The sequence below is a fragment of the Bactrocera oleae genome, chromosome 6 (genome assembly GCF_042242935.1).
Source record: "Bactrocera oleae isolate idBacOlea1 chromosome 6, idBacOlea1, whole genome shotgun sequence".
Lineage (NCBI taxonomy): Eukaryota > Metazoa > Arthropoda > Insecta > Diptera > Tephritidae > Bactrocera > Bactrocera oleae.
Genome location: NC_091540.1, coordinates 23,927,750 through 24,071,928, shown reverse-complemented (window position 1 = coordinate 24,071,928; position 144,179 = coordinate 23,927,750). Strand labels below are relative to the sequence as shown.

Genomic DNA, 144,179 nt, shown 5'->3' with positions numbered 1-144,179 from the left:
AAAATGTAGAAAGAATGGCAGTGCGCGTCAACTCAGCTTGTTTATGGTCCCTCACCACTCTATAATTGTCAACCCATTGGTGCAGCGCTCGCACTGCATTGTAAAGACTACATGCCATGCCATACGTGAGAGTAACTGCCTTTCTTTGGAATCGGTAAAGGATATAGTTCAACGAATTCTGAATGGTTGGACTAACATTAAAAATTACACGAATCTTGTTTGGTACGGCATAATGCGGAATGTAAAATATACGATGGCAATCACTGTATGTACCTAAAGCTTCCATGTGACCTAGGTCGATATACTTGTACTTCTTCATGAAAGCAAAATATTTTTACGTAATAGTGTATCAGAGGCCAGCCGACGCTCCAAACGATAGAATTGGAAGGCATTGCCATAAAATTCCCTAGGGGTGGTGCGTTAACTTGCATTAGTAAGCGCTCCATTTAACGCCCTTCTAATGTTCATTAGTGAGTCATTGAGAATATGCGCTAACATTCATCATCAATAATCTCGTCGGCATCAGACCCCTCGACGAACTTCCAAAAGTTGCTTATAATCTCGTCCAAGCGAAACTTTACCAAAATTTGAGCGCTATCTGAGCGATGGTCTGAATTATTTATTGAAGATGTTAATGCGGACCCAAAAATAACCCAACCCAAACTCGAAAGTAGTGCATTGATAGTCTCTTACTTCAAAATGAGCAGACCAGCCAAGTGTTTATACTGATTTCTAAAAAATTGTGCTGTTGGTTTGAGTGTTATTGCCACGACGCCCTTGGAGTGTGTACAGGATAATGCACCAATACCATCGACTTCTACGTCATAGCTACTTCTGTGGATAATCAAAGCATAAGAAAGCGTTCTGTAATAAAACTTACTTGTGACTCGGGAGCACATAAAATCCACCTCCTATTTCGCAAGACTGTGAAGCGCTACGTGGTTAATGAGCATGCGCTAGTATTGGGATCTCGCCGAATTCAAAAGTTGCTCTGTCTTGGATACATCTAATTTACTTACGAAAATCAGCAATTGAAACTCTCCAAATTATCCATGTTCTTATTCCTCCCAAGAGGTCCAAAAAATATGGTTAATAAAACGCAAGACTAAACTTAAAAACACGTCTGTTTATTGCGGCGATCCAAATAGGAGAATATTCTTTCAGGAATAGAACAATATTTAAAGCAAATAACTGAAGTAAGGAATGATAGGTAATAGAGAAACACTTTGCACAGCGTGCATCGTGTGCTATGACAAAAAAACAAAAATTTAAAATAAATCTTGAAAAGTCACGAAAGCTGGTATGTTCTTTTATTTTCATTTTCACTCTCGAATTCGCTTTCTAAATTCTTAATCCAACTTGTATGTTTGGCCAAATTAGTTAAAATTGTCGTACGTGTTTCAGAACATGCTCCGCCATCGGATACTATACCAAACTGAACGTTGTCATTAAATATTCCAGGACTACCTCTATCATCAGTACAAATATCAGAAATTTTCGTGCGATCACCAGAACAAAATACGTAATCAGTGTCATCATCTTCACTCAGATATTGGACACACTTCTTTTCAGAATATATTTTAGTTTTTGTGAAACGCAAATTCTTAGTCATCAGTACATTAGTCTTATTGCTCGATAGTCCCCACCCAAAAACATATATGGATGAGGGCTGTGTCCAATTTGCATCAGGTAATCTGACTTGTCCTACAAGTTGATAAGTATTATTGAATGGTCGCAATAAATGTAGAAGTGCTACGTTATAAGAGTGGCTGTTTTGCACATATTTTGGATGATGAACGATCTCTTTGATTCTTCTTAGTTTTCCGCTATTTTTGAAGGCTGTAGTTCCTGCACGGACCAAAAGATCCGCTGGTTTTACATCTTTGATGCAACTGGCCGCCGTAATCACTATATCATTAGTTAATAAGGAGCCACCACAAATTAACTGACGGTTTCTTATAATAGAAACCACCCAGGGTGCTCCGCCAATTGGCACTTTTTGTCCGCCAATAATTAAATTTGCTCTGCTTCGGTCGCTATTTGGTTTAGCCAGAGAACGTAAATGAATAGAGAAGGAGCAAATGTTAGCAGTACTAAAATGTTAATTACGATGGAGGAACATCGAAAACGCGCCAGTTGGAAAATAAAATTTCACCACAACTATCAGGGTACGAAACGAACTACACCACTCTATAAGCAAAATGTATACACATACATATGCACAGATGTTCTTTGATATGCGCATAAACAAAAATTGAAATAATAAAAACGAAAGTAATTGACCTCCGACAAGAAAATATAAATAATCAGGGAAATAATATTAAAATAGAATTCAAATATCATTTCATAAAAAAGGGTTATAAAAATAAAAAATAGTATAATATATAAAAATATGATAGGATTTGAACTTAGGCAAAACATTTCATTGCAATAAGGAAGTGTGCTATACAAGCAGCACCACAGACCATATTAGAACATATTTGTCTAATCTGTGAACTCAAACAGCTATTGTTGTTTACTTGCTTCAATGTTTATATGTCTATATGTGAATATTCTTGAAATTGCCTTCCTTCATTCGCATGTCCATATATATTTGCATATATGTACACATATGTACATATGTATGTACCTCAATATGTCTTTCGCAAAAAATCAAACATTCGCGCAAGTGACAAAAAAACGTAGACGCACCATCATCGGCCAATAATATTCAAGCGAACTCGCGGCATATTTTCTAAGTATTTCATATTACAACGACAACAAATTCATTCATAAGGAACGTGCGCTGCTTCAAAGCAAAGTGCGTTCGTTCATAACTCTGCGCCGCGCTATTTTTTCTGTGCGCCTGGTAAACCACATTTGGTTTTCATATAGAATTCCTACCGCAAATGCGCGAAAATAAAAATGAATGAAATTGAATTTGAATGTCTTCAGTAAAATTGAAGAATCAGCAAAATTTCAATTTTACAATTTGTATCACTGAAAATCCTACCATCCCCCTCGCGTTTGTATGTTGCCCACAAGCTGCTTCCTCACAACATTTGCTAAAAATCAGAAATTGAAGAATTTGTCTGATGTTCACTTCAAAAAGGAGAATTGGCAACATGACCTCTTAGCGAATTTAAATAATATTTATATTTTTGCATATTATGCACTATTTATGGCATTAAATTACAAAATTTATATTAAATTGCCATTCATATGAAATCATTAACTACTTCTATATATTCTAAGCACAGTCCATATAGTACTTTTATATGTTTATTTATTATCATTATTTCATAGTTTGTCGATTTAGCCCATTTATCCAAATACGACGCTATGAAAATGCAGCCCAATCGGTAATCGCAATATTTCAAAAGAGCATAAGTCAATTTTCAACAGGAAAGCCCTGCAAAAAGGACAAACGAGACAACATAGCCGATCGACATTGTCGTAAAATTGTCGATTGAAACAAATTTTGTCAACTCCGCCACGATGCGCAAAATTCGGCGTCAATATGTATGCGAGCTCATATGTATATATGTATGTTTGTCGTCATTTGGTTACTTTCAACAACACAATGTCTGCGCGAACTCGCCGTTATTTCGTTGGCTTGCCACTATACACAGAGGCGTTCTAACTGAGGACTCTTAGTATATTATTATGTTGCTTAATTTGTATTGAAAAATACTGATGCATTTATGAATTATTTTCGTACTATAATATATATTATATATATATATAAATACACATAAACGCATACCTATAATCGTTTTTAAACTAAATTCGATAAATAAAATATATATCTGAAATAATTATGTGGCAGTGCGCACCAATCCCTCCTTGCCTGCGATCGTTCTACTCGCAAAAAGCAAAAAGTGTGGACAAAAGTCATTGTTTGTGCGGGGCAAGAAGAAGCAAGCATCAGCGTACGTGTACTCATGAATGTATGTGTGATTATCACATTTGTGTAAATACGCATAAATAAAGGAATATGCAATAAACCCAAACATATGAACATATTTTCCTGAAATATTTTAATTATCTCAGGAAGTTAAATATGCTATTAAAGTAATTGAATTATGATATGCTTAGATTCCAATTAATAAAATAAAAATTAAATAAAATTTCAGTTTCATGAGTTTTAGGATTCGAACGTATAGGTTCGTATTCGGATTGTGCTTAACCCCTTCCCGCTTACGACCTCAGCCACCACAAAAGTGGAAATGTGGCCGCTTAGCCACCGTTTTATTGTTATCCTTTGTTTAATAAGCAATTGCTCACATAACGCACATACATAAGTTGGAAAAATAGCCTACTAAATGTTTATTTTATTATGAATTCTGGGGTTTTTACCGGTAATACAGATTTTTAATTCAGAAGGCTTTTCATAATTATAAATTTGTCATATCATAGAAATTGAAAACATAAATCTAAATAGGTATGCGCAACGATTTTTCATATAGGAATATTCGTTGTGTCTATTTATAGCATTTCGCACATTGTGTGGTGTATTTTTCTTTTTCGAAGTTATATTTTTCGATGTTCCTTCATGTGGAATTACAAATTAGTACTCAAAAAGTTTTCATTTAACATTTGCTCCTTCTCTACTCATCAACATTCTCTGACAAAACTAACTCACTTTCACCTGAAATTTGTCTATTAAAGTGATTTTAAATTAAAACTTTTCCACTTCATCGTCTTTTGCTTTGAATTAGTTCCAGTTCACCTATATTTGCATATTCTTGTAGCAAAGCATATGTATCTTATACTTCATAAATATTGAGATTTAATTAGTGTCAGTTTGTGTGTTGTTTGTGAATTGCAAATAAGATTTGTTTTAAACATTTATTTTTATTAATAGTATAAACTTCTCGTTGACAGTTTAAAAACAACAATAATTTCAAGACAATTTTTAGTAAGCATAAATCGACTTCGCGATTTATATCAATAATTAATTAATTAGAAATTCTGTTGCTAAATTTATGCTATATTAAAGTAAGTGTATTTTGCCTTAAGTCGTGCCATTATTTGAAATTTCCAAGGGCATTAGGACTGCACTGTAACGCTGATGCCGCAAGAAAATTCCAAAAAAACCTCGGAAAAACTTTTAAAATCATCTGATCTAAATGTGTATACGCGGAATTTGCTGTAACTATGTTGGGACTTAGAAGGCCAGTAGAATGATTGTTTAAATATAGTCTAAACTATAAATATTTAACTGCTGATCTAAAAAATCCCAACCATAATGAAAGCATAAATCCAAATTATAGCAGCCAATCTCAATAACAATCGAAATGTATAGTAACTGATTTTCAAAGGTCCTTTATTGCTCCAAGCACACACTTTTACAGCAAGGCGGCAGATTATTCCGTAGCGATCTTTTTTGGACATACGGCACTATAACAGAGTCGGATTAGTACTGACAATGTTCTGCCAAACGCTCGATATATTAATTCGCGCACATTAAGTTGCAGTTTAATAGCAGATTTATTTTATTTACAAAATATACGATTATCACCTGTCTATGCCTCTCATACAACAGGCGTGCATTGCTGTGAAATCTTTTGTGAATATAAGCATGTGTTTACATATGTACATATATCAACGTTAAGCGCCGACACACCCTCAAGGGAAAAAGTTCTCTGGAGATCATTGCAGCTGATAATATCAGAACTGCAATTTATTTGAGATAAAAAAATATTTTATGCGGATGAGAAAGAAAATGTATAACTTGATGGTGACCATTCTAGACCTTTATACTTTTATATTAATATCCAATAAATTGTTTTAATTAGCTCATTATCATAACGGTTGTAGGTTTATATAATAAAGACTTCCTAAAAACTATTGTAGTATATATGTATGTATGTATTCGACAATTAAAGTCAAAGTTATTGAGTCGTTTTTGAATTTAATAAACTTATTTTATAATTTAATAAACTTATGGTCAATAATTTTTGCATTTCCTACAAACTTGTTGGAAAACGGTTAAATTTAATATGTAACATATATAGCGTTACATCTACAAATACAAAGGAAGTCACAAAAATGTTAGAAACGTATTTACAGGGTTACATATTAACGTATATATGTATATATGTATATAATATCATATATTACTTTTGAAAGCGACCGAGATTCGGGGACATCTGAATATGTGGTTTTTCTGGCTTATTCGCATTGCAACCGCATATTGAGTTGCAGCTGCTCTTTAAAATGTGTTCGTCTGATATTCAATATTGCTCTCATACATATAGTATGAGATATATACATATAGTATATGTACCAGATATAAGTATGAGTAAATCCATCAGACATTCACACATATTGTCGCCCAGTTTCTTCGAAGGGAGAAAATACCCGCTTCAGTTATTTTCTTTAATCTAATCCTATATCTAATGTGATAATCTAAATTTTGTACAAATTTTTATTTTGCAGTTGATGAAATGGAACCATGGAAATGGCCCTCAAAGTAATTTGTTATTTTCTAATTTAGACAAATGCTCATTGTAAGCAAAATGTTTGTTTAAATTTAAAAAGAAAAACGTAATCAGTTTTATATTTATTATTATTTTATATTCGAAACTCCTCTTGATAAAGGCATTACCAAAGAGCCAAGAGAATAGAGAAGCCGAAAATTTAAAATCAAATCTTTTTGAGTACTAATTTGTAGTTTTCATATAGGGAGCAAGGAAAAGAAAAATTTCGAAAAGGAAAATGCAAATAAACTAGTAGATCAAGGCGTTGCTGTGACTATGGTATACCCTAAATAATATTATAATAAACTATTCAAAACAGTGAAAATATGATGATATATAACGTTCTTGACTTTCCTATTACGAAAGGTTTTAACTCACATGCACTTTCACCTGTTCGGACCTCCTATCTGGCCACAGCGCAGTTTAGCTAGAGGTAAATACGCCAGTTCTCGCAATGAACAAATCCACAAGTGTACTTGGTAAAGGGCAAACATTTTTAAATACTATACATGGCTAGAGAACAATGTGAACCCCAAGATCACCATTTGCTGTGAGGCAGATATTGACCATGCGGAAGTCTTGACCAGAAGCATACAAAATGCTGTCTATTGCTAGATCCACACAGATCCCCCACAAGTGGAGAGACGTATTTGGTTGTTGCGAAATCAGGAGAAAACAATCTTTGGAATGCGTCTAGACAAAAGAAAAAACCCAAATTTCAAATGTCTATCATTTATCAACAGCAGAGATCTCTGGTGCCGAGCCATTAGCTACCAATCGCTGAAATAGATGCTGTAGAAGTATAGGAGGAGATCAAAGCAATGACAAACGAAAAATCAGCATAATCATCGAGTTCTTTGATGGTATGCTCAGACTCGGCTATTTTCGTTCTCGATGGAAATGTTTTGATTCATATCGACGGATGAGACAACTGGTAATTACTTCGAAAATATTTAAAGAATATTTTTCCGTAGACTTTCGCCTCTGCTGGAGGTGAAACAACTTATCCCGGATCACCAGTTTGGCTTCAGAAAGCTTCATGGCACAATTGAGCAATGCCGCCGATAGGAAATACTGTTCTGCAGTGCAGAGCTGATGTACCTCAAAGCAGCATTCTTGCCCCTGTAGTCTACATTCTGACCATTCCAATTACACAACTGTCCTCCTAGTGATTAATTCTGACACTGCACCGCTGAAGTCGAGTAGGAATTCACTGTAAAAGAAACTATGGAATAATTTAGTAGTCGTTATTCTCTATTGGAGAAGCATAATAATGTAATTGCGATCCAACTTCTGGATAATAGTCAACTATGTAGGAGACTAAGAAGATATCATCCATTGGATCTCCCCTTTCGATTCAATTGATCTCACCTTCATTTTTGTAGAATATTATATATTATTATGTACATACAGTGTATCACAAAAATAAGTATGCACTATGTACTTATGTGCGTAAAAAAAGTCATATCAATTGCAAAGTAAAAATAAAACTTTTCGTGTTTCTACAATAACAATTACACATAACATCGCCTTCTTGAGTATGATAGATCGATGTCATTCACATTTCCCGTTATTAAGGACCGTTGGATTTTCTCAGTAAAAACCAAAATTCTTGTCACATAAGCAGAGAATGTTAATAAATAGAGAAAGCGCAAATGTTAAGAAGTACTAAATTGAGCTTTTCACAAGAGGGGACATCGAAAAATACAACTTCGACTCTTTTGAAACACGAATAAGGCTATAAAAAGACACAAAGAATGTTCTTAAATGAATTATGCGCATCTTGATTTACATTTGCATATTACAAAAAAATCATAATATTTGTAATTTTAAATAAACCTTCAAATTATATAAGAGGATTATTGGTTAAAGTCGCAGAATTTACAACAAAATAAGTAATTATGGATAAATTCATCAACACATTTTTGTGCGTTGCATGAACAATATCTAATAAGCAAAAGATAGCAATAAAATAGTGGCTAAGCGGCCGCGATTTCGCTTTACGGTGGCTCAGGTCGTAAGCGTGAAGGAGTTAAGCCATTCCCAATACAAACGCTTAAGTTCGAATCCTGTAAATCATAAATCTTAATTTTTATTTTATTTTATTATTTGAGATTTTAGCTAATTTCAATTCAATTACTTTAATAGCATATTTTACTTCCTGAGATAATTCAAAATATTCAGGAAATATGTTCATATGTTTAGGTTTATTGCATATTCCATTATTTATGCGTATTTACACAAATGTGACAATCACACATACATTCATAAGTACACGTACGCTGAGGCTTGCTTCTTCTAGCCCGGCACAAACAATGACTTTTGTCAACAGTTTTTGCTTTTTCCGAGAAGCAAGTTGAACAATGGCATGCAAGGAGGAGTCTGAGGTGGACTGCCACAAAATTATATCAACTATATATTTATTAATCGAATTTTTTTTAAAAACATTTAAATAAATATGTATTTATGTGTATGTATATTTTTACGTAAATATTATAATATTGCGTAACTAAGCCCTAAGATATCAGTATTTCTGAATACAAATTAATCAATATAATAATAAAAAATAAATCCTCCGTTGAAACGCCTCTGACTATGATGGCACGCCATGGAAGTAATGTGCGAGTTCTCGCGGAGACGGGGCGGAGCAAAAAATGGAGTTCTGACAAAAGGTTGAAAAAACCCAAATGACAACTTTGCCGACAAACACATATATGTACATACGAGCTCGCATACATATCGCCGCCGAATTTTGCGCAATGTCAGTCGGTTATGTTGTCGCGTTTGTCGTTTTTGCAGTGTTTAGCTATTGAAAATTGACTTATGCTCTTTTAAAATATTGCGATTACCGATTGGGCTGCATTTTCATAGCGTCGTATTTGGATAAAATGGGCTAAATCGACAAACTATGAAATAATGATAATAAGTAAACATATAAAAGTACTATATGTAGTGTGCTTAGAATATATAAAAGTAGTTAAAGATTTCATATGAATGGCAATATTATATAAATTTTATATAATGTCAAATATAATGCATAACATGAAATAAATTAAAATAATATTTCAAATCGCTAAGAGGTCATGCTGCGAATTCTCTTTTTTGAAGGGAACATCAGACAAATTCTTCAATTTCAGATTTTCAGCAAATGTTGTGAGGAAGCCAATAAAGTCTGGGTTCACCCGACACATTTTTTTAAGTGAAGTAAAAACACAATGTTAATAGGTAATTCAGTTCAAATTTTCTGCATGTATTTCTTCTTTATATTCTTAAGTTCAAAATGCAAAAACAACAAGTAAGGAAGGGCTAAGTTCGGATGCAACCGAACATTTTACACTCTCGCATAGTCAAATGGTATACTCGTTTGAGATTTCTTTATATATTTGAATAATTAGAGCAATCGTTCCTGTGATTTGTTGTATACGCTTATAATTTATTTTATATAGAATGAATTACAACTGTATTGAGGAGTATGAAAATAAATTGTTTTTTGACAATGAATAACATTTTTTATTTATTTTATCGATATTATTATACATGTTTAGCTTTAAAATAATAAATATTAACAACTTTAAAAATTATATTAATATATTAATTTGTATATAATATTTACAATATTAAACATAAATTTTTATATAGATATATACATATATCCAAATTATATTTCTTTTCTCCTTATACTATTTAATTTCTATCATATATCTATAAAATAATGTCTTATATAATAACAAATTATTCATATAATATAAATTTTCTTAATTAGATTATTTACATATTTTGCTTAAAATTGTCTTAAAAACTACTGTCAAAATTGCTATACCATTTCTTAATATATATTTAAAAAAAAAAAGTCTGAAAACTTTAGTTGTAAATAGAGACACAAATACCGTCATGATAGCTGTGTACTGTCTCAAAAGTAATTGCATTAACATGGGAAGGATCCATGTTTGAAAATGCCCAATCAATTTGAGTACCGGCAGGTGTAGTTGAATATTCTACACCAAGCAGGGAACTAAAGTTTTTATCTTGGAGCAGATTTCCTATTGAATTCCCTGTAGACATTAAAAAATGTTAAAATATCCAACAATTAGCACATTTTGATTGCATAACTCAGAAGTAAGGACTTCCTGAAGTTCTACAATTAAATGTCTGACAGAGAAAGCTGAATTTCTGTATAGAACCAGAATATTATTTAATACTGAAACATTTAAACAAAATCGCTTCCAAAACTTTGCAGCCTGAATAAATTTTCTTTACAGTCTTTGGTTATATAGAGCTAGCAATACTATGCTTTGCATATATATTATAAAGCCCTGTTTATTTCTGTTGCTTGTTTCCGTGCTATCTATCCTCACTCGTTAATTGGAGTAAATCCTGGTATATCAAAATTTTCGCACGGATAACTCCAAGTTTCTACAAAACATAAAATATCTGAATATACCATCAAACAGTCGGTTTTTATATCATTAATGTGAGCATGAAGACTCTGAGTATTATGGAATAAAATTTGATGTCCTGATGTTCGGGAATTCATAAAACTGAAACTTGTTGTCAGAGCTTTATTTGTGTTCAATTCCCTCAGTTCCTTAAATACAGGAATAGTTATTCCCTCAGCCGGAACAACTGGAAACTGATTTCTTTCAATTGAAATTTGTTCATTTCTTTTACATTGAAAATATTTTAAAACGTTTTCAATTGGTGTCCAAGAACTTTCTAGAGGATGAGGCTTTTTTGATCGTGCTATCAAACAAAAAAAAGGTTCCAAAAATTTAATCCACAGAATTGTTGGAATGGGAAATTGGAAATCAATATGCAAGTTAACACGAGCACCTCTACAACCATAAAGTACGCGCGTGGCCTGAGTCAGCAAAGAAGCTTTCTAACGCTGACCGGAAAATTATCAAACGTCAGCGTCTGCAGCTCGTCCGCTGGGAACGTAACAGCAACCTAACACCTTTAAGCAGTCACGTACGCCAACGGTGACCGACTCTTCATTAATGATAAGTTTAGTTTTAAGTTTTTAGTCTCTAATTAGAGCTGGACGGGTGCAGCTAAAGCTCACCAACATATATTAATTTATATTAGTAAAGTGAATTGAATAAAAGATATTATTTAATTTATATTAATAAAGTGAGTTTAATAAAATAATACCCACGAACTCATTACTTGTACTTCCAATATTTCGCACGCTCAAATGATCATGCAGCAGGCTGTTGGTTTGATCAAACAAATAAATAATACCCACGAACTCATTACTGGCGCCCAACGTGGGGCAAATAAAAACAAAAGGACAACGCAAAAAAACGGGAAGCGGAGAGGACTTATATTTGTTTTAAAGGAGGCAGAACCACCCGAATTCAACAAATAATCAAAACCTATTGGATCAACATTTAGTTATAACAGGAAATATGGGATATTTTGAAGTATTGTAAGTAAAGTGCTCATAAATTATTGGAGAAAACAAAAATTTGGTAAAAACTTTTGATGTAAAAAAGTACAAAATGTTAATAGAAATTAATTAAAGTAATTTTAATTGCGAAATGAATTATGAAATTGGATTGTGAAACAAGCTTAGATTAAAATTTTCATAAAAGAAATGATAAAAAGGTAGAATTGAAATTTAATTGTGAAATTAAAACAGAAATTTGAAAAAACACTCTTTGTGTGTAAAAATATATTAATTGAAAAATATTAATTAAATTAAAATTAAAATTAATTTTAAATTGTGAAACTGCATTGTGAATCAGGCTTAGACTAAAATTTTGATGAAAAAAAGTGATAAAAAGGAGACGAATTGATAGAGAAAATAAACCGTATACAAATTTCAAGAAATAGAAAAGCAATGGACTCTAACCAATTGACAGCTTTAGCGCAGGCTGCCATGACGGGCGCACTGCAGCAACAAAGGGAAGATTTCGAAAGAAAAATTAGCCGACTGACGGACCAAATAGGCAAATTATCGACACAGGCATAACACCTACAACATACGAACCGGTAAAAATAATAGCAAATGTTAGGTGTGAAGAGCCTCTAGACCTAGTGAAATCCTTGCCAGAATTTGGCGGACAAATTAGCAGTTATGTATCATGGCGTCAAGCTGCACATACTGCATATGAAGTATTCCGGAATTATCAGGGTAGCTCTAGGCACTATCAGGCCGTGGGGATAATAAGGAATAAATTAAAGGGACCCGCGGATGCGCTTTTGGCATCCTTTAATACGGTTTAAGAACGGAACTTAACTTGTGTTTATTTAAAATAACATAATTCCGTGGTAGTCGACAACACCGTCGCTATCGCATAATCGGAAATATTATTTAAATAGTTAGTGGGTAGTCGACAACACCGTCGCTACCAATCACAACGCACATAAATATTCAAACTACTTATAGTAAAAGTAGCGATAATAAATAAATAACTATTATTTAAATAGTTCGTGGTAGTCGACAACAGCGTCGCTACCGAATAAAGGAACAGTCTAAATATAATAAAAATACAACTTGTGTTTATTTAAAATAACATAATTCCGTGGTAATCGGAAATATTATTTAAATAGTTAGTGGGTAGTCGACAACACCGTCGCTACCAATCACAACGCACATAAATATTCAAACTACTTATAGTAAAAGTAGTGATAATAAATAAATAACTATTATTTAAATAGTTCGTGGTAGTCGACAACACCGTCGCTACCGAATAAAGGAACAGTCTAAATATAATAAAAATACAACTTGTGCTTATTTAAAATAACATAATTCCGTGGTAGTCGATAACACCGTCGCTATCACATAATCGGAAATATTATTTAAATAGTTAGTGGGTAGTCGACAACACCGTCGCTACCGAATAAAGGAACAATAAAAGTTTAAAGATAATAAAAATATAACTGGCATTCAGTTATCGATTGCTAAGTTGACGGACTACTCGAACTCTGATTACATACCGATCCAGGACTGTGACTATTTGGCAGGACTACGATTATATAAAACACACCACTAATCTAAAAACGTACATGGATATAGCAGACGAAACAAAGAGGCTTACTTCACATTTCCCTTCATCTCATATGAGAGTACTTTTAGACTCAGACATTGAGCACATAAGAATACTTCTAACAACATTAGATACCCACCATAGACAAGCTAGGAGCATAAACCTGTTAGGCACTGCACTAAAGGTGATTGCAGGAACACCAGACTTTGATCATTTTGAAAATCTTAAATTCCAACAACAGGATCTTATTAATTCAGAAAATAAACAAATAGAAATAAACACAGTAGTCCAGGAAAGAATAAATAAATTAACTGAAACTGTTAACCAGATTATTAAAATTACGAATAATAAACAGATCGATACTAGCTATTTATATGAGACACTCCTTTCAAGAAATAGGATTATAATTTCAGAAATTGAAAACTTAATTTCAGCTATCACTCTTGCAAAGATAGGAATAATAGATCCATTAATATTAAACTCTAATGATGTAAAAAGAATTATTAATATGAGCTTTACAAATACCACTATAACTGATTTAATGGAAGTGTCATTAGTTAAGGTCTTACTAGATAATGATTATTTGCATTTTGTAATTAAATACCCAAAGCCTATATTAGTATGTAAAAGAGTCATCCTGTTACCTGTACAACATAATGGAACGGTCATAAATATTACAAATGACAACAACGTCGCTGAGTGTGGTAACCAAGTTCTTGCAATTACAGACTGCAAGAAAACACTGACATCAACATTCTGTAAGAAGCTGCCAAATCCGACATGCGCCCAGCAGCTTCATTCCGGTGCCACCGCTCACTGCAGCATCCACCCTAGTCACCTCGAAGCAATTACAGTGGTAGACGAAGGGATCATAGTTATTAATGACAACACCGCTGTTATCAGAACTATAAATGGCTCAGAAAAAATTGTTAGTGAAACTTACCTGGTCACATTCGAAGATAAGGTCCAGTTCAACGGATCTAACTTTGAAAACCATAATGGCGTAATAAAGGGATTACCAGGTTCGGCGAGTACAACATTTCTTAATATCACAGGACAACAAGAGGTGTTAAGCCTGCCATACCTTCAAAGGCTGAGTGTAGAAAACTTGCGTTATATTAGAGTAATTGAAAAAAGAGCGGTGATAGGGCCAGCACTATCAACTATAACTACCATCATCATTTCAATTGGCTGCTACTTTCTCTTTAAGCTTTATCAGAAGAGAATTAGGAAGCGCCAGCATCATGACCTCCAAGCTGTAATTGATAGTTTCCGGAGGCCCGAGGACGGCCCTCACTTAGAAGGGGAGGAGTTAACACGAGCACCTCTACAACCATAAAGTTCGCGCGTGGCCTGAGTCAGCAAAGAAGCTTGCTCACGCTGACCGGAAAATTATCAAACGTCAGCGTCTGCAGCTCGTCCGCTGGGAACGTAACTGCAACCTAACACCTTTAAGCAGTCACGTACGCCAACGGTGACCGACTCTTCATTAATGATAAGTTTAGTTTTAAGTTTTTAGTCTCTAATTAGAGCTGGACGGGTGCAGCTAAAGCTCACCAACATATATTAATTTATATTAGAAAAGTGAATTGAATAAAAGATATTATTTAATTTATATTAATAAAGTGAGTTTAATAAAATAATACCCACGAACTCATTACTTGTACTTCCAATATTTCGCACGCTCAAATGATCATGCAGCAGGCTGTTGGTTTGATCAAACAAATAAATAATACCCACGAACTCATTACTTGCATAAGTTGTCCAGCTGCCCCATTAACCAAGCCATCACACGTATTTATATTCACTGTAATCATATATTTGGCGGATACTTTTAGTGTCAATTCATAGGGCAGTCCCTGCGTTTCAGAAGTTTTGAAAAGTTTAACTCTTTTCAAAATATTCTCATTTTCACTTTTACCAATTCCTTTAACTAAGTCTTTTGCAGTTGAAAGGATAGCTTCAGTTGAGATTCAACTGAGCTTAAGGGCATTGAAATTATTTATATCTTCATTGGACCAAAAAAAATGTATGGCATCATCGAATGATCTTTTAAGGAACTTGGATTGGATCCAGGTGTAGAATTGTAACGATGGTTAAGAGCTTGATATATTGCAGATATCAAACGGCTCTTTTCTACACCTGCACCGCCGCCAATGAACTCATAAAATGGGCGATTTGTTTTTAGCTGGTGCGTCAAATGTGTCAAATAGGTTCTTTACTAAGTATTTAGACTTTGAACAAAGGAAAATAATTCCTCAACTGGAATTAAAGAGGGTAGTTTAATAAGTCCAATATTGCAACAAGATTCAGTGCCGTTATCTGTTGAATCTTCACTATGCAAGTCCTGCAAATTTATAGTTGGGTTTATTTCTGGAAGTGCCAATACTCTAAACTCATATTCCACGATAGGTAGTTCATTTTGAGCACCTTCCTCTAAGTCTATTTCATTATAAAGACTTTCTAGAACATTTAAAGTTCTCTTTGCTCAAAAACAGCATATTTTCTTTGATTTTCCTCATTTAGAATACGATGTGCTATGCAAGTCTGCTCATTATCGTTTTCCATGAGATCTTTCTGTTCAATCTGCCATGAATAGTAAAGCATTACCTTTTCGCGGAAATACTCAACTCTGGCCAAATCTGGGTTAAACCTTCTAGTCCGAATTATACAAGGTTTGGTACGTTTTTTAACAACACCGTTAAGGTCTTTAAGAGGCATAACAATCCCGCTTCCTAGTTTCCTTGGCCTTGTGCTCTGCTACTAGATTTCCAATATTTATACTTAGATGCATAATCAGCTAAACAAAGAGTTTTTAACTGATCGGATCTTTGAACATAACCATCTAAAATACCGGCTACGAAAATATCAGTCGAGCCTTAAGGAAGGTTCTGAAGTAACGCTATAGGTTTTATCATTCGAACACGTTCCTCAGGTCGAGAGATATTTAACAATATTTCTGCATTACTTGCTTCCGAAAGATGCAGCCCAATGCAGCAATACACTGCTTCGTGTGCAGATATTTCTGTGCCTGATATGAATTTGTGACCTATATGTTTAAGTTTTTGCTTAAGAGTATAATTTCCTTATATAGCTTCATTTAAGAACGTAGAACTGTCCCTGTTAGACTCGTATCCATATTTGTTTTATGGAGTTCCAAAATAAGAGGATAATAAGCGTTTATAAAACGATCCTGTAATTTTCTTTTTAGAAAAATTTGGGGTTTTGTTAAACTTGATCTAAGGGCTAACAAATGATGACTATTTTGACACATATTAATTCCTGTCTGACGGGAAATGTTCAAAATCTCTTAAATTAGAAATGTCTTCTGTAGTCATATTTGAATTTAAAAGGTTTGCTTGTTTCTGTAAGAGGTAACAGTATTTGCGTTGAAGGCATTGGTGGATATGGTATACCAAAACGACAAAACTGTTGTCCTCTTATTTCCCTAGTACAAGACCGACTGTGGGTATGCTTTCGATAACCCAAATAATTTTCGAAATAACCGAACCATCTGTAGAAATATAATTGTCAAGAAAACTAATGACATCAGGAAATGTCTGAGAATCTTGAAGGTTGATCCTGGGAGCATTATTAAGCCAATACATGCTCCTCTCTGCTGAAACTGCACTCTCCAGTAGAAATTTGTGACAAAATGCTCTCCAAAAATGCCGGCATTATCTTTAAAAAGCTTAAGAATTTTTCGATAGCGGTAGTCAAAATATCTTGCACAAGTAGCCGCGTCTGACCGAATTAAGCGATATCTATCTTGGGTTGTTAAACTGTTGGCTTCCTCTTCCTTCTTCTGCAGCCGATAAAGTGATGAAAGAAGGTTGGAAGCCCAAATTGGCGAATCATAGCGTTTGCCTTTTTTTCTCAGCTTCACAGTGCGCAGGAGAGGATCTAACTCCTTTCAAAACCTTGTAACCATCATCGTGTTGAATCAAGTTTTGAACAAAGTTTTCGTTTAATAGATTTTGGGCCGTAACTCGGTTGCGGCCTGAAAACTTTCTAAGGCAAATGGATGTACTATTCTTAATTTGTAGCAGTTCTAATTTTTTGTAATCATAGAACAACTTTGGAATGGTACACGCTCTTCTGTCAAAACGGCGAATTTCAGAACGTATTATTTTGCTATATGTTTCAGAGCATGTACGTTTCTGCCCAGTGTATATTGTTTCAAATGACAACTCTTCTGAATAATTGTCTTGAATTATGTCAATTGGTCTTTGTCCTTCACCTGGCGCTATGACTAAACGGTTATAGTCCAAGTTTTCTACAGGAATATTGTCCAAAAGAGTTTCTTGACCGCCTGTGTTTAGCTCGGAAGGTAAAAGACCCATGGGAATATTATTATCTGAGGGATTATAATGAGAAGTTTGTGCTGCACGAAAAGATTGAACTAGTCGATTGAATCCTCTGCAGATGCAACAAACAGAACTTTTTCTTGGTCATTAAATTCTAAAATCCAGTTCTCATTAATATGTATATTGTGCTCACGATACAGAGGAGTATTCACTAAGAATTGCAAAGCTTCCATAATCTTTGCGGGGCGTATGGTATCGATCATGTAATCATAATTGTACTCCAAACGCCTTCTTAAGTGAATTTGTATCACATGAGCCTCATCAAAGGACCTTGGTAGAGATGTCACAATATTGTTAACAGAAATTGGTATATTAACAACAGCACCTTTGAGAGAACTCTGACCTTGATATCCTAACGGACGGATTGTCATAAAAGGCAATCTAGGCATTATGAGACGTTCTTCAATTGGAGTTAAATCTTTCAAACAAACCGGTTGTTTATTTGCATAACAAATTTATCGGGAAGTACACACCTTTCTTATTCTATTCAAATTTTAAAATAAAAGTTTCCGTTGAACTTAGTATATAATTATCATTTTGACCATTTCGGTTAAACCACAAGTTTATTTAAAATTATAATAATAATGTTTATGTAAAGTAATAATATGATGTAGACGAGGGGAGTGTATAGAATCCAATTCCGCGAAACGATTTTCGGATGATGGCGATCAGAATCAGGAGGTATCGGTTTTCAATAGTTGTCAATGAACAGTTGCGCGTAAGATCGCTACCTTGTTGAATCAGGTGTGTATGCGAATGTTGATGTGGCGCTCAGGCCCGTAGACGATAAGCGAAATGATATATAGCGAATGTGTTGAATTGAAGATCCAATCCGTCTTTTATTGTTGATTGTGTGGGGTGTCATCGTGTGTGGTGACATCGTGTGCAGTGTGGTCGTGTATGTTGTGAGTGCGAGTTGTGATCCAAGATGTGGTGTGTTGTTTTAGGGTGTGTCATTATTTATCCTAATGAAGCGGTGTAGTTGGAGGGGGAGTTTATAGTCATTTAAACATCCTGGGCCCCCTAGGCGAATATTTTGCCTAGTAGTACAGATATGCTGTAAATGTCCCAGGTATCGCGGCGTACTGCAGTTGGAGTAGCTGAGGGTGCGGTATGCATGATAAGGCAGTAGTTGAATATCCATATTTATCTGTAGTTATAACATAAGAGGCGAATTTGGTTTTATATCAAATTTTGTATTTTTATGTTGGTATTAGTGCTCAGATAAGATAAGCAGCTTTATTTTGCATAAGGGGGTCATATTGATATACCCTTAATATGAATCTTCTGGCTTGAGGACTTATTATTATGTGATACTTGTAGATACATTATATTTATTTGCGGTTATTTATTATTTCTGTATTATCGGCTTATAGGATAGCGACCTTACGCCTGGCTCAGATATGGCCAGAAAGGTTTCAAACCTTTGAAGAGGGATCTTGCGAGAGTACAGTGATTAGCCGTGAATGGATAACGGCTTTTTTCGAACCATCCACCACCCATATGAGGAGCGCTTACATCGATGCGATAACTGCGACCTTTGCTTTCTGTAAGTCTATGTGCGTCACTGTATCACATTGGGAGTATGGTGATCCCTTACCCTTATTTTATAATTGTTTCATAATTGTGAAAATTTCGGCAACTATAAGCCACTATAGTAAGATAGGTGTCGATTTTTCGACTTTCTAGGACAACTATGCTGCGAACGATATTATGTATGGACGTGGGCGATTGTGGTCAAGAATCGGTAGATTCGAATATCGTTTAGATTGTTTGAGAATTGTGACCATGATTTTCGCTTGTATCATAATTGGTGAAAGCCATCCTGCGGGGTCAAAAATGTTATTGCGGATAATGCGGATATTGATTCAGACGGATATGAGAGCTGATCAGATATCGCATTCCATTGGATCCCCTGTATTTTTATGTTGTTCTGCCCTTTTCAAATTTAAGGAAATTAGTGTACAACAAATTTTCTTTTGGAATATTTAGTAATATATCTCGATGATTTGGTTGAATTATATATATTTGTGTTTTTAACACTGGGATTGTCAGAAGACGCTCTAACTAGGTCTTTGGTGCCAATTTGTGGAGTGTTGGAAAGTTGTGACTTTAGTGGTAGTCGTACGACGTACCGGCCATTATTTGATCGAGTAATTGTGGCTTTGTGGAAGTCTTCACAATACTGATCTTTTGGGGTGGTAATTGATATGAGGAGCATTTTTCTAATTCCCCTTTTTCGTCAACTTGAGTTGTTGATGTGGAAACTGGTTCAGTAACTAGTCCACTTAGAATCCAACCAAATATAGTATTTTGGGCTAGAAGGGTGGTTGAGATCTTTTCAACACCTACAAGTATTATTTGCGGTATAAGGTCGCTGCCTATTAGCATTTTGTGCTTTAGACGCTATGAAGGATCGTTGTGATCCTTGGTCTATTAAGGCCCTAAGCTTAAACAGTTCTCCTCGATGTTCGATGGAGACGACTGCTGTGGGTAGTAGTACTCTGCTTTGTATTTCGTTGTGTAGCGTTTGAGTGTTTTGTGCCTTTGAGCAACATGGTGTCATTTGGCAACTTTCGGTATTGTTGTTTTCGGGATTTGTAGTTGAAACTAAACCCGTTGTTCTTTTTATACTAATATATGCGCTCTTTTGCGGTGAGCTGGGAAATGTGTTGTAGTGAGGCATTGTGTGATGTCTTTTTCGACAGTAGATGCAATTGAATTTGCTTTTACAATTTTAATGAGTATGCGTATGCGACAAGCAATTTGTACATAATCTTTTTGATCTTATAAAATTGTTTTTTTCGTAAATTTTAAATTTTTTAAATTTCTCGCAAGATTGTAGTTTATGCCCTCTCGTGCATAGTTCCCATGACGTATGATTGTTCTGTTCGGATGTGAACGATTGCGTTTTGTAAAAGCTTTTGTTTATATTGTTGTTGTTTGTAGCTTGGGGTCTATTGAAGCTTATATTAAGGTCGTTTTGATTGTTTTGGGTTTTAATAATTTTTGTGTCTACCCTTTCAGCGATTTCATACTGGATAGGTAGAAATTCTTTCATTTGCTGCCACGTTGGGCATTTTTTCCGAGATTAGAGCGATTGCTCCCACAAAAGTAACGATTTTTCTGGAAATGCTGCGGTGCATATATTTACCAGAATAGGGTCCCCGCTGTCTATGGGAATATTTTGTGTCGCTAAAACCGACAAACAATTAGAAACAGTGGATTGTAGTCTAATAAATTCATCACTTGTTTCTTTCTGAATTTTAGGCAAGTTCATTAGTATCGTTACTTGCTTATCGACCAATATTCTTTCATTCTCGGAACTTGCTTTTAGAGCTTCCCAAGCCAGATTGAAATTATCGTCATTTAGTGCGAACTGTTTGACTATGACGCCTGCTTGACCTGTTTTTTTTTTTTGTGCATTTGTTAATTTTGGGTGGTTTATGTAAACGGCTGTAAACATGTCCCGGAAGGAATGCCATTGTTCATAACCACCATGAAAGATTTCTGTAACACATGTGGGCACCTTGAGAAGGATGCCTGAATTTGACTCTGGATATTGAATTTGTGGCAGCTCTACTCTCGGATGTGGAACAAGTGCAATTGATTTAATTGATCAGAAATCATAGCTTTTGTTTCTTCGTACTGGTCCAAGCAGTTCTCGTATATTGCGTAAGCCGATGATTTAAAATTGTATGGTAGATCTGAATTGTCATAATCTACTATGGCGTCATGAGCCGTTTGGAGATGAGTCCAAAAATTGTCAATATTTTGTTTTTTTATTTCCAATAACGATTCAGAGATGTCTTGAATCGGTGATGATAAAAATCGAGTGCAGTATCGTGTTAATCTGTCACTCTCAGAATTGAATTTGGTGGCACAAATATCTTTGCATTTTATTTGCTTTGTGGCAACCTGTCTTGTAATTTGATTTTTGTCGTCATTAACCATTTTTTATATTATTTATTACTATATTTGACACTTATTAAAATTGATTAAAATTTTCTCAGTGTAAACTGATTTAAACGCAGCGATAAATTATAATTAATACCGAATACTCTTTTACGTATATAAGAGTTTATTTCGGATTAGATATATATTTACTTACGAAATAAATTTTTTAATCTGCATTTTATTTTAAATATTTTATTGTGAGTCTAATTTTAATTTTCTTAATATAATTATTAAGAATCGCACTTTTAATTTAACTATACTTTTTATGTCCTTATGTTGATGTATTTAGGTACACCCTAATACACGGACTTGTATGTATATATTTATGTGCTCGTGAAATTGAGAGCTCGTTGAAGAGATCAATACACTTAATACATAAGTATGCACGGTAATTTATTTGTTAATTGGACCGTCCATTTATTTTTGAATGAATATGTAATTTTTTTTTAATAATTTGGTAAAACTGTTTTCGGGTGTTCTGGTAAATTAAACCCGCAATTATGGCAGTTTGGTAACCATTTTTTAAGATGTTAAAACGGATTTTCTGTTACCAGTTTTGTATTAAGTAAAACTGTATTTATGCATACATATTTACATATAATAAAAAAAAAAGTGAAATTAATACTCTCACTCTGTTTTCTTTAAGGGTTTTTGGGGATAATGTGTCTGTATATATGTATGTGCGTGTGGTAAAATTTCTGTGCTCCTCTCAGCAATGTTTCCAGCTGATATTCCTTGTAATGTTGTTTATGTGTACATAGGTATATTGTTTTTGTGTTTTTAAATCCGCGCCCGTTTCTTTAGTTTTGTCCTTTGGTTTCGCGGCCGATTGTGTTGTTTTTTGCTTGTTTAAAATGCTTTGCAATGCTGTATGTTTATGTGAATATGTTTGTTTACTTATGTCTATTTATATGTTCAGATTTGTTTGCTATTTTTGTATTTTAACAATTTTAACTTATTGCCTCTGTATCTGTATTATTATTATTCTTTTTTGGGTTATTTTGGTATTATTGCATATGTGTTTTCTGTATGCATGTATATAGATATGTATATATATATGTATATTGTCACTGCACTTCTTTGTTTTATCACCACACTTTTGACTTTTTTCACTGCATTTTTATACTCTCGCAACCTGTTGCTACAGAGTATAATAGTTTTGTTCACCTAACGGTTGTTTGTATCACCTAAAACTAATCGAGTTAGATATAGGGTTATATATATATAAATGATCAGGATGAAGAGACGAGTTGAAATCCGGGTGACTGTCTGTCCGTCCGTCCGTCCGTCCGTGCAAGCTCTAACTTGAGTAAAAATTGAGATATCTTTATGAAACTTGGTGGACATGTTTCTTGGTACCGTGAGACGGTTGGTATTGCAGATGGGCGTATTCTGACTACTGCCACGCCCATAAAACGCCATTAATCAAAAACAAATAAATTGCCATAACTAAGCTCCGCAATAAGATACAAGACTGTTATTTGGTACACAGGATCACATTAAGAAGGGGCATCTGCAGTTAAATTGATTTTATTTAAGTGGGCGTGGTCCCGCCTCTAATAGGTTTAATGTGCATATCTCCTAAACCGCTAATGCTATAATAACAAAATTCACTGGAAGCAAATTTTTTTAGCACTTCTATTGACGGTGTGAAAATAGTTGAAATTGGGTGACAAGCCCGCCCACTCCCTATATAACGGTACTGTTAAAAACTACTAAAAGCGCGATAAAATCAAGCACTAAACACGCCAGAGACATTAAATTTTATCTCTGAGATGGTATGAGATGACTTTATAGGAACCGCGTTCAAAATTAGACAGTGGACGTGGCACAGCCCACTTTTAGGTGAAAACCCATATCTTGAGATCTGTCTAACTGATTTCAGCCAAATTCGGTGCATGACGTTCTTTTCATGTTTCTATGTCATAGTGCGAAAATGGGCGAAATCGGACTACAACCACGCCTACTTCCCATATAACACCATTTTAAATTCCATCTGATTCTTTCACTTTCCACTATGCAAATCAGGCAACAATGACTGTGTCGGGATAAAACTTTGCGTGTATAATGGGATGAAAGTATGCCACCTTGTGGCCAAAAATTGTCTAAATCGAACCAAAACTGTTTAAGCCCCTAAGTACTAAATATGTGGACCCCAGTGCCTATAGTTGACCTTCTACCGAAAATATCAGTCAATCCACAAAGAAATCTCAAACGAGTATACTATTTGACTTTGCGAGAGTATAAAATGTTCGGTTACATCCGAACTTAGCCCTTCCTTACTTGTTTTAAATTTAATTTAGTCTTCGTTTTACTGTCACTGTTTTAATTATTTTGTTTTTTTTGTCTTGGACATAAATTATAGTGCCTTTCGTTTAGGCTAGAAGGACCATGTTTAAATCAGACACTTGCACAAAACATCGTAAATGAAAATGTCCGAGTAATGAGTATTAACAAACTAATTTAATTTATGATTGTTCGAGAGTTTTCAAACTTTAAATTATTTATTAATGCAAGGTGCGTTCCAAAGTACATAGAACAAATGGTTTTATCGGCAAAATCAATTAATTTTATTCAAAATAGTCTCCTTCTGCTTTAATAGAGCTTTTTGCACGGTCCAAAAGCATGTCGAACGAGTGTTTTAGCTCGTTGCCCGGTATGGCCGACAGTATGCCGGTGCAAGCCTTTTGAATGGCCTCCATGTCTGCATAACGCTTTCCTTTCATCGGCAAATGCATTTTTCCGAAAAGGTAGAAGTCGCACGGTGCCATATCCGGTGAATACGGGAAGTGGTTGATTGTCAAAATGTGATTTTTGGTCAAATAATCGGCCACAAGCGTCGATCGATGAGACGGCGCATTATCGTGCAACAAACGCCAACTTCCATCTTCGCGATATTCGGACCGAACACGTCGAATACGCATTAACGTTTTGGCTGGGTGGAACAAATCCTTTGTGGACAATACCTTTGGAATCATAAAAACAAATCAGCATTGTCTTCACTTTTGACTTCTCCAGGCGCGATTTTTTGGGTTTCGGCTCATCGTCATTTATGTCCTCACGACCACTTTGAAAACGTTGAAGCCATTCGCGCACTCTGCTACGGGATAGGCAATCATCGCCATAAACTTGTTTAATCAATTGAAACTTTTCGGTAAAAGTTTTACCAATTTTAAATCAAAATTTAAAGTTGGCTCTTTGTTCGAAGCTCATTTTCGCACCGATAACAAAAACATACTGTCACTTAAAACCCAATAACTTCACTTCCAATAGATGAAATGTCATGAAATTCTTCCTGGAAGTCGATAAAGAATAACAAATTCTAACGCACTAGTTTACTTTGTTACTTTTCTACTGTTTACTTTGGAACGCACCTTGTATATTAATATATTAAATTGACGCTACAAATTTTCGGACCGAAAACTGGAGGCGGTGAGGATCCAAGAATTATATTCGCGAAATGGGTGTGGGTTTGCGAAAGAGAAAGATCATGTGCAGTGTGGTCGTGTATGTTGTGAGTGCGAGTTGTGATCCAAGGTGTGTGTATTTACCCTGATGAAGCGGTGTAGTTGGAGGGGGAGTTTATAATTATTTAAACACCGGTATTTCAGGAAAGTCTAGACCGTTAGCTAGACATATTCTTGGAACGTTCTTTTTAACAATCGCATTTTTGCAAGTAGCACAAAAATTGTAATTTCCATCTTCCGAAGGAGATTTTTGCATTAAATAGAAGGCGGATGCAGCATTCGGGTGACCTTGTGCAATAGTTTCGAAATTTAATTTGCGAACTTGGTGTGAAAAAAATAATCCGCCGCAGCAAATACATATTTCAGTAGGGCCCTTATTTATATTTTGGGAATAAATGTTTTTGAAATCTGTTAAATTGCCACTATAATCATTTTCTATAACATTATTTTCTCTTTTTAATCGGATTCGTTGGGACTGTCTTTCGTTTTCAATTTGCCTATTAACCGGGTTATCTCTACAAAGGCGAACTTGACTTTGTCTAAGACGTCTCTGATTCAAAATTTCTTCCTTCATACCCCTCCTACCAAGCTGTCGACGTTGTGTTTCTCTATCACGCTCCTCTCTCCTAATTTCAGGATTTCTTCTTGCATGTTCTCTTTGCCCTTGATCACGAATGCGCTCTAAATTCCTATACTCGGGATTTCTTGCGCGAAATTCTCTATGATCCCTAGTGTTCCTACTTTGCTCATCATAACGTACCTCGGGATTTTCTCGACGAGACCTACGACCTCAAGTATCTCTTATTTGCTCTTCAGAGCGAATTTGTGGATCTTGCCGCCTTGTTCTATGTTGAACAGTATTTACAACTTGGTCAACTGATCGAACCTCGGGGTTTCGCGCCGAGATCTATGACCTCGAGTATTTCTTATTTGCTCTTCAAAGCGTGTTGCCCTATGTTGAACAGTATTTAAATTTTGTTCAAAAGACTGTACCTCGAGATTTTCCCGCCTGGTTCTATGTTGATTTGTATTGATAATTTGTTCGGAAAGACGTACATCGGAATCTAATCTACGATTAGCGTGACTTACAGTATCTTGTGACTGCTCACTATCTCTATATAAAGAGTTTGCACGAAGAACTCTCATAAGTCTTCTATACCGAAGACGACTTAGTAATACAGATTTTCTACTTAATCTAGGCATAACTAATAAATAATAAATGACTTTATATATAAAATACTTCGTCTCCTTTATATATAAAATACGTCCCTCCGGGTCTGAAATGTTGGATCCTAGGTGCTGCTCTCTTTCACTGTAATTGAATCCTTGCTTTGGACTCCTTTACAGCACTTTGCTGGTCAAGAAATCTAGTCTAACTGAAACTATAAACACAGTGTACTGATATTTATGAGGGTGTCAAATATCTCCCTTCCGCTTTTTTGTCTTTTGAATTTCGCGGCTATGTACAAAGCGCTATAGAGCTCGTAGCCGTCTAGATGGAAACAGATCATCGAACAAAACGACGCATATTTTAACTAAATCCGATCACTGTAACACTTTTTATAAAGCATTGAATGAAGAGCAAAAAAGCGGAAGGGAGATATTTGACAACCTTATATTATACTCTCGCAACATGTTGCTACAGAGTATAGTAGTTTTATTATGGTATATTTTTGTACATACAGCTTACGTACTTTTGTATGCCTATATATTACATAAATATTCAATAACATAATAATACAGATTATTTAGTTATATTTATATTTTAGAAATTAGTAGTTTATTTCATTGTATTGAAATTAAGTGCTCGGAAAACTTCTCCGTAAATTGCTTTTGTCTAACGCTTTTTAAAACAGGGATCTATGGTACCTATTTGAAAGGTCTGCTCTTGAAGGCTAAATTAACAATAATTACGTATAATTAAGATTTTCTTTTTTCTGTCTTAATATCTAAACCTTTCATAAGCTGCCAACGGCGCTAGGTAAAAATGTAATTTTCTTGAGTTTACAGTTCACCTCATGACCTTCATATTAAAATGTGTCGCAAAACTGAAATAATAGACAGTAGCATGTAAACCGATGGGGTCGCAGTTTATCTATAACCACATAAAAAGGGTCTTTAGCCCTTTTGATACTACATTACTAATATAAATCTCAGCGATTTTTTCTAGAAAGATATTTTTGCTTTATACAAAGTCCAGCACTCTTAAGAAACTTTTTACATTGTTGTCTGGTATATTTTGTTATAAGTTCAACATGATGGCTGAGAAAATATACTTATCCACTGATATCACCAAATATTAGAATAAATATTTGTATATAGAAATCTATATCTATCTCGATTAGTTTTATGTGATGCAAACAACCGTAGGTGAACAAAACTATACACTGTTGCAACATGTTGCGAAAGTATAAAAATGGTGCGAAAGAATTCAACATTTATTATTCGATTATTATTTGGTATCTTATTAACTTATGTTATTGATCATAGATTTACTATTTAAAATAGATACTATTTTTTCTCCGAAATGTTAACTTTAACAAAAAGAAGATATTTAACTCAAACATGGTATGTATGATATAAACTCAACCAAAGGGGTTAGATTTAATATGTGGGGTATATGAGGTTGCTGTTGTACGTAAGGAGCGGAAATCAGTATACTAGGGTTATAAGGTTTAAACAAAGGTCTAGACCAATTTCATTCATATGCAGTGATAAACCACATTATTTTTAAGAAAAACTGTCCATTTAATTTCATTAAATTATTAAATTAACGTAATAAATTATACCATAAGATTATACCATAAGTAGTACATGTATGCTGGGGAAATTCGTGGATCGATTTCGCACATTTTCGCCATTAAACTGTTGTATACCTCATATTTTACGTTTATATAAAGACAAACGGAAGTTTGAATTTTTTACATAAAGTATGTTGGAGCTAGGGTCAATATATACCCGATAATGTGTACTAGGACGGGACCAAGAATTTTATACTCTTGTAATCCGTAAGGATCAAAGGCCACCTTCAGGTGTGGCAAAGTTGAGAAAGAATTAAGCATCCATTATTAAATGGAATCGTGATTAAATTACAATCAAATTTGGTATCTTCTTGACTGATATTAAAGGCCATACACTTAGTCTCAGTTTTATTGCTATATTTTAATTTGCGTCAGCGAAAATTATATTCAAAAAACAATTAAGGAAGGGCTAAGTTCGGATGTAACCGAACATTTTATACTCTCGCAAAGTCAAATGGTATACTCGTTTGAGATTTCTTTGTGGATTGACTGATATTTTCGGTAGAAGGTCAACTATAGGCACTGGGGTCCACATATTTAATATTTAGGAGCTTGAACAGTTTTGGTTCGATTTAGACAATTTTTGGTCACAAGGTGGCATACTTTAAACGTATTATTCACGGAAAGTTTTACGCCGATATAATCATTGTTGCTTGATATGCATAGTGGAAAGTGAAAGAATCAGATGGAATTGAAAATGGTGTTATTTTTTTTTTGAAAGCGGTTCCTATAAAGTCATCTCATACCATCTCAGAGATAAAATTTAATGTCTCTGGCGTGTTTAGTGCTTGATCTATCGCGCTTTTAGTAGTTTTTAACAGTACCGTTAAATGGGGAGTGGGCGGAGTTACCACCCGATTTCAACTATTTTCACACCGTCAATAGAAGTGCTAAAAACATTTGCTTCCAGTGAATTTTGTTGTTATAGCATTAGCGGTTTAGGGGATATGCACATTAAACCTATTAGAGGCGGGACCACGCCCACTTTTGAAAAAAAATTTTAACTGCAGATACCCCTCCCTAATGCGATCCTGTGTGCCAAATACCAGCCTTGTATCTTATTGTGGAGTTTAGTTATGACAATTTATTTGTTTTCTTAATGGCGTTTTGTGGGCGTGGCAGTGGTCCGATTACGCCCATCTGCAATACCAACCGTCTTACGGAATCAAGCTCTGAGACTGAGGGAATCCTCCCTACTAGTCGCCAGCAACAAGGGGCATTCTATGATACTTAGAAAGTTCCCGTTTCTTCCCATAACTACGGATTTTCGCAATCCTATGGAGCTGAATCTAAATCCGGTCCTCAATATTGCCTTCCCCTCCAGAGAGGAGTGGGAAAAGGACGTAGTGGACAAGGAAGCAGGGATAAGCTTCTATACGGATGGTTCCAAACTTGATAACCGAGTAGGCGGCGGTGTCTTCTCGGCCAAACTAGATACCAAAATCGCCTTCCGGTTACCAGACCACTGCAGTGTTTTCCAAGCAGAGGTCACTGCAATTAAAGAAAGCCTTCTTGTACTAACAAAAAGTGTAATCACAACAAGAAGTGTATTTATATATACAGACAGCCAGGTGGCTTTGAAATCTCTGATCTCTCATAGGATTTCGTCGAAGACAGTGAAAGACTGCCATGATCTTCTAGCAGATCGGTCATCCTATTTCACGGTAAATCTGCAATGGGTCCCAGGACACAGTGACATCCCTGGAAACTGCGTAGCAGATGAACTAGCCAGAACAGGCACCACCCTACAACTAGATCCTGGTAAGGAGGACATAAATATGCCTCTGGCTACTTGTAGATACCTAATCGACAAACATGTCATTAACATAGCCGAGTGTCAGTGGAATCAATCCCTGACCTGCTCAACTAGCAGGCAAATGTGGCAAGAATGGAATATGAGCCGCACATGCCGACTGCTAAAATTCAAGAAGAATGATATAAGAACTATCGTAGGAGTACTAACAGGCCACTGTCTAATAGGCAGACATGCAAGTAGACTTGGCACGCCATATAACGACTATTGTAGAAGCTGTCAGGAAGTAGAAAAGGAGGAGACCATTAAACATCTTCTATGCGATTGCGCAGCACTATATAGGATAGGAAAAGAATCTCAACTATCGGTCGTGGGTTTCTTGATGACGTCTCGGAGGTTGCACAGATAAAACTTTTCTGATGAAGTTCATCAAAAGTACGGGGTGGTTCAGAGAGGAGTCAATAGAGTGAGGGGATCACAGTCCCAGTGGTATCACAATGGGCCTCCCAAAGGCCTAAGTGTGTCGAGTGACGTCCACTTTACCTACCTAGAAACCTGTGTACCAAGTTTCATAAAGATATCTCAATTTTTACTCAAGTTACAGCTTGCACAGACGGACGGACGGACGGACAGATAGTTATCCGGATTTCAACTCGTCTCTACATCCTGATCATTTATATATCCATATATAACCCTATATCTAACTCAATTAGTTTTAGGTGATACAAACAACCGTTAGGTGAACAAAACTATTATACTCTGTAGCAACATGTTGCGAGAGTATAAAAATATATATTCCTATTTTCATTTTTGTGATAACGGGATTTTACTGTAAGAACAAGTAAACATAGACACCATTAAGTCTGCGTTCAGTTAGCTTGAATTGGAAATACCGTTACTTCTCATGAGTTTGTTCGTTCTTTTTGTGTAGATTCTATTGTGCTTTAATATAATTAGTCGTTTAAAGAGCTCGTGACGCGTTTTTATAATATTTAAAAAAATGGAAACCAAAGGAAAAGAAATTAGTCTGTCGGAAAGAAAAATTATCATTAAGTTGTGGAAAGACGGCGAAAGTTTCAAAAAAATTTGGCAAACTATTGGAAGAACGTATTCTTCTATTGAGTATCTATGGGATCTGTTGGAAAAAATAATTCTTCAGCATACAATAAAAAGAAAAGAGGTTTTGCGAAATGTTATGAAAGAAGAATGGTCACAGATTACAGATAAGTTGGTAAGATCAATGCCAAATCGATTGAGCGAGGTTTTAAAATAACGCGGCTATCCAACAAAATATTGAATTTAATTTTTCTTTATCATTTTTAATACTTTTGTAACTAATTTTAAAGCTGAACGCAGACTTAATGGTGCCTATGTTTACTTCTTCTTACACTAAAATCCCGTCATCACAAAAATGAAAATAGGAATATACATTTTTGTTTTTGCATTTTGAACTTAAATATATAAAGAAAAAATACATGTAGAAAATTTGAACTAAATTACTTATTTACATTGTGTTTTTACTTCACTTAAAAAATAGTGTCGGGTGAACGCAGACCACGGATATAACACACTTGTGGCAACCCTTTTTCCAATCCTCGAAGCACTTCTGAAATGCGTTTTTCGGTATGGCGATCAGCTCTTTCTTCGATTCTGACTTGATCTCATCAGTTGTGGCAAAACGCTTTCTTTTCATTGGTTTCTTTCGTTTTTTGGACTCGGAAAAAGTCGTTGGCAGCCAAATCTGGTGAATACGGTGGTTGAGGCATGATGACGGTTTTGTTTTTGGCCAAAACATCACGAATAAGCGACATTGCTTTTGCTCAAAATTTAGCAATTTCGGAACAAACTTCGCTGCCACACGGTTCATGTCCAAAATATTCGAGAAAATTTAATGGCCTGAGACGATTGATATCCCCTGTACCTTCCCTAATAGTGATTCGACGATTTTCAAGAACCATTTTATTCACTGTTTCGTTGATTTCTTCACTAGTTGACGTGGTCGCATCTCCAGGATTCTCATCGCCATCAACATCTTCTCGGCCTTCTGTAAAGCGCTTGAACCACTTATAAACACTTTTTTGAGACAAAGTGGACTCACCGAATGCCACAGTCAACATTTCAAGTGCCTTTATTCCAATTTTAACCCAAAATTTAATAGATATTCTTTGATCCATTTCTTTCAAAAGTCAAAAATCAAAGAGCACACAAAACGTGACTAAAATTTTCTGTTGTCAAAAACAAACTACTAATCGAAATTGGCTCCTACTGCACATGATAAACATATGAGTCCGATTATAACCAAAACTAAATATCGAAAATCGAATGTACACAGCCCGCGAAAAATCAAAATTCATCCTTTGAACCCACCTCGTAGCGTCCGAGCAACTGAAGTAAACTTTTTTTCTTTTTTATACTCTTACAACATGTTGCTACAGAGAATAATAGTTTTGTTCACTTAACGGCTGTTTGTATCACCTAAAACTAATCGAGATATATATAGGGTCATGTATATATAAATGATCAGGATGACGAGACGAGTTGAAATCCGGGTGACTGTCTGTCCGTCCCTCCGTCTGTCTGTTCAAGAGATAACTTAAGTAAAATTTGAGATCACTTAATGAAACTTGGTACACATATGCAAACCTGTAATTTTGTACAGGAGATCTCAGTAGCCAGGGACACCTGTAGGCTAAAATTTGTTTAAAAGTTGACGTGGATCGGCCACCTAACTGGTTTATTGTACATACTTATATCCAAACCACTCAAGTTATATCAACCTAACTTGCTGAGAAGAAATGATTTTACCACCTCTTCAAACTCTTTAGTGTGTAAGTTTATCAAAACATTTCTATTAGGTACTGCAAAAATGAAAATCGGATGAAAACCACGGCTTATTCCCATATAACAAACTTTTATATTACGGCTAATTCTTTCACTTTACAGTGTACAAATCAAACATCAATAAAGTTATCAGAATAAAACCTTGCACAAATAGTGCCCCCAATGTGTTTCATCTTACGTTCAAAAATTGTCGAAATCCCCTTTAACTTGTTTCAAAAATGCTAAAATATATAAAATTCTTAATGAAATTTAGAAAGAATATTTTTCTAATAACAGTGTATCCTTGCGATAATGTCCTTAGTTTGATAGAAAGTTTTGCCAAAACCTGAGGGTGTTTCTCCCCATTTGTTCCTTGCAAATTGCAAGAGCATGAAATGTTCGGTAACACCTGAACCCTTCCTTACTTGTTATTAATGAATTATTTTACTTGTAACATAATTGAGTTATAAACTATCCTACCTTTTAAGTTGGATCAATCTGGACACAGTGTACTAACTTTTACTAAAATCGGTTTAGGTAACCCGCAATTTTTATATGCATATACCATATAAAAAGTTAGGTTTTTGTTTACAATTATATATTTCAAAAAATTGATCATGTATACTCACCTAGAATGTATTAAATTAAAAAAGAGGAATATGGGTAAAAATTAGAATTTATAACTAAATACTTAAATATTTCATAGACAAAAATTTCAACCTTTAAGGCATAAACACAATACGGGCGACGGCGAATATTCGTCGTACTCGGCGATGCCGTCGGACGGATTTTCGCAGAGTGTTGCCGCCGTGTAAAACACAATACGGACGATTTTCGCCGCAACTGTCAGTGCTTGTCAACTGTTAGTGCTTGTGAGTCTAAAAAAATATGAATCCGCGTATTTTTCGATTAATCCAAATTTTAAAAATGTTAAATATAATGGTAAACATGTGTTAGATATACATAGATTTTAAATCGCGTTCAAGAAGGAGATGGTGGATACGACCCGTGAATTTAACAAGAAAGGAATTAGGGTTTCTTGATACTTGTTTTAAACCGCTGAAATCTATGGATAAAGAGCACTTTTTCCAAGCAACAAGGATGAGTGTTCACATATTTAATGGTCTTCTTTGTTTATTAAAAGACAAGCTCCATCGGTGTTCGAGAAGAGAACCGATAAATGAAGAAACACGTTTGGGAATTACATTGATGTAATTAATATTTATAATTTATATTAGAATTGTAAATAACAGGAAGTTATATTTAGGTATTTATCTCAAGGATGCTGTCTTAAATTTCTGGCATGGTCTCACAAAATTGAACTTTCAACGGTGAGGAAAATTATTTACGAAACTTGCGCTGCAATGTGGAATGAATTACACACAGTTTAGGTTGCTCAACCAAACCAATCCGAACGGAGAAACATTTCTGAAAGGTGGGCTTTACATTTTTGATAAATAATAAAAATTGATTCTGAAAATGATTTTTTTTTATTTGTAGATTTAATATAAAAACCGGAATGCCGCACTGTCTAGGTGCAATTGATGGGAAACATATTAACATAGTTTGCCCGAGACGTAGTGGTTCACTTTTTTATAATTACAAAAAAACATTCATCATTGTTCTAATGGCAGCTTGTGACTCCGACTATATATTTACTTTTGTTCATGTTGGGGCAGTAGGAAGTCAAAACGATGGCGGAATTTTCACCAAAAGTGCTTTTGGGAAAATGATAGTAAGAGGAAACATCGTATTGCCTCCTCTCGATCACCTTCCGGGTAATTAAATAATCTGAATTTTGGAAATAACTTAATTTTTTATGATTACAAATACTTTCCTTATTTAGGTACAAATAAAGAATTCCAGTATTTCTTTGTGGGGGACAATGCTTTTCCACTTAAGGAAAACTTTATGCGTCCATATCCTGGCCGCAACTTGTCGCCTCTGAAGCAACAGTACAACAAAAAGCTATCTTCCGCCAGAGTTTACATCGAAAATGCGTTTGGTCTATTAGCGAATAGGTGGAGAATATTACATAGCAATATACATGCAACACCAAAAAATATTGACAAAATAGTGTTAGCAACAGTTGTGCTACATAATTTTCTCATGCTAGACAGGAGCTCGGAATATTTTACTGAAGAGTTGGTGGACCATTCGGAAAATGGTGCTTTCGTTTCTGAAATTTGGAGGCAAACAACTTCGCAAAGTCCAACTTTTCGAATTTCGCAAGCCAACCGTTCAACGGCGGAGGCGTTTGCATCGAGAGACGGACGGCGGAATATTTATTTAATAATTAAGCCAGTATTTTTTGAAACTTTATTAATTTTTTATTAAATTTCTTTTTCATTCAGTAAAATTCATATGAAATAACAAAAAGCGTTCTTATTTCAAAATAACAATTGCACTACAATGTAACAAAAAACAAGTCATAAGAAATATGTAAATATAATGTGTAAAAATTCAAATTAAATACTAAGCAGACTAACGCATTGCACTAAAAAATTAAAAAACTATACGTAAAGAAATTATTTCAGTCAAACATATGTAATTTCTAGTTTCCTAATTCACTAATTTCGCCTCAATTTGTCGTATGCGTTGAGGGGTTAGGTTAGCCTCACTTATGTTCCTCGCCAAGCTTTTAAATAACAGTGACGTTGCATCCTCGTGTTCTGTGGGAACGGCTACAAACTCTTTCACTGTATCCACGCACTCCTTCATCATGTCAGTGAACACATCATTAACGTCATCCCTTGCTGCCTTCCTTTTTTTGTTTTGGCGCATTTGGAGGAGTATAATAACCTTCTGGAGGAGGACTTGTACTTGTACTTGTTGAAGTAGAACACTCTATTTCTTAAATAATTTCGTCAAAAGGCACGTTGCCGATGGTTTTATTGAGTGGAAAAGATTGAATTATAAGAATACAAATATGAAAATTGTAATATTTACTCTCGAGAATCACTGTAGCCGTCCAAAAAACTTAATGTTTTCATATATTTCCATGTTTTGCATGGAATCGGAGCACCACTGCCGGAAGCTAGTAGCTGCGCACGTTTACGTTTTTTGTACGTGTTACGCAGTCCTTTCCATCGTTTCCTACAATTGTCTTCTGCAAATATTTATAATACTTTAGAATAAAGTTTATAATAAAACAGGCTTTTCTTTGACTCACCCGGCAAATTTATTATTTTACTACTTCTTCCCAAATTTGGGTTTTTTTAAACAGATTTTTGTAATCCGGTGATGATAAATTGTATAGGCACTCATATTTACGTATTTCCTCTATTAATTGTTTGTTTAAATCCATTTTATTTGCTTATAGCCACCTATTGCGTACTTTGTGGTTCAAAATATCACAATGTTTTGATTTTGAAACTGAAATGACGAAACCAAACAGAAACAATCATAATATTGCCAGCACAGACATTTTCTTGAATTTGTTTTGAAAATTCTAAAGATTTTACTGTAAATAAACTTTCTTTGATATGGCAATGCCGTTTTTGCCGCCGCGGTCGGCGATAAAATAAAAATTAGCTCTATCTCAAAAATCGTCACAATCGTGTGTTCAAATCACCGACGGCATCGCCGAGTACGACGAATATTCGCCGTCGACCGTATTGTGTTTATGCTATTATGTGTGTTGCGCGAACAATAAGGAGTTAAACTTAATGCGAGTTATGGAGTTAACTTAAGTTTTATTTTTCAGTTTATTCATTAGTTAAAATTTGGCAAATCTCAGTTTAAATACTTATTTCAATAGTTTTGTTTCTATATGAGTTGCAAACTAACCAAAAATCAGTGCATATAAACACATTTATGCTAAACAGTACATTCATAAATACAGGTACGCTGATGCTTACTTCTCCTTGTTCCAGACAAACAACCCTGCAAGCCATCTAACGGTTAAATTATTTACTCAGCTACGCTACCTGAGATTTCTATGAGTTTCTTAAGTTCATCCCTTTCATACACAAAGGCCTTATGAGTTACACAATAATAATTTTTGGTAATTTAAATTAAAATACCCAACATTTATTAAGGTTAAATATTATTATACATGTATTCGTTAAACATATGGAAAACTATTTAAAAATATTTTTGTGATTTTTTTATATATTAAAACAACTGATTTTTTAAACTTTCAATACTTAGTAAGTGAAAAAATGTATTAACTCTCAATTAGTAAATGTTTTTTATCATATTCAATTGAAAATTAATCATACGAAGTATGGTATCACAAAAGATTTCATTAAATACATTTCAATTTTCGTTTTATTACATTTTCATTGTTTTCCATTTTTTGTTATTTTCAACAGCAGCAAATCTCTCTGTTAACATATTTTTCTGTAAGATTTCAATCTGGCCGTCCCTCTTTTTCCAATTGCTAAACGTCAGACCTCCTGAACTTTGAAAGTTGCCTGAGTTCAGAGGGTTTTGACGTTTAGCAATTGCGCTCTCATTTCCAATGAGAGATGAGTTGGCCAGATAAAGAGATCTCTAGTGTTAATTGTCAAAATCAAAACAAAGCACGATGAGTGGATTTCACTACAGCTAGCCCGGAAGGAGGAATTTTTACAGTGTGAACAGAGCTGAGCATTCAATGAAAAATATGCTCAGAAATATTCATTGCTATTAGACCTTTTACTTGCATTTGTATACGTTTATATGCAATCACTTGTATTGGTATGAAATTCCTTATGTGAATATCTATGATAGCATGCATGATTTATTACATTTCAATTATACCACACTGTCTCATTTTTGCTGATTTTTCTGTTATTCTCTTTCCCTGTTTATTAAGATTAGAAAATTTCGAACAGCTGATGTCAAAAAAGGCGGGATGCCAGAAATAATACATAAACAAATAACCGACAGAATTTAGTGTGAAACAGAATTTCAGTGAACAAGAAATTCAAGTGAAGTCGGTACGTATTGTTATGATGATAAAAGTGAATTATAATAAATTATTTGCGTACAATAAATAATAATAGTGATATTTGTGATATATTATAATTAAGTGTTTTGTATTTTGTAGAAAAACGCCGAAAATACGAAAATGCATAGTATTATATACTTGTATTAGTACTACGACTTATTTTTCATATGTATATACAATACATATGTATATAGTATATGGGTGATATAGGCCAACTGGGGAACCGAGCACCCAAAAATAATATCGGTAAGGCGTTAACTGCACACCCCAATGGTAGTGTGGAATATGCAAAATATCGAAAACACATTTTCAAATTACCTAATCGCTTTTTTATGAGGTCTTGACAGCTCTCTCTCGATTCAAAGAGTCTCGCATCATTTTATCCTTGTCATTACGTTTTCTTGTGTAGGTTATAGCACACGTATTTTTTTCTTTCATTCTTATTACAAAAAAATTGCATATTACAGAATATTGATAAAAATTTTAACCAACAGCGCATGAAAAAGACTCTATATTTTTTGCTGAGGCTATGTGAAGAATTGCGAAATTGGAAAGGCACGCTGAAAATCACAAACGGCGTAGTCGTAGGTCCGTTAATCTAGACTCCACTTCAAGCAGCCATTTTACTGCGCATCAATAAAATCGAATATCGCAGCGTACAGATTATGACCGTATGTCTAGAGGCCGTCCGTGTTCATCCTGTAGCCTATACTACAATACTATACTACCCATTATTCACAATCGAGAAGTTGTGAACGTTCTAATAGAATACAAAAATCTACAACAAAATGTTGAGCAAAATGACAATGAGCGTTTCGCGCGACGAACTACACGTAAAAAAATCGAAAAAGAACCCCGGAGAGTGTGACCTGCGAAGCACGACACGGTCGTCAAGCAACTCACCTGACAGAAGAGAAAGTTGTATAAACGAACAATGTGCCGAACCAGCTATAAACTCGGACTTAGGGCCGGAGTCGTCAGAGTGTGAGGATATTTTTACAGACTCCATCTTTGCGTTTTTTGGAACTGTCACTCAGTCAAGCGCTGAAAATTTTTGATCCGATCGCAGAAAATGGGTTGGCTCTGGCTCGATCAGGGATGTCAGACGAAAACAGAGAAGAACTTTTAAAGAAATATCAAACACCAGATAATTGTCTTAGACTGGAAGGCCCAGCGTTAAATCCGGAGTTAAAATTTACGCTGGCCAAGCATGCTCAAATGGGCAGTTTCAAATTAGCACTTCAAAATCAGCTTGAGTGCTTTGGGTCAAGCATTTTCAAAAGCTTTGAAACAAGACGTGAAAAATAAAACAAATAAGACCATTTATGCAGTTCTTGGGGACGCTGGAAGAATTCTAGCAGACTTATGTTCAGTACAAATTATCTACGACCAGGCACTCATTTAGATTACCTGGTCTAACGTTGTTATCTAAAAAATCAAGTTGGGCCGTTGGCTCAGTGCAGCCCAGTGAAAACAGCCCTAACGTTACCACGACAATTGTAACTGCAAAGTTGGGTCAGGCTATACGCAGAAACTATATTTTAGCTTCAAAACCTACCTCAGACAATGAGGTATTGCAGGCTATATCTAGATATGAAATTCCATTTTGCTCTCAAGTGTATCAAGATCAAGTACCGAAACGTCCTGAATTTAATGATAAGGCGATCTCTGAATGTAAAGCAGAAATTAAGCATCTTGTTAGGAAAAGTGCAATTATTACTTATAACCCGAATGAGCATTAATTGAAAAACAAAACGGAGGAAAACAATTTATTTTTATTTAAAGAGATTAAATGAATTTATTGTTGCACATCATTTTAAACTTGAGGATTGGAAAACGATAACACAAATACTGTCGAGAGACGTTGTTTCTTTGGCCTAAATTGATCTTGAGGACGTATATTTTCTGATACCAATTCATAAACATTTCCGGAAAATTTTCAGATTTATCCTCGTAGGGCAATTGAACGATTTCATTTGCTTGTCTTTTGGGTTATTGGTGGCTCCTTATATATTTACTAGAATAATGCAAATAAATAGTCGTCAAAAAGTTACGATCGAAAGGTTGGCAGTCGGTCGTGTACCTGGATGACATGCTACTGGTTGGAAATTCAGCTTTACATTGCAAAAACAACATCGTGGAAACGGCAACTCTTCTTCATAAATTAAGTTTCAAAATAAACTGACATAAGTCTCAGTTGGAACCGTCTCCGATCTGCAAGTTTTTGGGTTTATTGTCGATACGAAAATTTTTTTTATGTATCTTTCACCTGAGAAACGCGAAAAAATCACAATAGCAGCTAAATGTCTGCAATTAAAATTTCCGATATGGAATGCTCTACACAAAACAGTTGGAAAGACAAAAATTTCTAAATGTTTATATTGACGCTTGCCTACATGAAGATCTTGACTGGTGGATCAATAACATTGGTAAATGTTGAAGGTAAATTTGTCTCAGAATTTTCTCCGATGCTTCGCTTTCTGGCTGGGCGATTTCATGTTGAGGGAAATTCTTCCACGGTTGGTTTAACGATATGGAGAAGCAAAACCATATTAACTTCCTTGAGTTAAAAGCGGCTTTCTACGGACTGAAATGTTTTGCAGCTGAAATTATGGCTTTGAAATTTTGCTCAGGATAGAGAATTCCACCGCAATCAGCTACATAAACAAAATGGGCATTATGCAATACCCGAGATTGTCGGCACTTAGTAAAGAAATTTGGCAATGGTGCCAAGACAGGAAGTTTTGGATTCAAGCGACATACATTAAATCATACCATAACATTGAAGCTGATAGAGAATCGCGCATTCAGTCGGAAGAAACGGAATGGGAACTTGCGGGTTATGCTTTCAAAGAAATTGTTGTCAGGTTGAGCCAACCAAATAACACAAAATTTCCCTTTTTTTCTTGGCTTCCGGACCTAGAGGCTATAAAAATAAATGCCTTTACAGCAGATTGATCCAATCTCGAGGTCTATGGTTTCCTCTGTTTGCTCTTATTTTACAAGTAATCAGGAAAATAATTAATGACATAGCAGAAGACATTTTTGTGGTACCAACCTCGCTAACCTTAGTTGCAGGCAAATTATCAGGGAAGCGTTTATCAAGAAACAGGCACCTAAAGAATCTTTGCATTACATACTAGCGTCACTGTCTGAAAACACCTTAAGGGGCTACATGTAAACGCCTGAATTTAGGCCAATTTTTGGAGGCTTATTTGAAATGGAAAAAATAAATGAATGATAATGAAACTCAGCATGTTTATTAAGTACAAATTAAAGCATGAAAATTCGATTTTTAAAAACTTCTTTCCAAAATGGCCGCCGTGGCAATCGATCGCTTGAGGTTCTCGCGGCAAAAAGCATCAATTGGTGGGACGTTAAGCTTCAGTATCAAAAAAAAGGTTGGAGCTTATTCATGAAACATGTATTTTCTAGTTATACCAAAACAAAAAAAAAAAGTTTACAGGCATATTTTTAAGATGTTAAAATAACTATTTATGAAAAAAAATCGATTTTGTTTTATTTTACATGTATCGCCCCCCTTAAAGCAATATAGTAAGCCTATTACTTCCTGGTGTGAGTTTTGTTGGAAAAAGGCACTTTCACCCTTTGAACCTGCGATGTTAGCAGTGTTGGAGTTTTTATCTTTATTGGCGAGCGGTGTGAACAAATATGGCACGTTTAATACCTACAGGTCGACAATCTCATTATTGTCAACGTGGGATATCGGGAAAGATCCTACAATAAAAAGGTTTAACAAAGGCGTGTCAGTATTAAAACCGCAACGTCTCAAATATAATCATATATGGGACCCAAGTATTGTTTTTGATTTCCTGACAAGTATGGCATCCAACAACGCATTACAACTTGATCATCTTTCTAAGAAGCATTAAACCCACTAACCTTGAATTTATGTATCAATAAACGGGGAGCCTACATAATTTGTGTTACCCCTCTTAGATTTGTCGTGAATTGTAAAATTAATGAAGTTACGAAGGAAAAGATGGCTTCGGACGAGACAGTTAGTATAATTACGATCGAACTTCACTCAGGTAAGTTCGTTTGATCGTACAATTAAAATATACTATTTGTAGTCAACGTGCAAATAAGACCTACTTTTTAAGTATTTCTTATGTTTGATTATATAATATACTTCCGTATGCTATGTATATATTATATTTGTATTGTACTTAACTTACTATCATAACATACTAAAAAACTTAATATATTACAATAGTAATTTATATAAATTCTACCTTTCATCATTTAAAATTTATATACGCATGTACTTATCACGTACATATGTATGTTTGTACACCTTCACGTAATCAAACCCCAACCCTACAAGAAACTGCTGATTGGTTCAATAAACTTACATTTATTATGTCTATACTGACGGTCAATTTACCCGGCAATTAACCATCACTGTTATTGTTAAAAAGATACCCTTATTATTTATATTGCTTACTGATGAAATAGCTACATTCTTTAGTACTATCACCACTCACCGTCAAATGAATAGTAAAATGGCTGTCAATGTTTACGATTTTTCTAAAAGCAAATTTTGTATACGTCGAAAAGGGACAGTCCACATATCCATAAGAGTTTCGAGAAGTTGTGAAATACCTGTGTAGCTGTTATTCCGTGCGTTAAGCCAAAAACCCGAAATATCCATGATCTGGAGAAACACGTACAGCATTTGAGAAGAGCAAGCATGGAATCAAGTAAAAATTTCTTTTTATAATCTATTCTTTTATTACATTTTTGTTGCAATCTATTTTCATATTTATGTATATTATTATAACTCATTTTAATTAAGCTTTGAATTTATTAAAGAAATAAAAATTGTATTATTAATGCGCAAAAGAATTTTTCACTTATGATAGCTTTTCAGTCATTACTTACAATTTTCAGCTATGATGGTATAGATATATAGTGAATCAATTCCGAATACCCATGTGTTAAAGAGAGATCCAAACTCAAACACATACGTTTGTTTACATCAGTTTTTGCACAAGGCTATTAAGAAAATGATAGAAACTTTGTTTTGCGCGCTGACAAAATTTTTTCAGCTATGACTGTCATATTACCCATCAGATGACCGTCACTGTTCTTGTAAGGTACAGAACAAATGTAAACAAATAGATTTATGAACTGTCAATGAAAACTCATCGAAAACACACAATGTCGGTCAAAACGACTTTGGTTCCACACTCCACAAATTGTATTTTCAAGAGGATTTCAATTCGGTGCGAACATAGTATTAAATCGACAAATGCTTTGTTGCCACTTTTGACACTTTTTTCTGTGTTTTGTGGACTTGCAGGGTTGTGAGGGAACATAAAAAAGTTGTTCAATTTATGATTTCTAGCTTTTGCCATCGTCGCGAAAAGACGCTTGTAGGCAAACGCATGCTCGGGGAGATGTGTAAGGCGTTTGCTTTTATGAATGAAACGCCTTAGCTTATTGCATGTCTGCCAGCGTTCATTAATGAAAATGTTGTTGTTGTGTGATTTACTACAAATTTAGGATTTATCAATTTGGCTACCATATTGGTTTTTGCTCCTCATGCTATTTGAGACAATTGTTGTTTTTGTATAACAACGTTTGTATTTTTTCTATTGGCTCATATACTTACATTTGTACTCATATATATGTATGTACAATATATATGTAGATTTGCGAATGCATTACTTATTTTGCAATGTCATACGCATATTTGTACATACATACTTACATGTAGAGCAGTGCGCGCACCTGTATTTATTGATAAGTGATAATATATTATGATATTATATGATATAACATATTGATGTACATACATATGTACATACATAAATTATTAATTCTGTAACAATTCAAATTAGAAAATTATGAAAATAGTAAAATATAATTTTTTGCATACTCTTTCACATTTTATCAATGTAGCAATTGTGCAAAAAAAATCATATTTTATCAATTTTTCATCATACAAATCGTTTATATGGCAAAAAATAATCATGCATATGTGAAGTGGCATTTGTATTTTTTGTTCAAAGTATTTAATTTTTCTCTTTATGTTGGTAGATACGTATTTTGTGAGAGAATGTTGTTATAAATTCTCATTTCAGAAAATGGTGAACTCCTTGATCTCAATTTTTCAGCTCTGTTAGCCGTCCAATCGAGCATCATACAAAATTCAACTTGCACCTTCTCGTTCTTCTAAGTTCTCTGGTCGTAGTGCATAAGTCAACTTTCAACAGCAAACCACTGTAAAAAGGACAAACGAGAAAACATAGCCGACCGACATTGTCATAAAATTGTCGATAGAAACAAATTTTGTCAACTCCGCCACGGTTCGAACAATTTGGTGTCAATATGTATGCGAGCTCATATGTATGTACGTATGTATATATGTATGTTTGTCGACAAATTCGTCATTTGGTTTTTTTTCAACAATACAATGTCCGCGCGAACTCGCCGTTATTTCGTTGTCTTGGCACCATGCACAGAGGCGTGTCAAGTGAGGACTCAAAATATGTATATTAATATGTTGCTTAATTTGTATTGAAAAATACTGATGTATTTATGACTTATTTTCGTAATATAATAATAATATACGTAAAAATATAAATACACATATCGTTTTTAAAATAAATTCGATTAATAAAAACTATCTTTATTTAGGAATATTCGTTGTGTCTATTTATAGCATTTCGCACATGGCGTGGTGTATTTTTATTTTTCGAAGTTATATTTTTCGATGTTCCCTCATCTGGAATTACAAATTAGTACCAGAGAATGTTAATGAATAGAGAAGGAGCAAATGTTAAATGAAATCTTTTTGAGTACTAATTTGTAATTCCAGATGAGGGAACATCGAAAAATAAAAATACATCACGCAATGTGCGAAATGCCATAAATAGACACAACAAATATTCCTAAATCAAAAATCGTTGCGCATTCCTATTTAGATTTATGTTTTCAATTTTTATGATGTGACAAAATTTATAATAATGAAAAGCCTTCTGAATTAAATAGCTGTATTACCGGTAAAAACCCCAGAGTTTATAATAAAATAAACATTTAATAGGCTAGTTTTCCAACTAATGTATGTGCGTTGCGTGAGCAATTGCTTATTGAGCAAAGGATAACAATAAAACGATGGCTAAGAGGCCGCGTTTCCACTTTTGAGGTGGCTGAGGTCGTTAGCGGGTAGGGGTTAAGCACAATCCGAATACGAGCCTATACGTTCGAATCCTAAAACCGAAATTTTATTTAATGTTTTTATTTTATTAATTGGAGTCTAAGCATATCATAATTCAATTTCTTTAATAGCATATTTTACTCCCTGATATAATTAAAATATATCAGGAAAATATGTTCATATGTTTAGGTTTATTGAATTTTTTTTATTATGCGTATTTACACAAATGTGATAATCACACATACATTCTTAAATACACGTACCTGATGCTTGCTTCTTCTTGCCCCGCTTTTTGCGAGTTGAACGATCGCAGGCAAGGAGGGATTGGGACGCACTGCCACATAATTATTTCAGATATATATTTTATTTATCGAATTTACTTTAAAAACGAATATAGGTATGAATTTATTTGTATTTATATTGTTACGTATCTATTAATTATATTACGTCAATAAGTCATAATGCATTAGGATTTTTCAATACAAATTAAGCAGCATATTAATATATTAGAGCCCTCACTTGACACGCCTCTCTGCATGGTGGCAAGCCAACGAAATAACGGCGAGTTCGCGCGGACATAGTGTTGTTGAAAAAAACCAAATGACGACTTTGTCCACAAACATACATATGTATATACATACATACATACATACATATATGAGCTCGCATACATATTGGCACAATATCGATCGGCTATGTTGTCTCGTTAGTCCTTTTTGCAGGGCTTTGCTGTTGCAAATTGACTTATGCTCTTTTGAAATGCTACGATTAACGATTGGTCTGCATTTTCATAGCGTCGTTTTTAGATAAAATGGGCTAAATCGACAAACTATGAAATAATGATAATAAGTAAACATATAAAAGTACTATATGGAGTGTGCTTAGAGTATATAGAAGTAGTTATTGATTTCATATACATGTCAATTTTATATAAATTTTTTAATTTAATGCCATATATAGTGCATAATATGAAAAAAATTAAAATAATATTTCAAATCGCTAAGAGGTCATGTTGCCAATTCTCCTTTCTGAAAGGAACATCAGACAAATTCTTCAATTTATGATTTTTAGCATCGTTGCGAGTAGGCAGCTTGTGGGCAAAATACAAATGCGAGGGGAATGGTAGGATCTTCTTCAATTTTACGGAAGACATTCAAATTCAATTTCATTCATTTTTATTCTTGCGCATTTGCGGTAGGAATTCTATATGAAAACCAAATGTGGTTTACCAGGCGCACAGGAAAAATAGCGCGGCGCAGAGTAATGAACGACGCACTTTGCTTTGAAGCAGACGCACGTTCCTTATGAATGAATTTGTTGTCGTTGTAATATGAAATACTTAGAAAATAAGCCGCGAGTTTGCTTGAATATTATTGGCCGATGATGGCGTCTACGTTTTTCTGTCACTTGCGCGAATGTTTGATTTTTTGCGAAAGACATATTGAGGTACATACATATGTACATATGTGTACATATATGCAAATATATTTGGACATGCGAATGAAGGAAGGCAATTTCAAGAATATTCACATATGGACATATGAACATTTGAAGCAAGTAAACAATAATAGCTGTTTGAGTTCACAGATTAGACAAAATTGCTTGAATATCGTCTGTGGTGCTGCTTGTATAGCACACTTCTCTATTGCAATGTGAAATATTTTGCCTATGTTCAAATCCTATCAGATATTTTTATATACTCTTTTTTTTATTTATTAACCCTTTTTTATTAAATGATATTTTAATTCTATTTTCATATTATTTCCCTCATTACTTATATTTTCTTTTCATAAGTCAATTATTTTCCTTTTTATTATTTTAAGTTTTGTTTATGCGCATATCAAAGATCATCTGTGCATATGTGTGTATATACATTTTGCTTATAGAGTGGTGTAGTTCATTTCGTACCCTGATAGTTGTGGTGACATTTTATTTTCGAACTTGCGCGTTTTCGATGTTCCCTCCTCGTAATTAACATTTTAGTACAGCTAACATTTGCTCTTCAATTCAAATATCATTTAATAAAAAAGAGTTATAAAAATAAAAAATAGTATAATATATAAAAATATGATAGGATTTGAACTTAGGCAAAACATTTCATTGCAATAAGGAAGTGTGCTATACAAGCAGCATCACAAATGATACTAGAACATATTTGTCTAATCTGTGAACTCAAACAGCTATTGTTGTTTACTTGCTTCAATGTTTATATGTCTATATGTGAATATTCTTGAAATTGCCTTCCAAAAATTCGCATGTTCAAATATATTTGCATATATGTACACATATGTACATATGTATGTCCATCAATATGTCTTTCGCAAAAAATCTAACAGTCGCGCAAGTGACAAAAAAAACGTAGACGCACCATCATCGGCCAATAATATTCAAGCGAACTCGCGGCTTATTTTCTAAATATTTCATATTACAACGAGAACAAATTCATTCATAAGGAACGTGCGTCTGCTTCAAAGCAAAGTGCGCTCGTTCATAACTCTGCGCCGCGCTATTTTTTCTGTGCGCCTGGTAAGCCACATTTGGTTTTCATATAGAATTCCTACGCATATGCGAAATAAAAGAATGAAATTGAGTAAAACGAGAAAAATTCAATTTTACAATTTGACAGCCACCACTGAAAATCCTACCATCCCCCTCGCATTTGTATGTCCACAAGCTGCTTCCTCACAACATTTGCTAAAAATCAGAAATTGAAGAATTTGTCTGGTGTTCCCTTCAGAAAGGAGAATTGGCAACATGACCTTTTAGCGATTTGAATTATTATTTTAATTTTTTTTTATATTATGCACTATTTATGGCATTAAATTATAAAATTTATATCAAATTGACATTCATATGAAATCATTAACTACTTCTATATATTCTAAGCACAGTCCATATAGTACTTTTATATGTTTACTTATTATCATTGTTTCATAGTTTTTCGATTTAGCCCATTTTATCTAAATACGACGCTATGAAAATGCAGCCCAATTGGTAATCGCAATATTTCAAAAGAGCATAAGTCAACTTTCAATAGCAAACCACTGCAAAAAGGACAAACGAGACAACATAGCCGATCGACACTGTCGCAAAATTGTCGATTGATACAAATTTTGCCAACTCGATGCGCAAAATTCGGTGTCAATATGTATGCGAGCTCGTATGCATGTATGTGAATATGTATGATTGTCGACAAAGTCGTCTTTTCGTTTTTTTCAACATAATGTCCGCGCGAACTCGCCGTTATTTTCTTGGCTTGCCACCATGCACAGAGGCGTGTCAAGTGAGGATTCATAATATATTAATATGTTGCCTAATTTGTATTGAAAAGTACTAATGCATTAATGATTTATTTTCTTAATATAATGAATATATATGTAAAAATATAAATACCAATAAATTTAAACCTATAATCGTTTTTCGTTTAAATTCGATAAATAAAATATATATCTGATATAATTATGTGGCAGTGCGCCCCAATCCCTCCTTGCCTGCGATCGTTCAACTCGCAAAAAGCAAAAAGCGTAGACAAAAGTCATTGCTTGTGCGGGGCAAGAAGAAGCAAGCATCAGCGTACGTGTATTTAAGAATGTATGTGTGATTATCACATTTGTGTAAATACGCATAATAAGGAAATATTCAATAAACCTAAACATATGAACATATTATATTTTTCTGATATATTTGAATTATCTCAGGAAGTAAAATATGCTATTAAAGAAATTGAATTATGATATGCTTAGACTCCAATTAATAAAATAAAAAAATTAAATAAAATTCGTTTTAGGATTCGAACGTATAGGCTCGTATTCGAATTGTGCTTAACCCCTTCCCGCTTACGACCTAAGCCACCACAAAAGTGGAAACGTGGCCGCTTAGCCACCGTTTTATTATTATCATTTGTTTAATAAGTATATTGCTTACGCAACGCACATACATAAGTTAGAAAACTAGCTTATTAAATGTTTATTTTATTATGAATTCTGGGGTTTTTACCGGTAATACAGATTTTTAATTCAAAAGGTTTTTCATAATTATAAATTTGTCATATCATTGAAATTGAAAACATAAATCTAAATAGGTATGCGCAACGATTTTTCATATAGGAATATTCGTTGTGTCTATTTATAGCATTTCGCATATTGTGTGGTGTATTTTTCTTTTTCGAAGTTATACTTTTCGATGTTCCCTCTTGTGGAATTACAAATTAGTACTCAAAAAGTTTTCATTTAACATTTGCTCCTTCTCTACTCTTCAACATTCTCTGATTTCATTTAACATTTGCGGCTTCTCAATTCGTTAACATTCTCTGTTTGTGCCTTCTCTATTTATTAACAATCTCTGCTTTCTCTAATTAATTTTTGTGGAATATGTACAGCGCCATCTTTTCGTGAAGTTAGACTGGTTTCCACAAAACTCTTATTTAAAGCGCCATCTTTGGACAAATGTTGAGTGTGAAACAAGAGCAGAGAATGTAAATGAGTCATTTACCAGAGCAAAGTGTGAAATGCAGAGAATGTTGATTGGTTAATGTTGGAAACAGGAATTCGTCAGCATACAATAACAAGTAAAGGGACTTTACGAAGTGTCGTGAAGGCAGATTGGTTCCGGGTTTCAGCTGAGGAAACAGACAAGTGGGTAAGATCAATGCCAAATCGAATGTGCGAGGTTTTAAAACACCGCGGCTATCCAATAAAATATTGAAATTAATTTTTATTTATAATTTTTAATACTTTCTGGTGCCTATGTTTACTTGTTCTTATACTAAAATATCGGTATCGCAAAAATGAAAATAGGAATATAGCGAGCGGTGTGAACAAATATGGCACGCTTAATACCTACAGGTCGACAATCTCATTATTGTCAACGTGGGATATCGGGAAAGATCCTACAATAAAAAGGTTTAGCAAAGGGGTGTCAGTATTAAAACCGCAACGTCTCAAATATGATCATATATGGGACCCAAGAATTGTTTTTGATTTCCTGACAAGTATGGCATCCAACAACGCATTACAACTTGATCATCTTTCTAAGAAGCATTAAACCCACTAACCTTGAATTTATGTATCAATAAACGGGGATCCTACATAATATGTGTTACCCCTCTTAGATTTGTCGTGAATTGTAAAATTAATGAAGTTACGAAGGAAAAGATGGCTTCGGACGAGACAGTTAGTATAATTACGATCGAACTTCACTCAGGTAAGTTCGTTTGATCGTACAATTAAAATATACTATTTGTAGTCAACGTGCAAATAAGACCTACTTTTTAAGTATTTCTTATGTTTGATTATATAATATACTTTCGTATGCTATGTATATATTATATTTGTATTGTACATAACTTACTATCATAATATACTAAAAAACTTAATATATTACAATAGTAATTTATATAAATTCTACCTTTCATCATTTAAAATTTATATACGCATGTACTTATCACGTACATATGTATGTTTGTACACCTTCACGTAATCAAACCCCAACCCTACAAGAAACTGCTGATTGGTTCAATAAACTTACATTTATTATGTCTGTACTGACGGTCAATTTACCCGGCAATTAACCATCACTGTTATTGTTAAAAAGATACCCTTATTATTTATATTGCTTACTGATGAAATAGCTACATTCTTTAGTACTATCACCACTCACCGTCAAATGAATAGTAAAATGGCTGTCAATGTTTACGATTTTTCTAAAAGCAAATTTTGTATACGTCGAAAAGGGACAGTCCACATATCCATAAGAGTTTCGAGAAGTTGTGAAATACCTGTGTAGCTGTTATTCCGTGCGTTAAGCCAAAAACCCGAAATATCCATGATCTGGAGAAACACGTACAGCACAGCATTTGAGAAGAGCAAGCATGGAATCAAGTAAAAATTTCTTTTCATAATCTATTCTTTTATTACATTTTTGTTGCAATCCATTTTCATATTTATGTATATTATTATAACTAATTTTAATTAAGCTTTGAATTTATTAAAGAAATAAAAATTGTATTATTAATGCGCAAAAGAATTTTTCACTTATGATAGCTTTTCAGTCATTACGGACAATTTTCAGCTATGACGGTATAGATATATAGTGAATCAATTCCGAATACCCATGTGTTAAAGAGAGATCCAAACTCAAATACATACGTTTGTTTACATCAGTTTTTGCACAAGGCTATTAAGAAAATGATAGAAACTTTGTTTTGCGCGCTGACAAAATTTTTTCAGCTATGACTTTCATATTACCCATCAGATGACCGTCACTGTTCTTGTAGGGTACAGAACAAATGTAAACAAATAGATGTATGAACTGTCAATGAAAACTCATCGAAAACACACAATGTCGGTCAGAACGACTTTTGTTCCACACTCCACAAATTGTATTTTCAAGAGGATTTCAATTCGGTGCGAACATAGTATTAAATCGACAAATGCTTTGTTGCCACTTTTGACACTTTTTTCTGTGTTTTGTGGACTTGCAGGGTTGTGAGGGAACATAAAAAAGTTGTTCAATTTATGATTTCTAGCTTTTGCCATCGTCGCGAAAAGACGTTTGTGGGCAAACGCATGTTCGGGGAGATGTGTAAGGCGTTTGCTTTTATGAATGAAACGCCTTAGCTTATTGCATGTCTGCCAGCGTTCATTAATGAAAATGTTGTTGTTGTGTGATTTACTACAAATTTAGGATTTATCAATTTGGCTGCCATATTGGTTTTTGCTGCTCATGCTATTTGAGACAATTGTTGTTTTTGTATAACAACGTTTGTATTTTTTCTATTGGCTCATATACTTACATTTGTACTCATATATATGTATGTACAATATATATGTAGATTTGCGAATGCATTACTTATTTTGCAATGTCATACGCATATTTGTACATACATACTTACATGTAGAGCAGTGCGCGCACCTGTATTTATTGATAAGTGATAATATATTATGATATTATATGATATAACATATTGATGTACATACATATGTACATACATAAATTATTAATTCTGTAACAATTCAAATTAGAAAATTATGAAAATAGTAAAATATAATTTTTTGCATACTCTTTCACATTTTATCAATGTAGCAATTGTGCAAAAAAAATCATATTTTATCAATTTTTCATCATACAAATTGTTTATATGGCAAAAAATAATCATGCATATGTGAAGTGGCATTTGTATTTTTTGTTCAAAGTATTTAATTTTTCTCTTTATGTTGGTAGATACGTATTTTGTGAGAGAATGTTGTTATAAATTCTCATTTCAGAAAATGGTGAACTCCTTGATCTCAATTTTTCAGCTCTGTTAGCCGTCCAATCGAACATCATACAAAATTCAACTTGCACCTTCTCGTTCTTCTAAGTTCTCTGGTCGTAGTGCATAAGTCAACTTTCAACAGCAAACCACTGTAAAAAGGACAAACGAGACAACATAGCCGACCGACATTGTCATAAAATTGTCGATAGAAACAAATTTTGTCAACTCCGCCACGGTTCGAACAATTTGGTGTCAATATGTATGCGAGCTCATATGTATGTACGTATGTATATATGTATGTTTGTCGACAAATTCGTCATTTGGTTTTTTTTCAACAATACAATGTCCGCGCGAACTCGCCGTTTCGTTGTCTTGGCACCATGCACAGAGGCGTGTCAAGTGAGGACTCAAAATATGTATATTAATATGTTGCTTAATTTGTATTGAAAAATACTGATGTATTTATGACTTATTTTAGTAATATAATAATAATATACGTAAAAATATAAATACACATATCGTTTTTAAAATAAATTCGATTAATAAAAACTATCTGAAATAATTATGTGTCAGTGCGCCCCTGACCCCCTTCTTGCTTGCGATCGTTCAACTTGCTTCTCGCAAAAAGCAAAATTGTGGACAAAAGTCATTGTTTGTGCGGGGCAAGAAGAAGCAAGCATCAGGTACGTGTATTTAAGAATGTATGTGTGATTATCACATTTGTGTAAATACGCATAATAAAAAAAAATTCAATAAACCTAAACATATGAACATATTTTCCTGATATTTTTAATTATATCAGGGAGTAAAATATGCTATTAAAGAAATTGAATTATGATATGCTTAGACTCCAATTAATAAAATAAAAAAATTAAATAAAATTTCGGTTTTAGGATTCGAACGTATAGGCTCGTATTCGAATTGTGCTTAACCCCTTCCCGCTTACGACCTAAGCCACCTCAAAAGTGGAAACGCGGCCTCTTAGCCATCGTTTTATTGTTATCCTTTGCTCAATAAGCAATTGCTCACGCAACGCACATACATTAGTTGGAAAACTAGCCTATTAAATGTATATTTTATTATGAATTCTGGGGTTTTTACCGATTATACAGATTTTTAATTCAAAAGGCTTTTCATAATTATAAATTTTGTCATATAATTGAAATTGAAAACATAAATCTAAATAGGTATGCGCAACGATTTTTCATTTAGGAATATTCGTTGTGTCTATTTATAGCATTTCGCACATGGCGTGGTGTATTTTTATTTTTCGAAGTTATATTTTTCGATGTTCCCTCATCTGGAATTACAAATTAGTACCAGAGAATGTTAACGAATAGAGAAGGAGAAAATGTTAAATGAAATCTTTTATTTTATTGAATTTTTTTTTATTATGCGTATTTACACAAATGTGATAATCACACATACATTCTTAAATACACGTACCTGATGCTTGCTTCTTCTTGCCCCGCACAAGCACTGACTTTTGTCTACGCTTTTTGCTTTTTGCGAGTTGAACGATCGCAGGCAAGGAGGGATTGGGACGCACTGCCACATAATTATTTCAGATATATATTTTATTTATCGAATTTACTTTAAAAACGAATATAGGTATGAATTTATTTGTATTTATATTGTTACGTATCTATTAATTATATTACGTCAATAAGTCATAATGCATTAGTATTTTTCAATACAAATTAAGCAGCATATTAATATATTAGAGCCCTCACTTGACACGCTTCTCTGCATGGTGGCAAGCCAACGAAATAACGGCGAGTTCTCGCGGACATTGTGTTGTTGAAAAAAACCAAATGACGACTTTGTCCACAAACATACATATGTATATACATACATACATACATACATATATGAGCTCGCATATATATTGGCACCAAATTGTGTGAATTGTCGCGGAGTTGACAAAATTTGTTTCAATCGACAATTTTGCAACAATGTCGATCGGCTATGTTGTCTCGTTAGTCCTTTTTGCAGGGCTTTGCTGTTGCAAATTGACTTATGCTCTTTTGAAATGCTACGATTAACGATTGGTCTGAATTTTCAGAGCGTCGTTTTTAGATAAAATGGGCTAAATCGACAAACTATGAAATAATGATAATAAGTAAACATATAAAAGTACTATATGGAGTGTGCTTAGAGTATATAGAAGTAGTTATTGATTTCATATACATGTCAATTTATATAAATTTTTTAATTTAATGCCATATATAGTGCATAATATGAAAAAAATTAAAATAATATTTCAAATCGCTAAGAGGTCATGTTGCCAATTCTCCTTTCTGAAAGGAACATCAGACAAATTCTTCAATTTATGATTTTTAGCATCGTTGCGAGTAGGCAGCTTGTGGGCAAAATACAAATGCGAGGGGAATGGTAGGATCTTCTTCAATTTTACGGAAGACATTCAAATTCAATTTCATTCATTTTTATTCTCGCGCATTTGCGGTAGGAATTCTATATGAAAACCAAATGTGGTTTACCAGGCGCACAGGAAAAATAGCGCGGCGCAGAGTAATGAACGACGCACTTTGCTTTGAAGCAGACGCACGTTCCTTATGAATGAATTTGTTGTCGTTGTAATATGAAATACTTAGAAAATAAGCCGCGAGTTTGCTTGAATATTATTGGCCGATGATGGCGTCTACGTTTTTTTGTCACTTGCGCGAATGTTTGATTTTTTGCGAAAGACATATTGAGGTACATACATATGTACATATGTGTACATATATGCAAATATATTTGGACATGCGAATGAAGGAAGGCAATTTCAAGAATATTCACATCTGGACATATGAACATTTGAAGCAAGTAAACAACAATAGCTGTTTGAGTTCACAGATTAGACAAAATTACTTGAATATCGTCTGTGGTGCTGCTTGTATAGCACACTTCTCTATTGCAATGTGAAATATTTTGCCTATGTTCAAATCCTATCAGATATTTTTATATACTCTTTTTTTTATTTTTTAACCCTTTTTTATTAAATGATATTTTAATTCTATTTTCATATTATTTCCCTCATTACTTATATTTTCTTTTCATAAGTCAATTATTTTCCTTTTTATTATTTTAAGTTTTGTTTATGCGCATATCAAAGATCATCTGTGCATATGTGTGTATATACATTTTGCTTATAGAGTGGTGTAGTTCATTTCGTACCCTGATAGTTGTGGTGACATTTTATTTTCGAACTTGCGCGTTTTCGATGTTCCCTCCTCGTAATTAACATTTTAGTACAGCTAACATTTGCTCCTTTTCTATTGATTTACATTCTCTGTTAGTACTCAAAAAGATTTCATTTAACATTTGCGGCTTCTCAATTCGTTAACATTCTCTGTTTGTGCCTTCTCTATTTATTAACAATCTCTGCTTTCTCTAATTAATTTTTGTGGAATATGTACAGCGCCATCTTTTCGTGAAGTTGGACTGGTTTCCGCAAAACTCTTATTTAAAGCGCCATCTTTGGACAAATGTTGAGTGTGAAACAAGAGCAGAGAATGTAAATGAGTCATTTACCAGAGCAAAGTGTGAAATGCAGAGAATGTTGATTGGTTAATGTTGGAAACAGGAATTCGTCAGCATACAATAACAAGTAAAGGGACTTTACGAAGTGTCGTGAAGGCAGATTGGTTCCGGGTTTCAGCTGAGGAAACAGACAAGTGGGTAAGATCAATGCCAAATCGTATGTGCGAGGTTTTAAAACACCGCGGCTATCCAATAAAATATTGAATTTAATTTTTCTTTATAATTTTTAATACTTTGTGGTGCCTATGTTTACTTGTTCTTATACTAAAATATCGGTATCTCAAAAATTAAAATAGGAATATACATTTTTGTTGGTGCACTTTGATTTCAAGAATATAAAAAAGACTTTTACTTCACTTAAAAAAATATGTAGGGTGAACGCAGACTTTATTGGCTATGTGTATATTGGTTAATATGTAGGATATCTTAGAAAAAGTAATTGAACGCATGATATTGGATAAACTAAAGTTTACTGCCGAAAATACGTGAAATTATATTATATTACATTATACTACATAAAATGATTTTCGATATCCTTGCAAGCCTTATGCCGAATGCTTTATATAGTGATTTCGGACTTCCTACCTGTCTTTAAACTGTTAAGTTCAATTAAGTAAACAAGCTCTTTTAAAAATTATGAAGGTATTTCTTTGGCTTTCATTCTGGCAAGTTGCAAGAGTATGAAATATTCGGTTACACCTGAACATAGACCATTCTTACTTGTGGTGTTTTGTTTATAAGCTAGTAATAACTAAAAAATGTTTGGTACTAAAATTAAATAAATGTGTAATTTAAATGGAGTCACGTTTTGACACATTTATTCTGAATTGACATTCCATTTATCTTAATAGATGTCGATGAAAGGTTCGTAAAATAAGTTTTGTCAATCGTGAATATTTATTTTTATTTTGATTAACGAAATTTATTTTATAACAATGCTAATTTTTCGACCCACCTGTTAATTGGTTTAATGAGTTCTGTCGGCGCGGTTATTTTCCTTTTACTTCTTCTGTTAAGGAACTAGGACAAACACTTTCTCATTCTTATTTGCCTTAAATTTTTTCAACAAAGATGGCGATACTATAAAATATAATAAATTTGAATAATGTTCTAAAGATGTAAAGGTTTAGCATTCATTATATTGTGTTTATGAAAGAGTTATTAAACCATCGGCATGGCAGAAGGAGGCATTTTTTTCTTGTTTGCTTTATTCTTCATCCCATTCTTCGTGAGAGATTTCCGACCAGATAATTTCCCTTTGTTTATGTTATTTACTGGTGGTTTGGGCTTTGACATTTTTGGTTCAATGCGCACAAATAGATCATAATTGAAATCCATGCAGGCCTTTCCTGGGAATTATTCAATAATTAATCGTATTAATCAATTATTTATTCAAAAATGATATTTGCATACCACAACACATTTCTTGTCCGCATTCGGCACATGTTGCCAACTTAGTTTCTACAATGCCAGATTTATTTTTATTCTTTTTTATGCAATTATTAAGAATGAACTCCCTACGATCACGCATTTCAGTCTTCAATTGCAACTTGGCCATCTCCGTCATTCGACTAAAGTACTCTTCTTCTTGCTTAGACTTCGGGCGTAATGTAGTAAGCATCTTCCAATCGATTGGTACTGAGCATAAGTCCATTATAGTTACATCCTTCATTTCGGACGGTATAGGATCTGCGTATGTATAAATCGGTTCCCGCTCGCCATTATGCTTTAATAGTTTTCTGACCTCTTTCTTTGAAATCTTAAACGAGAAATCTTTCTCTTTAATCTTTATTTCATCTGCACGTACTTTGATTGGACGCATTTTATAATCGGGCACTTTTTCCATTAGCCGTTTAAATTCTTCTTTGGTCTGAGCGATGTTCTTACTTAGATCAAGTACAGGAACAACCGTTTTCTTCTTTGCTAATATATCTTCTAATTTACTCATTGTACAAAGTTTCAGATTTCTAAACAACTTATTTTCTCTGTCAATTTTTTAATTTTTCGGAGGTATTGATAAAATAATAACTGAGCATATTTGTAACCGTAGCGACACTTGTTATTAAACAAGCATGTCTTCACATTAGTAAGATAAATTCAATGATGCCACAAGTAAATAAAGGTCTAAGCATGAAAAGTTCATCAAAATTCAAAAATTGTAAGTTTGGCGTGGTACCGTAAAATTTCATATTTTACAATACGTTTGGAAGCTGGGAATAATTAGCTTAGCTTATATAAAAAAATTTATGAAATTTGCCCCCTCTCTCGTAGAAGGCTGCGTCCCTATTGGCAAAAAACTCGGAGAGCCAATTTTCACAGGCCTCGCTCGAGGCCAACTTCTCACCATTAAGCGCGTTCGCCATGGACAGGAAAAGATGGTAATCACTTGGTGCCAGATCCGTACTGTAAGGTGGGTGCATTAGGACCTCCCATCCGAGCTCCCGGAGCTTCTGGCGCGTCCCCAAAGACGTGTGTGGCCTGGCGTTGTCTTGATGGAACACAATTTGGCCTCTGTTGATCAAAGATGGCCTCTTCTGGATGAGTGCTGCCTTCAAGTGGTCCAGTTGTTGGCAGTAGGGGGCCGAATCACTTTTGACATGATGCGACACATAACACTAGTTCTTTGGACAATAACGCTATCTCTTAGATAAAAACCAACTTTTTACTTGACCTCATATTATATTAATTTGTATATACTATTCACAATATTGAACATAAATTTTTATAGAGATTGTTATACATATATCCAAATTATATTTCTTTTCTCCTTATACTATTTAATTTCTATCATACATTTATACAACACAATAAAACATTTATATAATAACAAATTATACATATAACTTCAATTTTCTTAATTAGAATATTTACATATTTTTCTTAAAATTGACTTAAAAACTACTGTCAAAATTGCTATACCATACTAATTCGATTATATTTGAAAAATGAAGAACGATTGTACTAAGTCTGAAAACTTTAGTTCAAAATAGAGACAGAAATACCGTCATGATAGCTGTGTACTGTCTTAAAAGTAATTGCATTAAAATTGGAAGGATCCATGTTTGAAAATGCCCAATCAATTTGTGTACCGGCAGGTGTAGTTAAATATTCTTCACTAAGTTTCTTTCTTGGATCAGATTTTCTATTGTAGTCCCTGTAGACATTAAACAAATGTTAAAATATCCAACAATTAGCACATTTTGATTGCATAATTCAAAAGTAAGGATTTCCTGAAGTTCTACAATTAAATGTCTGACAGAGAAAGCTAAATTTCTGTATAGAACCAGAATATTAATATGCTTTTTTCCGTGCTATCTATCCTCACTCGTTAACTGGAGTAAATCCTGGTATATCCGCTAGGATAACTCCAAGTTTCTACAAAACAAGATAGCATCAAACAGTCGCTTTTTATATCATTAATATGAGCGTGAAGACTTTAAACATTATGGATTAAAATTTAATGTCCTGATGTTCGGAAAATCATAAAATTGAAACTTGTTGTTAGAGCTTTATTAGTCTTAAATTCCCTCAGTTTCCTAAATACAGGATCCGATTTAGAAAATTTGTTAGGAGGAATAATGAATTCCTATGATGAATAGGCCATCCGCAGTAGAAGCTCGACTACAAGTGACTTATATTGAAGCTCTATGTTTAGCTCACTGTCATCATATATTTGCGGAGGTTTTTAGTGTCAATTCATAGGGCAGTCCCTGCGTTTCAGAAGTTTTGAAAAGTTTAACTCTTTTCAAAATATTCTCATTTTCACTTATACCAATTCCTTTAACTAAGTCTTTTGCAGTTGAAAGGATAGCTTCAGTTGAGATTCAACTGAGCTTAAGGGCATTGAAATTATTTATATCTTCATTGGACCAAAATAAATTTATGGCATCATCGGATGATCTTTTAAGGAACTTGGATTGGATCCAGGTGTAGAATTGTAACGATGGTTAAGAGCTTGATATATTGCAGATATCAAACGGCTCTTTTCTACACCTGCACCGCCGCCAATGAACTCATAACATAAACTAAGGAAAATAATTCCTCAACTGGAATTAAGGAGGGTAGTTTTATAAGTCTAATATTGCAACAAGATTCAGTGCCGTTATCTGTTGAATCTTCACCATGCAAGTCCTGCAAATTTATAGTTGGGTTTATTTCTGGAAGTGCCAACACTCTAAACTCATTTTCCACGATAGGTAGTTCATTTTGAGCACCTTCCTCTAAGTCTATTTCATTATAAAGACTTTCTAGAACATTTAAAGTTCTCTTTGCTCAAAAACAGCATATTTTCTTCGATTTTCCTCAATTAGAATACGATGTGTTATGCAAGTTTGCTCATTATCGCTTTCAATGGGATCTTTCTGTTCAATCCGCCATGAATAGTAAAGCATTACCTTTTCGCGGAAATATTCAACTCTGGCCAAATCTGGGTTAAACCTTCTAGACCGAATTATACAAGGTTTGGTACGTTTTTTAACAAAACCGCTACCGTCTTTAAGAGGCATGACAATCCCGCTTTCTGGTTTCCTTGGCCTTGTGCTCTTCTACTAGGTTTCCAATATTTATACTTAGATGCATAATCAGCTAAACAAAGAGTTGTTAACTGATCGGATCTTTGAACATAAGAATCTAAAATACCAGCTACGAAAATATCAGTCGAGCCTTAAGGAAGGTTCTGAAGTTCCGCTCTAGGTTTTACCATTCGAACACGTTCCTCAGGTCGAGAGATATTTAACAATATTTCTGCATTACTTGCTTCCGAAAGATGGAGCCCAATGCAGCAATACACTGCTTCGTGTGCAGATATTTCTGTGCCTGATATAAATTTGTGACCTATATGTTTAAGTTCTTGCTTAAGAGTATAATATAGCTTCATTTAAGAACGTAGAACTTTCCCTGTTAGACTTCTAATTATAATTAGTTACATATGAACAGCAAGCATTTGCATCTAGTATATATTGGATATCCATATTTGCTCTAAGGAGTTCCAAATTCAGAGGTTTATAAGCGTTTATATTGTAATTATATTATAAGCGTATTCCCACGTATCGTTTACCTCAGAGCTAAGTCCAGGCGGTCAAGAAACCTTTTGGGACAATATTCCTGTAGAAAACTTGGACTATAACCGTTTAGTTATAGCGCCAGGTGAAGGACAATTGATCTAGTTCAAGATAATAATTCAGAAGAGTTGTCGTTTGGAAAAATATATGTTGAGCAGAAACGTAAATGCTCTGAAACATATAGCAAGATAATATGTTCTGAAAGTCGCCGTTTTGACAGAAGAGCGTGTACCACTCCTTAGTTGTTCTATGATTACAAAAAATTAGAACTGCTACAAATCAAGAACAGTACATCCATTTGCCTTAGAAAGGTTTTAGGTCGCAACCGAGTTTCGGCCCAAATTTTATTAAACGAAACTTTGTTCAAAACTTGATTCAACACGATGATGGTTACAAGGTTTTGAAAGGGGTTAGATCCTCTCCTGCGCACTGGGAAGCTGAGAAGAAAAAGGCAATGGCTATGATTCGTCAATTTGGGCTTCCAATCTTCTCTATCACTTTATCGGCTGAAGAATCTCAGTGGGTTGAGCTGTTGGTCATCCTCTCTAAAAACTGTTGATTCTAAAGATATTTCGAAAGAGGAAGCCAACAGTTTAACAACCCAAGATAGATATCGCTTCATTCGGTCAGACGCGGCTACTTGTGCTAGATATTTTGACTACCGCTATCGACAAATTCTTAAGCTTTTTAAAGATAATGCCGGCATTTTTGGAGAGCATTTTGTCACAAATTTCTACTGGAGAGTCTAGTTTTAACAGAGAGGTTCCTCGCATGTACATGGCATGTATTGCTTGATGTCATTAGTTTTATTGACAATTATATTTCTACAGATGGTTCGGTCAGCCACTTAGAAAGTTATTTGGGTTATCAAAGACCCAAACCATAGCCATTCTTGTACTAGGGAAATAAGAGTACAACAGTTTTGCCGTTTTGGTGTACCATATCCACCGATGCCTTCAACGCAAATACTGTTACCTATTAGAGAAACACGTCAAAATTCAGAAAGACACAAGGAAAACATTTCCAAAATTCAATACGTTTTAAATTCAAATATGACTACAGAAGACATTTCTAATTTAAAAGATTTTGAACATTTCCTGTCTGATAGTAGAATAAATATGTCTTTTGATGACTATTTGTTAGCCCTTAGATCAAGTTTATCAAAACCCAAAACTTTTCTAAAACGAAAATTACAGGATCGTTTTATAAACGATTATAATCCTTTGATTTTGGAACTCCATAGAGCATTATATTAACAAGTCTAACAGGGGAAGTTCTAGGCTCGTAAATGAAGCTCTTAAGCAAAATCGTAATTTATATCAGGCACAGAAATATCTGCATAAGAAGTAGTATATTGCTGCATTGGGCTCCATCGATATACAAATTAATATAATATTATAATTTTTAAAGTTGTTAATATTTATAATTTTTAAGCTAAAAAGTATTTTCCTGTTTATACTTATTTCGATATAATAAATAACAAATTTTATTCATTGTCGAAAAACGAGTTCTTTCCATACTCCTCAATGCAGTTGTAATGCATTCTATATAAAATCAGACATAAGCGTATACAACAAAACACAAAAACGATTTCTCATAATTTGAGTAAATTTAAGTGAATGTAAATAACTGAGGCAACAGTTCTACTTCCAATTATTAAAATATATTAAGAAATCTCAAACGAGTATACCATTTGACTTTGCGAGAGTATAAAATGTTCGGTTATATCCGAACTTATCCCTTCCCTACTTGTTTATTTATCATTTAGAACCAAAAAAATTTGATGTATCAGAAAAGCTCGAAAAAAGCAATCACACTTGGGAGATTTTGTCTCATTAGTATTAGTATTACCACCGCGAACACCTTGACGTGGTGTAGCGGCTTAAGTCACGAGTCATTTCGATCCCTCCCAAACGACATGAGGTTGCTGCTTGAGACGACATGTGTGTGACAACAAAAGTTACCACCTCCTAATTAAGGGTGGTATGCGACTCCCTACCCTCTACTATCATATACCCGATAGCTCAGAATGATGGACAAACAAACTACAACAAAAGAACAACAACATAACACCGAAAACATTTGCGGTGAAGGAAAGGGCGGCCCGGCTATCGTCAGTAGAGCGGGCGTTGTTTAAGGAGCATGCCTGAGATGACGATGATATGCCCTCATGCAGCAGCGCTCTGTCGGTGGCATCTACAGCGGCCGGAAATGTCAGCGCTATCCCCACAACGAGTTCCTCCAGCAGGCTCAGCTGCTCGGAATAGAGCGAGTCACAACTGGCTTATACCGGAGGTGCGCGCAAGAAGAAGAGGACGAGGGGAGGCAGATTGCCCCCTCAACCAGCAACTGGTTGTCAGCTCAGAGGCGACGTCAGTTTAACGCGGCCAATACCGACAGGCGTGGCAGCGAAAGGACAGCGTTACTTACAATGCAATCAGGATAGACCTCAAATCGCAAGAGCGGGCAGTTAACGCCGCAGGAGCCACCGAGTTCCAAACGGTAGAGGAGCAACCAGGCACAGGTCACCGGAGGCCAACACTCCGCCCCATGGTGGAGGGACAGCTCAAATATTCAGATGCTCTAAAAGGTATACGAATGTGCTGCCTCTGACCGAGAAGTTGGGGTTGTGGTTACCCGGTATCCTACCATGGTGTCTACTTCAAAGTTAACACCATATGAGTCATTAAAAATTTACTTAGACTACCGTCCTAAGACCACTTTTTCACATAGATGTTACTGCAATTTATACTAGCTAGTGTGTTAGTTAATATTTGTCGATATTTTGTTTTCATATGTACATAAAAGATGTACATTGTTTGTTTTAATAAATTTCCTTTGTTCTAAGATAGGGTTGTTTCGATATATTTTGTTTACTGAAATAAAAGGTTGTTTTCAAGTTTGTTTGTTTACGATATTTTGGTGATATAATGTGATAAGTAATACGTTTTATAACTCGTGAGAAGGGGTGAAGGCCTTGCGCGTAGGATGTCGGATGGAAGCTCAACATATGTATCGATGATGAGTCTTACAAATACATCCGCAAGAAGAGTTTCCGGCTGAACTTCGTGTTCAGCTTCGTAGTTATGAGGCCCTGGATGAATAAGACTACGGCAGAAAGCATCGGAACTAGCGACAAAATGCTGGTTGAAGAGGAAGCGATTTCCTCAAGGAACCTTCTATAATGGTTGCTAGTATAGAAGTTGCCCATGTGAACCTGCACCACGTAGTGTCGGCCCCAGCTGTCATATCGAGCAGTTTCATATCGGATCCAGGGATCCTCCCAAGAACTATCGGTCTACAGAGGAGAGGTCAGGGGCCTCAAAACGGATATAAACAAGGTAATCCGAAACTTTTTTAGTGAGAGACCTAGAACTTGTATAGTAGTAAGGAATGATATTGACTTCTCTTGTATTTTAGAGTTCCTAACACCGTACATGGTTGCGGTGTAGGCCGAAGACAGAGAAGGATCGAACTTCCTTCTAGCAGCCCACAGCACGCCCAAAGACCATTCAAAGTCTGGTAAAGTATTGCAGGAAGAACAAGCACCTTTTTATTCTAGGGTGCGATGTGAACGCACACTACGTGGAATGCGGTAGCACGGACAGCAGCACGAGGAGTAAGTAGCAATCTAAGTACAGAGTATGTGAGTTGCGAGTAATAAAAGGGAGGTCTTTGACATCACCTTGAGTAAAGAGCGTATGATTGGACTGGTCTCACAGTGGATGGTGTCATCGAAATCCTCCATGTCAGATCACATAATCGTAAAATTCGCACTAAAAATAGATGTAAAGCAGCTCCCCCTATCATATTCCAAAAAACATAGACTGGGATATCTTTCGGAATATGCTGAGGCTAAACATAAGTAAATTGGACTGGAGAGCAGACTGTCTCCATTAAACCAGTTCATTGTGGATGCGTATCAAATAAGGGCCTAATGTGATGATACACCACTGGATCTTCTCCCAAGGGATAACATTACCAACAGTGTAAACTTTACAAGCAAGTTTAAAGTAACCTTAGTAGTAAGGTTGAATGAAGTAACTCCATGCATGACCACCTGCTTAGGGAGACCACTATTACGTGGTACACTGACGGTTCAAAAATATCGGAAGAAATCGGTGCAGGCGTCCCAGGACCTCGTACCTAACTTTCCATATCTACGGGACGTTTTTTGAGCATTTTCCAAGCAGAAGTCTTCTCTAATAATCGGTGTGTAGAGATAAACCTCCAACGCAAAAATCGCAATGAAAGTATCGCCATACTTAGCAATAGTCAAGCGGCACTTAAGGCGATTTAGCTTAGGAGAGTACATTGAAGGAGTGAATAGAACTACACACCAGCATGCGCTAGGCAAAGTTGCTAATGGTTGGTTACAACCTCACTAGGCTTCAATGTGTAATCCACCTTCCGAGAGACAAATTCCGGCTACTTGTGGGATTTTATACTGGACATTGTAAGCTCGCGAATTACCTATCTAACATGATTATAGCCTCTTGTACTAACTGCCAGTTCTGCGACATGGAGCCGGAAACTCCCGAATACCTATTACTGGACTGCACAGCGGTCTATAGTCATAGAATAAAGGCCCTTGGATCTATGTGTCCAAATAGGGATCACATCGCCTCAATAAAACCTAGCAGAATACTGGAATTTATCTGGGCGATGCGTTATGATTGAGGGGAGGACACAATGGACCTAAGGTCGCGGTGCATACCTCATTTTAAATCTTTTCTATTCTATTCTAGTCAAGAGTTCTTGAAATCACTCTGAGTACGAAGATGTGGTTGTATAGATCTCACAATCAACAGAGTCCTCCATATCAGATCATAGAATCATAAGGTTCACACTGATAGTAGATGTCAATCAAATCCCATTGATACGTATCCTCAGGAACTGGTTCAGCTTGGCAGCAGTATTACAGCGCCCATATAACAGCGATAAACCACTTTATCATGGAGCTTCCTACTACTGCATAAACTCCCATAAATTATTAATATTTTGATTTCTTAGGAATTCGATATGCTTATCACTTTCTGAATGGAATAATCCATTCTTATCAAAATATTGCTGGTGGCTCTCACACGAAGATAGTTGTAAACTAAACAGAACGCTTAACTTTCTGCTGAAATATGTCGCATAAGCTAATATTGTAATTGACACTCTCTTTGTAAGAATTAATGAAATAGCTTTAAGTAAATAAGAAAAATGTATAAATAAGAGTGAGTTGGAAATAAAAAGTTAGTTTTCGATTCGGACAACTGAGACAATCGCTTTATCATTTCTTCCACGCGTTCACGCAGAACCACTATATTTTTAATCCTTCACTATGTAGGGAATTTAATTTGCATGCAAATTAACATATTTTCAGAGACGAGCTCCTAGAGTTGCAAACTAAAAATGAAATTCTTTGCTATGGGTACGCTGAGGACAGTATTACTTTAGATAGACAAAAATTTGACAATACTCCCTGCGATATTATGTAAATGAAAGGATGGTAATTTCGTGGTATGAAGGCGCTAGGTGAAAAGATACAACTGTCCCTTCTTCCTTCCTCCTTCTAAATAAATGTAAAGTGGTCCTCGGCAATAAGGTCGAATGGGGTAGCTCTATACTCAACATGCTACTGGGGGACAGTACTATTCAATGGGAAATTTTCTGAGCGTTTTTTAAGCGGAAGTTTTGCTCGCCAGCGGATTTTAGAATGGTGCTATCGAAACTCTGTATCGCGGTGAGTCACCACACCATAAAGGAGCTATTCATAAGGAAACAAGATCGGACAGGAAAAGATATTCAATCTACAGGCATGTGCCAAGCCAAGCTTCTAACGAGGCTACTGGTGACATTCTACACTGGTTATTGCAGGCTCAAGAAACACCTGTTTAATATGGATATAGTCCCATAGATCAAACTGCCGGTTTTTGACATGGAGTCCGAAACTCCGGAGCACCTGCTTCTAGATCGGGCAGCTATCTACAGACTCAAGAACAAGTTCTTTGGGTGTTTATATCTAAAAAAAAGAGCATATTGAGTCAATTGAGTCCAAAATAATTATATAGTTCATCAAAGTGCTGGGCCTTTGTGAGACCATGTGGGCCACAAATTGCTAGTATACTAGCTAGGTTAACCGTACGGTTATTTGTATCACCTAAAACTACTATTCTACTATTTGATAGCTGGGCTTCGCGGGTGTTTGAATAGCGCTGAGCTACCATTGCTTCATGCGCTGCCGCATAATCCTTTTAGCTCAAATTGTCCCTCTTTTTATAAATCAATCCTTAAATACTTGGGTGCTCAAACTTTCAGATATCCCACCGAGCTGGTGAGAATATAAATTAGACACTTGAGCAAATTTGTTTTGTCCACGAAGCGATTTTCTGACTTATATGGAATACAGGAGTTCTGTTATATGGCTTTATTTAGGACTGCATATATGTTAGTAGCCATCGAATCTAACCCATAAAGGGGAACCAACTGAAAATCATTTCATAACCAGAATTTAAGTAGTTTCATTAGTCTAATATTGCAATCGAATTCAGTACCATTATTACAATTAAAATTTGGGTGTATTTCTGGAACTGCTAATACATTGACCTCATTTTCCATTATAATCAGTCATTTTGTTTCCATTTTTTAAGTTCTGATCGTTTTCCATAAGATCTTGATGTTTATTCCACTATGGACTGTAAATTATTATCATTCGTGGAAATATTCAAATCTAGCCTCATCTGATATAAATCCTCACTACCAAAATATATATGGTTTAGTACGCTTTTTAACGAAATCGTCTCTAAAGTAAATACCAACCCAACTTTTTGGTAATTTATCAAAGATGATCCCTCCTCCTCTTTACCATCACTGTCTTCTGGATTTAACTGTACTTCATTTATGATAATATTCATAATAAATTTTGAAGGAATTTGAAATAACACAGCGGACCGGCGCTTGTAAATATCCAACTGAGACTCTTTGTTATTGCCTTCTTTAGCCTAATCTAAACTCATCTATCATTTAAGTTAATCCTACTTTCTTTGGAATGCTCATAGACTAATTTTTAAGTATATGGTATTAAACTAAGACTTCGATGTTGACAGAAGAAATGGAAGATATACATAAGTATGTAGATTTCTCACGTCCGAAAAATTTACAAAAAGACTTTACGCTAGTAAACATTTTGGGTTTTCGAATAATGATGACTTTAGTGCAGCTATACTTTAATTGTGTTCCGCGGAACACTAGGGTTCCGTGATACCTCTGTCGGGGTTCCACAAGAATTTAGAAAAAAAAATCAAAACACCTCTCTCTGGTCGCTGCGCGGACTCCGCGGCCGCGCGGAGACAAAACGCTATGAACGTTATTTATTTTTTTATTTGTATTTGTACAAACATGTGTTACAATAGCTGGTACAAAATGTCATAAGTTTGGTATCAACAATTTTATACTTGTACAACCCGTTCGCCCTAAGTTTGCCGGTCTGTGGAATGCGCGTACCCTCCCCCATGTGACAACATAACTTATAATGTGTCATAGTTTTACCCAAATACATACACAATTTTTGTTGTTACAATTAAACGGCTCACCTCTCTGCATGCTCTGTAGTAAACTGCTTCCTAATAGTTCCATGGCACCTGCCAAATTGCGCCGACATTTAGAAACTGTACACCCCGAGTCTAAAGACAAGAATAAAGAATTTTTTGTTCGCAAAAAAGATCAGTTATTAGAAAGTCAAAAAAATATGATGCATGTAACACAAACTATCAACGAAAAGGCCACGGTGGCATCATATTTAGTTAGCTATCGCATTGCACAAGCAAGTGAAGCGCACACTATCGCTGAGAATTTAATAAAACCATGTGTATTAGACATAACAAAATGTATGCTCGATGAAAAATCTGCAAAGCATCTATCTACTGTTCCGCTATCAAACGATACTGTTTCACGACGAATCCATGATCTGGCAAGCTACGTCAAACAAGATAAAAATAATTAATTTTATCAAATCACGACCACTACAATCCCGATTGTTCTCATTAATGTGTGAAGATTATGGCTGCAAACATAAAACACTGCTGCTCCATACAGAAGTGTGATGGCTGTCTCGGGGTAAAACTTTAACAAGGCTATTTGAACTCAGAGCCGAGTTACAAATGTTTCTTTCAGCAGATACTTCTTTTAATATGATAAAAATTGGTTGTTTCGATTGTCTTTTATGGCGGATATCTTTCAAAAACTTAACGAATTGAATTTATCGTTGCAAGGCAAACAGGTAACAGTGTTTCAGGCCTATAATAAAATAACTGCTTTTAAAAGAAAATTAGATTTTTGGATCATTTGCATTGGTAATAAAGAAATAGAAAGCTTTACGTTACCCAGTGAGTTTATAAGCGAAAACGACTTTTTTACCTAATTTGGAAAAGCCTGAAAACATGTCAAACGAGATATATGAATTTTTTTTTAGAAATGTCATCCGATACAAGTATGGAGTCACTATTTAAAACGACGCCTCTCAATGATTTTTGGTGCAGAATCCAAGATGAATATGCAATGCTTGGCCAAATGGCTCTGGATATTCCTCTCCCGTTCCCAACTACATAATTGTGCGAAACAGGATTTTACTTATGCAGCCACAAAAATAAAATATCGCAATAGACTGGACGCCGAAGCTGATATGAGACTCCAACTTTCTTCCATCAAACCTGATATCAACCAATTGATGAAAAATAAAAAACAGTTTCATACCTCCCACTAGTTAGATTTTTTCTTTTTTAAAGTTTTCTATTATCGTCCTTGCCAAGTGGTGAAGTAAATAATAATTAGTCACTGTTACATTTAACTTTAAATATGCTGATTAATAAAGAATACACTTATAAAAACAATTGTTTTATTGTAGGGTTCCATCAAGTATTTTGCTTCCCAAAAGGGTTCCGTCATTAAAAAAGTTTGAGAACCACTGCTTTAGTGGATATGTATGGTATATAGCAACTTCCCAGGGTGCCAAGAAATACGAATTTTACTTTAATTTATCACTTCTATGGCTTGACAGATGGGCAAATGGCATACATACAGACGCCCAAAACCAATTCAACATATTGGCATACATAATCATATAGTACATAGCTACGTATCTCGTACTGGCAGAATGGAAATTACCGATAACTTTAATTTTCATATTATTATAAGAAATAAGCGCTCTCTGAGTTTCATTAAATTAACTCACATCTTGACCGATATATACGGTATAAAATCAACTGGAAGTATAAAAGCTTTATAATAGGTATATGGGTACTAGTGAAAGTATTGGCTCGATTTTACACAAATGTATATTGTTATTGGGATTTTTAATAATATATTTTACACATAGACCTATATTTTCGGTAAAAAGTCAGCAATAGGTACAGGGATCCACATATTCGGGTTTTGAAAGCTTAAAAAGTTATATACAATTTTTAAAAGGGACATAGCACATGTTATTACGATAGTTTTTTATTTGCTTGATTTATATACTCGTACACTAAAATTAAAAGATTTGAGGAAATTGTGATATATGTGAAGTACATCCGGTTTCGATAATTTTTATAATGTAACACGAAAATGCAGGTATAATATTATTAAACAAATTGGTAGGATTTGTTGTTATCCGGTTTGGTCCATTTTTACAATGTAAGCATAATATTATTCAACAAATTGGTGAAGTAGTTTCAGTGGTATATGATTTCACCTAGCGGTGGGTGGTGCCACGGCGCTTGTCCACTTCTTACACCGATACCTATGACATCCCACCATCTGAAACACCATCTTGCCTGTGAAATTTATTGTTTCTGACGAATTTATATCGGCAGTTAGCATACTTTTAGCGGTTTTCAATATAACTTTTATATGGGGAATAGGCGTGCTTATCATCCGATTTCTTTCATTCTCACAGTGTCACAGTGAAGGCTAGAACTACTTGGTGGAGTTTGGTTGACATAGCTTAAATTATGTTGGTGAAAAATGTACATTAATTCATATAGGAACATGGACTTAGTCTCTTCTGCAAACTGCCGGTTCTGTGACATGGAGCCAGAAACCCCAGAACACCTGCTAGTGGACTGCACCGCAGTCTGCAGAAGAAGAATTAAGGCCCTGGGATCCATGTTTCGAAACAGGGATCGCATCATTTCACTAGCACCTAGCAGTATATTGGAGTTCATCTATATGCTGGGGCTAGATGAGTCGTTGTGACTTAAGGGGAGGGCACAATAGACCATAGGTCGTGGTGCATACCTCTATCTATATCTATCTATATAGGAGCGGGCCAAGACCCACTTTTAAAACCATTGAAACCAAGCTTTATTTGATGGTAATGAAGGGAGTAGCTTAATTTTTACTTAAGTTAGCGTTTGAATAGACGGACGGACAGATAGTTACCCGGATTTCATTTCATTTCGACATCCTGTTCAAACTCTCAGAAATATTAAATTTTACATCCAGGATTTGTAAGAGCAGGCGCAAAATTGGACGATGATCGTGGCACCGCCCACATTTAGAGGAAATAACATATCTCAGGACCTATTTTAGGCAAATTCGATTAGTAGCATTATTCTGACATTTCTACTATGCAGTGGGTGAAATCGAACTACATCAACGCCTACTTCCCATAAAGCACAATTTTAAATTCCATCTGATTCTTTCACTTTCCAGTATACAAATTAAGTACCAATGCATTATCTAGTCTAAAAATTGTCTAAATCGGACCATACTGTTCAAACACCAAATACCGAAGATGTAGACCCAAGTGCCCATTATTGACTTTTTACCGAAAATATCGGTCAATGTGTGCAATATATAATTTAAGTTCGGAGAGAATCCGGAACAGTGAAAGCTTGCTTTGGCCCCCATATAACTAATATCAGGATTTTCAAGCATCCGGTTGACTTTACTCCTTATACATATATTAGTAATGGTATTTGAGGCACTTTAATGAAACACAGATAATGTCTTGTTTGTTGATAATATGTAGTTATACTAAAATCGGGCCAATACCCCTATCTCTCAAATACCTAATATAAGGTTTTCAAACTTACGGTTGGTTTTATACGTATAATATTGGACATACTATAGTTTAATGCCGAAAATATGAGATATTGGACTACGAGTTACTCCAACTCCCATATACTGCAAATAATGATTTTCGTTATTTTAACAAACCTTATGCCGAATATATCGATCACTACGTGAGTTATTTATTTATAAAATTTCTTGAAAATATGTTTTCAATATGCTCAGACCTTCCTCTGCCCTAAATATACCACGTATATTGATTTCCGATATTCCAGTTGACTTTAAACCGTTTACGGTGGTCAAAATGTATGATATTTTAATAAAATTAAGTGAACAAGTTTTCTTAAAAATCATAAAATTCTATTAATGGTTTAAAGCTGAATATGAATGGAGCTTGTCTACCCGTTTGGCTTGAACCTCATATTTCTAATATAACATAATGAATTTCGATAATCTATTCGATGTTTTCCACATCAACCCAAAACATTAAATTTAGCCTCTTCGGTTGAGTTTATACAAATACATCTCATTTGAGGATGATTTCAAATCATATCTCATTTTAGTTCTATATATAAAACTAAGTAAGCCTATGATCTGTATTGTAACTTAATTAAATACAAAATTTGATTGTAATCCATTCGGTTTTTTTGATAATGCGTGTTGAATTATTTTTTAAGATAAAATTTTACCAAATCTTGAAGTTATTTCTCCGGCTTTGATCCTTGCAAGTTGCGAGAGTATAAAATATTCGATTACACCCGAGTCTAAACTTCCTTACTTGTTGGTTCTGTATTTGAGTATGGTAATGGCAAGAGTCGAATGACGAAATTTAACAAATTTTCAAACCGATTCAGACCAACGGAGACTCTATAAATTATAAGGTGCACACCTAATGTAAAATTCAGAAATAATCGATATTTTCCATATTTCGATAGTTTAAAGCTTTAAAAATAACATACTAAATTTCGATAACTCAAACAGTTTTGTTGTAGTGTAGTTGAATTTTTTATTATATTAAGGGTTTTTTTTCTAAAGTTTCACTGTGTATTCTTTGAACAAGTTTAAATATATAAAAACAATCGATATAGTAGTTATTTTTTAATTCTAACTTGAATCCAGAATTCTATGATGACATTGAATTTTGAATTGATTATTTCTGTTCAATTGGTCAAATGAGTTGCAAGTGTCTTTTATTTAATGCACTTAAAACAAGAAAAAACGTTAACTTTCCGACAAATGAGCAGGGAGAAAAGGACGTGTGCAAAATTTCAGATTGTTATCTCAAAAACTGAGGAGCAAGTTCGCGTATACCATATAAACGCACGGACAGACCGACATGGCTAAATCGACTCAGCTCGTCATGTTTATTATTTATATAATATTTTATAGGGATTCCGACGTTTCCTTCAGGGTGTTTCAAACTTCGTGACAAACTTAATATACCCTGTTCAGGGTATACAAATATAACTTGTTGACTTATGAGTTTTTTAGTATTCTTGTTATGTAAGTAGTCCTAATCATTTTACATACATACTTACTTGCATAAATGCGCTTATTCAGGCCTTGATTTATGGCACATTTTTATAAAACAGTATGACATGGTATATAAAATATGTGTCTTCATAGGTGTTGTTTCCTTTGGCAACTTAATTTTGTTAAGAATACAAATAAGTACCCGATTGTGTACCCATATTGCCTGACAAAGGGAGGAGGAACCTACTGTGCGGGATAAGAAAAAGTGGAATACCATCTGTATTGATATATTGAAGTGCATGCGCATGTGCATACCCATACACACATATGAAAGTGTTGTACTCACATTCACTCACACAATATCCACAACAACGACCCTTCTTCTTGCGTGTAACATTTCTATGGATATACCTATTAACTGCTCTATTTTAGATCAGAGTCAGTACACTTGAGATCCATTTTCGCAATAATTACAAAAAGATTGTCAAAGAAGTAGTGTTTACTAAGTCATATCCAAACGTTAACAATGAAAGTGGTTCATATTAGCGAAAAATACTTGTATATATACATATGTGTTAGTGGAACGTATGGATCGTTTTAATTAATTCTAACTAATTCTATTGTCTGAAATAACACTCTTTGAAACCTTTCATGAATCGACCGATAATATTCGGTATCTGAACAGGGTATATTAAGTTTGCTAATAAGTTTGTACATACGTCGAAAATCTTTTAAAGTCTGTATATAAATAATCAGCTTGACGAGCTGAGCCAATTTAACCATATCTGTCTGCCTGTTCGTCTGTATATACGCGAACTAGTTTCTCAGTTTTTGAGATATCATCGTGAAATTTTGCACACATCAGTTTATTCCCAAGAAGGTGCTCATTTGTCGGAACGGCCGATATCTTACCACTATAACATATAGCTGTTATACAAATTTAATGATCAAATCAAATTCTTGGATAAAAAAACTTTTTTATTTAAGGAGCCATCTTCACGAAATTCGGTATGTTTTATTGTCTGTGCAATCTGAAATTGTTCACATCAAATCAGTATAGCTATACCTTCCATACAAATTGGCCGATCAAAATTAAGTTCTTGTAAGGAATCTTTTGCATTTGTGATTTGTGAAGGATATTCGAGCTTCAGTGGAGCCGTTAACGTTTTTTCTTGCTTTTGTTTTCGATTGTGCAACCGCATGTTTCGAAAAATGCGCAGTTAGCTCTCTTAATCTCATATAAAACATATTTTCAATGATTTTCGATATACTAGCAGACAGTATGCTGAATATATATTGTTCAATATGTGTGATATTTTAAAACAATTAAGTATACATATTTAATTAAATAAATATAATTCGGTCAACTGCTGAATATGAATGAAATCGGTTACTTTGGTCTTAATATAAATTACTCAGACCCGAAACAAAATGGAGCAATGAAACTAAGTGAATCTATGACCTGTGGTATAAGTTAAGAAGATGTCAAATATGATTCCAATTCTTTCACCCTTTCGTCAAAAAATGAGTATTGAATTCTTTCACAACATTTGTATACCTTGAATAGGGTATAATTAGTTTACCATGATGGTTGTAACACCCAGAAAGAAACGTCCGAGACCCTATAAAATATGGTTTATACATATATAAATGATAAGCAGGACGAGCTGTGTCGGTTTAGCCATGTAATGATATACGCGAACTACTTCCTCATTTTTTGAGATATCGTCGTGAGATTATACACACATCCTTTTCTTCTCAAGAAGATTCTCATTTGTCGGAACCGCCTACATCAGACCACTATGGCATACAAACTGCACGATGGGAATCAAGTGCTTGTGTGGAAAACTATTTCAAGGAAATTGTTCAGATCGAGTCATTATAGCATGTAGCGGCCATATAAATTTACCGATCAAAATCAAGTTCTTGTAAGGAATATTGCATTTGTGAAGGGTATTATAGCTTCGGAGCAACTGAAGTTAACGTTTTTTCTTGTTTAACATAAAGTTTTGACAACACCTTACAATATTTCAACGTCTTTGAGTCTCACAAATTTCGAGAGTACAAAATGTTTGCTTACATCGGAACTTATCCTTTCTTTATCATACTTGTTTAATATAAAGTCCTACCAAAACCTGATAATATTTCACGGATCTTTTTTGCTTCTTAGATAGTTAATTTTGTACTGGGATAGTAATATCCGTTTATTCTAAAAGTTATTTATTAAAATTCGATTTCAGTTTTTAAGGTAGTACTTTCAATTTGTACAAAGGAAGAAAATCAGCAAATACGATCACTCTCATTAGTTGCATGAGGCATATCACGCTTGTATACTCACCATCTAAATATTGAGATATTTCTTCAAACGAAAACTACATTTTGGTTCATATTACAGTGTTGTTGTTATTATTGGTTTTCCACTTCAAAAGGGTATTGAATATTATGTCGTGTAATTTGAGCTCAGAAAAGGCAAAACCTGTATTTACTGGCGCTTAATTACTAATAAATCTGTTGCCAACCCCTTGAAGTGTTCCAATTCCAATGGAGTAAACAATTGTTGCATGCGTAAGTAAATATCATACATGTTGAATACATGAATACCTAAAGTAAAAAGAAGTATATTATTTTTCAAATAGATGGCGCTATTTATCTCGTGTTGTATAAGTCCGATCAGGTTCGGTTGAATGGCGTTAGAAAGATGACATTTAGTACTAAAAAAGCTTTTTTGACAATTTTGTGATTGGTTGATTCAGTTTTGTTTGAGCGCGCGTTAAAGATGGACACTAGGAAAGAGAAAATAGCTATATTACAGTTTTTCTTCGATAAGGGTGAAAACGAAAGCGACGCGGCTGAAAATGTGAATAGCGTTTTTGGTCCTGATTTTCGTTTCGTCGATTCCGTTCCGGTAATTTCGATGTCAAAGATGCACCACGCTCTGGAAGACCAATTATTGTGAAAAATCGATCAAATAATGGAAATCGCCGAGTCCAAGCATCGAATACGATTGCCCCGGACCTAAAACCGTTTGAAACTATTTGAGTAAGGCTGGATACGAAAAGTAATAATTAAAGCATTAAAATTCATTCAAAAATAATGGATTTCGTTTTACTACACCAATATATTAAACAAGAATAACTCAAAATCCAAGAATGATAGAATACAAGATTGCGCCAATCGCCATCTTTTGACGTAATTCTTCTGGTATGTGAAGAGGCATCATAGAAAAACTGTCAAATATCCTGTAAATTGTAAACAAAAACGTAAACACGTTTTTAATTCGTGAAATATACTTAATTTATTAGTTTATAGTGAACAAGTTTTAGTGAAATGAATAGAATGATGTTGCAGGCAAATATTTTTGTAATTTTTAAGCTTTTGCATAGCTTCTATTGCGGGCCTTGAGCGCGGCGTCCGATTCAAGAAACTCCGTAACGAAAATAAACTTAACACGCATAATGTTTGTATATCTGTCTACATGCAACATATTATATGTATGTAAATATGTCCACTAATTGATGCATGCGAAATGTTTATGTATGAGCATGCATATATGTATATCGCCTTGAAAAATATTTTAGAATGGCAAAATATTTTAAATTGACAAGAACTATGTTGCCATTTTTTCTTTTTCTGTGTTTCCGGGTTTGTGGGATTGACACTTTCCCTTCCAGAAGGAACATCAGAAAGTTGTTCATTTTATGATTTTTAGCTTTTGCCATCGTCGCGAAAATGTTCGGGGAGTACGCGTAAAATTTGTGTAAAAGGGTTTTAAATGTAATTAAAAAAATGCATTTATTAACGAAGAAAATGATGAAAAAATAGTGAAAGAAAATTAGTGAGTACTCTATATACATAAATTTTCTTAAGCTATTGCATAGCTTTTATCGCAAGCTTTCAGCGCGGCAACCGAATCAAGAAATTTCGTAACGGAAATAAACCTAACACGACCACAAAGTATGTGCAAAATGTTTGCATACTTGTAGGCGTATTTTCGTATATCTCTAGCGGAACAAATAAATTGAAGAGCAGGGGGATTCAAAAATAATATTGTTTAAGATACAATTTTTTTAATGGCAAATAAAAATATTGAATTTAATAACAAATACATTATTCAATAGTTGGAGTCATAATATTATATTAATAAAATTATTATTATTTTGGTAAATTACTTCCCCACCTTTAGGAACAGTATCTCGTTTGACTAGAACAATACAATTGCAAATAGGTATTTCAATCGGATTATCAATGGTACTAAATTTCCACTTATCTTGGCTGGCGATTTCAACATCAACTTCGCTGATAAAATATCAAAACGGTTGATAACTTTACATTCGAAAAAATTGAATTTGAAAATGAATAGTGATCCACAAGAAACCACAACAAAATATTTGACCACCATTGACGCGGTATTTTCTAGATATTTAGAGGATATCAAGTCTCAAACTTATGTTTCTTATTTCAGTTACCATAAACCTATACTTTCAATGTTAAAAATTCCTTAATAACCTACATGTATTGTAAGATAATAAAAATATTTTAAACAATATTAACTTCTCATTTATTCAAAAAAAGAAAACAATTTGTTTTCTTATCGATCACCACACTCAAAAAGTGTAACATGAATTGCGATATATCCAGCAGTAGTTTATTTTATTATACACAAATATGGTATATATATAAATTAATAACATTCTGATGTATTTAAGTGAAATTATAGGAGAAATATTCTGAAATACTAATTATTATGATTACAAAAAATTACTCATTGTTTAGGAACTTTTATATCCGAAGGAAAACTGAATGATAGAATATTATATATATTATTGTAACGCTACAAGCGAACATGATCTGTCTTCAACACTTAAATGTAATAATATAATAATAATAAATAATATATGTTTTATAAGTGAAACAATGTTAGGGATATACATTTCTATTAACCAGCGGCTGATCTTAGCCAATTTCTGCCTTTTTCAAAGCTTTTGCTTTTTGCAATCCCAAAATTTTTTTCTGTAATTTAACTACCTCACATGATCTTTCTTTAATTTCAAGAGGACAAAGGTACTGAGAAAAATACATTACATTTTCCAGTTTCGAAAAATTACTCAGGGCAGATGTTTCAATAACAGTGGAAATGATCACCGTATATATACATGTATATAACTCATTTGAGTTAATTAGGTTGACCTTAATATAAATATGGTTGGAAGGTATCTCCCTTTCGCTTTTTTGCTCTTCATTCAATGCTTTATAAAAAGTGTTACAGTGATCGGATTTAGTTAAAATATGCGCCGTTTTGTTCGATGATCTGTTTCCATCTAGACGGCAACTTCATAATACCTTCCTCGTAGAAGCCCCCCTCCTTATTTGCGAAGAACTCGGACAGCCACTTTTCACAAGCCTCTTTTGAGTTCAACTTCACACCACCAAGGGCATTCGCCATGGACAGGAACAGGTGGTAATCACTTGGCGCTACGTCCGGGCTATATGGTGGATGCGATAAAACTTCCCATCCGAGCTCCCGTAGCTTCTGACGAGTCATCAACGAAGTGTGTGGTCTGGCGTTGTCCTGGTGGAACACTACATCCTTCCTGTTGGCCAATTCTGGACGCTTCTGGTCGATCGCCTGCTTCAAGCGGTCCAGTTGTTCGCAGTAGATGGTAGAATTAAGCGTCTGACCATATGGGAGCAGCTCATAGTGGATTATTCCCTTCCAATCCCACCAAACACACAGCAAAACCTTCCTGGCCGTCAATCCCGGCTTGGCCACTGTTTGGGACGATTCACCGGCCTTCGACCACGACCATTTTCGCTTGATATTGTCGTATGTGATCCATTTTTCGTCGCCAGTCACCATCCGCTTCAAGAATGGGATGAGGTCGTTCCGTTTCAGCAGCATATCGCAGGCGTTGATTCGGTCCAGAAGGTTTTTTTGCGTCAAACTATGCGGCACCCAAACATCAAACTTTTTTTGTATCCAGCCTTCTGCAGATGGTTCAAAATGGTTTGGTGACTAACTCCCATCTCCTGGGCGATGTCACGAGATGCCATATGCCGGTATAACTCGATGTATTCCATGATTTGATCGGTATTTGTCGTCACAGGTCTTCCGCCGGCTGGCTTATCCATGGTGTCGTTTTCACCGGCTCTGAATCGTCGAAACCATTCCTCCGCGGTTCGAAGTGATAGAGTACCATCCCCTAAAACACCATTAATCTCACGGAACGTTTCTCTAGCGGATTTGCCTTTAACGAAGGAAAACTTTAAAATAGCGCGAATTTCGGCGTTAGTGAACTCCATGTTTACACGTCTATAACTGTTGAACGCAATATCCAAACTAATCATGCATAGCGTTGTTTTGTAGGTTATGTCAAGACCTTTCAAATTATGTATAGTGTTGCCAGATACGAGCTCTGTAGCGCTTTGTACATAGCCGCGAAATTCAAAAGACAAAAAAGCGGAAGGGAGATACCTTCCATCCTTATATATACCATATATTGGACACGAAGCAATTGTATTAGTGAAACTAAGTGAGTCAATAAGTTAATAATATATGAAATTTCCCTTCACATTTGCGTCGAATAATGCATTTTCAATTCATTTGCAACAATTTTAATATAAATTTTGTTAACACCTCAAAAAATTTTACTGCTTTTACATTAGTACAAAAGTTCGGTTTCACCCGAACTTAGCCGTTTCTTTGTTAGATTACAGCTCTTGTTGCATGACCGGTAATGTTATTAATCCGGCTGATTTGTGCAGAAAAGCTCTTGCAAAATGTTAAAATCTAAGCAACCATTAACTACAGGAAAATTAAAACTTGGCAAATTTTTTTGTGATCGGATGTAAAGGTTTAAGTTATTTATACCGCTTTATATGTGTTTCTGTATCTACAAACATAATTGATGCGTTGGAAAACAACAGTTAATAATACTTTTGAAAATTGTCTAACTTTTTTGTTCAAAGAACAATGGTAAAATAGTATTCTACCTCCTACATTGTTGGTGGGATTACAACTGCGAAACAATTCAAAGCCCCTTCTACTAAAAAAGGCATCACAGCCCCAGCCAAATATATTCGTTAATGTGAGATCCGAATCCTTCATGTAAATACTATATGTATAAATTGTAAGTACATTTCTACGTATGTGGCCGGGATACTTACATTATACTACCTATACTGTACAAGTTAAATTAAATCGTTTTGACACTCGCACCTTTACCTAAGCGTGCGTACTGACATAGAGGTTCATTGTTTCAGCATTTCAGAAAATGCATAAAAAAAGGTAAACGATATGCTTTTCAATATTGCAAAGCGATCAGGATGCAGATGTTCACTTGGCACACCTTCCTTGAAGATTTTGTGCATTTAAACCGCTTCATAAAAAGGTATCTGTTTCAAAATGGCTGAATGAAGATAATTACATCACTTCATACACATAAATATACTTATGTATGGATCAATTTTCTATGTGTAATCAATATACTTTTAGTTATATTTCGTTCCCATGCATGCATGTGAACATCTGAATAGATATATTATATATTCACTACATGTATGCAGGTTTACTTTGGAAACAGTGTTTTCAATAATTAATTTTTTTTTGGGGTCATTTTCTTACTTATGACTCAAATCATCCAAAACGTTAATAGATAAAACAAATATACATATGTATATAATATCATTATCGTGTACAAAATTTTACATTAAAAAATATTGTAAATTCAGCCGTTAACAGCGCCTTACTAACGTCAGCGTCGGAAAAGTGTCCTCATAGTAATCAAAAAATAAAGGGTTTTATTTTAGTAGGTGAGTATAGCTACTGCTTGAAGGATGAATTTTGAGAAAATTTGAAAATAAAATTTTTTTTTGCGTTTTTCGCAAATCATAGTTCATTTTTACACTAAATTTGACCACGTATTACCCTCTCAACTGAATTGTAAAGATCAAAAAAAATATCCTACGTTCAAGCAGTAGTCAAACATGTTTAAAAGATGTATTCAAATTTCAAGTCGATCGGTTAATAAGTTATCGAGAAATTTTGGCTACCGACTTCAAAAAGGGAGTTTTGAGAAAAACGCGTTTAAAGTCGGGTCGAGTTAAGTCGACCGTAACTACGAGCTTTATATATCTGAAAATTTGGCTCGGCTTGAAAATTTCAGACGATATTCCTAATGAGTTGTTCAATTAACTAAAAAATCGATGTTGATGTAGCCCCTTAAGAGTGACTTAATATCTAATTTTGAGACTTCATCTAGTCCTTTGAATTGCTCCTAGATATTTAAGACCATGTGAGTAATAAACATGTCTGTTTTCCTTCCGTTTACTTGTACATGATCTTGCCGATCGTGCATGCCCGTAAGGCATTCCATCTCACCCTGATACGTTTGTCAGTTTTTTCGGAAATTTCATTAAGTACCGTATTTAGCAACTTACGTGTTTCCTGTACTAGTTAGGTAGCCAGACGATTGACAGTTTTGGGAATCTCATCAGCTATTTCGTTTCCCGGAATTTTTTTAGCCTGGAACCGAGTATACATACATATATGCAACCGCTTTCCGGTAGCAGTAAGGACATTCTCTGATATAATACAATGTGAGATTATTGCTCTAATAGCCGCCTGTGTATCGTTATACATACTGATCTTCTATGTGTTGTTTCCTGCATTGTTAGCCTCTGACACTTTCCTGACCGCAAAAAGATGGAAGATAGTGCAGTATTCCGGAAGCTTAAAGGCCTACTTCCCGAATTAAGAGAAAAAAGACGACACCAAACATTTCTTTTAAGAGCGATTGGGACGCATTTATAAGATGAACGTACTTTATGATATCGACGGCCAAACCATTTTCTACTATCTAGAAAAACTTCTGCCCAAACGAAACTTGACTTAGAAGACATAAAATTATTAAAGTCGTCTTCAGCGCCATAGGTATGTATACAAGCAGTACACATATAAATGATTATTTCGAAATATATCAAGGACGATTAATGTCTTGCTAATCAATGCTTGTACTCAATACTTACCGTTTTTCACGGAGCGTGAATGTAGGTGGACGACCAAATCGAGGTTTTGATGTAGCTGCTGAAAGTTTCTATTACGGTATAGACTGAAGAGTGCGATCTTCTAATCAAACGCTTAATTTCATGATTTGATTACCCTTTTACCAAACTTTGATAATATTGATTGATTGATTGCTATCCGAGTAGACATCATTGCAAATTTTTGTATAAAGTTTATAAAAACAAAAAAAAATTGTTTTCACTTTTTTATTAGAAAGGTGTGAGTGTGCGTTTATATACATATGTAAAATGTATGTGTAAATTTACTACCATTTTGAAATTGACCAAGGTTATGCAACCGTAGTATTAACAGAACATTTTTTCCCCTGTTGTCATATATAGATAGACTCTCTTATAATCTCTTTTTTATTACTTTACGTTCTCTGGTGTTCCGACCTTAACGTTTTGTCGCTATTGCCCTTTTAAATTTGGGAAACAGTTTGGAAATGAAACGAAACGAAAAGAGAAGTTGAATTTTTGATTTTGCCTTAGTTATTCTTTGAACGCGAGATATTAAAGTTGTTTGATGGTTGGGGTTTGTTTTGTCGCGGTACCTATTTACGCACAGAAGTGATTTTGCTGATTGAAGTGAAGAAGTAGAAATTGTTATGTTTTTTGTACATAAATATATAAGAACGTTGTAAATGCTACCCGAAACTGATTTGCTTGGATATTATTCTCAAATAAATCGGAAAATTGTGTTGTGATATTATTAATATTGCTCTGTAAATAAGTGAATTTATTATAATTTTAAAGTATATAACTTAATTCAATACAAGAAACGACAGGTTTTAATGAAATATAAATGGAATTGACGATGGACTATTGAAAAGCGTCATTGTAGTGCATGAATTAGGTAAGGTTACGCTTTTCAGAATCTGTTCTTTTTAACATACCTATGTCAGAAGTTGTAAATGCATGTATGTACGAAATCAGCCAACGCGCGCGCTGATGGGTCTGTAAAATGCATTAATTAAGTTATTCAATAGCGTTAATATAGCAAGCGAGCACTTATGCTACTTCATACATATTTACATAGATATGTTCAAATAAGCATCACATACATATGTACGTAAGAATATTTATACATACATATGTACATACATACATACTACATGATGAATATAACATACATTTTATATATTTAAGGAGCACTCAAACAAATAATTGAGAAATGCTACAATAGCAATAATAAAATTACAAAATTATTTAGACATTTTTGATAGGCATTGCGAGATATTTATGAATATGTATTTACAAAGTTAGCCAGTTATACAATTAAATCAAATTCACAAATAAAAAAAATTCTTACAAGAACTTAATTTTGATCATTCAATTTGTATGGCAGCCATATGCTATAGTGGTCCGATATCGATGAATCCCCGAATGATCAGCTTGGAGAGAAAAGAACGCCTGCGACATCTCAAAAACTAAGAGACTAACGTATATACAGACTGACAGACACCGCGGCCATTATAATACTATTTTGTGTATTAACAGACGTTTACTCACCTTCTTCTACTACTCCGCAGCTCTTCTATCGCCACTGGATTTTTGTTTAGCTGCATAGAGCAATGGTTAAGCAACGTTTCATCATTGCACCTTTTATTACCTCTTCTCTCTTACTTGACTTGCATGTTGAACTAAAAGTATCGGCATATTCACATGTATGGAGATGTAAGTATGTGTGAATGTTTACAAAGTGAAATATATTTCTTTCAAAATGATATGCTTCATTCATATATTACAACTGAAAATTAGAAATGTTTATACATATGCACACATATGTACATATGCAACCAAACTTCCAAATATGGATGCGTGTGTCTAAGAGCCTTACTGCCCAGCCTTCGGAAAAAAGAAAGTACGCTTTGTTCTCGGTGTATTGTGTTCATCACGGTAGGATACTCATGACACTAGTAATTTTTCGACTCGTGATATACGTCACGGTGTACTGACATCGTTTTAATAATATGTGTACGCAAATATCGAACTTATAATATTTGTGTTATTTAAGAAATAAGGTGTCTAATAAGGTTAGTTCAAACTATGGAATTAGGAGATTAGGGATTATTATATTTATACTTATGTATGCATAGTTGTGATCAATTAATTCACCTTTATTTCAAACTTCTGCATTGTATACATATTTAAACGTTGTGTATTGTGTTATAATAACAGCAAAAACTGATTAATTTACGGAAATACTCCATTAAATCTTCTTATGTCTTTAAATCAGGAATCAGGAAAGTGTAGTTACGCAATTATTTGTCAATTGAAAGCCCTCCTCCCCTAGCTTAAGCCCCATATATAATGAAAGTTAAGGTTATATTTCATTATATCTCTTAAATGTATCCAAACAAAAGTTGTTTTTATAATGACATTTATGTTAAAGTGAAGCGTGATCTAACATTATTAGTCAGTACGTTTATCATTGATTTTATGACGATAAAAGACCACTGCTTTGCTATGGTTTTAATCAATGATCAACAATTCAGAAATATGAACAAACTTGAACTTTTTTCGAAAGTAGTCCAGTGTTTCTTTGGTAATTAAAAACGTTGTTTCGAATATCCGTTCCAAGTTGCACGGTGTTATTTAAAGATAACTAAATTTTAAAGCTGTGGGATGTTTATAAAGTTGATTTCAGTGTACTTATCTCTCTGGAGGTGTTACTCTTAATTAATCCCTTGTCTACAATTTAAACGCCTATGCTACCTAATAGGATATCACATAGGTGTTAATAAAACTTCCATTTATATAATTGGTATTCTCTATATACTCCATAGAATATTCGTAGAAGAAGAAACGTATCTGGAAGTTTTTGAAGTCTCTGAAAATGGCACAAGTTAATTTACAAAGGGTTATATATGTTATAAAAGCGTTACAATGCTGGATGTTTCTAAGCTATGGTATTTCACAGTTTAAAGTAGTAGACTCGAGGATAAGTGGGATGACGTCCGCACTTGGAATTGATAAATCATATTTTATGGCGTGGGATCAAATCATAGATTTAGATGATAGTTTTCACTTATTATGGACAATCACGGATAAGGATGCCATATTTGAAGTACAAGTTCGAACCCATGGATACGTGGGGTTTGGATTTTCTGTAAACGGAAGGCAAGAAGGGGCGGACGTTGTTATCGGGTGGGTGGATAAGGGGCAGACATTCTTCCAAGACCGCCATGTTTCAAGAAATGTAAACTCTACAGAACCTCAAGTTGATCCCTCTCAGGATTACGTACTTCTAAAGGGGTACGAAAACACGACACATACAATCATAAGGTTTCGTCGAAAATTAGATACCTGCGACAGTGTTTATGATATTCCAATTACAGTAAGTAATTCGTTATAAAGATTCACTATTAAACATATATTATAAGTTCATTAGTAAAACTATGAAATCTTTGTAGAATGACACTATGCGTTTAATGTTTTTATACGATGAGAACGATCCACCGAATGGTTTAGTAAGTCCTGGATCCTTACCCAACATAAGAAATGCTTGGCGACAATCACGATCAGTGGTTTTAACAGAACGTACCATTCCTTCGCAAAGCTTAGAGAACACACGAAAATTGGAATTCCGTAATTCTGGAGTAGAGTTGCCATACGACGATGAAACTTTTATATGGTGTAAATTTTTCAAATTGGATATAATGAAGAAAAAAAATCATATTGTTAAAGTAAGTAATAAATAATAAAAATTACTATTAAATAATATATAGTAAACATAGTCTTAGAAACTTTATTATATAATTAAAATTTGTTATCTCTTAGTGAGCAAAATTTTATTATTCCATTTTGGCATATACAGTATGAACCTGTTTTCGAATCATCTTGGAGTGTTCAATATTTACAATATATTACGCTGTATGAATGCCAGGGAAGCGGTCCTGAACTCGAAGCATTAGCTCATGAACCAGGGCATCAGTGCCATAATATACGCAGCCCACAGCTATTACACACATGTAATACATATATAGCTTCTTGGTCTCGTGGAAATTTTGTAAATTAACCTAAAAAAAGAATGAACTCTTTATGGTTTTCTAATGTATAAATTAAATTTTAGGAGTTTATGTATCCACCTGAAGTTGGCTATCCCTTAGAAACAAATAATATGCGTTTTGTTATGATGGAAACTCATTATAATAACTTGAATATTGATTTTGAGCAATTCAAAATAAATCACATGTTCGATAGTTCAGGGTTGATGTTGCATGTCACAGAAAATTTGCGACCGAATGATGCTGGACTAATGTCTATCGGTAAGAATACAATATAAATAAAAAATGTGACATGTATATGATATTTAAACTGTCTCTTATTTTTTAGGGATGGAACCAAACTGGCATCATATTATTCCTCCGAGTCAAAAACGCGTTGTTTCCCAAGGTCATTGCATAGAGCAGTGCACAGAGTCTTTATTTCCAACTGAGGGTATTAATATCTTTGCGACCATGTCGCGAACACACCAGATAGGTGTAGAAGTTAAACTACGTCAGGTAAAAAGCATTGATAACTAACTATATATTTGTATACAGTATGTATGTAAATATGGTAGTTTTCTTAAAGTGTTAAGACTGTTTGTACTATGGATGTATTTATAGATACGAAAGACGCGAGAGCTTGCCCCCATTGTTTCTGACAGCAATATTGATCCGAATTATCAAGCATTCCAACGGTTACGGCAGGTTACGATCTCTCTTCCAGGCGATCGATTAATCGCTGAATGTGTTTACGATACATCCTCTCGTCGTGCCATCACTTTAGGTACATATATAATTTTGTTTTGGTCTTTTTATGTTATTTAACAATTTAAATAATATCTCAGGTGGACCATCTATTAAGGAAGAAAGTTGTATGATTTTTGTGCTGTATTATCCAAGGCAAAATAATTTTACATCATGTCATTCCTCCCCAAGTTTGTCGACTGTTTTACACTCTCTAGGAATTGAATATTTAAATGCGTAAGTCTTTTATTTTCGCTAATTACATTGTTAGATAGTTGAAGAGTATGATTGGTTCAACAGAAACTCTGATCCTGTGGTTATATCATTGCCAGTGGAATTAAAAGGCATGACTCTGGAAGAACGGTTATTAACATACGACTGGGACAGTCAGTTTAAAGCCTTTCAGGATATAACACTGAATGGTGCCTTTAAATCTGTATGCGAAATTGATAATTCCATGCCTAAGGTAGTTATTATTATATTATTTATGCGTCAATATATATGTTAAACGTGTATTTTTTTCTTTATAGGGTTCTTATACTTTAACTAGTTGGCCAACTAATATAACCGATACTTATGACCTACCAAATCTTTGCAGCCAACGAGCACATAGTATAAAAAAATTTGAAGAACATGACACATATATTGTAAACAATGTCTCAAACAACGATTTAATTGAATTGTCTGTGCGTAATAGCCGAAGCTCATTTAGTGAGACATTAGCATTGAGTAGAGAAGAAACTTTTGCGTCATCTACAAGGCGATTGTTTGATGGTAGTTTCATAATGATATTCCTAATTTTAGCTTTAATACTAAATTAAAGAAAAATAAGGTAAAAGATAATAACTGTAATGATAAAGCAATATTTAAGTGACAATGAAAGGAATAGCCCTTAAAATAATGTTGTATACCTTAACCAATACTCGTATTTAAGCAATAATGTGTGTAACGTTGATGTTAGAGTTCGTGATTAAAGTTGTGAGTCTTTCATATTTTAAGATAAGTACATACATATATAAAGTAGTTACTTATACATAACTGTATGGCATACTACAAACTTTAATGTTTAGTATGCCAAACCAAACTGTGATATGTCTTAGCAGTACTTTATATAAGTAAATAACAATATCGATGTGTATTTAGTATGTATAAATTAATATCTAACTGTAACTCGGCGATGAACGATTATTAGTTACCTATATTCTAACAGTGCGGAATTGTGAATATAAATTATTAGTATTAAATAAAACCAAAATACTGTTCAAAACTTCTAGTTATTTTCTTTTCATCCAATTATATGTACAATATCCTTTAACTCCTGTTGGAGAGTAGGGCCAAAATAAAAGCATTAAAGTCATTAAGGTTATTTGACCAAGTTTTTAAATTATTGTATTATATTTTAGTTGGTGCTGACGTTCATTTGATCAGTATTAAAAATTTTGAAAAAATGTGCGTGGCCCGACTCGCTAATGTACATATCCCCTAAACTATTAAGGCTACAAAAATTCGCTAAGAACAATTATTTTTAGTCCCCTACCGATAGTGCTGAAATGGATGAAATCGGATTATAACCCCGTCCCCTTCCCATATAAAAGTTTTGCTAAAAACTTCTAAAAGCGCGATAAATCAGTAGTTAAATGCTTCAGAGACATCAAATTTTACACCCGAGATGTTACGAGAGGGCCGTATAGAAGCCACTGCCAAATCTGGACGACGAACTGGGCATCGCCCATATTTAGATGAAATTCCTTATCTTGGGACGTACTGCATCGATTTCAACCAAATTCGGTATGTAGTATTTTCCCGACATTCCTAGATTACAGTGTAAAAATAAGCAAAATCTGACAAAAACTACGCCTCCTTCCCATATAACCCAATTTTAAAGTCCTTCAGATTTTTTTACATTTTAGTATATAAATCAAGAATCAGTCGATCTATCCGGATAATATTTGCACAAAAATCGGACTATGTCTTTTTAAGAACCCAGATGCCAAATATGTGGACCCTAGTGCGTATGGCTGCTTTTTGTCTAAAATATCTGTGAATCTGTAAGGTATATTATTGAAATTCGGGGAAAATGTTTCTTTGATAATAATCTACCGTTGTGTCAAAAATGGGATGAATCGGACTAATTCTTCTCGTAGCCCCCATATACCTAATATAAAGATTTTCGGACTCCCAGTTGACTTTATTCCACATAAGTGGTATATAGGACAGTGTGCTAGTTATTTTAATGAATATTTTGTGCCTCAAATGGACAAAATCGGGCGAAAACTTGCTTTAGCCCCTTATACTTATATTCAAGATTTTGAAACGTCCGGTTGACTTTACTCCATATACACATACTCGAATGTTTATATTTATATATTTATAAAATTGTGTGATACGAGTATACCTGAGTAATGTCAAAAATTAATGCATTCAATTGCTCTGTCCCCAATATATGCTATATTATGATTTCCCAGTTTCCACCTGACTTTAAACCATTTAGGTTGGTCAAAATGAGTGATATTTTCTTGAAATTTAGTGGACACGTTTTCCTAAGAGTTATAAAATTATTTTAGTGGTTTGGCGCTCAATATACATAAATGAAATTGGTCTTGGTCTAAACCTTATATCCCTAATACTTATAATGACTTCCGATCTTGATCTTTGATTGAAATTTTTCACATAAACTCAATATATTAAATTTAGCCTCTTTATATTATATCACATATATCTCGTTTGAGGATGATTTTAGTATTATTTTCGCTGAGGGGAAGTAAAATATAGTAATCAAACTAAATGAGCTCAAATAAAGTAATATGATGCCAAATTTGGTTGTAATCAATTCACGATTTCGTCGAACAATAATTTAAACCGTTTTACTACTTAATATAAATTTTTATAATTTATAATTTTAATAAAAAAATTTTCCAACATCAAAAAGTATTACGACGCCTTTGATTTTTAAAATTTGCTAGAGTATAAATTGTTCGCGTACACCTGAAAATCAGCCTTCCTTACTTGTTACCATTTGTGTTATATTTACAAGAGCCTTGACATATGAGACAATGCTACAACGTGAATGCATGTATGTATAACAGCTACACACTAAATATGTATGTATGTATGTAAGTAAGAGTAAAAAATAAGTTGTACACAGAAGCAATGAAACACTCACTCCAACTCTTGTCAAGTAGGATTAGGTTGAAGGCAAATAAATGGCGGATGCACCTTTGCTTCTTTCTGCTTCTCTACTGCTTGCTGCATCTTTTTTGATTGCGATCGTGAAGAAACCCTTTGTATGTTCATTCTTCTGAAATTTGATAAGCGGATTAGTCAGGTAGAAGGACCACAGCCGCTATGTGTGGTTTCTGAAGATCCGCGCCAATACTTAGCTCCATTTGGGATGCACATGCTGATTTTTTTTTGCACTTACACACATATCCTTACATATGTATACGCATACGTATGGATATATTTTACATTATTGTGCGTGCTTGAGTGTGAGCATGCTTGACTTCATTATGGCGTTTTGAACGTTATTTAGGCATACAACTCTAATACTAACAAATACTTACTAATTAAGATCCTTATGCTGCTATTTAAAAAAAATTACTAATTTGGTCACATTCGCGAAATAAATGCTCCAATGTTCAAGAAATAGTGATTTCTTCGAGACTTGATGAAAATAACGAATATCGACGAGAAGGGATGTTAGCTCGTGAATTAAAGGACTAAGAGCACATCTTCGAGCTTCATAGCTCAAACATTCATAAATTGCAATAAACTCAGCTTTAAAAAAATTGGATTTTGTGTTATTTTTTAAACTATCTGTTTCGAACACCTCTCCAACAATTCGTGTATTGATAAAAAGTTGTGCTCATTTCAATATGGTTTCGGTGAAAAAATACTAGGAATGCTGAGAAAAATGAAGAACTCATAAAATTTACTATTGTTTAACTACAATTTATGTAAAATATTATTATTTAAACAAATTGATCGTGAAGAAATATATATTATAGTCCGAACATTTTTCTTTGAACTCATAAAATTGCATCGATTTATCTGCAGTAGTTTATGAGAAAATAATTTTAAAATTTTATTGTGCTCTAAAATCCAAAACATCAATAACATTAACAAAATAATGAATTTTGGTGAAATATTCACATCACCAGGTGTGTGCCTCGACCCTCATCTAATGAAGTGCTAATTTTCAAAATCGGTGATTTAGTAAATTTTCAGGGTCCACTTGACGGGGTTTGACTCATTTCCATTCATATGAAGGCGACTAATTATGAATACAAGGAAACTTTTTTTCTTCTCAGAAATATTCATGTACACACATCGGAACATACCTACCAATATCTATAGATGAATGCTTACTCTTTCCTTTCTGTATCTGTACATACAGTAAATGAGAAATAAGATAGAGGGGACAGTATAATATAATTTGAAATGTGATCATGCCTTTACTGTTGAATAAAACGTTAGGAATTAAGGCACACTTACACAAATGTAATTTAAAGTTCAACACAAAGGGACTAAATTTAAGCTAATGGACATAACAGGAAAAGGTCAACCAGACAATTGAAATTCATTATATTGGGGATAAATAAATCTCCACTGGAATATAAAATTGTTTTATATGGCCAGTAGCCATGGTTTTAGTTTGATGACACCCATTTGGACAACATAACTTAAAGATATACGGTTTTAATCGTAAGATTTGGTTGAAATTGGTCGTATTCCTGAGATATAGGACTTCACCTTATTGTGTTCGGTGTCACGCCCATTGTCCATTCCAATTCTAACATTGAGTTAACCTACTATTAGTAGTTATAAACATATCCGTTATATGGGAGCGGGCGTGGTCGGATTTCACTTTTTTTTACACTGTATCACGGGGTGCTAAAAAACTTGGTTTGTTTTGAGTGTCTGATTCCTTCGCTACTGTACCAGTACCTATCATAGTTTGAAGTGGGTTAAAAGCGTGTTTTTTAATTTTTAAAACTATATTTATTATATTAAAAAACATATGTTCAATAATAACAAGCACGAACTTTTTTGGTTATTTCATAATATAGTTCTGCGGCTGTGATAATTAAATACTTATTTTATTAAAATTATTTATAAAAATTTCACAATAATTAATTAGTTAGCTATCTTGCGGAAGTTTAAAGTCCATCCATTTCCATTAAAGTTTGGTGATTTTTTGGAAACAACCGCAATTCTGTTTGTTTTTGAAACGAACCGATTCATGTACTGGTTTGCGCATATACTTATCGCTACTTTCTCTTCTCCATCGGATGAAATTTCAATGACATTTACATAATCCAAGTCACAGTTTACCTTTGAACCCATGTCAAACGCTGGAAATGGTAAAACAAATTATTAGAAATGTGTGAAAAATTATGAAAATATTTTACATATTAAAAAAAATTTAATTTGTTTAAAATAATTATATCGTATATTCCTTCTTTTAAAAATGAAGAATGAATGAATTTTCTAGAATATGAAAATGGCTACTACGCAAATGTTGTAAAATAGAAAGAGAGATAAGAGACGACATTTCATTGCATTTTGAAATTCTTCATATTGAATTTTCAACATCATTATCAGAACGAAAGTAATATTTAATTTGAGTCTAGAGTGCGATATTTTTACACAAACTTGCATTAATTTTTCATAGAGATGAACATTCTTTTGAATTTTTTGCAATTTCATACTTTCATTTGTCGACCTTTATTTTAGAATCCTTATTTTGAAGTTAAAAAAAATGTTTTTGATTCGATTTTTGGTAAAAGGTATATTTACATATAATTTGTTATTTAAACACCCATGGATATATAATATAATAACATTGTATGAATTTTTGCCAATTTATTTTATTAAATCAGCACTTAAAAACTTCTATGAAATTTACAAAAAGTAAAATTTTCAAACAAATTTTTATTATACGTGGTAAGATTTTGGTAGTCAGAAATTTCGAATTTCATAACTTCAGCCAACCTATTTGGCATTGATAGGAATAATAGGAAAAGGAAAGTTCTTGAGTACCGTGTACTAGTTGACGCAAGGGTATCTCAGCGTCGGAACAAATTGGGTGGCCGAAAGTGGCCTCGCCATTAACCACTGTGGATGGACCAAACCTTAGGCGAAAGGTTGGTGATGGGTTGTATTGTCAGGAACTCTCTATGAAATTAAGCCGCGGTTGCTGCTCTGGTGGCTCGATACTATCCTTGAGCTCACTAATCTCACTAACCATGAGTTCAGGGATGTAATAAGGAATAACATCGTTATCAATGGCATCGAATCAATTTGTGTTAAGATTAGTATGGGTGCCAGGACCCAACGGGATCGCAGGTAACTGTAAAGCTGACGAGCTGTCAAGGAACGGCCCCCCCCTACCACCGCCATCAGTGGAATTTGAACGGGTCGGTGCTCACTTCTCCTCGTGTGTTCTACTACTGGAAAGTGGGCATCGTGGGAACTTGGCTAGCGCTGGGCTACCATCGGTTCATGCGCTGTTCCAAAATCCTCTTGGCCCAAGATTGATAGTAAGAGATCCAATGACTTCTGTACCCTCAGTACTCCTACCGTCTCCCTAGTTGTGGGGAGATAAATGCCTAAACATTTAAGAGCTTTCTTAAGATATGCCACCGAGCTGGTGGAAATAGAATTAAATACCTGAGAAAATTTGTATTGGACACAAGGTGGTTTGCTGTATGCCGTATAAGCAGATGGACTTTTTCTGAACGCTCTTATGAAAAACTGAATTTCGGTCGCGGTGTTATCGTATCCGTAGAATCCTTAGCAACACTCGAAAGAAATATCAATGTAAAATCGGGTCTGTTGCAGTCTTTGCTATAAATTCTGTTGTTTGCTAATAAATAAATAATGTAGTAAAATGTGTTGAGGCAATCAATAAAGATCGTGCAACTTTGCCGATAATAGCGGAAATTATCGTCTTCTCCTGGATCTGAATGGATCAAAATTGCAGTAAAGAAGAAATTGAATTTAAAAGAAACACTTTCTTCGTCACACTTGACAGCGTTGTTGTTGTGGTCCATGATATGAAAGAAGATGAACTCAACGCAGCTGCAGAAAAGCTATTCACCTCAGACACGTCTATGATGCGAATTTTGAAACTCGTCTTACTCTATACAACTTATTGAATGCCATCAATGGTCGAAAATTAGGAAAACCTTTCACAAATATTTGCATCGCTTTGAGAATATTTTGCACTTTACCCGTTTCTGTTTCAAGTGTGAACTTTCGTTTAGTGCTTTAGCGAGGATCAACATTTTGTTTCGATCGTGTTCGTCACAGGACATGATTTCAGGATTAGCTACGCTGTGCCCAGAGAAATAGATTTAGCCAAGAAGTTGGTTTTTCAGACTATTATCGACGCATTCATTGACGCCAAAACTCGAAAAGTCAAAAACTTAATCATGATAGTCAACAGATTTCAAAAGAATCGTTTTTCATTAGTTAGATCGATAAATAAAAGTTTGAATGAAATGTTTCTGTCTTCCTATTAACTGTCAAGTTTTTCCATCCCTATATTCATATATTCCGGTATTAACTAGAAAAATATTTTTGACTGAGATTCTATATATGTACATTAATGATTTTCAAAGTCGTACAAAACAAATTTGTTTTACCCAACATATACAAGAAAGCAAATTGAATACAGATGCGATGAGAGCATTAAACACCCGTCGCATTTGACTTATTCTTAAATACTTTGAAGTAGTAAGTGGGGAGATAGTTAACAAATTTTATAAAGTATTTGAAACATTTCATTAGGTAGGAACCCCACCTTTTTAACCCTGGACCCGGTTTTATCTCGGCGGTCCTGAGTGATTAGCATCCAGAATTTGAGTACACGGCTTTGCCGTAGGATATCGCTTTGGTAAACGTTCTATAAATACTGTATTGTTACGTAATTTCAGTAATCACAACAAGTTCAGATAATTGTAAAAATGGTAGAATTGTGGATATAGCAGGAACTGGATAAATATTCTTGCTAGAAGTGGAAAATAGTTCCTTCGGTGTATACGATATTATTTTTATGCTTATTTGTAAAACTACATAAGCCTTGGGTTAGTTTAACTTTTGTTTGCATATAGACATACTTGTACGTACTTTTAAAATATATTTCCACTCGACTTGGTTCAGGAACACTTATATCCCAACGGCACTCAGAGAAGTTTCGATGCTCATAAGAAGGGCTCGAAATATCACCGCTCGTTGTGTGTATCTCACCGCCGCAACCTACGCCGGAAAATTTTTTACTGGCGAAGTAAAATATATTTAAATTATCAAAGTTTCTAGTATATATGCGAATTGCGCTAGAGTTTGTTTGAAGGTGTTCATCGTAAAAATAGGAGATACATCGAGTCCGTATAGTTTTATTAACTGAGGTGTCAGTTATCTAAACAAAAATTAGTAATTTATTATAATACAAGTTTTTATAAATATATATATAACAGAATATTTACCTGGTAATTAGGAGTAGAGCAATTGCTTTCCATAAAATGGGAAGAAATTACGAGCACATACAAGTTAATGATGAAACTATCTGGCAAAACAATATTTTGGAAGCAGGTTTGATTTAATTCCCTATTTGCTTCGAAATCAATAAGTCCGCTGAGTTTTGTATAAGTGCGATTACAAGCTAAAAATATGACATAGTTAGTTATGTATTCAAATTAGTTTTCAATAAACTGGGTATATTAAGTTTTCCAAAAGGAAACGTTGGAGAGTATATAGTATACTAGCTTTTACTCGTGGCTTCGCTCGCATCGAATCCATCAAATAAGTATCAGATATCATTATAGTAGAAACGGATCAATAGAAAGAATATATTTTATTGCTCGGCTTGGATTACTTGAAAAACTTACTAAATGCAATGAATTTTCAAATTTTAAAATATACTTTATTGAAGAAATACAACAAAGATTAAAATATATTTCACTATACAAAATAAATAATTTTGAAATGTAACAAGGAAATTTTTATAAACTATATTATACTTTTTTCCGTTGGGTGCAAATATGTGTAAATTCCGGGCATTTGATACACGCGAACAGGCTACATATAATTGACCATGTGAAAAGTATGACTTTTCTAAATGCACTCCTGCCACCTGTACTATTTGTCCTTGTGCTTTGTTTATAGTTACGGCAAAGCTAAGCTTGACGGAAAACATGTTTTTAATAACCGTGTAGTACAGATTTTTATCTTCTTCTATATCTGGAATTTCAGCGCTAATTATTTTGTCTATTTGATTAGGAAGTAGCTTCTGTTTTAACCAAATCAATATTTGCACATGTGGTAAACCTTGTTTTTGCCATTCAATGGAGTACATATGGCACTCGACGTCTCCAAATATTTTTCCTTTAGTCACCACGTTCATTAACTTCTGAACATTTAAACGACATACGCGATATATATCGAGACGATCAGTTGCTTTTTGACCAGGCATAAGTTCTTGAGTTACATTCTGCCACGAAGGATTACAGGTAAAAGTTACGAAGAGGTCAGGCGTTCCATAAGTTCGTACATAAGTAAATGCGTCTTGAGTGTACTCATGCAGATAACGGGGATTGTTCACAAAAGTGGACGGCAGAATAACCATTTTGCCAATGTCATTAGGTCTAATATTGCCATTTGCGTTAATCGCATCTTGTAGATGTATGTAATTTTCAGCTCGTAATTTTTTCTGATTTAGAGAAATGTAACGAAGACGTTCACTCTCTACTTTAATACACATATCTACTAAAAATTGATTGAAGAGATGCCTTGTACGCAGAAGAAGATTGAAGCCATGCTCTCGATGCATCATATAATACGCATAGTCCATACAGGAAACTTTTTTATTTGGAATTGGCTCGTTCGTTGTCGGATTGATGACTGAAATATTGAAATAATAATCTTGATTCACCTTTACTGAAAATTAATGGATACTGCAAAGCGTCATAAAATTTATGAGTATCAGCTACGCGCTTTAACGCATTATCATGTGCTCGTAACACTATGTCTCGAGGTGAGCACGGGTCACCAGTAACCCAAACAGCAACTTCATTGACCATCGGTGCATTATAACGCCTTTCATGTTCACCACGTGGAGTTCGATCAGCATGAATGACAACTTTGTAATTATTTGTTAGTTATCTATCGCACTTCTTCACCAAATCATTGTGACTGTGTAACATTCGTTTAATTTTTAATAATGTTTCTCTTTCTACTCCATCTATATACTGGCAACGACGATTTACTTCACGACGATGTTCATCACCCATAAAGTACACCTGCAAAAAAATTCCTGGAAATAGTGATCCAATTTGATAATATATTTGTCCTTGTACAGTAAAGGTTGGTGAAAATCTAGGCATTCTTATCACTCTATCAACTCCGAAGGATGTCATTTTAAAGCCAGAATTATACTTCCTTATTTTACTTAAAATTCGTTTTGACTCATCTGTGACAGTACACAGTAAAGTTTTTAAAAGTTCTTCTGGTTCACCAAGTAATCTAAGTGAAACTTTACCAGTGCTGCAGCACATTCCAGCAGTTTCATCTTTCCATTTAAAAGCATCACAATACTGATATTTTTTATCCAATAACAATTAAGGGATGATTAAAATACTCAACTAAGGATCATATTGAAAACCAGTACCATTAAATACAGACCAATCCTTAGTCATGAAATTTCGACGACGCGTGGTCCTTACTTCTGCATCATGAATTCTTCTTGCCTGCAAGTGTTCTTGCGTTTCCGTCGCTCTTCTAGCATCCTGCTGCTTAGCATGTCTTTCTGAACGTTCTCGTGTCTGATGAGAAGTTTCAGCTGCTCTCAAAACACGTTGTCGCTCTGCTTGCTGTTGTCTTCTCAGCTCTGCGTGAACTTCAGATTCTTGATTTCGTGCAACTTTAGCTTTACGGACCGACGAAGAATTTCTTGGTAGCGCAGATTGCCGCTTTCGAGGCATTTTTACAGTATATAAGAGTAACTAATAATATTGGTGTTATTTCTCTGATTTACGTTTTTTATACATTTTTGTTTCCTTTCATAATTAAATTTTTCGAGAAACAATCATATCTCCCTTTTTTTTTCAAAATTGAAAATTTTCAAATTTATTTTACAAACATATATAATCCCCCAAAATAATTTTTTTTAATAATCCGTAAAAAATTTATAGATTTTTTAATAAAAATTATCCTATGTTCATTCTGACACCTCCAAGATTATGTGTACAAAGTTTCATGATGATCGGTTAAGTAGTTTTTGCGTAACAAACAAACGGACTTTCGCATTTATAATATTAGTATAGATATATGTATAAATGATCAGCGTGACCAACTGAGTCGATTAAGAAATACCCATTCATTTGTCAGGACCACCGATATCGGACAACTATAACATATTGCTGTCAAACACACTGACCGCAAGAGGCAAGGTATCTTCACGAAATTTAGCATAGATTATTACCCAAGGTAGTGCTATAATCTCCGAACAAGTTTTCAGGTCGACCAACTGTAGAATGTAGCTGCTATACAAGCTGACCGATCAAAATCAGAATAAAGATCTGAGGGTATAATAGGGTATATAATTATAACTTCGGTACAGCCGAAGTTAACGTTTTTTCTTGTATAAGACTGATATAGACTCACTATATTCCAGTAGAAAAGAAATTTAGTAATAATATAAAGGGTGATCCATTTCGAAGTTCACTACTTTTTTAAAGAAATAAACACAGAAAACTCAAACTGAATGGGGAATGTTTATTATCATTCGAAAGAACATTCTTTGTCATTTATTTTTTGAAGATTATCTCTTTAAAATGTTGGCCGCGGCTACGTCTCAGATGGTAGATTCGTTGAGTCCAATTTTCGATTACTCGTTCGAGCATTTCGACTGTTAACTGCCGACTGACACTCGTGATGTTTTGCCCTAAGGCCTGAATCGAAGCGGGATTGTCCGCATAGAAGTTAGACTTTACATATCCCTACAGGATATGACAGCTCTTGAATCTCTTAATGTTGCAATTTTGCTTGTGTACATACCCATTGAGCCAGAAATGGGCCTCATCGCTGAACAAAATTTGGCTCTTCTTGGAACCTTTTAAGAATCCATAGAGCAAAGCTTGAGAAGGTTGAGCGGCTTCAGTTCTTCCACAAGCTTTATTTAATACGCTTTCAATTTAAGATATCGACGTAAAATGCGCCAAGTCGTTCCATACGTCAGTCCGAGTTGCTGCGAATGGCGCCGAATCGACCGCTATACTTTCTTCACTGCGTATTGGACGTCTATTCGGTAGAATATTATCCAATAATAAATGCTGGGTCTCAAGATGGGTGATGCTGTTGCGAATAGTACGCTCAGTAGGCCAATTATGTTGAAGCGAAGCGCGCGAAACACGTTCTTTACAGAACGTGAATTTTCGTAATAAAGTTGAACGATTTGTAAACGTTGTTTAGGCGTAAGTCTTTTCATGATGAAATGCCAAACAATACTGAACATACATCACATAACAGCTTGACACGATTCTAGCTTGATCTGTCAAAAAAAGGCTATTGAAAATGTACCTTTACTTAGATTATAAGGGACTTTTTAACCACTCTGGTTGTTGTTGCAACGATAGCAAACTTTTCACCAAATCATTTTTGCTCACGGATTGTTGGGCGGAGAATAGTTCTGGCAATTCTGGCGACATAGTAAGTAGAAAGTAAAAGATATTTCACGATTAATAAAATATCACCGTTAGTTTCCCTCTCTATGAAACTTCGATGTTTGAGGGGAATATTTGTCAAATGAAATACACATCGCTCTTTATGAATCGGTAACAGTGGTTATCTCATAAAGAAGACGGCAAACTGTACAAAACTTTATGACGACATCTGGGAATTAAAACTCTTATTTATTACAATCTGTAATTTGATTATCTCTTACTAAAAATAGTAAATGTACAACCAACTGTTAATAGCTATGGACAATTGCAATTGGAAAAGAACTTGGCTTTATTCTGCGTTCTTAGATTCTTCAAAGATTTTTTCTACTACTTACGTAAAAAAATGTACCACAACTGGTTTTGAAATTTGTTAAAAATGAAAAAATTAACAATTGAGGAGTGTCTCTACAAAAGGGTGTATCTACATCTTAACTTATCACAAAATAAGAAAACGTTTTAAAGGCCTACTGAAAAATAGTATATTATATTTGTGTTTAAGAACCATGTCATTCCATCGTTCAACTACACATTTTGACAAAAATAGAACATTGCCATTTAAAGCTACAGAATTCTAAAAAAAAACAACAGAATATCTCCTTTTGACACGAAAATTTAATAATATCCCCATTTCTTGTATACTTTTTTTGTGAATATGGCCTCTGTTGCAATATACATATTGCGGTGTTTTCGCAGTAATATCCCTTCCTCTGTCACTGTTTAGATCTTCTACGGTTTTCTCATCTATGAGGTCAAATAAAGTCGTTAAAATTCTCTCAAAATTAGCTCGTGAAAGACACTAATCGAATGTGAAAACCAAAATTACACTTTGACAGTAAATTTGAGTGAAAGCTCTACTAGTAGGAGCTTACCTTTTTGTGTTTTAGAATGGTTGCAGGCGCAACAAAATAAAAAATGCAATTTAGGCCGAGATCAAATAAGTTATAAGAAATAAAACACTGTGTAAAAGTAAATTTCGCGTTTTAAAAAAGCTAATAGATAATAATAATTAATTTGTAAATATCCTTTTATGTTATGAAATGAACAAAGCTATATTTTGATGGGTAAAAATATCCCGTTTTAAAACGGAAGCTCTCATTTAAAGCGTTTTTACTTGGAAAATATCTCGTTCATATCATAATCCAAGTGACGAAATTGTGCATATTATCACTAAGGACAAGACTGCATATTTAGTTAAAAATAAAATTAAAATGTAAATATCCTCTTTTAAAAAGACACTCCTAAATTAATGGTCTACTCACTTTGTTGACTGGAGATTAATATTTTAAAGCCTTTATCTTCTACGGAATCATCACTATGAAAAGTGAGTTCGGTAAAATCATTTTCATTTCCAGTAATGGCAGTTACATATTTGGTAAATCCCGTGGCATTTCCGCAATAAGTTTCCTCGTCCTGTAAGTAAGTTTAATATCGTTTCATTAAAACATAATTTGAATTTTAAGTTACCATATCTTGGGCTATCCGAAGATAGTCAACGCATTTTCCTGTCTCAGGTGACGGCTGCTGTAAGAGCAGATATTCAATATGAATTTGAAAACTTGTTGCCGATTTTATGCGCCAATGGCAGTGAGCATTAGCAGGATAAATGGACTCATTATTAGGTGGAAATGTGATGGTTAGATCCTGAAAATAGAATACTTTCACAAATGTATACAATTTTAGTTCTAGTTTTATCAATTTAACCTCTTCACGCCGCAAGTTTAGTTCATTGGGTCCGCCACATATAGGCTTTTCTATTTCCAAAACAAGTTCGAGTGTATAATTTCCCTCCTTAATAAAACTAAATTGTAGTAATGCATGCTCATTGGAAGTTACAATTGTTCTTTTGATGCTATCTGGCGTGCAAAATTTCCCCATTGAAATGGATGTATCCATTTTTAGCGCGGCTTCAATGATTTCTAAGTAATTGCACTGTTCACATTTCCTATCCACACATTCAACTGGATTTATGTATAGATTTTTCATTTGAATTTTTACGCGATAACTTTCTGGCGCGGTTACACGAATTTGGCAGTGTAATTCCTCGTATGAGTCAACTGTAAAATTTCGAATCATTATAAGAGGTTGTGAAATGGTCTCCTCGGTGGTCAATGCAATGCGTTCGTTACAGTTACGCACAAATATCACCTCAGCCACAAAACCTTTTTTTGCATTGCTATAATCCGATACTGCTGTTATAACAGCCTTATTAGCATCGACTAAAACCAAAGGAGGGTCGGCACTTAAATTCCCACATAACTTAACTACTTCATTGTCAGTTCTTGGAGACGGGCCTGCATTGATTACGACAAAATCAAATTGGCATTTGTCATGTGCTTCGATTTCGAAATATTTAAAACGTACCAATATGGAGTAATCGGTCGGTGCCATTACATTCCAGACGCAATTCATATTGTGCGCGTATAAGTTATCTTCTTCCTTTGGTGCTGTTAGAGGGCGAATTATTGCATACGAAGAAATATTTCCGCCACATGTATTCAATTGATATGCTATCAAAAAGAAATCGGTGAACATGTTAGAGGTTAAACGCAAATAATGATTTTCAGTTATCTCAGTTGGACCACAATATTCGCCGGCTTTAATTTCATTTCCATCCGTATCTTTTGTATATACCGTGAAAGTTCCCAATGAACATGGCCAACCTGGAGAGTGTGAACGGCGAGCATAAGAGAGGGATCCTTCTTTGATTAGTAAGTTTATTGCATTTATGGAGTTCGATAAAAATGTATAACTGCATTGAAGTCGTGAGTACGGTAAGCTTCGTAAATCAGGCATATGCACCATTTGCAACTGGTCGGTAACATTGAAAGTAGCTACACAGGATGCTAAAACACTAAAAGTGAATCCATCTCCGGTAGTCGCATTATCAGTGCGAAATACAATAAGAATGCGATTCGATGTTGCATTAAACTTGCTTGGAACTTCTCGCCCACAAAATCGTTCTTTCGGTTGCCAAACTTCATTTTCATATGTATATATTTGAAGATAATCTTTTGTACAATTTTCAGATTTTTCAATAAAAAATCTACCTGTAAATTCCACAAACATGAAGAGTCCTAACCCTGCTTCAAACTCCCAACTGCATTCTATGTTGTTTTGATAACTTTTAGAATTTACTGAAATTGTTGGGGAATTACTCTTAACCATCGTTTTCATGCCGCAAGCAATTGATGCTTCAGCCCTTATCTGAAAGGATGATGAGCTTGCCTTATAATCGCTCGAATGATACAATATATTTATTATATGCTGCTTTAAGTCGATACCAGCAACGATTTCTGTTAAATTGTTGCATATTTTAGCTATTAATGGTTGACCCGTCGACATAAGGGAATAAACGCTAATGTATTCCTTATTGCAATCGTTAATAAGGCTGACATTACCAAAAAGTTTATATGGGCGATTTTCAGAAGCGCCTGTGATCATCCATGAACACTCAATAGGATTGCCTTCTCCATTGTATTCAAAGTCGTCTGGGGGATATACTATTTTAAAATCATCAAATATATTAAAACTTCCTCCACAGGAATGACGATAAAATTTTGCGGAAAATCGTTCAATCTTAACCACATCATTTTGCAAAATGGAAAGCATGCCACCTCTGGATGACAACGATACCAATGTATTACTAACATTCGTGAATATCGTTTTATATGGCATTAGCATTCTTTCGTCTTTGAAACGAATTGCATATGGGTAATTAAACGGGCTATTTCTGGTAACCTGAAGCTCCCTAATTTTAAATGTTATAGTCTCAAATCCGTTTAAGGAAAATTTTGAGTTACAAAAGAAATTTGTGTTCGATTGAAGGTTGTTGGTATCCACAGATCCCGCAAACTGTTCGTTAATGTCTTTAGGGCAAGGAGATTCTTCATTGGAGCTGTAGCGTGCCTGAAGTTTGCGTATTGGCGCCTGGTACCCGTTAATATCGATGCGAACATACATAAAATTATCAGACGAGACTATTTTCTCGGACATATTTATGTTGTTCGCATCAATTTCGATAATCTTGGAAAGCAAGTCCAAATCATTGTAAAATGATATTTTTGTTGTTCTTGCAAAAGGATGTGTTAGTGTTCTAAATCTGAAAAGTGAAAGAGAAAGTTGTAATATGTAAATAAATGTGTTAGTATACTAATAACTTTAAACTTTACAGTTTTGATGTTGAAGTCTTTACAAACAAGTAAGAAAGGGCTTAGTTTGGCTTTGTATTACAAAGCGTTGCAAATAATTTCATTATTCGTAATTCAACGAAACTGCGAATGGATTACAGTCATATTTGGTATCATGTGAACTTAATATACTCACATACTTCGTTTCTTACTACAAGTACTTCTACTACATTTGTTTCTCATCCGAAATCTTCACCTTAAAATCAATCTTACTAATAAATGCGGAAGAAAGTTAACTGAAAAGCCTTGGGCTGGGGTAGTTTGTCGACTAACTTCGCCACCAAACTTAAAAATATATCCTAGTGGAGACCTTTACTTAATTTGGTTCATATATCTTACAGTTTGTTTAATATAAACATGATAAATTCAACAGGTAGTTTGAAACTCCTTATATTATATCAAGATATCTCACAGATTTACCGAAATTCTCGGTGATAGGCACTGCGGTCCTCATATTCTTGGAACTAGAAAAGTTTGGTCCCGTTGGACTATGAATCATAAGGATTTGCCCCAAAAAATTTTGCCAAAAAATTTAGTAAAAGAGTTAAAGTAATGTTTACCTCTCTGTATTATTGACAGCACTTTGCGTTTCGAATTTTTCAAATTCAAAGCATACTCGTTGCCGTTTCGGAACTCTAATTTTCCATCTGCAAGATGCATATCCATAGGCCCGCTCCTGAGGTTTAAATGTTAAAATACCTGACTCGTTGTTGACATCACGGTAGCAACCACCATATAACCGCTGATATCTTAATCGAAATCCTCTATGTAAATGACTGCCAGGGAATGTTGTAAAGCGTAACGTTATGAGATTATAATCAGTTTCTAAGATTGGCATAAGAGTAGCATTTCCGTATAAAACAGCAATCGTTTCGGGATTCTCACTCAACGTGACAATTTCTATGCGATCGGAACGGTTCAAATTGTTGCTATTGAAAGGTAAATCAAAATCACTGAAATTTAATCGTATTCTTGATGGATTTGGCAATTTTATTGTATATTCACAAATGTCGGGTTTTGGATAAGCACCAGGTGCAGGGTAATCTTTTGATGAAATTTCTCCGTTAAAAATTGTATAAACGCCCCCACAGTTCGCTATAGAAACATTGAGTAGAAAGCCATTTCGTGGTTCATTTATATCCGTTAAATAATGCAAACGGAGAATGTTTCCTGTGGAACGTATTGGATTTGGTTTTGTACAAAAGCGCCCAAAACTGCGTGATAACTCAGTGGAGCCATCGAAAAATTCAAGAAACTCTTTATCACAATATCGAGTATTAAGATTAAATCGGTTAATGAATTCTGCTTGCAATGTTTCGCCAATGGGACCGACTATAAGCCAATTGCATTCGGTATGTGGGTTCGGTACATTGGGATAATTAGGTGAGCTTATATTTACTGAAGGTAAGTAATGAGTTAGTTGTATTTCTGATTCACAACTTCCGATTTGTTGATAAGTCAGATTGAAGTCAAGATCCATCTCAAATAGATTAGTCCAATTTAAGTTATATTTTATTGTTAAACGGTTAGTTGAAGACTCCATACTTTTAACGTTTCGGCCATCTTGGTTGCATATTCGCCCTGGTGGTAATATAGGTGCATTATCATCGAAACCGTCGTATACAACTGCGTATTGTCGACACGCCAGCGTTTTAGATACTATATGTCGTCCGAAATTAAAGTTTAAGACGATTCGCTTGCCAACCTGTGCTTCAATATGCCAAGTGCAAACCGTATTTGAACTCCAAGAGTGAAATTCTCTTTTGTTCAGTATTTGCCCTGTTAAACCGGTCATGTTTGATCCGCAAGCAGTCTTTGCTAAAGCTGTGAATCCAGTATTACTAAAGCTAGAATCAGAGTGAAATACCACTTTTAAATATGGAGTTCCATGTATAACTTTAATTGGCTGTATAGACTTGTTTCTGCTATCAAACATATTCAGTTCTTGATGCCAGCTTATTAAATTTGGGGATGAAAAGACACGCAAGTAATCAGATTCTCCGTAAACCTCTAGTTTAACGTCGTATATGCTCAAAACAACATGCTCCGTGGGATCTTCTGGCTTTATTACCCATTCGCAGTCCAAATCATTAGTATAATCTTTTGGATAACCAGGTGAAGATATATTTAAGCGATTCATATAACTTAGAATAAATGTTTTGTTGCAGTTACTTGTAGTTTGGTTGGATTGTGTGATGCTGTTGTTCACAGTTTTCCAAACAATTTTAAATGCTTCCAACGCTTCATTATTACTTACTAAATATAAAACATTGCTGCTGGATGTATATTGCCAGGGAGAAATGGGTATCGGTATCTCTAAGGCTGAGTCATCGAAACCGTCATATAACTAGTACAAAAGTATGTAAAATAAAAATAAAATAAACGAATAAAGTTCAATTAATTTGTTTGAAGTTTCTATGTTTATTTGTATTTGTTTTCTTACTCTCAAACCCCGATTATACTCTTTGAATTCGATATAAATAAATCTTCCTCTAGTCAATAAAATTCTCCATGTGTATGATTCCTGATTACGAATGGAATTTAAAGGAGGCGCATCTATGGAACCCACGCTGCTGTTTAGTTCACTGTTGTGAGCTGCAAATAAAAAAAGCACAAATCTAAAGATGTAAGATTATTTAGAATTATCGAATATGTGAAATCCCATTATAGCAAGTGAATTTAATACGCACGAAATTATTTTTATTTAAATCTGTCACATGATATTATTAAATAATAACACTAATTAATTTTCCAATTCGGTTTCAATGTGTTTTCCATACAAACACTTTTTTCCGATCGTTTAGTTTGTATAGCAGCTATATGCTACATTGATCTGATCTAAACAATTTCTTCGGAGAATACATTGTTGCTTTAAGCAATAAATCATGCCTAAATTCGTAAAAATACTTCGTCAAATGAAAATATTCTCCATACAAGCACTTTACTCCAATCGTTCAGTTAATATAGCAGCTATATGCTACAGTGATACAATCTGAACAATTTCTTCGGAGAATACATTGTTGCCTTAGGAAATAACTCATGCCAAATTTCGGGAAGATATTACGTCAAATATTGTAGAAAAGTTTCCCATACAAGCACTTGATTCCGATCATTCAGTTTGTATTTAGTGGTGCGATGCTATAGTGGTGCGATGCTATAGTGGTCCGATATCGGGCCTATATGGTCCGTTCCAACAAATGAGCAGCATCTTAGTGAGGAAGGGACAGGTGCAAAATTTCAGAACGATAACTTTAAAACTGAGGGACTAGTATATATACAAATACAGACAGACGAACAGACGGACGTTGCAAAAACAAATCAGTTTATCATGCCGATAATTTATGTATATATTTTATAGGGTCTAAAACGTTCCTTCTGGGTGTTACAAACTTCGTGGCAAATTTAATATACCCTGGTCAGGGTATAAAAATATATAATGTTATTGATGGAGGTGCATTATCGTAAGACCTTTATAATCTTGTTACCCCGGTTTCATCGTTGCGTTTAAACCGTTTGGTGCTCTCAATGAAACTACTTATGTATATCCGTTAAGGTTTTTGCAGACAGCCGTTCAAGGTGCCTGATGGGTTCCAAGTATTCTGTGTAGGGTTTGTGATAGAGCTGGGGGAGAGAGTAGAAGACAATTCCCGAATTACCTCCTAGAGTATTCTCTTCAAATAGCTAATGGCCCGATATGATAAGTCTGTGTATATTTTTCCTGGAACTATTTAATAAGTCCTTAGTTCTTGTCTTGTCATATTTTGACCATATCAGATTCGCTATCTTTCATGATTTTCATCTGTTCTGAGCTAATTGGAAGGACATAGTCTGATTATATGTATGTAATTATATATGATAACAGAACTTCCTTCTATTTTTCGAGGAAAGACGGCTATGTGCAGTTGATGCAGGAGCATATTAAGCGCATCAGTCGGACATGTCGTCTGCCTTTTAGTTTCCTTCAATTCCTATAAGACATGGTACCCAAATGATATAAACCGAGTTACCTACAGAGGCCCTAGTTATTGCCTGCTGGCATAGCCTATCGCAGTGAGACTTCTTACTGGCGCTACGGATAGCGTTAATTGCTGCTTGGCTGTCCAGTAGAAGGTTTATGGACTTGCTGGTTAGAGCAGAAGTCCACTTGGCACTGTCTGTTATGCCAACAATTTCGGTCTGAAAGACTACAGAAGAAGCCTGCTCCTATTTCTATTTCACCCTTTGATCTGTCGGTGAATATGTAGATTTCGCCATTGGTATTTTCGATAACAGAACCATTGTTCCATTCTTCTCTACTAGAGAATAAAAACGTTGTGTTTCGTTTATCAAAACTTTTAATAATCTTATACATGTATAAAATTCTTGTTTCACGGTGTTCGTTGCCAAACTACGACGAAACGGCTGGACCGATTTTGATGAAATTTGCTCTGCTTATCGGGTAGATCTGAGAATCGGACAACATCTGTTTTTCATACCCTTAAATGTTAAGGGTTGTTCACCCCAAATTTTTTTTTTTTTTTTTTGGAGAATCCTCAGATCCACAAGACGGCAATAGCATATAATAATTATAGTATACTCTTACTCTGTTTCCTCTTGCGAAAAAAATGTTTAATTCATAATGCCAAAAAACCTACATTTTGATTGTTTTTTATGATTTACAATCTATTAGTATTCAGTTATCAATAAAAAAACACATTTTCATTAATGGAAATATTTGAAAAAGAAAATTTGAATCATAATAAAGGCTGATTCTGACATTACATGACTTATCAATAATTACGGAATCTGATATATGTAAATGAACACGTGTTTTGAACTCCGATAACAACGGTAGTTGTTAGTAATAATGATAGTTTTAATTTTTAATTCCAGTATGAGCCTGATTTTGAATGTTATGCTCATTTCAAAGTGATCATTGGTACTTTGGACAAGGAATGCCCGTGTTGTTGGTCACTTAAATTTAAAAATGAGCCAGTCGGGATGTGTTGCTCATCAGTAAAAGTACAAATAATGGAAACTGAAATACGATCTGAACAATTGAACAGCTTTTTCATCGGTACAGATCCAGATTCTAGCCTGTTCCTAAAATCAATTCGTGCATTCAATTCATGTTCCCAAATGATTTCGCTCGGAGCAACAGAAATTGTTCAAAATATTGCTGCAAATGGTAAACAACTTAGTTGTACTTTCAAAATCAAAGTCCAAGTTTATAACAAAGTGGTTTCACTTTCGCCAACGCCAAACGAATCTCCGATTACAATATTCTAAATTCACTTTTTGCCAGGCGATTTATCGGCGAGCTGGACGCTTTGTTAAATGAGCACAATGACTTCTTGAAATTATACAAATCATGTATGTGAAGATAACCAACAGAAGCTGCGTGCAGAAGAATATATTCACCTGCGAGATGCTATTGCGAACAACGCTGACACAGCCCAAATTGGTAAGCCTGCCATCCTATTTTTAAACAAAAATTGAAGTCCTTAATAAACTTTATTACAAAATTTCATGTAGTTGGCGTTACAAGTTGTTGGATGTATTCGGTTGAGTGGCAAAAGCGATATGCTCATATTTGGATTTGATTCATCGACAAAATACGTGCTAAAGACATCGATAGTTTAATTTCTGCAGAAATTCCAGACTCGTTTAAGATCCATTATTGTTTAATATTGTTACTACAAACATGTCCGTGAGGAGATCTGAATCGTTCATCGCCTTGCATGGTAGACGGAAAATGTACTGAGCGTTTTCCTAAAGATTTCACCAACGATACGGTCTGCCATTCATTAAAAATATCAATAATGCGAACATTGGCATCGACAATCGATGGGTGGTGCCATATTCACCTCTGCTGAGTAAAATACTCAATGCTCATATTAATGTTGAGTTTTGCAGTTCGGTGAAGAGCATCAAATATATTTGCAAGTATGTGAATAAAGGAAGTGATATTGCTGTATTTAGAATTGAAAATACTAATGCAAATGCTCCTCAAATAAGTATAAATAATGAAATAATGAATTACCCAATTAGCCGGAATATCAGTTCAAATGAAGCTGCCTGGCGTATCTTCGGCTTTCCAATTCATGAACGGGATCCAGCTGTTAGCCATTGAGCTGTGCATCTCGAAAACGTCCAACGCGTATTTTTTACGAACGAAACAGCACTTGATCGTGCTATAAACCCACCAAAAGCTATGCCTAATGAATTTTTTTATTTGTGTTATTCAGTAGTGCCAAGCTATTTTATATGGACCCAATCGAAGAAAGGGATGCCACGCAAGCAAGGCATACCAGTTGATGCATGCGCCGGTTTATTACAACAATATCCGACCTATAAAGATGCACGCCTTGCCCTAGGCTTACCAGAATATGACAATCATTGGGACAGTATGCTTGCTGAAGTGGCATTAAACTGCACAGGGACCCAAATTCGTCTACTATTTGCTATAGTACTGACGACATGTTTCCCAACTCGATCACAAATGTTGTGGGATAATCACAAAGATTCGATGACTGATGATATAATGTATCGACATCGTACAAGGTGCAATGTCCAACGATATTATTCAGTGACGCAATGTACATTCAAGCATTGATTGCTATTGAGGATCATTGCATTGTCATTGCAAATTTACCAATCAGTCATTTCGGTATGAGTTCACCAAATCGAAGTGCATCTGATTTAAACATTACAGATATAAATCTAGAACTACAGTATGATACCGACGAATTGGCGACGACTGTCACTTTCATTGTTTTACAACTAAATGATGAGCAAAAAAAATTTACGTCAGTGCAAACTTATCATTTGGGATGTATGCGCTATGGCACGCAAACATTCGCTTGAGGCATTGGATAGGATATTGAAAGATTTAAAAAATATCGCCAAACTGTTTGGCGGCAATCTGTTACTTCTTTCAGGTGATTTCAGACAGACACTTCCCGTGGCAGGCAGAAAGAGCGATTTGGGCAGCAAAAAAAAATTCAAAGATACAACAGTTGTTGACAGGGGACTTGGTATCATACTGATCTGTCGATGTTGTTTGAGATGACAACGAAGTTGTGAACTATTCAATTGAGTTTTTGAATTCATTGGATATGCCGGGCATGCCACCGCACAATATATCACTGAAGGTTGGATCTCCGGTTATTTTTCTTAGAAATTTGAATCCATCCCGGCTTTGCCTTTGAAAAATATTATCGGAGCCATCATCCCTATGATTCTTACAGATGTGTCAATTGAATTCAAACGCACTCAATTTTTAATTAGACTGGCATTCGCAATGATGATTTTATTTTATTAACTTGTATAAAGTACTTATAATTTAATTTTCTACAACTCTCTCAACTTTATAAATACATCCCCCACACTTATAGTGAGCAAATTTGATTGAAATTGACGATTTCGTCCAATAACAAATGTTGAATTATTTCGCAACAGTTTTATACCCTTGCAACTGGTCGCTAGAAAGTATAATAGTATTGTTCACCTAGCGGTTGTGTGTATCACTTAAAACTAATAGAGATAGATATAGGTTTATATATATATACTTGTAAATTATCAGGATGATTAGACGATTTGAAATCCGAGTGCAAGCGATAACTTGAGTAAAAATTAAGATATCTGAATGAAACTTGGTACACGTATTTCTTGGCAAAAAAATGCGTAGATAGGCGTAATCGGATCACTACCACGCCCACAAAACGCCATTAATTAAAAACCTATAAAATGCATTAGCAATTTCACGCTTAGTCAATCTTGGATCACTAACAATATAATGAGCTTGCTCGATAATTTCTGGTGTGGTTGCGATTTTAGTCGTCCTTCGCATGGATCGTCTTCAAGCCTAGTACGACCACTTTTAAATTCAACAGCCCAAAATTCAACGGTTCGTTTTGAAGGTGAGGACTCCTTATACACTTCTCACAATTGTTCATAAATTTCCTTTGCTTTTAAACCTTTCAAAACAATAAATCTAAACACTGCGCGATATTCAATTTTTTCCATATTAAAAAAATACTTGTAAACTTGTAAATATACATGTCAACTTCAAATGGCTTGTAAACAAAGTATTAATTGACAGAATGACTTGTAATTTTGCATGTGATCTCATGCCATATGTACCAACTTGAGAAAAAACAAAATTTGGAGCTCTTGGGCTTTTTTTTCGTGAGACCAAAATGTACATCCCCCACGCACTTCATTAAAAATATTTCCCAAAAATCTCGTTTATGGCAAAAAAAGCCAGCTAGTATATATTTATATATATGTCTTGGCATATATTCGTACATATTGCGAGAGCTTCCGAACTTATTTGTTTGATAGACCGTGGAAGCTCTGAAACCGAAAGGACTCCATATATCTAATAAATAATGGTCCTATTTATCTACATAAAACAACTAGTACTTCGTTATACTTTTTGCATTATTCGATAAGATTCATTTTTCGCGAAATTTTCACAAATATTTACATGTAAATGAAAATATTGTTGGAATATAACCCAAAACTGCACTCACCATAATTCCACTGTAGCTTAAAGCCTTTCGCCGTGTTTCTTTTTGAACTGCGAAATTTGATCCATGCTCTCTCAAATATTGTTAGTTTTTCCGTAACAGTTTCATTAGAGCAATATAGTTTGACAATATTGCCAAGCTCGTTTTTCTCTCGTATTTCCAAGAAGTCTTGGTTACAGTTTTCGGATTCTACAATATCCATTTCATTAATATCCAGCTCAAGGTAGTTTCCTGATGACGCTTTAATTTCCCATACGCATTCAACATTTGATGGATAGGACTGAGGATAGTATGGTGATGTCAATATGCCTCGAAGCGAGGTAATAGTGCCGCCACATGAACTTTGTACTATACTATATTTGGCTTTAAATTCAATTTTTGTGGCGTAAACAAACAAAGCACTTGTTGATAGTATGATATTGGACTGATGATTATCGCAATATACATCTAATTTGCTTTGATCATTTCCATCTACTAACTATATTGTTAAAAAACATTAAAAAAATATTAAGTTTTCCCGCAATGCGCTTAAAACACTTACTTTTAAGCCATTTGTACAATTTGTATGCTTCGAACAATCACATTCCAAATGGAGTATATTGAGAAAAATCTTTGAGCCTTCGGATTCAATTTTCCATTCACAATTTTCATCCCAACGTGCCTTTATATAACCAGAAGTATCATCCAAATAGCCTCCACATACCTTGTACAGATAATTAGTAGAAAGAACTTTTAATAAGCTCATTAAGCATAAATAATTTTGGATTATACTTAAATAAATTATGTTTGCTTACCCGCTTGAATTTGAAAGAAAATATTCCCCAACTATCTGTACTCGCTTTGTAAACAACTTTCAGGCGATTACTTTGGATCCTTCTGTTTTCGGGTAATAGGTTTCCACAAGTTTTTTGTATAAGTTGATCTGTACTATCAATTGGCTTCCACACACTTAAAAATGTACCACTACAACTGAGATTAAATGTATCAAAAGCAAGATTTATTCCATAACTGTTATCTACTATAATTTGCCATACACATTCTGTATTTATACCAGAGACATCCGAATTAGACGGATATTTTATTTGGCCGCTATTACCGCGGAAGGTTCCTCCACATGAGGCGTCGTGAGTGTTATATGTGGCGGAAATATACTTCCTCGACCTTGTACTACTTGTATAAAAATGAATGTATAAGTGATTAGCCGTTGATGTTATTGTAATGGGAATTTGATCTATACGACACTCCTTTAAAATGTTAGTAGTGGAATTCTTTTGATCTGAAACAATAATACCATCCTCAATGCAGTCTCCTCGTTTAGTTTCAATATGTATTTCATCGAAGTTAAGAATAATCTTTTTCCCTGCCTGAACTTCAATATACCAGTTACAGTTCATATCAATGCTATACGGAGCGTTAGGTGATTTTATAATACCATAATTTGCTGTCATTTTATCCCCACAACCAATCCGTTTGTACTCCAGCCTAAAACCTTTCGCATGTTCAGAATAATCGGTAACAAATTTGACTTGAAACCGATTTCCTTCAGTTGTGATGGACTTATGAGAATTCGAACACAAATGCTGCTTCGATAGTACGTCATCGTTTCGCAAATCAATAACATCCACATAGTCGAAATCGCAACTTTCATCTCGAATTTCTACGTTTAAATGCGAAAATATCAATTGAAACTTATTGTTTTGACCGCCGTGTACGTCCCAAAAACAATTTAAGTTTGGCGGATAGTTGTCGGGGAAGTTAGGTGATTCGATTACTCCCTGTAAGTTGTCTAGTTTACCATTACAGTTAGTCTCATAATCGATAAAGAACTGCAGGCCATTCTCAACATTACTCTTATCGAAGTTATAAATTATTAAAGCCTGATTTGAAGTAGTTGTTAACTGTACAGCGCTACCAATGTTCGTACAACTGAATTTTAATCGGGGACTGTTTACAGTTTGTCCATCGTATACAGCTAAAACATTTTGGATGCATAAATTCGAGTCATCTCCGAAAACTGTGATATATACTGTTACTGTTGATCCTCTAGCTACAGTTACAGCCCAATCACAAGATACGGTTCCAGCATTTACATCAGAATTATGAGGAGAATGTATTGAGCCTGTGTACGAATTTAGTTTACCACCACAACCTGTTTCGGTTTGCTGCCATGTAATATAGAAGCCCTTATCGGATATATATGAGTCCGAAACAAAATGAAGATATAGGTAATTTGTAAAAGATGGTAAGCGTGCGGGTATTGTATTTCCGCAGAATTTCCCAATTAAAGGAGAGGTTGCACTTTTACCATTCCTACATAAAGAAAAAACAAAAAAAAAAAAACAAATAATTTACCATAAAAAATATATATAATAATAAATAATTAAAGACAAAATCAAAATATTCGTTACATTGAAGTTGAGTATATAAATATTTGTATGAATACCTATACAGAGGTAATATGTAAAATTATAGTTAGAACAGCATAGTTAAACTGTACTTTACATTAATTATTATTTTACGAATATAAATATAACTAGAAAGGAAGTTCTAAGTTCGGGTGTAACCGAGCATTCGTTTTCTTTCGGAGTTTGAAAAGATCTAAGCCAGTGAAATATTTTCATGTGTTGACAAAACTTTATATTAATGAATGTTGCGAAAGAATCGAACATGAATTAGTCATTGTTATACAACACATATTATAGGTCGTAGTCTCCCTTGATTATTTTTTGCTTCATATCCGGGATATTGGTACCAAAATTAACCTAGTTAACTCAAATAGGATATACATATGTGATATAAACTCTACCAAAGAGACTAAATCTGGAATCTAAGTAAAAAAGGAAATTAAAATGAATACAAAAACGAGTAAATTTATTATGTTTTAAAAAACGAGAATATGAACAAATTTCGTTCTCGTTTTTATTCCATCATGAATGAATTGTGAAAGAAAACAGCGAATCGTGCTACAAAAACAAACCGTAATAACTTTTTTCCTGTGTGAGTAATCGACTTAGTTTTTTTTATTTGGCAGGTTATTATATAATTTTTTTTTAAATGAATGCTTGGGATACCGAAAAAAGGATTTGGATATTGCATCGGAACCATGCCTGGCAATCCATCATTTCCGTCCAAAGAGAGTTCAGACGGGATTCTGGCGGCACTTCTCCGAGTATATGAGATTGGTAAACATGTTTGCCGAGTCTGGAAGTATCGCAAGAAAACCGTACCATCGAGATCCGTATGTTCGTGTTCAAGAAACAATCACGGCTGTTGCATCGTCAATTCAGGCAAAGCCAAGAGTTTTTACTTGCAACTTATCGGCGCTACTTGGAGTTAGCAGACGGTCATTACAACGGATAATTCATGATGACTTAAACCTGTTTCCGTACAAAGTTTAAATAATAAGCCCGGTTAAACCGAAATAAAAAGACAATAACTTGGTTTAATTACCTGTTTATGTCTGATAAGGCCCATTTAAAGAAATTCCACATTCCGCTGGACTCCAAGGTCACCTGACCTGACTGCGCCGGGTTCTGTTTTTATGGGGTTCTGTCAAGCAAGAGGTGTACAAAACAAAACCCAGAAATCTAACTGAATTGAAGCAGTCCATTAAATCCATAATTGTTGCAATGCCGACTTCAAACCTTTAGGTCGCAATAAAAAATTTTCTACAATAATTAGGTGTCGCACATGCGTGGCTGAACATGGACGTCATTTAGGGTTCATTTGTTTTAAAATAATTCATTATATAAAATAAAATAAAATTCGCTATACAATAAAAAATTAAATAAACGTAATTCATTAATTAAAAAAACGTTATTACGGTTTGGTTTTTGTAACACGATTCGTAACACTGTGTATTCAATTTTATACGTTCAGTTAATTTTCATAAGATGTCTTACATATTGACCGATATACTTGTATACGGTATAAGGCCAATTAGAAATTTACAAATCTTTTGTTAGGTATATGGGATATATATTTTTGGCATTAATTTATATTATTAACAGAAACAGATGCTCAGTGAGTTTCATTAAGGTACCTCACAAACCATCACAGAGATGCACCGTTAGGAGGAAAACACGCTCACTCAATTTAATTAAGATAACTCACATACTGGCCGATATATGGTGTACATAAACAGCCGGAAGGTCGAATATCTTTATATTAGGTATAGGGGGGTTAAGGAAATATTGACCCAATTCAACCCATTTAGGACATACAGATATACTATTATCAGGTAAGGATTCTTAGACATGGGGTTCACATTTCCGGTATTTGGACACAAATTGTTAATCTGAGATGCTATACCTTAAAGAGAATATTTGTGCAAAGTTGTATTCCGATATATTAATTGGTGCTTGATTTGTATACTGGGGGAAGTAGGCGTTGTTGCCGTCCGATTTCTCCCATTTTTACAGTGTCATAATGTCAAAATTATCCCAAGTACCAAATTTGGTTGTAATTTGGTTTGTGTAGGTCCGGAGATATGTGATTTCACCCAAATGTGGGTTGTTCTTGCGCTATTCTAGGTGTAAAATTGTATGTCTCTAACACATTTAGTTATTGAATTATCGCACTTTTATTAGTTTTAATCCAAACCGTTACATGGGGAGTGGGCGTGGTTATCATTCGATTTTACCTAATTTCACGCTGTCGCAAAAGGTATCAAAATGAATTGTCCTTTGCGAATTTGGGTGATACAACTTAAATGGCTTGGGAGATATATAAACTAAACCTATTAGGGGGCGAGGACACTTTTTCAAAAACTTTCAAACCGCAGGTGCTATTTGCTATTGCGATTCGTTGTACCAAATTACAGTTTCGGTGCTTAATGTGAAGCTTAGTTATGGCAATTTATAAGTTCTCAATTAATATCATTTTGTGAGCGTGGCAGTAGTCGGATTACGCCCATCGACGAACTCGTCGGAACACGTGAATCAATTTTCAATACGATATCTCAATTTTTCCTTAAGTTACACCTTGCAAGAACGAACCATCAAGAGCGTCGGATTTTCGGTGAATGGGCAGTAAACGAGATGGCCACGGATCAAGATTTTCACAAGAAACTTTTGTTGAGCAATGATACTTACTTTTGGTTGAATAGGAACGTTAATAAACAAAATTTTGAGTGATTATAATCCACAAGCCATTGTTTAGACGCCATCGCATGTTTGGTATGCTCTATGAGCAGAAGGAATCATTGGTCCATATTTTTTCAAAAATACAGCCGGCCTTTATGATGATGTGGACAACCTTTGGTTCCAACATGACGGCGCTACATACCATACAGCCAACAAAACAATCAACTTATTGAAGGAAACTTTTGATGAGGGCATTATCCCGCGTCGTGGGTTGGCTCCAATGTCGTGCATTTAACACCACTAGACTATTTGTGGGGTTTTCTGAAGTCGCTTATCTACGCAGATACGTCCGTGACGATTGACGCTTTTACAGATTAGTTCTAAAACGCATCGAATTTATTTTTGTCACCCTTAACAAACTCTTGGGCGATATATCTATGAGCTTCCATGCATAATTTTAGCACTTAAATTTACCTTTAGTATGTGTGCGCACACAAAATTCACACAATTGATTTGAAGTGAATAATAAACGAATATTGTTTGTGAATTCGTTTTCATAACATACATTTCCACTCGGATTTCATTTACTGATCATATATAATATATCACTACATCAGGTTAAGCATACTCAAGAACGAGGTATAAAGTGGGCTAGAACACGATAATCGTTATATGTATATGTATAGTATATGAGAGCTGAGCTAATTCGTGAACCGACCTCACCTATTGACCAATATATGTACGTATAAGTTATGATGATCAAATGGATCCTTACGTTAGTTATGTGGGAGATAGGGCAAGTTTTCCATCGATTTTTTCGATTTTTGCCACAAAGATATACCCAGAGATTCTCGCTCTTTCAATTTTAATGAGGTATCTCATATAGTGACGGTTATATGCGGTGTAAAGTGAACTGTAGTTCGAAAATCGTCATATTAGGGATATGGGGTATACGGAAAGTATTAACCGCGTTTAACCTATTTTGGACAGACATGCTTACTATTATCAAGGAACGATTGTCTCCGAATTTCATCAATAACATACATCTCCCAGTTTGACCTATATTTTCGGCAAAAAGCTGTCCATAGGCCCTGGGGTCCACATATTCGGTATCAAGGGGCTTGAATAGTTGTAGTCCGATTTTGACATATGTTCCTATAAACGCTATATATATCTCTGACGCAGTTATTATCAGCAAATTTGGTTGATATATCGTTACTAATTTGTGGGGACATGAGCATTAACCTTTTTAGTTCAGACGGACGGGTAGATAGTCACCCGGATTTCAACTCGTCTCGTCATCCTAATCGTTAAAATATGTATACATATATGTATAACTCCATATATTTATCGATTAGTTTTAGGTTTTACAAGCTACCGCTAGAAGAACAAACCTATAGTACTCTGAGTATCATTTTGCGAGAGGGTGAAAATGATTGTAATCCATATTGAATTTATTTGCACCATTTTTAATATAATTATATAAAATTGCAAGTGTATAAAATGTTGAGTTACATCCAAACTTGACTTCTTCTTTGATGTCACTGTCTTTGGTGTCACTGAGGTGGATTTTGTATTGTGCCTATATATCGGTGAAAATGAAAGTTATTTTAATAAAATATGGTTACAATGAGTCGCTTAGTCTGTTCTTGTTGGACACCGGTTGGTTTATTTTGAGATAATTTAACGATTGGTGCAAAACGAAAAATATCGATAGCTCTGCCGATAATTTGAAAGCGCCACTCTTTTTGTAAGCAACGGGTGGGAATTCCCTTTTCTTTAAGAAAGTAAAACGCTCAAAAAAAGAACAACGTTTTCTATACCATATATTCGTGGCATGGTAAGTTGTCGTTATCAAACAAATTGGATCATCCTAAGAAATCTATACGTGTTGACGGGCTGAAGAAACTCTCCCCATTTTAAAATTTTCCGGGTAATAGGGTGTTATTCTTTACCCAGGGAGTTATCACTATATCATGTTAATTGAAAAAATGCTTTTAAATGATCACAATTCTATTATTTCTCAGTTTTTATTTTCTGCTGATAGTTTTACTTAGTACTTTACTATTAGGACTTTCCTCGTACACAGGGTTGCATTTGGTAAGACAAAGTCAATTAAAGCTTTCATTCCAATCTATTGGGATAAAATAAAATGCCTCGGTATATCGAAAGTATTTACACTCATACATATTGTATGCATGTATTATATGTGAATATGTTAAATACATATAGTATATATATATTTTAAATGGATATAATTACCTGATCTCTAGATAATCATCATTACAAATTTTTGATGTTGTTTCTACACTGAAATTTTGTACAACAAGTTCAATTTTGTGACCTATTGGAGCACTAATGATCCATGTACAATTCATTGAATCATCGTAATTTCTTGGCCATGATGGTGTTTTGAGAATTCCGTATCTCGCTGTAAAATTCCCGTCACAAGCTGAAAAATTTATTAATAAATTTAGTTTTATTTATGTATATCTACAAATTGATTCTTGATTTTCATAAATTATTTTAATACCCTGAACAGGGTATATTAAGTTTGCCACGAAATTTGTAACACCCAGAAGGAAACGTCGGACACCCTATAAAATATATAATATATAATATATATAAGTGATCAGCATGATGAGCTGAGTTGATTTAGCCATGTCCGTCTGTCCGTCCGTCCGTCTGTATATATGCAAACTAGTGCCTCAGTTTTTAAGCTATCGATCTGAAATTTTGTACCTGTCCTTTGCTCACTAAGAAGCTGCTCATTTGTCGGAACGGCCGATATCGGACCACTATAGCATAGATCTGCCATACAAACTGAACAATCAGAAGCAAGTCCTTGTGTGGGAAACTTTTTTATTTGACGTAATATCTTCACGAAATTTGGCATGAGTTATTTTCTAAGGTAGCAATGTAATTCCCGAAGAAATTGTTTTGATCGGATGACTATAGCATATAGCTGTCATACAAACTGAACTTGATTCCAGTGCTTGTATGGAAAACTCTTTCATTTGACGAGGTATCTTCACTAAATTAGGCATGAGTTATTTTCTAATTCAAGAATATATTCTCCGAAGAAATTATTTAGATCGGATCCCTATGTCATATAGCTATCATATAAACTGATCGATCGGAGTAAAGTATTTATTTTTTATTGCCGATTCACGAAATTAGATCTGAATCAAGTTATTGTAAGGAACCTTTGTATCTGTGAAGGGTATTATAGCTTCGATGCAACCGAAGTTAACGTTTTTTCTTGTTAATTTTATAAGACGTACTATTTGTGTGCCGTTCTGTAGTTTCAGATATAAATTACACGTAAAAAAATCAGTTTAAGATAAAATAATTTGCATTGCGGATTTTTCTAGATCATAAAATTTTCTTAACAACTTTGAATGCACACCCACACCTTTAAAAATTAAGCAAAATATTTTTTCTTACAGGATATTTTTTCTAGCATATAGGCTCATTTTAACCAATGAATTCGGTCGAGTAATTTTTAGCTTACCTTAATATTTATGTATAAATATTCTAATTGATTAGCGCTTACCTGCGTTGTTATCAATTGCTTTAAAATTGGCAATAAGATTGACAAGGGATCGTATCTTGCGGTTTATGTGAAGGATAACAGTAATAGTCTTCGCATGGAATGATTCACTTAAAATTTTTGTTTGCTGGCAAAAGCTAAAATATGCACATATTTGTACTTCGATTTTATTTATAATTGTAAAATACCATAAATTTACCTGATCAAAAGTTGACTTTCAGTGGAAGTATCATTGGAATAAATATCAATATCTGCATCACCTGGATCACATTTGAATATATTCCAATGTGAAAAACGTACATTCAGTTGAATGTGTTTTCCTTGTGGTACTTCGATCACCCATTCACAATCCTGTGCCGCCTGTTGTGTTGTTGCCATATGATGGAATTGGCCACTGTCTCCAGTTAAAATGCCTCCGCAATTCAATTTCTCAAAATGATATTCAATGCGTATTCCTCTCCCTTTTTGTTTATTGGTTCCACCATGAAAAACTATACGCAAAACATTTTTTTCTGATACCAGATGGAGAAATGTGCCTTCATAATAACGACGTTTGTTGTTATTCGACAAATAAACCTGTTAAAAAAAATGTATTTGTAATATGTAATGGTAGTTCGTCTCAATATAATTTACATCAACAAATGTTTCGTCTTCGCAAAAAGTTGTAGTATTACTAAAAAAGGATGGAGAAACGTCGTCTAACTCCAGCTGTGCATAATTTTTGCTTATCGAAAAGTCCGTAAAATTAATGTGTACAACGGAGTTTACTGGCCCTCGTATTATAAAAGTACATTCCATGTGCTCATAATAAGGATTTGGATAGTTTGGTGTTGTAAAAAAGTCTCCGTCAGTGCTTACAAATTCATCATTGCAAACTTAAATAAATAAATTATTAGTTCATAAACCCCGCAGATATTTCTCTATACATATATAATATATATACATGTTAGAAGTTTTATTTTTGTCCATACCCCTTTTATATTGCACTTCGAAGCTCTTTGGCAAACTGAATGATGGTAAAAGGTATTCATAACGTATCAACACCATATTGCCGCTGGATGTTAGTGGTTCAATACCTTCCTGATTGCCGCAAAGACGATTGAGAAGATTGGCTTCATCTGTATTTCCATCGAAGATCTGTCAATAAGCAGGTAATTATGATTTTTAATTATTTTTTTGCATTCTTTTTAAAAGGAAATTTAGCAAATATTCATAGGTATGTTTGTGTGTATGGTATACTTACTTCTACTTTTTGTATGTAACAACCTTCAGATTTAACAAGGTCGATATTTGTAAGATCTAGCTGAATTTTTGTACCAATTGGTTGTTGTACTAGATACGAACAAATGCGGCCGTTAATATAGCCGGCAATTACGCCTGAAGGCTCCGTAAATATGCCGCCACAGTTAGGTGCAGACGGTACAACTTCATAATGCAACTGAAATGAGCTATCTGTTCCGAAAGTATCCGTATGAAATTGTAGTTGGATGACGTTAGAAGAAGAGTGCAAAGGTTCTACCAGAGATGGTTCACATACTGATCTTAATAACAAATCCGAATCATATATCTACAGTGGGATAACCCAATCAATTATATTTCTGACAGTGAACATAACTAGTACATACTTACAAGCACTTTGTCTCTGGTGCAGATATTATCTCTTGTACTACCTAAATTAATTTCGAAAAATCGTAAAAGGAATCGGTATCCGTATGGCGCATTCAATTTCCATTCACACTCCCGATTAGGTGGCGTATTCCCTGGATAACCCGGCGATCGTATTATTCCATTTTCTTCTGGTTTGAGATTAATCACTTCTCCGCAAATATAATTCATAGAGTTCCAAGTTAAATTGAAACCTGCGCCAGTCGTTTCATTATCAGAACTAAACCAGAAAAACAGCGCATTTTGCGAAGTTTGTATTATTCCGCCCAGAGGCAAAGCACTTCCACAAAAGCGTCCAATCAATCGTGAAGCTAAGGAACGACCATCATGTAACTGAAGCCAATCTTTGTTGCAATCAGTAGCTGGTTCCAAATCAAACCTACTAAAGGTGACATTCAATATTTGAGAAATATTGGTACGTATTATCCAGGCACATCGTTCATTTGGCAAGTAATTCCCATCATTAGGAGGGTAAGATAACACTCCCGAACGTTGCTGTATTATGGATCCACAAATACTTCTTACTATCTGGCAATATGGACCGGTGGTTCCACGTGGGCAGGAACATCGGTACTTATTATTTAGCAGAAGAGTACATGTGCCACCATTTTGACATGGACTAGATTGACATGCATCGGGTTTATCGCATATGGGACCCATGAAGCCCGGTTCACAAAAGCATAGTGTACCGCTTCCCACTACTTCACAAGTTGCATTATTCTACTTTAAAAAAAGTTCTGTGTTGTTAAATTTGCCAGAGTATAATCGAGACTAAGGCGAAAAAAAAAACATATTGACTTAAGTTAAAGTTCATTTGGGTTTTGCGAATACTGATTCATTCAAAAAATAATAAGTAAGTTTTTGTAATTAAGGATACACTGAGTGAATCACCAGAAGATCTGTACTACGAATTTATGTTATTGGTAAATTTAACAAAATTTAAAATTGTGCGAGATTTTCACCAGTATTCTTATCAGCCTATAACCAAAAATTTCTTAATAATCAAATTTACTGTCCATGTGTTCAAGAAATTAATGTTAAGCGCTTGAGTCTCGGTTATAATTTTACGATATGTGTCTTTATACAAACCTGACATGAATGATTTGTACAAGGATCAGTTAATGACTGTAAACTGCAACCAGCATACCCAAATCCATGACCATACATGCCTGGTGGGCAGGTACAGACAACTGTATTGGAAATATATTCACACTTAGCTCCAGTATAGCATATGTTTTTGGATTCACAACTTTCTGGGGCAGTGTTTTCACATATTTTTCCATCACCTTTCCAATCCACTGGACAATTACCGCAGTGATAAGATCCCTATTAAAAAAATAGTAAACTTGTATTATATATTTTTCTAAATAAAATTAACATCAAAAACTATTTCTAGTTTTCAAACCAAATTCTGTAATTCATTTGTTGATACACACAATTCCTAAGTGGCCAGATAATCTGTTATAACACAGTTAACAATAAATATCGAAAGAAAAATTTTGAAAATGGGTAGTGTGAGAGTTGCTCCTAGAGTTTCATGAATATCTTTCAGAAACTGTTATCTTTGCAAAGCTTGGTGAAAATATTGTACATCACCTCCTTTTGCTACCTCTGAATAAATCGGGTAATAACCATAGCCACTGCACAAGCCTATAACGGCATACCTGAAGCCTACAAAAAGTGCAGTAACTCTATAACAATCATGCCAGAAACATAAATCTAAGGGGGGTATTATTTATATTTATGCTAAGACAATTTTGACCGAATAATGTCCCTCGGTAAAAAAGGCTCCATATATTTAATGAATATTATATGATTTGTAAACTTCCGTTTGTCTTTATATAGAATATGTCAGTGAAAATGTTGGACGTCTTAGAAAAGCTAAGTGAACGTAACTCGAATATACGGGAATGGCAAAAATGAATGCAATGCGTTCAGACGTTCCTCTAACCCCAATATACTCTATATAATGATTTCTAACTTTAAACCATTCATATTTATGGGTTAATATATGTGATAGCTCAATGACATTAATGGGATATGTTTTCCCAAACTTAATGTGGTTTGGGTGGAGTCGGCCATTAACTTGTTCCAATGTTGGACGATTTTTTATTTAGTTACATTTAAAATATTGAAGGTGGACTAAAGTTACCTCTGTATTAATACATGAAACTTTCGGCTGAATGCTGCATCCACCGTTATCAGTAAAGCATTCATTAATATCTGAGCAAACTAGTCCATTCCCAGTGTAGCCAATGGGACATGGAGCACATTTGAAGCTACCCGGTAAATTGATGCATTCACTATGGCAGGGATTAGTTACTTTTTCACATTCGTTTATGTCTATATCACAGGCGGCTTCCGGAATTACTTTATTCTTAGTCCAGCCCTGATCACAGATGCATGTGTAGCTAGCATCGTTGTTTGCATAAACGCATGTTCCATGACCACATAATTCTTCATTGCCAGATTCCTCACAAACTGCCTTACGAATCCGGCAATGCGCGCCATAAAATCCGTTGCGACAAGAGCAACTAAATTAAGAATATTCATAAACATATAATATATTTTATTACTAATCATTTTAACTTAACATATTACCTAAAAGTTCCCAAAGTATTGATACAGTCTCCGTTATTTTGGCAGCCCAAATCGGTACCCGCAAACAAATAGCACTCATCCACATCCTCTTCGCATGTTTTCCCCTTAATAAAAAGAAAATAGCAATTTGTTTGGAATTAGATATTATATACAAAAACGTTTTCGACAGCACATCCGGAGGCAGTTATTTGAATAATACTGATATTATTGAACTCTTAATAAATTATGAGTGTTTTTTAATATCTACTCCTCCATATTGAGAATTAGTCGTTTCATTATCAGAACTAAGCCAGAAAAACAAAGCATTTTGCGAAATTTGTATATTACCGCTCAGAGACAAAGCATTTCCACAAAAGCGTCCAATCATTCGTAAAGCTAAGGAACGGCTATCATGTAACTGAAGCCAATCTTTATGGCAATCAGTAGCTGGTTCGAAATCAAATCTACTGAAAATGGCCCTTATTATTTAAGAATAGCGGTACGTATTATCCAAGCACATCGTTCATTTGGCAAGTAATTCCCATCATTAGGACGGTAAGATAACACTCCCGAACGTTGTTGTATAATGGATCCACAAATAATTCTAAATATTTCGCAATATGGACCGATGGTTCGCGGGTAAGAGGATCGGTACTGTGAGAACTAAATATCCATACGGAATTTAGCCCACGCAACGCATGACGATGCACCCTGTTAAATAAATACAACACTGCGAGTATACAAGTTCTCATACACAACAGTTAAACAACTCCACGTAAACAACACAACAAGTATTGTGCTGCAACGGCAAAACCACGCGACTCCTAGCAACACACGCCATCCTAAAACAACATGTTGCAAACAGGCGAGCAAGCAACACACGGCTTGGCGGAAATCAAGCAAGCCGATCCGATCAGTCAGTCAGCACAGGGCTGTAACAGCGATCAGACGCATGGCACTAGACTCAGCAGTGAGTCGATCCTCTGGCTAGTCCTAGTGCCTTAAGTTGTGAACGCCGTTCGTAAAGGAGGAGCTCGGTAGTGAGTTGATCCTCTGACCGACTCAACCCTTAACTTTAGGTCGCCAACACAGTCTCCTGTGGCCCGGTGTTATTTTTCACGGCTATACACGAGCTGCGAAAGAATCGCCATCGAAACTTACACGAGTAGCAGCACATCGTCGTCTAAGCCTACACGAGCGCCTGCAGAAACATCTGGGCGTCGTCGTCGTAGCACCCACGAGTGCCAACTTATGCAGCAGGACATCGTCGTCTAAGTGCCGTTTCACACAGGGACTCAAAAGAGTCTCATACCAGTTTATTGTGGGCGAGGGGACGACGAGGAAAGACGAAGGGCGCTTTGTGTTCTTGTTTGTAACAGCTCGCTGCTACCCTTTTCAGCATTCCTTTTCACTTTCAAATTCTTTGAATGGTTGCAACAGCGCTCGGTTTCAAATGAATTCGATCGCAAATTTGAGTTCTGTTATCTATTTTTGTATGTAATATGCAAATACGTATGCATAGAATAATAGAAATATTATGACAAATTGTAAATAAGGAGAAAATTAAGATATAGATTATGGAGTAAAGAAATTATGAATTTTTAATACGGAGTAAAGAAATTATGAGTTTTTAATACTTAAAGATTAGGAAATTCCTATTATAAATTTGGCCTTGAAAATATTAGTAGCGGATATTCAATACATTGTTGTGGATTAGGAAATTCCCGTCTTTAGTATTTCTTTGAAACTATTTAGCGGGTAGGTACTTGTATTATGCATATTGTTCTACCATATTCATGGTAATCCATTGCAAGCAAAATGTGTGACCATCATCTCAACATACAAATGAAATACGCAGTACGCAGTGTTGCGCAGTCGAACCGCACAAATATTTACGAAAATTTTGTGAAAAGGAATGCAGAAAAACTAGACTCGAGTTGCTGGACTCTTTTTGACCGTGTGAATGCCCAGAGCGACACCAAAAGAAAATTTGAAAAACATCAGACTCTTTTGAATCCCAATGTGAAACGGCACTAAGCCTACACGAGCGCCGGCAGAAACATCCGAGCGTCATCGTCGTAGCACCCACGAGCATCAACGCACGCAGCAGCACATCGTCACCTAAGCCTACACCAGCGCCGGCAGAAACATCCGAGCCATAGCGCTATCATCGGGTGACGCCACTACAACGCGGAAGACAACATTTTGTACGGTTAAGTAAACGCAGGAGAAATTGTAGATGTACGGAAATTTAATAAAATACGATTTGTAAAAAGAGCCCCACAGTTTACAAATTTATTGTAACGAACCCTGGACACGGCGAGTATACCTCGGCAAATCTCAAGAAGCAGGGGCAGCAAAAAAGCTTCGTTACAATACTTATTATTTAGCAGAAGAGTACATTTGCCACTATTTTGACATGAACTAGATTGACATTCATAAAATAATTATTAAGTTTTTGTAATTAAGGATACACTGATTCTTTACTACGAATTTTTGTTATAGGTAAATTTCACCAAATTTCAAATTGCGCGAAATTTTCTCCAATGTTCTTATCAGCCTATAACCAAAACTCTTAATAATCAAATTTACTGCCAATCTGTTGAAGAAATTAATATTAAACGCTTGAGTCTCGGTTATAATTTTACGACATGTGCCTTATACAAGCCTGAGATGAATAATTCGTACAAGGATCGGTTATTTAAGTAAGCTTCCATTTCCAACTGAATTCCTCATAAATTATGAGCGTTTTTAAATATTTACTCCTCCATTTTGAGGATTAATAAGTTTCTATCGACAAACACCATGAAATTTGGGAATATTCGTTTGGTCGATATTTTTGTACTCTAGCAACATGTTGCTCAGACTATTACAGTTCTGTTATTATTATGGTTGCGCGGTATGTAAAGATTTCACTATGATAACGTCATCATAAGTGAACAGTACAGTGAGTATAAGTATAAGAAAATGAAGAGTACTTGATGACTACGCCGGAAGTGATCATCAATACATTTCATTCCAAACATCAACATATAATTTCCCAGAATAAGAGAGAAGAATAACCAGCACACGAAAATCGAACAATTTAAAACTTCCCACCACACGCCTGATCTCAGAAATAGGCACCTACACTTCAGTACAAAGTTCTCTTTCAAATGTTACCGAGACGTTACAACAACAACAAGTTTATGCCAAAATTAAAAGCAAAGCAACGGAAACCTACTGCATACTGGTGGACAGAAAACATCAGAGAATGAGTATACACCAGAAAACTGCAACGAGTAATACAGTTTTGATCATACTCGACTACTGATGCGTTACCAGGGAAGGTAGACTAACTATTAATAAGCCTATTAAATAAGTATTTTTCACGCAAGTTACGCAGAGATTTTACATCTTTGTGCTAAATAGTAGCGAATAAATTAGAAAATGGTTAATTTCCTACCCGGCGTTTTTCAGCTTTGTTAGCCGTTCAATTAAGCATCATATAAAATTTGATTTGTCCCTTCTCGTTATTTTACGTTCTCTGGTTTAATGACACAAATGTGTGAAATCGGCCAACGAATTACGCATTATATTTATAATTTATTATTATTAAGCAGACTATATGTCGAATATAGCAATCAATGTGTGAATTATCTTCATAAAATTGGATGGTAGAATTTTTCTTCATGTACTTATTATATAACATTTATGCTCTTTGGTTGAGTTTGTATCGCATATGTATATATATGTATATCTTATGTGGGTTAATTAGGTAAGTTTTAAGATAAATAATACTATCTAAAGTGGAATATAGAGGTTAGGGAAAGTTTTGACCGGATTTCACCCATTTTTAACACAAGAATATACAATTATCAGGAAAAGATTATCTCTGAATTTCAATAATACAATATTATATATCTAACAGCTTTACCGATATTTTCGGTAAAAATACCCTAGATGCATCGAAGATCACATATTCGGTAACTTAAGTCCCCAATTATGGTCCGAATTGGACTATTTTTGGTGAGATCAGGCTATACCACTATATACTATATCAGACTATATGTGCAAGGTTTTAACAGTAATTTTGGAGATTAATTTATATATTGTAAATAAAAAGAATCACATGAACTTTACAATTGTGATATAGTATATATGTACATAGATATTCGAAGTAGACCATTTTCGCAATGTACCCTAAGATTGTTGAAATAATCCTGAGATGTGATTTTACACCGATTCCAGCATCTTGGTTGTAAAATTTGATGCTTCTAACATATTTATCTAGTGGGTTATACATTTTAACGTAAGCGCTATATAGGGTTGGACGTGGTAATCATCCGAATTCATCCACTTTCAGATAGTATGGGAATATGCTGAGAGGATACTTTAAGCCTATTAGGGACATGGCCACGCCCACTTTATAAAAGGTTTTAAGCAACATACTTTCTGCACTTTGACCGGCCTTGGGTGTCAGTGAATACATGTTCTAAGTTTTATCAATGTATGTAAATCTTTACTCAAGTTATCGCTTGCACACACAGACGGACAGAATCATTTATATGTATGTACATATACGAGTATATCTTTATATCTACAATATATCGTTAATCACTGCATGACGCCCACTTTTCCGTGCACATGTGTGCGCGTACTGGTATACATATTTGTCTATATATAGCTCACAAATCAGTCAACTGATAAAACCCACAGTTGCCAACTTAGTGCTTAGTGCCGTTTTTAGTGCTTTTTATCTGAACTCATAGATAGTTAATTAGGAGAAATATTCATTTAATTCAGTGGCATCATACTGAATCTACTTCAGAATTCTGGATTCAAGTTTAGATGTATAAAGACTCAGTTTGTCTGAATCCTTTTGAAAATTTGGCAAATTTCGCCATGAGGTTCTAGTTATTACCATACTCAATTGCAGAAGTTGAACGTGTGTTTAGCGCAATGAATGTTTTTAAAAATATAATTCTAAATTTCCGTTTGTCTCTTTTTTCGGTTAATGCATTGCTACAAATTGTTGTTGCGACAATTATAATATACCAGATGATGCAGTCTTTCCCATCGATAGCAGACTCATGATCCGAATTCGACATATGACTTTGAGTAAATTTTATGGCCAAAATTTAAACTGATGAGGAAATATACTTTCGAATGAATTTTTGATATATGTATGATGATATATGTGTGTAGAGGCTAATTTTTATACAATTTGTTATGAATGAATAAATTTTGTAATATAGTATATCATTAAGAAGTAGAAGTACTGAATTGTTTAATTCTATAAATGTTTAAAGGTTATTCAAGAACTATGAGTGAAAAAGTCTTGGGTTAATAAATCATAGAATCTGTACATTACATCGCATACTAACTACAAAAGACTCACAAATAAAAAATTTCAATTTTTATCAATATATAATCGAGAAATTACATTGTCATCACTATTTTACTTAACCCTTAAACGCCTGGCGGTTCCTCCAGGAACCAATCGCTATTTTCATGTATAAACACTTTAAAATATTACATCACGTGACATGTGGCTTTGATATAACATGTTTCTTAACTTTTAGTTTAGTCGCCTTTAGACTTGAGTAATTTTACTTTGAAAACATAATTTTAAGGAAAATTTTGAACTTTCAAGTGAGTAAAGCGAAAGTTATAGTAATTACGTACGAAAATTTATTGCATAAATTGTGGTATATCTCTAATAACTAATGTATCTTTTATCAGTCTACTAATAATTATAATAAAATTTCAATAAAATATAAATTTTTGAAAAAATATATACTAAAAATGAAATAAATAAAATTTCAATAAAATATAAATTTTTGAAAAAATATATACTAAAAATGAGAATCTTGAGAAACCACTAAAAATACCAACGAATAAAACACCCTGTAAAATCCTAAAGATATAACACAAATCAAAACTTTGAATGAATCGGAAGTTTTAGGCTTTTAAGGGTACTGGGAAATCACCGTGAGATCTACTTTTGGTTAATTTAAAGAAGATATTATGCATAATGGAGGACGATTTGACTGTAAAAATTATTAAAAAATATAAACAGGAACATTCTACGAATTGTGGCTCTCTTGTATTTAGTGTGCGACATGTACGTTTATTTCTACTTTTTTAAAATAAAATATGTTATGACAACCAATTTTTTCTTTCAAAAAAATTTAGTGCTCTTTCTAAATTTTGAGAGAAGGGAGATATTAAAATCAGAGGTGACCAAAAGTTTAACTTCAGGGCCATACACCAACAACGTCAAGTACTCTAGCTTTAATAGAATCGACACAGTCCTTGCATAAACTATTCTACTGAAATTTGGTAGCTTCCTACGAAAATTGGCAAATCGGCAAACAGTCAAACTTATGCAAGTTTTTATAAAAATTATTGGAAGCCATAACCTTAACTTATTTCGATTTGTGAGAATACTTAATAATTAGTTTAAAGAAAAAAATAGCTAACTCCTTATGTATGTAAGTAATTCCGTACAAATCTTCTACTGAAACTTAAAACAGATTACATATAAAAGTTTCTGAAATCAAACGTATACCAATTATAGAACGATTTTCTTATAAGCAATTGTGATTACACCAGTTTTTCTCCACAATCCAAGCAAAATTACTGTTTCCTACATTTTGAAGTGGTATGAGACTGGTAGCTAGGTGTGAATATAAGCATGTATTTGATAATATGATTATCGTGGTATTTCTAATATTAATACAAATTCACAATAAGTATTCAATTATAATTACACGTTAGGTACAAATTTCGAAATTCACAATTCAATTAATGCGTTACTGCTATCCTATAATATCTAAATATTACTTACAGTCCACCCATTTGGACATTCACAGTAAAAGTTATTGTAGCCATCGTAACAGGTACCGCCATTTTTGCATTTCGTACCATTGTCACTCTTATCTTCGCATTCGTTTTTTAGAACAATGTTTTCGATTTGTGCGATTCGAGCTTGAGCCCTTTGTACACGCCCCGAACTACGGCGTATATTGATTAACAGACCTCGACCCCGTGTCCGATTTTGCAAGACGGCGTAACGTACGCCAAGCGATTGCAAATCTGATTTGAATGTAGCTAATAATGAACGAAGCGTTTCTGAAGTTAACACATCTTCGTTATGAGCCGGCCCGAGTTGCGTCCTTCTCTTTTTTACCTTATTTAGAATATTCACTGAGTTAAGAAAAATACCTCCTTCACCTTTTAGGCGAAGTGTGATGTTTCGATAAGGTGCAGCACGAAATATCAATTTTCCGTCAACGGCCTTAATTTGAGGTTGTTCAATGAATTCACCACTAACGGTGATAAATATTTTCACAACTATTAACAACGCTATGAAACACTTTCTAATGTTCATTTTTACTCGATTCTCAAGCCGACCATTTAAAAAACTAAACAGAATTTATGATTGAGGTCTGTATTTATACCAAGCGACGAAAAATGAAAAAGGGGCGTTATTATAAAATGATTTAATTTGTCGCTTTTATTTACATATATACATATAAATGCATGTGTATATATGTACTTTTATTTATAGTATATATTACATGCGGCGGGGTATTTAAATTAGAATCATCTAAAATGGATATATATAAATCAAATATTTATATACATAATTAACCATACATAGATAGACAGTAATAAGTAATAGTAAGTGAAAACACATTGTACACTATAATTCATATATTGTATAATTGACCCCTCAAACAGAAATCTATAAAATGCTATAACTAAGCTCCGAATTAAGTGAGTGGTACCTCCCAATTAGGGAAATAAATTTTACAGCCGAGAAGGTAAGAAATACAAGTACCTAATAGCAGTGGCGCATATACAGATTTGCTGCTTGTGAGCTTTTTAATTATTGCCTACTGACCTCTGAAATTCGATACCTTAGCTCACAATTAGATAATTTAGATTTAGAGAACGAGAAACGTGTTAATTCGGAAGTAATCACTCGCAGCCATTCCAATATCTTTATCGGGAGTTTTATCAAACATTTGTTCTTTTAGGTTGAAGTTTTTCTCTCTCGTATATTGTTTTGATACGCTAATTCCATCGCCTTTTACTAAATACTTGAAATTCTCTCTTTCAGCTATGAAAAACTTACGGAGTGATTCGTAACGATCAGCAACGGTGATCAAATCTAATTTGGAAGTCTGAATTTAACCATTTACTTTGTTTATTCTCTAAAAAAAAACATCTCATACAACAACCATTACTGTCGTTTTCAGCTATTGCAAATTTAATAATATTCCTGCGTTACAGCTTTTCAGTACATTCATTCTTGATTGATTCTAATGTTTTAAGAACTTCGTGTCAAGATTCTTTCAAACGTTTACATGCATCCTCTCAGCTGCCCAACGTGCCAAACTTCCTCTTTTAACGCTTTTGCCTTTTCCGATTTCATTCATTAATTTTTGCTAGCGTTGTGTCCTAGCCCCCAATTTAAGTGAACGTGTAATATTGGATTTATACAGTTTAATTCCGAAAATGTGTGTAGATTAAAAAAAAAGGTGGTTTAGTGTTGAATATAAATCGAATTGGTCTGGCCCTTGGGCAAAACCTCATATCCCTTATATAATGATTTTTTGGTTAATTTTTTCCTCATATACCCAATTCAGTTCCTTTGGTTGAGTTTATATCTCATACGAGTATATCTCATTTGAGTTAATGGGGTTGATTTTAATATACATATTTCGGATACAAATGAAACTAAATGAGTCTTCGACTTATATTGTACATCTAAGTTAATAAGATTCCAAATTTGATTATAATTAATTCGGTGTTTTGTATAATGAATGTTGAATTCTTACGCAACATATTAATTAAAAACTTTTGCAAACGTCCTGAAAGTATTCCCTCGACTTAGATCCTTGAAAATTACGAGAATATAAAATGTTCGGTTAAACCCGAACTTAGCCCTTCCTAACATGCTATTATTTCGTTTTGATATTCGCCTTCTCAAACTCTTTATCTATTTTCGTATATGCATTTAAGAACTTTTACAAACGATTCTTAGTAAACAGTGTAGATTTTTCATGGCTGAATCCATTGACAGCATGCTATCAAAATCCAAAAATGATTTATTGGTATTCCAATGGTATTAATGACATCTTGGTTTCCTTTACGCAAAGATGTAAAATAGCATATATTCGGGTACATATGTATGCACTTAAATATCAGATACTTCTTGTTTAGGTTGCCGTTGCTACTTTCCTACATAAACATTTTCACTTATAAAGTAACTTACAGCAACAATACAATGTGCTTCATTTGTTAACAGCGGGTTTGTAGCTATTTGAATTAATATGACCAAATCATATTAAATCTTTATAACAGATGATACTCTTTGTGTAAGGTGCTTACGTGTGTTTTGCCAAAACTGTTTCAATACCGATGAAAAATTCACTTGGATTTGCTTCTTGAAAATCTTGTCAGTTAATGCGAAGAATATAAAGAACTAAAACTGATGGAAGCTTACTTCATATTTTGGCTCTAGCAAAATTAATTTTACTAAATCATTACACATGTTGATCAATATAAACGGTTAGGCTAAGAGAAGCTCTATCCCGATTTTACCCATTTTCGGTATCAAATTATAGTACAACCAATATTATACGTTTACTTTATTTTTTTAATATATCTGGCATGTTAACCGATATATATAGCAAAAATCCAACCTAAAGTTTGACCACACTACTTATAACTGTCTTCGATTGGTAATTTCTCTGATCTTTCAACTCAACAACAAAGTTATCGAGTTGAATTGATGCAGGAGAGAATGCGGGTACCTCAATAAAGTGGTATAACTTCCATCTTCAATGCTGCCAAGTTTTGTTTTGAATATTTTAGCTCGCTTTTACTATTCTGAATGGTTCAAATTATAAAAAATTAATAGAAAACCATATAAATAGTTAAGACTCAATAGTGTTATTGCGCATGCGTCAGAAGACATGTTAGCGCAGGGTTGCACCACAAGTGCTGTCCGTGATTTGAGCATCTGCTTAGTTTGTTCGATTCGCTGAAGAGTAACTCTTAGCGAATCGAAGAAAGCTTATATTAACAGGAAAATATGCTCTTTGAGTTTTAACATCTCACAGACTGATCGATATTTTCAGTAAAAAGTTTGCCCTAGGCTCTGAGGATAATTTGGTACAACGAATAGTGTTAAGGTGGGACATCTGTGGTTTATAAAGGTTTAGAAAGTAAACATAGGCGTTGACGCTATGTCAACTAAATTCGCTTGCGATAAACATTTTCGATGCTTTCGCCGACATTGTGAAACTGGGTGACATCGAAAGTTAACCCCACCCACTTCTTATATAACAGTTATGTTTAAAACTACTAAAAGTGCAATACCTCATTAAATAAATACGTCAGAAGCATTAAATTTCACAGTCAGGGTGCTACGGAAAACCTTTTTAAGATGTATCGAAATTAGACAATGGGGGTGCCATTGGCCACTTTTAGGTGAAATACCATATCTCAAAAACGGTTCAACCAAATACATAACATTATCTTGACATTTCTATGTCACGTTGCGAAAACAGGCGACTTCAACCACGCCTACTTACCATACAACGCAATTTAAAATCCTTTTGATTTATATACAAATCAAGCACCAATAAATATACTGAGAGAAAACTTTGCAAAAAGGGCCCTTAAGGTATGCTATCTTAAATCTAAAACTTGTTAAAATCGGCCCATAAATGTTTAAGTCCCCATATACCGAATATGTGGACCCCAGAGCGTCAATATTGAACCTTTGTGTCAAAAATGGGTAAAATAGCACCAATAATTCTCCTAGTCCTCATATACCTCATATAAAGGTTTTCGAACTAAACATAATATTCGTTTCTTACTCATGACCTGGCACGACCGGAAGAGCTAATCGAAGCTTTCTCCTTAATGATTGATTTTGGTTAGTGATTTTTGACATTCGTAGAGAGGACAATTTGTTTTAACCGTTGTTCTTATTGATAGTTTCCGTCAGTTTTAAAGTCTGCTGCAAGTTTGTGTACAATTTGGTGGAAAGTTTGAACACTATTTTTGTGAGTCAGCTCCTAATATCTGGATACTTGTTCATTTTGCGAAAATGTCTTCGGAATATTACTGACAGAAATTGAGGAATGGAGCATAAGGGAGACATCATGTTTGAATATAAATTAAATATTTTGCCAAGAAACAGAAAATTTTATTAAGTCATTTTCTCTCGACGCGTATGAAATCTCTTAATAGACGTTGTTAAATACAATTATGCCTAAATTAAATTCAATAGCATTATTGGAATCACGCGTATAATCGTGGGTGATGTGTGTATTTCCAGCATTATACTTATATTTTCTTGTTCCAGAATTCATTTAAATAGATTTCTTTGTTTTACTAGATATATACAGTAATCTTTGCGTTTTGTTTCTTAACACTTGTCAGTTGGCCGTTTGCTCTAATTTTGTACAACAAAATTTTTTTGTTCTCCTTACTGTTTCCATGTATGAGTGTCCTAAGCAAGGAATTTACCAAACAAATAAGTACAGCACAAAGATTTTCAGTTTAAAGTGCATTTAGTCAAAAAACAATATTATTAAAGTAATCAAATTATAAAAAGCTCAAAAAACGCTCAAGCGTCCAAGTTTTATAGGAAAAAAATTATAATCTTACAATCGGAAGTTCAAACGAGTATGATAAACGAAAACCTTTTACAATCAAATTTGGTATCTTAATAACTAATTTATGTTAATACTCGTAGACTCACTTAGTTTCATTACTACATTTAGCAGGTCCGAAATATTAATATTAAAACCAACGTAATATACTCAAATGAGATATAACAGGGGTTTTTTTTTTAGAGGAATAGAACATTAAATTGCAATAAAACAACGATGGATTATTCGATTGACATGAATCCAATCCAATTTTCGATGACTTTTTCCAACATTTGTGGCCATATATCGACAATGCGCATAGACCAATGACTTGACATAACCCCACAGAAAGTAGTCTGGCTGTGTTAAATCACAAGATTTTGGAGGCCAATTCACAGGTTCAAAACGTGAAATTAGGCGGTCACCAAACATGTCTTTTAATAAATCGATTGTGGTACCAGCAGTGACATGTTGCGTCGTCTTGTTGGAACCACAGCTCCTGGACATCATGGTTGTTCAATTCAGGAATAAAAAAGTTAGTAATCATGGTTCTATAACGACCACCATTGACTGTAACGTAGTGGCCATTTCTAGATGAAACGGTGTTTCGACATACACTGGAGGATTAGCTTCACGCCAAATGCGGCTGTTTTTTTGTTGACGTTCAACCAGAAGTGCGCTTCATCGCATCATACGATAAAATGAACGTAGTGCGCGATACGTACTCCGCACAGAACAATTATTTTCGAAATAAAATTGCACTATTTGCAAGCGTTCTTCAGGCGTGAGTCTATTTATGATGAATTGCCAAACCAAACTGAGAATAAATCACTTGACAGCTGTTAAATCGGCCGCCATCTTGAACAGTAATGCCAACTTAAAGTTCTATACCTCGAAGAAAACACCCGATACATACATACATATGTTATAGAGTATAAACTCTTAAAACTAAATTTAATATATGGAGTATATGAAAAAAATATTAACCAAGGGATGGGAAATACCACTTTCATTTTGGACTCATTTATGAGAATATATATGGAAGCCGGGGTAGTTCGTGGATGAATATCGCACATTTTTGGTACTAAACTATAGTATATCCAGTGCTATATTTTCACAAAATCTTTCCGATATACCTTACATATTACCAGATACATAATATGTGGCATAAAACTAACCAGAGATTTAAGGCAAGATTTTACCTTATTTCATCCATTTTAGGTTCAACGATACACTATTGTTTCATAGGTTCAACCGGAAGCTCGAAAATATTTGTATTAAGTATATGGGGGCTTGGGGAAGTCTTACTCATTTTTGACACAAATACTTGTTATCAAAAAAAAATTGTCTTCAAATTTCAAATATATATCTCAAATATGCGGTTAATTGGAACTTAAAAAGTTATGGTCCGATTAGGACAATTTTTAACCCTAGATGGAAGACCTTAAAAGCACTATTTGTGCAAAGTTTTATTTCGATAACGTCAAAATACAGATGTCAGCGTAATATTATTGTCCTATTTTCATACCGGCTTCATAAGAGTCTTCTTTAACATCATTTTGTGAAATTTAATGCTTCATTTGTATTTAATTAGTGATTTATCGCACCATATCTTTCTCAAATAATTTTAGGTGATACAAACAACTGGTAGGTGAAGTAACTGTAAAACTCAGTAGCAACATGTTGCAAGGCTATAAAAAGATGTGCAAGGACTGGAGTTTTCCAGTGAATGTCCAGAATATTGGAACAATAGAATAATAATCAGGTAATCTCTTAGAAGCGGCATCTCTTAGAAAACCGCACGCATCTCATAGACACAACACCGCCAAAAATTCGAAATAAATATATCTTCACCTTGTAATAATGTTGTATTTATGTTATAAAATTTTATATTTATATATTTGTTTATCACTAACAGCAATAGGGGAAAAACAAGGAAGTATTGATCCGATTCAATCAATTTTTGACACAAAGACATACTATTATTGAGAATTTCATTTATTTATTATATTATATGTATTTCGATTATTTATCTTACACATTGACCGATATTTTCGGTAAAAAATCAACTATAGGCACTGGGGTCCACATTATTCAGTACCTAGGGACTTGAACAGTTTTGGTTCGATTTAGACAATTTCTGGTCACAAAGTGGAACACTTTAAACGCATTATTCACGCAAAGTTTTACTTTGATACAATCATTGTTTTTTGATTTGTATAGTGGAAAGTGAAAGAATCAAATGGAATTTAAAATGTTGTTATATGGGAAATAGGCGTGGTTGGATTCCGATTTTGCCCATTTTCGCACTATAATAGAAATATGAGAATAATGTTATGTACTTCATTTGGTTGAAATCGGTTAAGCAAATCCTAAGATATGGGTTTTCACCTAAAAACGGGCGGTGCCACGTTTACTCTCTAATTTTAAACGTGATTCCTATAAAGGCATCTTATACCATCCCAGAGATTACAATGTCTGTGGCGTGTTTAGTGCTTGATTTATCGCGCTTTTGGTAGTTTTTAAAAGTACCATTATATGGGGAGTGGGCGGGGTTGTCACCCGATTTCACCCATTTTCACATTGTCGATATAGGTGCTAAAAACATTGTTGTTATTATAGTTTTAGCGGTTTAGGAGTTATGCACATTAAACCTATTAGGGGGCGGAACCACGCCCATTTAAAAAAAAATTTAAATTGAAGTAAAAAAGCATGGTCTCTTAATTTTATAAAATAATCACACAGTTTGACTGGTATGCATATAGGTACACTCAACCAGAAGGTGGAACCTATATTAGATATAAGTATCTGGGTTAACACCAATTTCACTCATTTTCGGCAACATACAGTAGTTTAGTAGTAATAGGTCTAAGATAAAGCGTTAACTTAATGTTGCTTAAATATTTAACATACTGACCGATATATAAGATATAAAGTCAACAGAATTTATGAATATACAAGTGCGTATATAAGGGCTAAGGGAAGTACTGACCCGATTATTTATCCATTATCCATTTATCAGGAAAAGAATCCTACTGAATATCATCAAGATATCTTAGAAATTAGATTGATCGATGTTTTCGATATAAAATCAGCTAGAGGCACTGAAATCTTCATATTCGGAAGCATCGTCCTTGAAAAGTTTTGGTCCGATATTGTCCTTTTTTAGCAGGAGGTGCCCTCAAATTGGAGATACTATTTGTGCGAAGTTTAATTGCGATATCTTCCTTGGTTCTTGATTTATAATACTGTAGAGAAAAATAATCAGATGGAATATTTATTTTATTTATTTATTATATGAAAAATAATAATACAATTATTATTTTACAAAGTAAAAGGAGCACTAGCTTCAGAGGCTTTCAGCTCGCAGCTTTAATTATAAAGGTCTTAAATAATAAAAATGATATATTCCGTGTAAAAAATATTTACAAACAATATGTTTTTATGCAATAAAAATTATATGTTATAAATAAATTTAGAAAAGGAAGGATTAGTTTAAATGTATTTTTTTAAATTTGTACGAGACAGGAATTAAGAGATTTTGGTAATATTTACAATAATGTTACTTTTAGTAAATCAAGAGCTTTATTGTTTTGAAAGATACTGGTTCTTGCAGAGTTGAAGTAGGGGCATTCAGCAAGTAGATGGATTATGGATAAGGTCGGCGAGTTGCAATATGTGCAGGGTGGAATTCTGTTTCCATTTATTATATGAGATGGAATATAAGGCTGTGCTATATAGGAAGTAGACGTGGCATTTCACCTAAACGTGGACAATGTCATGACCATCCTCTAATTTTTGCAATTCTCCACACCCTGCGTACAAGAGTCAAATTTAATTCTTCGAGCGTTTTTATTTAGTTAGTTATCGCTCTTTTAGAAGTTTTGAATATAACCACTACATGCAACATTGGAATACATACAGTAACATGGCACATGGAGCATCATCAGACTAACAGACGGTAGAAAAAAAGCAAATTTTTTTCATATTCATTGACCCTTGGTTAATTGATTTTCCCGCTTGAATCACCTGATTGGTCAAAAATATATTGCATACACAATATACGTGTAAGTTCGTTAAAGTAAAAAACCTGACGTTGCCGCACATATGGTAGATACATATTTCGCAGCAGTTGGCATCTCTGCAAAGCAATTGAAAAACATGTGTTTATTGGTGAAGATATTTTGGAGAGTGCTGATTTTATCTCCAGTGCTGATGTTGAGGAGCAAGAGAAAGAAAATGACCCCCCAGGGCCTCCGTCAGTTCTCGAAGTTTTAAATTACATACAATAACTTCAAACATATTTTTATTCAGAAAACAAGTTTTTATGTGAATATGGTAGAATCGCATGTCCTGTCTGATAGATTGAATAATATACAAAAAAAGTCACTTTTATAATTAACATTTTAAAAATGTAAGCAACGATCTCTAATTCTGTGCATGCAAGTGCTGCATATACCATATACAATAATATTAATATTTCTTGTACCTTAAGGTTATTTTAGTTTTGATAACAATGATCTCTAAATATATACATACATAAGTGCATTGTTTTGTTTTTATACTCTCGCAACCTGTTGCTACAGAGTTTAATTGTTTTGTTCACCTAATCGAGTTAGATATATAATATATGTAATGATCAGGATGAAGAGACGAGTTGAAATTTAGGTGACTGTCTGTCCGTCCGTCTGTGTAACCTGTAACTTGAGTAAAAATTGAAATATCTTTATGAAACTTGGTACACATGTTTCTTGGAACCGTAAGACGATTGGTATTGCAGATGAATGGATTGCGTAAAACAAATAAATTGCCATAAATAAACTCCACATTAAGATACAAGACTATTATTTGGTATACAGGATCACATGTTTTTGTTTTTGAAGTAGGCAAGCAAAGAAAGCCGAAGTGCGGAACTTTAATTCGCTAAACCTAACCTACTCCCATCGCATATCCCTCCCATGGAACCACCTGCTTAAGTATTACTTCGCAAGACATCTCAATAAAAGTAAGGAAGAAAAGTTTTACGGTAACACGGTCAGAGTTTACGTTATTTCGGTTGATGTCAATGAAAATATCTCGGACATAAAACAATATGTAGTGATGAGGTTAAGTGAGTATAAGATCTGAAATATCTACAAATATAATATTAATAAAACAACGATTACCCCCCTACCGCCCCACCGAGAGAGTCAGACAAATTAAATGTGCAGGAATGACTATTAAAGTCGTGACATATGCGGCGGAAAGGTTCGTTTAGGTCTAAATTTGAAAAATTTTAACAGTAAGGGTCTAAATTGCTTTCAAAAGCGAACCGGGATATATAATTTTACTTCAGACAAGCGAAAAGAACTCCAAAATGTTCGATTCAGAATTTTCACTAAGAATAGTATGTCAAGCATTTCTCTACGACTACTAAGAGTAGGTAGATTTATAAGTTTTAAACGACTAGGGTATGGAGGAACACTTAACCTCATCAGAAATGCTCTAAGGCGACAAGTAAAAATTTTGTTTTTTCTAGTTAGTCCTATTTTCATAGCTTATTCTGTTGTGAATGGTTCGATAATCGATACTAAGGAATTGTTATGGAGGTATTTGTTCCAAATTAATGAAGGTTTATCATAACCTTTTATAAATATTGTTTTAGAAGCGCTAAAGCATTGTACAGTTGCTTCTTAAATACTAAATACAATACGGCATTTTTAAGCAATCAATTCTTACCAAACCCCTAAATTTTTGCTTATTCTTAGTATCCAGTACACTCTTACATCAACCTTTTCTCTCTGGCTGCTTTCGAAATCTTGAATTAATATTCTAATGTGAAAGAGTTTTTACGCATAATTAATTTTATTGCGAAGAAGTTAGAGCTTAATATTTTTAATTCATAAATATTATATTTTCACAATTTAAGTTGCGGAACAATTGTCATCTAAGGATTTAAGTATTTCGTTCACTTGAATATTATTTTATTTTTATTATTCTCAATTTTAGACATATGTCTTCTTTCTTATCCAGGAAGCAGTACTAACTACTTTATTGAATCAATAAAAAATTGGAGAAAATAACAAAAAATCGTGCTGTGAGTGGGCCCAATCAGTGTAGCAAAATTTTATGCGAAGATCTCAGATTAAATATTTTGATATGGATTCCGTAAAAACCATCCACCTCAAAGCGTCATAGCATGGGAAGTAAATGAAGCGAAATAAATTGTTGTAAGCTCTTTAGACTGCGAGGGTTTGTAGTTTATGAGGGAATATTGTCATAGTAATTGACGGTTGTAGTGATTCTATTTTATGGGATAAGAAGCATACTATGCATGCACTTTAACCAGAGAATGTAAATGAAAATTATCATTTACATGCTCTGCTTTAACCACACAAAAATTTCAGTCGTAAACTTTTTGCAACAATCCCTCAATAACCTTAAACATGTTAATATATGCACGTATCTATGTAAATCTATACATATAGTATTAACCCGAAAACAAAAAAAATACCTTTAATATCCACGTGAAGTTTTGCTCATTTGCTCTACCTGCCTTATTTTATAATGGAGAACCAAATATCTATGTATGTATTTATAATATATATGTAAATATAAAATCTTAAATTAATGAAAAACAAGAAAAAATGTTAATTTCGGTTGCACCGAAGCTCTAATACCCTTCACAAATACAAAAGATTCTTTACAAGAATTTGATTTTGATCGATCAGTTTGAATGATAGCTATATGCTAAGTTAAGGAATGCAATTTCTTTGCATAAAATTCTGATACTACCAAAATAGCTGACACATTAAAGTCACGTAATCAGCCGCAGCAGCATCTTAGGCAACAGCAACAATCAAGAGCGTAGGTTAAGTTAAGAATATATATGTAAAATGAAAGCAGACTAAATTTGGAGTTCAACCGAAACGGCTAAGTGCATTATTAATTAATTGGCGCCCGAGCAGGGACACAGTGAATTTAAAAGTGAATATTGCGCTAAAAAGTATCTTTGCAATATATAAGGAGAAATAAGAAAAAAGTGCTTTCCTGTGGCACAATCAACCAACTTAAATTGAACAGAATATTTAGCACCTGTGCGATACACATCAATCAAGTTCTCAAGGTATCTGGACATCAAGGACCTCCAAAGGACAAAGGAGTTCCGCCATAAATCTCAACAATCAAGTAACCAACCCACTGGAGAAAAAGTAAAATTTTAATATTGAGCAAATATATTATAAAGTGACAAATTTAAAAAAAATAGAAGTGACAAAATGACAGAAAATAGTGAAATAGTAGCGCAACTCATTGCAGCACAAA

The 144,179-nt window shown here is 34.4% G+C and overlaps 4 protein-coding genes and 1 pseudogene across 5 annotated transcripts; 2 read left to right on the top strand and 3 right to left on the bottom strand.

Moving 5' to 3' along the window:
• Nucleotides 1-1,106: 1,106 nt before the first annotated feature.
• On the bottom strand, nt 1,107-2,068 carry LOC118682529 (trypsin-4-like; the record flags this gene model as incomplete). Its single annotated transcript, XM_036371500.2, has 1 exon — nt 1,107-2,068. A coding segment is annotated over one exon (780 nt), but the record flags the coding sequence as incomplete, so codon positions are not given.
• Nucleotides 2,069-33,280: 31,212 nt separating this feature from the next.
• On the top strand, nt 33,281-39,299 carry LOC138857755 (uncharacterized; annotated as a pseudogene).
• Nucleotides 39,300-55,958: 16,659 nt separating this feature from the next.
• Nucleotides 55,959-57,583, bottom strand: LOC106626132 (uncharacterized). Its single transcript, XM_014245941.3, has 2 exons — nt 56,958-57,583; nt 55,959-56,893 (listed from the first exon to the last, which is right to left on the bottom strand). The coding sequence occupies exons 1-2, from the start codon at nt 57,490-57,492 to the stop codon at nt 56,706-56,708; spliced, it is 723 nt and encodes a 240-aa protein (XP_014101416.1). The 5' UTR covers nt 57,493-57,583; the 3' UTR covers nt 55,959-56,705.
• Nucleotides 57,584-82,663: 25,080 nt separating this feature from the next.
• LOC106619948 (MOXD1 homolog 2) lies at nt 82,664-88,180 on the top strand. Of its 2 annotated transcripts, XM_014238294.3 has the most exons (11): nt 82,664-83,033; nt 83,710-83,854; nt 84,967-85,517; nt 85,594-85,866; nt 85,998-86,189; nt 86,253-86,448; nt 86,516-86,685; nt 86,791-86,953; nt 87,015-87,150; nt 87,214-87,379; nt 87,444-88,180. In XM_014238294.3, exons 3-11 carry the CDS (start codon nt 85,017-85,019, stop codon nt 87,732-87,734), a joined length of 2,088 nt encoding a protein of 695 aa, XP_014093769.2. In that variant the 5' UTR covers nt 82,664-83,033; nt 83,710-83,854; nt 84,967-85,016; the 3' UTR covers nt 87,735-88,180. The 2 variants fall into 2 exon arrangements, with proteins under 2 accessions (XP_014093769.2, XP_014093768.2); XM_014238293.3 differs by lacking the exon at nt 83,710-83,854.
• A 3,741-nt stretch (nt 88,181-91,921) lies between these two features.
• Nucleotides 91,922-132,605, bottom strand: Cubn2 (Cubilin 2). Its single transcript, XM_014238292.3, has 22 exons — nt 132,050-132,605; nt 125,239-125,342; nt 124,790-125,171; nt 123,727-123,963; nt 122,602-123,357; nt 122,216-122,539; nt 121,944-122,109; nt 121,606-121,847; nt 121,172-121,548; nt 120,976-121,109; nt 119,682-119,871; nt 113,130-114,645; nt 112,877-113,038; nt 112,339-112,813; nt 106,266-106,417; nt 104,383-106,169; nt 101,337-103,734; nt 101,100-101,276; nt 100,895-101,045; nt 95,403-95,578; nt 95,047-95,335; nt 91,922-92,267 (listed from the first exon to the last, which is right to left on the bottom strand). Exons 1-22 carry the CDS (start codon nt 132,590-132,592, stop codon nt 92,050-92,052), a joined length of 10,956 nt encoding a protein of 3,651 aa, XP_014093767.2. The 5' UTR covers nt 132,593-132,605; the 3' UTR covers nt 91,922-92,049.
• Between the last annotated feature and the right edge of the window lie 11,574 nt (nt 132,606-144,179).

Bases quoted from the DNA above. Each gene is read 5' to 3' on its own strand.
- LOC106626132 (XM_014245941.3), bottom strand. From the start codon at position 57,492: ATGAGTAAATTAGAAGATATATTAGCAAAGAAGAAAACGGTTGTTCCT. The intron at 56,894-56,957 runs GTATGCAAATAT...AATAATTCCCAG, and splicing joins CGGACAAGAAATGTGTTGTG to GAAAGGCCTGCATGGATTTC.
- Cubn2 (XM_014238292.3), bottom strand. From the start codon at position 132,592: ATGAACATTAGAAAGTGTTTCATAGCGTTGTTAATAGTTGTGAAAATA. The intron at 103,735-104,382 runs GTAAACATTACT...TTCACTTTTCAG, and splicing joins GCTGTCAATAATACAGAGAG to ATTTAGAACACTAACACATC. The intron at 92,268-95,046 runs GTACGTACAAGT...TACCATTTCCAG, and splicing joins AGTGGAAATATATTTTAAAA to CGTTTGACATGGGTTCAAAG.
- LOC106619948 (XM_014238293.3), top strand. From the start codon at position 85,017: ATGGCACAAGTTAATTTACAAAGGGTTATATATGTTATAAAAGCGTTA. The intron at 85,867-85,997 runs GTAAGTAATAAA...TGGCATATACAG, and splicing joins AAAAAAATCATATTGTTAAA to TATGAACCTGTTTTCGAATC. The intron at 86,954-87,014 runs GTACATATATAA...ATAATATCTCAG, and splicing joins TCGTCGTGCCATCACTTTAG to GTGGACCATCTATTAAGGAA.